This window comes from Barbatula barbatula (assembly GCF_947034865.1).
Source record: "Barbatula barbatula genome assembly, chromosome: 2".
Classification (NCBI taxonomy): domain Eukaryota; kingdom Metazoa; phylum Chordata; class Actinopteri; order Cypriniformes; family Nemacheilidae; genus Barbatula; species Barbatula barbatula.
The window spans coordinates 1,370,344-1,492,239 of record NC_136767.1 but is presented as its reverse complement, the minus strand read 5'-3'; the positions used below and the strand labels follow the sequence as shown (position 1 = coordinate 1,492,239).

The 121,896-nt window shown below is 39.4% G+C and overlaps 3 protein-coding genes across 4 annotated transcripts in view; 1 reads left to right on the top strand and 2 right to left on the bottom strand.

The window, feature by feature from the left end:
* Positions 1-1,864: 1,864 nt before the first annotated feature.
* pappab (pregnancy-associated plasma protein A, pappalysin 1b) lies at positions 1,865-58,809 on the top strand (the record flags this gene model as incomplete). Its single annotated transcript, XM_079451352.1, has 22 exons — positions 1,865-2,246; positions 7,025-8,105; positions 16,748-16,893; positions 17,097-17,390; positions 17,845-18,037; positions 18,509-18,630; positions 22,413-22,914; positions 30,889-31,017; positions 31,197-31,288; positions 33,232-33,428; positions 37,248-37,355; positions 37,734-37,869; positions 38,519-38,732; positions 39,228-39,396; positions 45,979-46,162; positions 46,371-46,578; positions 46,762-46,954; positions 48,650-48,797; positions 48,942-49,057; positions 52,859-52,930; positions 54,484-54,582; positions 58,705-58,809. The coding sequence occupies 22 exons, from the start codon at positions 1,865-1,867 to the stop codon at positions 58,807-58,809; spliced, it is 4,890 nt and encodes a 1,629-aa protein (XP_079307478.1).
* Positions 58,810-76,838: 18,029 nt separating this feature from the next.
* rgs3b (regulator of G protein signaling 3b) lies at positions 76,839-102,343 on the bottom strand. 2 transcript variants are annotated; one of them, XM_079447281.1, is made up of 22 exons: positions 102,295-102,343; positions 102,110-102,168; positions 101,601-101,695; positions 101,221-101,289; positions 100,948-101,008; positions 99,190-99,280; positions 97,921-97,988; positions 93,578-93,659; positions 93,331-93,436; positions 92,870-93,239; positions 92,296-92,344; positions 91,931-92,187; positions 91,515-91,598; positions 88,860-88,971; positions 86,753-86,796; positions 86,092-86,214; positions 82,163-82,960; positions 82,006-82,076; positions 81,071-81,175; positions 80,013-80,074; positions 79,715-79,881; positions 76,839-78,255 (listed from the first exon to the last, which is right to left on the bottom strand). In XM_079447281.1, the coding sequence occupies exons 2-22, from the start codon at positions 102,146-102,148 to the stop codon at positions 78,061-78,063; spliced, it is 3,048 nt and encodes a 1,015-aa protein (XP_079303407.1). In that variant the 5' UTR covers positions 102,149-102,168; positions 102,295-102,343; the 3' UTR covers positions 76,839-78,060. The 2 variants fall into 2 exon arrangements, with proteins under 2 accessions (XP_079303407.1, XP_079303408.1); XM_079447282.1 differs by lacking the exons at positions 97,921-97,988; positions 99,190-99,280; positions 100,948-101,008; ... (2 more) ...; positions 102,110-102,168; positions 102,295-102,343 and adding an exon at positions 96,185-96,352.
* A 7,952-nt stretch (positions 102,344-110,295) lies between these two features.
* Positions 110,296-121,896, bottom strand: part of dnm1b (dynamin 1b) — a gene marked incomplete at its 5' end in the record, with an annotated part of 21,087 nt that continues 9,486 nt past the window's right edge. The window contains 6 exon segments of the mRNA XM_079451275.1: positions 110,296-111,413; positions 114,126-114,323; positions 114,615-114,856; positions 114,957-115,124; positions 115,519-115,630; positions 116,208-116,317. Coding sequence (XP_079307401.1) covers positions 111,353-111,413; positions 114,126-114,323; positions 114,615-114,856; positions 114,957-115,124; positions 115,519-115,630; positions 116,208-116,317 — 891 coding nt within the window. The 3' untranslated portion in view covers positions 110,296-111,352.

Here is a 121,896-nt window from a genome sequence, read left to right as displayed (position 1 = left end):
CATTATTTTAACACAAAGTTTTATGGATCTTTTTCATTTGTCAGGAATTATATGTAAGGCAAATATCTATTATAATTCATTTTAATTCATATAAAATGTAATAATCAAGATTATTTTCTTGATATTACAATATATTGTCCATGTTTAGGAATCAAACTTTTTTTAAACACTATAGTTCTATTGTTCTCACAAGTTTTTCATTTTCCGACCTCATCACTTGATAACAACTTCTTGCATTTGAAATAAATATCTAAATAATTTATTTTTACCACACGTTAAAATATGATTTTTGCAAAGTAACAGTTTCGCTTTAAGTTCTGATGATGTGCCAAACAAGTAGCTCACTCTTTCTAAAGTAAGCCCTGGGACTAAATGTATATATCTAAATTAAAAAAATGCTATACCACTTTAAAAAAACTCTTTATGATATGACGAACTTTTCCTTAACTTGCAAATTGTTGTTGTTTTTTGTTGAGGTGAACTTATTACAGCTTGATTTGACAGGTAACAAATTAGAATTTAGACCCCCCCAGCAATGTGTTTGCACGTCTCTCAGTCCCTCGGTAGGCCGAGCACCTGACACAAGGTGCATTTGAGTATCATTGTAATATCATCCGGATGCAGGAGAATGGTTTAGACAACCTGCTGAATAAAAACAGTTGAAAGCAACTTTGAGGTATGAACCTGCCGAATGAGGGGCTCTACGGCTCACCCCAGGTTTCCCGCTGGTCCTTTAGCACCAGTGCCCATTGATATTCAGCAGTATTGACGTCACATGTTTGCAAGGAGTCCCTCTGCAGCTGTGAGAACCAGAACACTGTGATCAGGAGCAGACGGTGGAGGAAGTGCATTCAGTCATTTTCCAGGCTCCCTCTGCTGACAGTCAATAAAGAAAAGCAATAAGAGGGCACACACGGGACTTTGGCTGGGGACAAACTCAAGTTTGTTTATGGATGACCTGTCACTCTTTTTCCCATGTGCTTCCCAAATTTATCAACATGAGCCTGTGTACCTTTTACCTTTGTGCTTGCCTGTCTGGGTGCTCAGGTTAAGAGCTTGTGGCTGTGGAAGAGAAGGACAAAGAAAATTAAATGTTTTTAACACGTCTGACCATGTTTTCCTCTTGTTTTCGAGAGTTCGTCGTATTGCCGCTAGAGGGTTCTCGGCGCAGTGATGCGCAAAATAAAACCCCATCCCGGAGATACGCACCAGAAACAAAACGCCGAGCGCGTTTACCTGCGACTCGCGGTCCGGTCAGAATGAAACTGACAATTACGCACCGTTCCTTTAGCAACGAAACGTCACACATCCCAATACACATAGCATTACCATTATCAGATCACATAGTGCTTCCGTGACCACTGAATAACGTGCATATCAACTTTAATCTAAAGACCCCGGTGCGCTCCGTTTTTTTGCCAATGACCTCATTCAAACGTGCTTACAGAGTTCTGTGGATGAAATCACTGACATCATCTCAGATGTGCATTTACCAAGTAGGGAAATGCGCATAAAGAAAGGGAAATGATTTTGACCTCCCCTCACTGATTGATAACTTAGTCATCCCTGCAATTTAATGGGATCCATTCAATTGGGAAGGTGGAGCACTTGGATGAATTAACATATTCCTTTCCCCCCTCAATCTGTGTTGAAGTGTCTTTGAAAGGGGCAAGGAAAGGGGGTCGTGGCTTAACATTATAAAGGAAAAAATAAGACAGCATTGCCGTCTTGGTTGGTGTTGAATACGCGTCTTGACAGGCTTTTGTGAAACTTAAAGACCGGGAAAGATCTCGGGGACGAGCGCAGTTTAGTATTTCATCAAATCCCATATCCATTGACCAAAATCTATTTTCTCCACTTGAAAATGAAACTTTTGCCCATTTGCACTTGGCTCCTATGCCTTTTGGTTTTCATCGTGTGCTTGGGATCTGAGTGTGGGACTCCACGGCGAAACGCAAGGTCCAAAAGAGACTTGGTACGCATCAGGGAAGCCAGAAATACCTTCCCAGGAGCCTGTGCCACACGCTTGCCTCGGGGCAAACGCTCACTTCCCGGGATAGATCGGCGCTCCCCTCGCCTGTCACAAGCGGGGGAAAGCACCCAGGGACGGCGGTGGGCTGTTTACTTTACCGGCAGAGACGACCAACTACGTCTGAAACCCAATGCAGAGGTGCCAAGGGGAAATTTTACCATGGAAATGTGGATAAAACCGGAGGGTGGCCAGCGCTCTCCAGCTGTTATCGGAGGTTTGTTTTTTGCAGAATTTTTACTTCCATTTTATTCACTGCAGAAATAATATATCATAGTGCAATTGCAGCATGTGTCGTGCTTTATACAAATAAACAGTGTGACAGACCACCTCCAGTGCGATAATAGTTGCATAAACGCGCATGGCGCCAACACTTCTTTATATCAGATTCGCTATGATGTAATGCAAACATATACTAAGAATAGTTGGCCAATAATTGATCTGTCTTAGGGTGGCATATGGAGATGCGCCTTTGCTGTGGTTGTTTACCGATACTATCAAAAAGTCTCCTGGGTATGGCATGCGGTCTTGGCAGAATATCGCCATTCAACTTTTGGTAGCTCTTTCATCTTTTAGTTGACATAATCCCTTTGATTTGCGTCAGTTTTTTTAGTTCTACATCTTCGGATGTAGTGCGCCCCGCGTCTTTAGAGTCGCCATACCCCGACACCTTTAACGTTAAATAACTACATTTTAAAATACATTCTCGGAATCTCCAATGAATAGCAATTGATGACCAAAGTCCTCCATATCCTATTTATTTATTTGTTTGCCTATTGTCAACATTGGATCTTTTTTTGTTAAATAACACAAATAATGCAATTTCATCAGTTTCGTGGCGGGCGAGAAAACCATCACACACAAAATAAATAACTGCGTAATGACATTTTCTGTATGGTGCTGATGGCTCTGCGTTGTGTCAGAAATCGCTTAAACACATACGTCATCCTTTTTGATGCATATGTGCGCTCGTTTTACGCGTTCCCCGGCTCTGCAATAAAGGCACATCATACAACCTTATCCTACGCATCACTACAGTGCGTGTCAATTCGCAGGTTGGTTGCATATAATCATCTTTATTTATTCACACGTATTTTGAAAAGAAGTCTAAATGGTATGTGATCGAATAACAAGTGATTTGTTTAAATGTATTTATTTATTTGCTTTTTAAAAAAAAATCCATCGCGTATTACGCATTATTCTATGGAAGATGTAGTTGCGCGGTGGGCGTCTTTAGTTGATCGGTTGTTTTTTCCTCAAATCTGTTACTTTCTCATCCCTTCTTCAGCCAACAGAGAGCGTAATACCCATGGACTCGATTTACGAATCCTGCGTGCACCCCGTGAACCCCTACAGCAAGCCGTTTTGTGGGAACAGAACAAATATATTCACTAATCATTTGCACTTCACATGATTTATGCTAAAATGCTTAAAGTAAACTGGCTTTGTGATTACTGATTTCTGTCTAGTTGTTGAAAGTCTATATTAATATTTTCCCCTCCATCTGAAATTTAACCAACCCACTAGCTTCCTGTTTCCTTAACCTGTGGATGCCACAGAAGACCTGTTCCACAAGAATAACCACAGCGCTTTCTGTTTTCACATACAGGGCACTGAAACTCTTTACTCCTGCTCCAATTAAATGAACAAAAGTATTCAATATCCAAGGTAGATAAATTAACAACTAAATAAAGATAGCATTGAGTAAAATAATACATACGTTTACAAGATGCTTCATTTAAGTCACAGCTCATTAAAACCAGGGCAGATAATGTTATTATGTAAAGTTTTGACCATTGTCCTCAGAGAAGATTTACATCCTCTTGCAGTAGTGTGATAATAGATAGATTGAATAAATCTTGTCAGTGAGTGATCTAAAATTAGTCCGCTGATCTGTCCTCAAAATGATCTTATTACTCACAGTAACTTTAAGAAGCAACGAGGGGGCGCAGACACAATTTATATACAGTAGCTTCACATCAAATACTACTGCACAGCCAATTTTGTTTTTTCACGAAGTATTAAATGCTCTGAAACCTTGTTGGGGACACCATTTTATCAGTTGTCAGATTTGAATAGTGAAGACATGTGTGCTTTGATGTAAGGGAATAAACAGAGAATGGATTAAAAGGAAAACCAGCAGTAAAATAAGTGCCTCGTTCATGTTTTGGGTGGTTTTTTTATTGCTGGCTCATTTTGAAATATTACAGCCATTGCCACTGAACATCATGGAATGAACTCGCCAGCGCATATCAGATCAGAGTCAAGAGAATTAAGAGCGTCCAGAGAGTATTCACAGGCACTGAGCCTGTTTTTTAAACGTCCTAGACAAATGTCTTTTTTTTTACTCGACTTTTTAACAACAGTCCTTTCCCATCTTTAATTTTAAGACGTTTGTTTGATTTTAAACACAAATATTCGCATTTAGCTTCTGCTTGTCCTTGAGGTTTCTGTGCAGTTTCAAGAGGGATGGGAGATTTTATGGCACATTACAATAACTTAATAAGCACCTCGTAAAACTGTCAATAGCATCACTCAGGGGTTTGTAATGATGGCCATAAACATTTTAATATTCAATTAGCTTGTTACTGAAGAGGATGATTTATAGTTGGTTGGTGTAGTGTTGACAAGTATTCTGTGTTTCTATAATGTTAATAAATACTTTGTGGTGGAAGACTTCATAAGGGTGTAACATTGTTTCTTATGAATTTTGAAAATATTTGTTCAAAATACGTTTGTCCTGACTATACACGAATGAAGTACAGTAAGTAGTCTTTCAAGAGTTTAGTCATGAATGTTTATCTATACTAAACTATGCTAAATGTTCCAGCCTTCCAGAATTTGTAGATAACGGTCTGTTGAAAATACAGGTGTACGTCGCTTTTTTTCTTTGCAGTGCTGGTGTCTTTCATTTCGTAATGCTCCCTTTGTAGTGCTCTGTCCATGGTGCTGGATGCTGAGATTGAAAATTCTGAAAAATGGGTGCTTTCTAGAGATCGACCGATACATTGCTTTATCAATTTATCAATATTTCATCAATTTCCCAGCATCGGGTACCTGTTTTCGAATATCGGATTTACCGATAAGCTCCGCCATCTTTTGGCCGTTTAGAGAAATGCATGTAGGACCGTCACTGCAGCAGAGCCCCTGAGGGGAGACTCGACAGAAACGACAGCCTGATCACTGCTTTCTTAAAATATGAAAAAGGATTACGATGCATGACAAATTTGGCATAGAGAGCCAGCCATAGTTTTCAACAAATCGCTCTTGAACTTAATTCAAAGACTGGGCTGATTTTCGTCATTGGTTTGTTTTGCAATGCAAGCAACATGTGTGCAAGTTTGAACAGTGAAGGGTTTATCATACAGAAGTGTTTGTGGTTGTGTATTGATGATGCAGCGTTTAACAAAAACTCAATGCAGATAAGTGTAAACTTTACATGTTATAGTCCATTCATCCATTCATTCAACACCCCCCCTCCTCTTCACCGATCCCCTTGCATGTCTAAAGTTCAGCGCTGGCAAGAAATGTACCTGTTTGTTATTTCCCACTTAGTGGTCTCATTCCAGGATTTCACAGATTGTAATTTCCTCAGTTTTATTGCACAATTTATTTTTATAGATGCTGGCAGCGTTTCTGCTGGCAGCCCAGGAGTGAGAGGGAACTACGTGCTCCTGTGTGCTCTTTAGTACGGCACTCCCGAATGAATGATCCCTTTAAAGTGGTCAATCCTAGCGGCCCAAGGATTCTCATGCATTCAGCTTCACTGAAGGGGGCTTGAGCAGCTTGATCCAAAAGCCTTTCCTTGTTGAAGAAGGAAATGCGTAAATTCGAAACGATTTTGCATATCAGGATTTGTGTGTGTGGTTGTAAATAGTAATATAGTAATATTTTCCTCTGCTGGCTTGGTAACGTTTTACTGCTTCTTTCCTCTAATTGAGTTTCACTAATTACCCCTAAACGCACTTCTCACTGCTGCGGGAGAGGAGAATTCCTAATAGTAACAGACTGTAACTAGAGCTTTACTCCCAGTTTGGACTCCAAGCGCCAGCTCAGCAACTAACAGGATTAAGCGGCATTGCTGTGTAAATTTAAAGGACTTTTTGAATGAAATGTAAATGTCGAAATAAGGAATATGCCTTATGTCTGATTTCCACAGCATCAAAGCACAATATGAAATATCCTTTAAACAAGCTTTCATGCGCCTGGTTTTGAAGGACACATGCCCATTAAATGTAAGAATACGTTTCCGTCTGTAGTCCACAAGGTTTCCAAATGAAACAGGAAGAAATGGGTTTTAGAGCCCCTATCATAATAAGGACCGTGCCGAAAATGGGCCATTTTTGATTTCAAATATCTTTTACTGCTGAGGCACATTTGAAAAAAAACAGACTGAAAATTCTAGTAACCTTTGCTCTGTTGATACAAGACCACACTGTCTGGGCCTGATTGCTAGCAGATGCTTTCTTGTGGGCCTGCAGTCGCTGGACTGGACCCTCACAATGGTTTGATCATGGGAACCGTGTTGTTTTCCCTTCTTTTTTGGACAAACGCATGCAGTTTTTGGTCACACTGCGGCCGAATGTGGTAAATTTCGTCTGTAATGTTGCGTCAGCCAGTTTGCTGCGTCAAACAAATCCATATCTTCTAATTGTGTTTAAAGGGATAGCTCACCCAAAATACAAGAGCCTTTCAAATGATTTATCCTCATGTCATTCCAAACCTGTGTGACATTTTCGGTGGATCACGAAAGATATTTTGAGAAAATGGCTTTGTGTTTATTGTGTTCAAGTCAATGGGGCCAATGTTGTTTGGTTACCAGCTTTCTTCATGGTATCTTTTGTGTTCTCCAAAAGAAAGTCATGCAGGTTTGAAATACAGTGATCAAGGAATTTTCATTCTTGAGTCCCTGTAATGTTCATTGATGGTGAACATCAGTAAATTTGGTCTTCTCGAAGTATAAAATGTATCTGATATGTGCTGTTTTTCTTGCAGGACTCTATGATAAATGTTTCTACTCATCCAGCGATAGAGGATGGTTTGTTGGTGTCAAAGCCATCAGCGACCAAGCCAATCGTGACCCTCGTTTCTTCTTCTCCCTCAAGACAGACCGAGCCCACAAACTTACTACCATCACTTCCAATGCACCCTACGTTCCCAATCAGTGGTCACACCTGGCTGTCACCTACAATGGCCTCTTTATGAAGCTGTACATTAATGGGGCGCAGGTTGCTGTTAGCCGAGACCAGTCTGGTGAGATTTTCAGCCCGCTTACGAAGAAGTGCAAGGTGCTAATGATCGGGGGCAATGCCTTAAACCACAACTACCGGGGAACAATGGAACACTTAAGCCTGTGGAGCAGGGCTCTGACCCAACGTGAGATCATCAGATACATGACTGGCAGGTACGGGAACTCTGACAACCTCTCTCAGCTGGTCATCCACGAGAACTTTGAGAACATGTCAAGAAGGTGGCTCACGATTAAAGACGGCAGCTTCCCCAGTTTGGACAATTCGGACCGGAACTTGGCAGGTGACCTCAGCGGTTCTCTAGACACTGAACTGAAACCTCCGCCTTGTGGACAGACAGTGTGCGACAATGTGGAGGTGGTGACGAACTACTATAAGCTCTGGAGCTTCCGTAAACCCAAGACGGTGCGTTATCGTGTGATAAACATTTACGACGATGAGGGAAGGTGGCCGACGGTAACAGAGCACCAGATCAACCTTCAGCACCAGCACCTCAACAACGCTTTCTGCGTCTACAACATTACATGGGAGCGCACAGTCCACAACGTCTACAACTCATCCTTGCGTAACCGCCTGGTTCTGGCTAACTGTGACATCAGCAAAGTGGGCGACGAAGAATGCGATCTGGAATGTAACCACACCCTCACAGGCTTCGATGCTGGAGACTGTCGGAGGCAGACGGCACGCTGTCCTGAATATAAGCAGGGGAATGGGGTTTGCGACCCGGAGTGTAACTGGGACAATTTCTATTATGATCATGGAGACTGCTGCAACCCCAATGTCACCGATGTCACAAAGACCTGCTTTAATCCCATATCACCCTTCAGGTAATTCTCGAAAAACTCTTTGTGTACAGATTAATGAGTTGCTTTATTCGTTTGTGGTCACGTAGGTACAAGAATTATTGTTAAGGTAAACCTCAGGGTTAGAAGTTCAAAATTCTGGAAAGACTTGAGGGAACTCTAGGGCGCTGTAAATTTCGTTCTTATGTGTGCGGTGTTCTGAAATCTCAATTTTGTGCTGTTAATATATTATGATGTGACATCCCAGCAGCATCGTAAGTGCTGAACTGGAGTCAGAGTCCTGGAGCATGAATTTCTTGACATGGAGGCAGTTTGAGGGACCATTAAACACTATTAAGGATTAGACTCGGCCTTATGTTACGGTGAGTTCCTCTGTACTAGTGAATTTCAGGCCTGGATTTGTGTGTTTCACGTATCCCCGGAGTCCATTTTGGCATCGATTCAAAGTTCAGCAACCAATCCCGTTTCACTCTGTGGGTGAAATGAACTACTCTCGTGGTGACCAGATGTGAAGACTGAGGAGATTCTAGACATAGTTCTTATTTTTTGTAAGCTTATAAATGTGATTTGATAGAGAGTAAGTGGGAATGGAAAGTATGTCCCCCTGGACAAGCAGAGAAGCCAATCACAGCTTAGAGAAGAATCTCCAACACTATTACTTACAGCATTAGAGACCCTACTGGGAGTGCTGCTCGGGAAAAATAACCCTCCAGAAATAAGTTGAGGTTGTGAGGGCATTGGATACTGTTGGGTATTTGTTCTGTGGATAGGGGGACAAACCTAAGTTTTCCACTCCTCTCTAAACCATGCTCCTACTGAAAACTGATATCGCACACACTCTTGTAACATGTTTTCAGCATACGCTTCAATGCAAAACTGCTGATGGTCATTTGTTGTGCTGCGTTTGGTTTTCATGTATTTAATCAGACCAAACAAGTGCATTTGAGGATAAGCAAGAAGCCGAGCCAGATTTGAAGGCGAGACGTGTCAAGGTCCAAAATGAAAGTTTTATTCTCGGCAAACTGAGACCGCTTGGGTGGTTGTGTACGCAATTCTGAAATCGGATATATTTAAATTCAATAGGCATTTGACAGGTCCTTCAAATGATCAGATTTGTTTCAGGTTCGTAACCTTGTCACAGTGTGGCACTGCTTGCAAATTGCATAATGTGATTGCTTCCTGCCCCACTGCGGTTACAGGTCCCGAGTTCACGTCTTTGTTTTCGAGTTGCCGTGTTTACAGTCGTCCGTTTGACGTGTGTGTATTCGTGTGTGAGATGAGACTAGAGCATGTGGTCGGCCAGCGAGGGGAGAGCACTCCAACTTGTTGCTTGCTTTGATTTGATTATGGTATGTCTGGAGAGCTTTGCCGAGGGCTGGATAACAAAGTGATTTGATATTCCTTTTTGATTGTAGAAGTATGCATGAACAAAGAGTTGTGCAAGGAAATCAAATGCTGCGGTGGCTTTGTATTTTCCTAAGACTCCTGCAGATGTTGTAGTCGACTTTAAATTCAGCACTTTTCAACAGACTTTACGTCCAAATTAATGCTACAATCCATTCTTTTTTGTGAAAAATCTGATATTGAGCAAGTCCCTAAAAACCCTTATTACCATACCCCAGTTTGGAACAGTGAGCTTATAACAATGATTTAAAGGTAGTTTTCTGTGGGAAACTTGGGAGTTTTAATTCTTTGACATCAACCAATCTAAAGATAAGTATTTTTATGATTGAAACAGAGATGGCGTTGTAGAGACAAGTTAGGGATTCCACCATTAATTTAGTTGAAATATAGGTTTGAAATAGAGGTTTTAGTAATATTTGTGAGATGGGATATACTGTATAGATAGATTTTTCTAATAATCACTAAGCTGCCTTTGTCATTGGCAAATAGCGAGGCATCGGTCGGTATGAGATTTATACCCTTAAGCAAAAGTACCACGATTTCACTGTATTGCGGTCTTACAATTATAACACTAAATGTATTGTTTTCAAATATCAAAACTTAACAACTTGACACAATACATTTGATTTTTAACCAACATATAGAACACGTCAGGTAAAAATAAAGCCTTACAATGATAATATTCTTTTTAAAAATATATCTTTTTGTCAAATATATTAGACGTTAACTTAAAACATTTATTATAATCACAGCTCATACCTTAGAAACGTTATCACAGAATTTTTTCAGCGGTTTTGAACCCTTGACTCTTTCAAACCTAAGTGTACCGAAAATCACCCATGCCTACAAATTGCTAGTATAATGATGTTTACAACTGCATTTTTACGGTTTCTGAAGAAAATGTTAACTTGTTTGCGCATGTAAATGTTGCCATCAAAATGTTTTTAGTGTTTTCCTGGCCATTGTTATGCGGTTGCTAGGGTGCTCTTGGTGGATGCTATGGCATTGCTATGCGGTTGCAAGTTTGTTTAGAGTGCTTGCAACTTGGTTGTTGATTATTCCACAACAGGGGCCAGATTCACGAAACCGTTCTTAAGACAAAGTAAGATTGTTCTTTAGATGAGTTATAGAAAGCTCGTAAGAATGTTCCTTCTTAAGAAGTTCTCAAATATTTTCATAAGTACAGTACATCTTCATTTTTTTATAAGAATAAAATGATGCATGCTTTGTGATTGATCAATCTTTAAGAAAACTATTTATGAACTTCCTTTACAATGGAACACAAACCATACCTAAATTTTTTCTTAAGAATGATTTGTGAATCCGCCCCCTGGTCTCCAGGATATTGTTGATTCCTTGAAGTCCTCCTTTAGTTAAATCCTCTTTTTGGACCATTCTACAGTGACTATGATAATGATAATGCATATGTAATTTTGTGTAGTAGAATGTGGGACGAGGGCACTTTTAAAATAAGAGAACAACCATAGAATCAGGGATTTCATAATACTGTATCACAGTGATGTTTTATCGTTCACTTAGGACCCTGCTTTGTTGTGTATTTGCTTAAGGGGACCCCACTCATATTATATGTAGTAGGTATCTGTTCTAGCTCTGTGCAAAGTTTAATTTAAGCCACAAGGGTTGTAAACTAAGCCGGCTAATAGCTGGTTAGTTTTCCAAGGATTTAAACAGGAAAAGCACAGTCTTAGCACCTTAGCACCACCTACACAGATGTGACAGCCTAAAAAAGACACACATGCATGAAAATACCCTGGTGTTTAGAGGTAGTGTTGAATTAAGAGTTAAGCCCCGGGGACAGAAGGATTTCCTCTTTTTAAACTGAAGCAATGAAATGGTCCTTTAACACGGAACTGTGAGGGCAGTCCATTCATTTATGTGAGGAGTTTCTTTCAATGAAGAACTTTAACATTACTGGCAAACATCACCTTATATAACAAGAGAACATTTCAAAGTTATTTTCAGTTTTTCAGAAAATTTACTAATATAGGTTAAATGGTTCTTTTTGATTCATTCTGTGAACTACTAACAATATTTCTCCCAAATTTCAAATACAAATCTTGTTTCTATTTGGATCTATTTGCAGAAAACAAAAACTGGAGAAACAGGTGAAGATAACTCTGTATTTTGTAAGACCTTAAATACTACAAAGAAAACAGTTCAGATTTACATTTAAGCTTAAAGCAGTAATATTTCTACATGTATTTAGCAAAAGTTCATTTTTATTTTATTTGATAATTTTATGTGATATTTTATCCAGTTTTCATGTGTCTTGTCATGCTGTCAGTCTTCCACATTGCTGTTGGTCAGTCTTGTGTTTTGATTTTGTAGAAAGTTAAGAGACACTGGACTGGTATGACCACAATACATCTAGAATTGCTGATTAAATGAAAATTTAGAATGGTCTCTTCATTTTTTCATTGTCTGTACAGTATATCGCTGCCCTCCTTCTGAAACCTTGAATATGCATACGTTGTCTTTTTTTGCTATAAATTGTTATCATAGTCACCCTTTATGTTCGTCACTTGGTTTTTTCAAATATCTAACCAATAAAAAGTAGTTCAAAATACTACATTAAAATTGCTACTACTACGTTGCTTAAGCAGTGTTTTGATCAGTAAATCAGTTTCGATTCACACAATTTCAAATGTGTCAAAAACCATTCATGACAATCTTGTGCTGTGATGGAATGCTTTCATTCTGTTGTACGAGTTTCTTCTTATCACAAGCAATCGATCCTTTGAAAATGAAGAACAATTGTTGTATCATAAAAACATTGTAACTGAATCACCTTCACCAGACTAACCAGAGCATTTGATGATGCAAAGCAGCAAAAACGACTCGCTGTGAGATGGAATAAACAGGTCCACATTTACACACAAATGAAGTCTAATGAGTGATCAGAATCATGATGAGAGAATAAATCTCAGCCACTGTATTAGAACATTTGTATAATGAGCCATATTTTATAAAAGAATTGTGTAATTTCCCGAAGCTGTAAATAAAGGATGAATTCAAATATATTTTTGTAAAGACGACTATTATGATGCAGGTGTTTCCTGTGGAAACATCCATATTGAGGTGGTACATTGATTTAGTTTCTCCAGAGGTTAACAGTGGATGTCATTGTTTGCCACTTCAATATTAACAGCATTTGTTTCGTTTCCCACGTTTTCCCTAATCCAGTTCTCTTCTGTTCGTACAGTATTTCAAACGTTGGAAGGTCCCCTTCCACCTCGAACCTCTCATACATATAACCCCCTCCTCTGTCCTGGCTGTTTTAATGGTTACTGTCTGTGAATTATATTATTTCTGTAGAGGTTAGCTCCAAATTACCCGGCTAGTCTGTGAACCTCACGCCCGGTTGTGCGTGATGCTAATTGTGTAGATGATTGATCACTCCTCTTATGTACTTGGAGCTGATGAAAAGATCCCTGAAAGGCTGAGAAAATTATAGGCCTGAACACTGCCATGCCAACCCGCCCCGAGCAAAGCCGCGCTCCGTACATCTGGATGTAAGGCATCTGTACTGATTCCGATGAATAATACATGGATGTAAATGGATGAAGCCATGATCATGTATTTAATAGGCATTAAATATAAATGCATCAACACAACTCTTGTAGCACTCCGGGTGCAGCCAGGCAAAGCGGATTCGCAGCGATGTCTTTGGATCATTTAATGGACAGATCTTACCATGACACAGGCCTGTACTGTACATTTCAAGTGGCTGTGAATGGATTTCCCTCTTTTGAGATATCCTTTAGTAAGCTATTGGTTTATTTCGCTGTTAAGGTGATTACTGTCTGTGCCAGTGTCACCCTTTTCGCATAAAGTCCATTGATTGCGAGTGGCGTTGTGCAATACTGAGTGGCGAGTGGCGTTGTGCAATACTCTACATGTCCACTGGTGCCTGCATATTCTGGCTGGATCTGTGCATACTTCTGTCTATGTAGCAGGCCTACATCCACATTTGATTCGTTTTGTTTTTTAAGTGAGTCAATGGATTAACTAAATTAAACTCAGATTAGGTGCCTTTGACCCACAGTAGTGGAACTTTTAAAAACAAGCTCTTACTCTTTAGCCAAATTATTCATCTTGCCATGAAACTTCCTGACCCCCTTTTCCTTTTTCTGTACAGCCAAAAAGCCAGCCAAATATTTTCATAGGAAATAATGAAATTCCTGAAATTATTAGGATGGAAACCTTATATCATATGTCCGCTGCGCTGACTTCTATTCTTTTGCAAGCTACCCTTTGCGCCTTTCGATAACATTGAACTAACATTATGGCATCATTGCCTTTTTTCCTCATATACTGTATATACATTTTCACATTTTTTACTTGGTTAAGACATTTAACTTTACATTCCAATATTTCCCAACTCAACCCGGCAATCATTTCGGGAACCACATTCTTTTAACGTTAATAAATACGTTCAATGTTTTGATGTTAGTAAATCATTAGTAGTTTCTTTATTGTTTAAGGGTTAAAAATACTTTTAATGTTACTTAATCTGGCTACAAGTTGCTGTCTGCATCAAGTTTAAATCGCTGACACTGGCCTTCAGAATGATAACGGCAAATTCGCCATTCCCCTCTATCTTAACTCACTGCTCCAGGTCTACATCCCCTCCCGTCATCTTCGGTCTGAAAATGAGCAAAGAATCTTCTTGTTCATTCTCTCCTTTTGCTTACTCCAGCTTTGATCCTCCTAGTAGCATGGCCTTGTAAACTAACGGTACTGTTTAGCGTATTGACAAAATGTTTAAATGCTCTCATACTTGTAAGTCGCTTTGGATAAATGAATAAATGTAAATCCAGATGTTATTTCTGGGTTTAATGGGGGAAATATTCTAAATCTGAGGTATCTATTGCAGAATTATTGTACAGAGATCATCAATCATTTGAAATTTAAGAGAATACCAGGCTCTAAACCCCTACTATACAGAGGAAGGATATGCTTGGGATCACTTTGAGGGCAATTTTTTAAAAAAAATTCACAGTCAATCAAAATCCATTTCACACACACATTAAAATGTGATAATGAAGTATATAAGTACATAACGTTATCATCTGGTGATGTGTTATTGACCACACAATTTCTTTACAGTGCAATACGTTTTGTTAGCATATTTATTGTTTTTAAATGTAATAGCAACGTATCACTAGTCTTGGAATTACTTGTAAAACCAATTTCATTGTAGTAAAAAAAGGAAGAAAGCAAAAAGTTATTGTTTTTGGTATGAATGGGAATGAGGCAGATAATGTGAGGTCGACACCACACAAGATGTTTCCCCTCCGTGATGCCCCTCATTGACAGCTGTACTGGCTTCAGTGGCTTGTAACGTCACCACCGCAACTAATCGTCAATTTACTGCCTAGAGAACATCACACCGCCCTTCTCATGTCTGTTCACGTTTGTGTACTATATGTTGACTGTGTGAAGGCGTGAGATGTAGAGTAGATAAAGTGTAAGGTTTTCCTGAGATTGCGAGTAAAACCTGTGACAAGATGAAACAACGGCGATCAGAGATCTTAAGGAATAGTTAATCTCAAAATGAAATGAACATTCTGTCATCATTTTCTTATAGTTGTCCCAAACTCGTAGACATTTCTTTGTTAAGTTGAACACAAAGGAAGATATTTTGAAGAATGTATGTAACCAGGCCGTGATGGGGTACCATTGACATGCATGGTAGGGAAAAAATACTATAATGTGCCCCAATCGGTTTGGTTCCCCAATTGTTTTCCCCCTGTTTACAGAAGCATTGAGAAATATATACAGATTTGGAAAAACTTGAGGGTGAGTAAATACTTAATTTAAATTTTGGGGTAAATTATTTCTTTAATATATCACTGTTTTGCATAACTATACATACAATATTGTTTCGCTAGTGGCCTGCTGAATCCCACCCAGTTTTTGGCATGTTTATCGAAACCGCACAGATTTTGTATATATGATCGGAAAGAGGTTGCACGCAAACGTCTGTTCACTGAACCATCTCTCGTTCTTTTGCACCGTCACGAGGCCCCTTGTGTTTCTCTTTTATGACAGTAAGACTGATGACTTTACAACAGGTTGTGCCACGGTATCTGGCGTACAGGAATATAAATGACGGGAAATGGTCATCCAAGGTTAATACATCAAAAAGCACTACAAAGCAACACATACATTTTCATTACGTCTCGGGGTTTAGCGGCACCACAACAGATACCACGTCGATTGGTCCTCGCGGCGAACCGGCCAACATGTGTTGATGTTAACGTGAGGAATGAGGCTTTTCTTCTTCTTAGAATGCAGGTTGGCGGGCGTTTACCGCGCTCACAAGCGTCAGAGGTAGGGGTTCGAAAACGCTTCGATTGCTTTTCACATTTTTCAAAGGCGGAATGTTTTGAGAGAATTGTGTGGGGGCCTCCCATGAAGACAGAAGAGGTTAGCGCCGAGGCGACGTGAAATACTATACGTCTGCTTAACTATGAATTTATGCATGGTTACATGCTGTTGTACTTATGGAAATGTATGTCTCCAGCAAGCCAGCATTTATCACACTGGAGAGGCTTGTCTTTGTTTGACTCACATGACAGTTAACACGGCAGGGGAAAGGTATTGCATGGGAATAACATGCCCAGTGTGTTTGAGGTGAAATAATAAGCATTTTAAAGGGGCCGTGTTTGGAACGATCCGAATGACACAATGCATTCCTAACAAGACAGGGCCGGTGACCTCCGACCTCAGAGCTGGCTGCGGAGCGGGGCTCAGGTTTCCTTCCAAATACAAACTCCCTGTGCGACAGCCGGACCAGGGCCGTTAAATAACACAACACTGCTTCTCTTGACAAACATTGACACATGCTTGCGTACGCACAAACGCTCTCTGTTTATTAACTGTTTGGGCTTTTCCCATCTCTCATGAGGCTAATGTGTTCCACTGTGGGAAATGACATTAGGGTGAATAAAATAATTGTCTTTTTTGGGTGGACTATCATTTCAATAGTGTCAAACTCTCCAAAAATATGGTTTGTGTGAATAACACAATTGTGTGAAATTATTCGTTATTTATTAATTATTCGCTAGTACTTGATCAGTACAATTTGTGAACTAGAAAATGGAAAAGAATGAATGTTCAGTGATTTGGATTGTTAAACTAGTGGTGATGTAAACACAAACACTTTTAGACTTGGGGTTTATTTAGGGTTAAGTGTTATTGGATTATTTAAAGGGAACTGGATTTTCTGTTTTTAGGGCTTACATGGATGTGAAGGAGTTGAAAGAAGTTTTGAATTTGGATGGCTCCACACACTTGAACATCTTTTTTGCTTACTCAACCGATGAAGACCTGGCGGGTGTGGCAACATGGCCCTGGGATAAAGAAGCCTTGACACATTTAGGTAAGACAAATGACATAAACCACTACAATAGACAATTTTAATCTTAAACTATAGTTAATAGTTATCAGTTCATACTAGAACCTATGACTACTGGTTGAGTGTTTTGTAGAGCAAGGCATGCTTCAGAAGATTTCTAGTGTCCTTTTGCAAGTGATTTAGATTCTGCTTATGATTTCTGCTTTCTATTTGGTTTATTTTTTGAGGTGGCATCGTGCTAAACCCTTTATTCTACGGTACGTTTGGCCATACGCACACCATGATCCACGAAATTGGCCATAGCCTCGGACTCTACCATGTCTTCAGGGGAATCTCCGAGGTGGAGTCCTGCAACGATGCTTGCTTGGAGACCGAACCTTCTCTTGAGACGGGAGATCTGTGCGCAGATACCAACCCCACACCCAAGTACAAATACTGCAGAGACCCCGAGCCGGGCAACGACACCTGCGGCAGACGTCACTTTAAAAACACTCCCTTCAACAACTACATGAGCTATGCTGGTGAGACTAACACGAGCAGAAACACGGCGAGTCCCAGATGTATATGGACACTTAGGGTAAACTTAAAAAAAACATGAATGAAACAAATGATGCTTGACGTTTTCTCAGAACCGTGTTTAGTCGGTAACCCTCATGTTCACGCAGGTGTCCCGACAGACTAAACACAGGTGTAGTTCATCACATTAACTATGGATGTGTTCCAGACTCTGACTACCAGAAAGTATCCAAAGTTTTAAGTCTTAATATTAAACAGTTTAATGAACATACGTCTTTTTGTAAAACGTTTTAATGGAAAAGCATGATGCTTAATTTTATATTTTGGTAATGCAGTAATATTCAAACATGCTTTTTAGGACCAACATATACAAGACTTACGCAAGAGACACGCAATGTACGGTATCCACACATTATTTCTGTCGATTCTTATATCTGTGTTTTTTTTGTACTCTTAAAGATGACGGCTGCACAGACTCATTCACATTGAACCAGGTTGCTCGGATGCACTGTTACCTTGATCTCATCTATCAGTCTTGGAGACCCGGCAGTAAACCAGCTCCGGTTCCACTGCCTCCTCGCGTCACGGCGCAGGACCAAGACTCCCTCACGCTGGAGTGGTTCCCTGCCCTCACGGGACATTACTTTGACAGGTGAAAATTGGGCTCAAGCTTTTGTTAGATCTGCTGTGCTACATAAATGATGATCAATGTAGAGAAGAGAAACCTGTTGCGTGCATTTCAATGAGATGCTGTGAGGGAAATCTTGAGGGCTTGTTTTGGCCAATTCCATGCAAATGTCAACATTAACATGAAAAGTCTTTTACCGAAGGTTTTCACCATACTGACTGTCAATAAATGTAGTGGTTTTAATACCCCTGCTCATTCATTTTTCCCTTTTTATAAAATTGACAACTTGTGCGTAGACTGATACTTAATTGATGTCTGGACTCTTATCATCAGAGGTTTAGTGAACAGATGATTTAATATATTGGTAATAAATCAATTCTCTGAGAATTTACATTTCAGGTTTTGACTGAAAATGTCATTGCTCATCAAAACTTTCAACTTAAAATGTTCATGGTGTTTCTAAGTTGCTACCTTGGCTGTGTGTTGATTTCCTAGAGAAGTGGGATCAGTTTGTGACAGATGTACAGAGGTTGGCGTGCTCTTGCAGTTTGCGTCCAACTCATCCTCGCCCCGACCCTGCGCCCCCTCTGGCCACTGGAGCCCCCGTGAGGCAGAAGGTACAATCTGAACAGACATTTCAAATTCAATGATTATCCACTAACCCTGCCATAGGTGCAATTATGCGGTACATGGTGTGCTTTTGAGGTCAGCGTTTTTAAGAACAGCCCGACCATTCCAGAAAAATCAAAGATACTTTTAAACGACCTGACTCTTTATTGATTTACCTCTGTCAGCTATCTTAGATGTTATTACAGGGAATTCTGTAGACGAACGAACAAAACTATAACACCATTAAAAATTACGATCGCATTACACCATCTCATTGCGTACGCAGAGGCCCGCTTGAATCGTTTTAAGAGTTTTCCTGTTTGGATTCGAGCTGACTGCTTTGGCACGGCGTAAGAGACCTGTTTCTGTTGACACTTGGAAATTGTGTTTAATTGGTGAGTGCCTTTCAAAACCATTAATGTGTGGTTTTATTGAGGCGGATAAATGATTAAAGCATTGCACCCAACACAGGTTGCCAAGTGAGGCCAATATTGGCGGAATAGCCAAGCAATCTAGGAGGAGACGAACCGAAACGTGCGGAAAAATCTAGTCATAGGGGTTGTCATAAATTGTGATTTTTCTCATGTGTTTATTTTAAGGTTTGAAAAATGTGGACATATGGAGGAATTGGTCCATAGAGCTTTGTGCGCATAAGTGGATGTTTCTTACCACGGGGAGTGAGTCATGTTTTCCTGTACTGTATCAGTGGCGCTGCCTTCATAGGTCGACCCTTGATCCGGTATCGCAGAACACCGGCAAACTTCGGACTATACAAAGAATCCCATCTAAAACAACAGCTTGCGGTTTATTTATTTTATTAAATGAGAAGCAGCATCCTAAACTTACCTCACATGACACATGCCCAAATCGAAATGTTGAAAACAACATCACAGACCAACATTCCAAAGACTGGCTCTTTTTTGTTTAATTACTTAATCACTTCATTTGGGTCGGTCATAAAAAGGGTGAGTCAGACGGAGTGACTCAGGTGGGTAAGGCCACAAGCGCACGCTTGTGTCCCCCAAAGCCAAGTTGGCCCAGCGGAGGCTACACACAAGTCAGCTGAGAGAGGCATACCCAGTCTTGCCATGGCCACAAAGTTTTAACTATGCTTTGCACTTGGATGGCTTCCCTGGTGTAAATCCACTGCCCAGGCCATCTTTCCACTGTTTACAATCGGATACAAAACCTGACTTTGACAACCTGCAGCTGGGTTGAACCACTGCCTTTATCCGGCCTCAGAAAATCACCTGCCTGCAGCAGCCACAACTCTAATGCGTGCCCTCTGTCCTCAATTGTCTCCGTTAAACTTGGCCAACCTCGCTCCACGGTGTCCTTATTTGACTTTTTGGATATGTCGGAATTAGCTATATGGCAGCGGTGCCATTATCTTGTTGCCGGAATTCGAGGAACAAATATGTGGACGCGAGAACGATGCGCAAAGTTAACTCGGTTTGCCATGCAAATTACTCTGTGGTCACTCGTGTTCACGAGAAGGATGCCAAAGTTGATTGAAAACATGAAGAATTGCGAGACATAAAACCAGGAACGTCAGGAATGGCTTGCATCTCTGTCCACCTCAACAGTCTGTCCGATGCCAGACGTTGAGTTTTACTCGCCAGAACAAAACTTGTAAGGGACTATTGAGAGGAGAGAAGCTGGCAGAAGTATCTAAAGTTTTGGTGCACTTTTACGTGTCAAATCATATTTGGTTTTTGGCTTTTAGTTTATTTTAACTTGGACAAGTTCACCTAAATATGAAATCCTTCTATCTGTTTAGTTTGAGCAAATCCAGTTCAGCCAAAAACCTGACATTTTCATGTACTACCAGTACATGAGTAGTATGAGGGTCAATGTTGTTTGGTTACCCACGTTCTGCACGAGCAAGAAAGTCATACAGGTTTTAAATGACATGAGGGTGAGTAAATGTAAAGGAGAATGGTCTTTTTTGCATGATTAGTCCAGTCCCGTTACCCCTCTCTCCATCCTATATTTCTCCTAATATTCTCAGTCAGCAACTGATGTACATGGGGGACCTCCGTAGGAGACATTCTGCAAAGATTTGTGCATTTGATATAGTGAAAAGCATCCAGTCTCAGAACATCCCAGTTTATTTTGGCCCTCTGATTGAGCAGCAAATACCCGCTGCAGACCAACGGTGATATCCAACTCTGCGCAGCTAATCAGACTTGTGAAGAGGTTACCTAGATGTTTGGCTGAGGTCAACCAAATAAACATAACCAAATTTTCCCTGCATTTTCTTTCCATTTGTCATGCTACTTGCAGTCAGACTACAAATGATGCTTGACTGAGGTCAACCAAAGTAAACGCCAAGGCAGGTTTTTCCACACATTCTGTTCCATTTGTCATCTAACCTGTCAGATCAAATGTCATTACTTAAGTGCAGTTACAGTGACCCCAAAAAGTATTTGGACACCGAAGTCACAATTAGAAATGTGTTTGTCAACGTCTTTTCAACTTCTCTAAATTTCCTTTCAAGCTGCATTTATTTCTTCCTATTTTTCCATTTGCGTTGGAATATGTCCATAGAGTAGTAAATGTGATGAACAACACCTCTGGTTAAGACACCTGTGAACTTTTTATGAAGGGGAAATGACTTCATTAACACCTAAATGGAAATTAATTCTAAGAAAACTTTTCATCATTTAAAGGTCAGGTCATTTAAATGATTATGCGAACAGATTGGGTTGACTTTGTTGCCTGAATCAAAGCAATCTATAACGGTTGTTTTGTTAAACATGACAAAAGAAAAGTGATAAAAACAGTTTACTGTATAATAATGATTTATTACGTTTATAATATTTATGATTTATCTTTTATTATTATTACTATTATTATTGCTGAAATTGGCTGCTTGACGCCATTTGACTTCAACAAACGTAAAGATAAGTGCATAAAGTAGCTGCAGTTTTATTTTCAAACAGAGGTAGCAATAGAGTTACAGAAGTTACGAATCTTTAGTTATTACTCACTAATGTTTGTCTCATTAAATCTCAGTTTCTTTGCTGCTTTAATGGGGCCTCGCTGGCAAATACAGAACCGCTATAGGCTGCTCCCCCTTCAGCGCCTCAATGACCTCTTGACGGTAGAATGACCTCTTGACATCTTAAAAGAAAAAACAAAAAAAAACTGAAGGACATCATTTAGCCCTCTTAGAAATAATTTGTATTTCAGATGTCATTTACTAATTCTAGGGCCTAATGTGACACTTCAATCCTATTTATATTGCTCAGGTTCGATTCAGGTTTATCTGTAAATATGTAGTGGTGATTGCTAAGGCGAGCATCACTAGCATTATTAAGGCCAGTTCACACCACAACGATAACTATATAGCCTACAATTACAATTTACGCCAACTGACATTAACCTGTCACTGACGTTGACTCGCAAAGCGTGTATCACCTTTTAAATGATAGAGCAACTCAATTCTAATTGATTTGATTGGCTGGCAGGTTTTAGCTGTTGGAAAAAATGTGTTTATGATATTATTGGATGTGTAGTATTAACACAATATTGATAATCATGATTTTTGATATAATGGTTATTGTCAAAACCTGTATATTGAGACCTACCTAATAGTTATTGATGTAGTTATTGTCCTCGCATTGTGGTAGCAAGGTCTTGTCACAGGTTACATTTCTCATGTTCTGTATGATAGCATAGAATAGTTAGCAGACATAAGTTTACTTGAACTGAAAAACATCTGCGGTAATCAATCCGGTTCAGTCAAGCTGGAATAATCAAAACTCTAATTTACCATCTTCCTCAGGTCCACCAGATGTTGAGCAGGCCTGTGAACCGAGCGTCCGCACGTGGAGCCCCAATGCAGGTCTAGACCCCAGCAGCGTTGGCTCCGCGTCTTGCCCACCCCAGGGCTGCATGCTCCAGCTCGAGTTTGCCTATCCGATGGTTCCTGACTCCCTCACCATTTGGGTCACCTTCTGTTCTCCAGAGGAGAGTGGGCTTCCCGCGATCCAAGACATCCTTCTTTTGACACTCATCGGTAACAATGTCTCACTGGGACCACAGTACGTGTTCTGCGACACTCCGTTAACGCTCAAGCTGGACGTGGAGGAGGAGGTGTACGGGGTGCAGTTCTTCACCATGGAACAGCACCTGGAAATCGATGCCACGTTGCTGGCGTCAAAGCCGGACTGCCCTCTGTGTCAGAAGTGTCATCCTCTACGCTATCGGCTGATTCGTCAGCCGTCGTTCACACACTCGCCTCATGGCCTGATCCTCCAAGAACCCATTCTGAGATACGTGGACAGGTAAGGATTAAAAACACTGGTCTTTTGTTTTTAATGGTTTGTGGTGGAAATCAAGCCTTTAGTTTCAAATGTGTAACCACAGGGGAATCATTGTTGTTACCCATTCTTAGTATTCATTTTTAGGTTTTCGAGGTCGTTCTCTCATACAATTTCTGCTGTTTGTGGATGTTGTTTGGCACAGTGTACATGTCTTTGGTACAATGTGTGAGGTCTTAAGACCCTTTACTCCTTCGACTCGGGGTTGGGGTCAATTCAAAGAATTTCACAGCCAGGTCGTTGTCATCTGAGAGATACATGTTGAAAGGCTCTCAGGCTGTTTAACTTCATGGGATGCTCATAAATTTTGAGTAGTCACAAAACAGTGGGAGGCCTATTGAAGAGACCGTACATGTATTGGATGACAGGACAAGCATAAGATGGATGGATGGATGGATGGATGGATGTAAAGCAGGTAGCTCAGTGATCTCAGAAGTCAGAACGGTTCTGTCAGAAAGATGATTCTTTCAAAAGTGTTCCTAATTTGTGGCCATGGGATAACCCCTCTCTGCGCTTTAGAATGTTGAGAATTAGTTCTGCTTTTTCTCGTTAAGATTCCACATCTTCCGAGAACCACTGGACACAGTGTATGGAAAGGGAAGAGTGTTTTCATGTTGTTGTGATTCGGGTGAAAGACAAGACGATGTTGGTTTATATACAGTATATAAGGGTTGTCACAATATCAGTTTTGAACTACACGGTTATCATGGCCAAAATAATTCACGGTAGCAGTATTATCACGGTATCGAAGAGCATGTTTTTTAAAATAAATAAACCATGCCATTAGTCAATCTTTCATTTAGTTTATTTTGAGTAAATGACAGTTTGTAACCATTGTGACTCTTAAGGCCGTGTTCACACTTGACCTATTTCTGATAGCGTCTGTTTTTCCGTGTTTTAAAAAAAGTCCTGTGCGCTTTTTTATATTCCAGCGCCAATGTATTTTTCTGCAGCTCAGAGCGTTTCTTGAGGTTGAAAAAGGTTCAACATTTCTGAAAACAAAAGACCTACGTCAAGCACCTTTTAAACAGATAACCCATGACAGAGACCTGTGGTTGGTTGGTTATTGCAAAGACGCTTTCTGTTTATAATTCAAATAGACTTCCGTTACGTTGCCTATAAAGCCTGTGTCTCTGAGCCATTGTCAACTTTTTCTTGTCAAAAAAGAAGTCAAGTGACATGAAAATTCTGTGCCGAAACCGATACTGAAAATCCAGGATGTACTTGGCCAAAAACCGGAAACAGTAACAGTTTAAAATGTGATTTAGTGATGTCAGCACCTGCCACATGAGCTACTGAAGCAACATCATCAGTTACTGACAGATCATTCTGCTGATCATCATTTACATCTACTGTATATGTAAATAGTCTGTTGCGTTTCACTTCAGGGTTTGAGCTCAGCTTGAAAAGGCACACGGGTCAACGAGCAAAATTTTGGTGCATCCCTAATGTATATGCTTATTTTACATGTACGTTTAATACATAAATGCAAATGAATGCTATGTTTGACTTAAAGGTTACATTCAGTTGTTGCAAATTTGTTGACTCTTTAAAATCAAGTAATTTTTTAACAGAAAGGGAGAGGTTTTGATTCAGAGTTCAAGTTGTTTTTATTGTCTCGTTTAACTTACCCTGTTTTGAATAATAGTGAAAATCCCTTTTAAAACTTTTTGTTATTATCCTTTTTATTATTTGACTCGAGCGACAGAGTGAATATATCTTTGCTTCCCAAAGCACTAATTGACAAAATCCATCATAGAGTTTGATCGTTGACACTTGAAGTCAGATGGAAGGCTATTGATATACATCTCTAGTTTGATTAGAGTAAAAATACGTTTTTGGAATGCGCGTTTTGGTCAGTTACAGTTGTCAACCCCTGCAGTGCTTTCTGGTTATTTCATTTAAGTTTTTCTTTATTGAGCTGTGACACCCATGAAATGTAAAGAATAAAGATCCAGGTTCAAGGCCCTCTTAAAAGACCATGGAACATTTTTGCTGTATTGATCATCCATTATTTTCTTATGGCCAAATGTATCTCTTATTAACAGTGCACACCGTAAATGAAGACTTTAGTCATTTAGAAGACAGGCATTGTCTCAGTTTCCTTTTGTATGCTATTTGGGTTGGGCTTTTGTTTCCACAGCTTCTGAATGGTGGGCCCTCCAAGATCGAGCGGCTACACCTCAGTCGGTAGGCTGCCAAACGCTGTGCATTAGCTTTCACGAAAAAATTGACTAGATATAAACAGGGCCCCATGTGAACCCACTGAACTCCTCTGTCCTCACAGTGGCCTGTGGAGGAAGTCTTTTCTGTTTCCGAGATGTTGGAAAGTAAACACAATGAGAGCTGCTGTAGCCATATGTTCAAGAATGAATGTGTGGGTTTCTAAAATTCATGCAATTCATCTCTTTTAGAATGAAAAAGAGTCCAAGCACATATTTGCAGAGTCTAAAAGTGCTAATTAGAAGACAAATCCAAACATACATTAAAGCCGTGTTTAGTTTCTAGTAGCGCCATTCCAAGTTGTGTTAGCGGCATGTCGAGATTCATCCGCTAACAGCTTCATCTGCTCAGATAGATTGTGCGGTTTTAAATTGAAAAGGTTTGCTTTATACGTTAAAGCTTCACAGCTGCGTTTACCATTGGTGAGAAAATGTGTCAGTGTTGAAAAAGCCCGTACTGTTCTTGGATCAGCCCTTGCTTTGGTCGACAGTTTTAAACAAGTTTTAAACAGCAAAAGTGCTACAGTACGAGGAGGACAGGAGAACCTAAACTTTTTCTAAATATCTGCACTATTTTAGGGTCATTTTACTGTTGCACCTTCCTTGTTTTTTTTGCAATTGCAGTTTCTATCAAGCTCTATCTGACACTTTTTATAATGGGTTTTTGGTTTTGTTATATGTTATGTTATTGTTGTTATGTTATGTTATGTTTGTCACGGTGTGTGGACAGAACCCAAACGCAGGCAGCAGAGTTAAATAACAAAAACTTTATTTAAACAAAAGACCCTCGATGGGGAAAACATGATCTAAAACAAGACAAAAGTGTAAACTAAAACTTCCCACATGGGGAACAAAACAAACAAAGTCCTTTGAATAATAAATCAACAAAATCCACAAACTTAGAACAGGAACAGGAACAAACACGATAATCCATAGACAGGAATAATCCAACAAGGTGACGTGAGGAGGTACGATAATGACAAGATGACAACGAACCGACAAGGGACAGAGGGAAAACTGGGGCTTGATAAAGGGAAAACACTAACAAGGACTGATGACACAGGGAGAGTGGCCACAGGTGACAAGGATGAAACACTAAGGGAAAGCTAACAGGAGGATTGCACGAGGCAGGTGAGGGGACTGAAACACTAAGGGAAGGATGGATCAGGGCTGGAGACAAGACTAACACTAATGGACCGCTAACCGGGGAAACAAGGGGGTGGGACTAAAGGACGCGACACTGGAGAGAGAGCATGGCTTCTTAAACCAAAACAATGCTCTTTCTCCACACAAAACACATGGGACTGACATGATCCTGCCACAAGACTCAAAAACCACGACAAGGAGAGGCAGGATCATGACTATGTTATGTTATGTTATGTTATGTTATGTTATGTTATGTTATGTTATGTTATGTTATGTTATGTTATGTTATGTTATGTTATATGTTATGTTATGTTATGTTATGTTATATGTTATGTTATATGTTATGTTATGTTATGTTATGTTATGTTATGTTATGTTATATGTTATGTTATATGTTATGTTATGTTATATGTTATGTTATATGTTATGTTATATGTTATGTTATATGTTATGTTATATGTTATGTTATATGTTATGTTATGTTATATGTTATGTTATATGTTATGTTATATGTTATGTTATATGTTATGTTATATGTTATGTTATATGTTATATGTTATGTTATATGTTATGTTATATGTTATGTTATATGTTATGTTATATGTTATGTTATATGTTATGTTATATGTTATGTTATATGTTATGTTATGTTATGTTATGTTATATGTTATGTTATGTTATGTTATGTTATGTTATGTTATGTTATGTTATGTTATGTTATGTTATGTTATGTTATGTTATGTTATGTTAACACACAGGCTAGCATTTAGACCAGGTTTAATTCTGCAGCGTGTTTCTGCCTATTTCACAAAGCGTATGGCGAGCAGCGCTTGATGTATCGGGTTGAGTTGGGGTCGGACCAAACATCTGTGGTTTGGTAAATTCTACGAGCGGGGTCGTGTTGTTGTGTCTAGTCGTTTTGCTTGATGACATGAACTATGATTTTGATTTCAAACGACAAATTATTTCCACTCGTTGGATGAAATGAAGCTTTCAGGTCTGCCGTCGTCTTTCTCCTCTTAAATGCTTCGAGCAGACGGCAGCTGCACAGTGGAGATGCATTTCTTTGATTTCTTTTAAAGATATTCACAGAATGCTATAATAAGACTTTTCCAGCATCTGGTTTGAAAGAGAGGTCTGATACCAGATGACTGTAGAGCTCAGTCACATACAGAAAAGGTTTGTGTACTTCTTTCGTCTGGATTGTTTGTTTTTAAGTTCAGCTGGGTTAAAGATCAGACAACATTGCACAGACCGCATTGAACTAATTTTCTATTATTTTGCCCAATAATGGTGTTAAACTTCTCTCACTATAAATATCTTTACAAATGTGTATAGATTTGATATGCGTGCAAAAGAAAAACATCTGCGAAATTCTCGAATTCTCCAGAATCCTCAAATGTAAATTGCCCATTTAGAAATGTAAAAAATTGGGGGCAGGGACAAGTTTCGCTGGAATTTGGGTACCAGTGAGGTAGAGTCATCTGTTTTTAATCTCGCACAGACCTGACTAGAACTAGAAGGGTCAGACGGAGGGAGGAAAACACCAGTGTTTTTAGGGAATGTGGGAAGGAAACGAAAATTGCAACAGAAGCTTGTGATAAAGCCCTGCGAGCGTTGACGGAAACAAACCGATTTAGCAAAACTGGTCTGAGGTTTTGGCTGCTTTAGTGTCTGACTACCTTCTTGTTTCGTTGCCAAGCTTCTTCCTGTACCCTGTCACTGTCGTCGCTCTCACCATATTGGTTTCATGAGCTAATAAGAGTGAAAGACCGGTGCCTGCAGTGTTTTCCCACAGTAGCCTACCGCAGTGTATGCCGCTCGGGAAAAGCGATGTCATGAGCTACCACAAATTCCAACAGGGAGGCTTGAAAAATATTGTTATCGTCTCAAAAACCAAACACAGGAAGGTGGGCTGACAGATGTCAGTGTTTGCGTTCGGCATACATGTTCCTTTTTTTCTCTCTGCTATTAGTTTTTCTAGGAATTGTTGTGTGTATGTGACCATGACACTTCAAGACTTCTTAATTTCCTGGGTTTATGTACTGTGCGTCCTTACTTTGTCAGGGCAAAGTATCTTATTATGTGGTGACGTTTACAGCCCGTCTGGCTTTTATGTTTTCATTGATTGTTAGCATTGAGGTTAATGTGTTAGTGTTGATGGTTAATGGGTGTCAAATGAAAAAGCTTTCATTTAAAGAGACAGACAGTAATTTGTGACTATTTAATCTTGTGTGATGCTAAAATGTATTGAACATTTGATCTGTAGTTGCTGGGACAGATTTATAAGCAGATGAAAACACTCGGTGATAAACAAATCAAGCGCTGTAAAAAAATACCCGTAAATAAACAGTAGGCCGGGTGGCCATATAAAAATGTAAAAACAAAATTTTTATAAAGTAAGAATTACACAATTTTCATGTTATTTTACACCCAACTTTTGTAAATTGACATCTCTGTTAAGTAAAACCAATTTTTTTTTAAAAGACCATTTTTACTGTACAACCTATTTCTCAAGACGATTGCAGTTTTTAAGAGAACTTTGGAGCTTTGAGCATTCTTGTGCGCACATCATTTTTTATTTTTATTTTTATGTGATCCTGAACTTTTTAGTATATTGTAAATATTTTACAGGAAATTGAATTTGAGTTAAGTGGTTGTTTATCCAAAGCGAAATAAACTTCATATAGAACATCAAAATTTGTTGTCCTGGTCAAAGTTTTCATATCTCAAAGTTTATTTATAAGAACCATCTGACCCGAGCCTTTTTAGTCATGCACAAAGCTCCAGTTGCTCAAATAAATAATTACGATTTCACAAACAAACATCCGTACCACAAATTCGTAATGTGACCGCAAGACATTGATGGCTAAATTGATACTCGCTCGACTTAACAGGCAAAATATTCCTTCCTCTCTGTGTAAGCGCAGCCAACGGTCTACCTCAGGAGTCACTGTGGCTGTTAAGGATAGCAGGAGTACTCATTTAGCTTTGCTGTGCCTCTCCACAACAAACATGTCTTAGAAAAACACAGCCACAAGACCGCATCGCGGGCCAACGTCTTCCAGCTTTTGCCTTCGGGGTTGGCTCAGACTCCAGAGAAGCGGAGCTCTGTAGTTCTCACACGACTGCGGCTCTCTGACCCATATTTGACTGTTTGGGAAGTCTGAAGCTGGAGAACTCCGTCGGGTTCGCAGCTAATCGAGACGAATATACCTGAACCAGCTGTGAGGCACGCTGCAAGAACTGTTTATTCAGGCGGAAAGTCACACCTGTGGAAAGGATCTGAAGAGCGTATGTGCCGACAGAGGTTTAAGGGCTTCTTCAAATGTTTTTGTTAACCACAGCTCTGTAAGTAGCGGGAATGATAGTAGGAAGAGGTTATTTATAAAGATGAAGAACAAGAAAGCATATTCTGAAGCTATAGAAAAGCTTTTTATGAAGATATTATTGGCTGGGCCAAATATCGATCAACTATTGGTCACCTAAGAGGAATTTGCAAGGTCAGAGGTTAGCAAACTTGACTTTGGAAAACCTTTCACAGACCACCCTATGGTTCAAAATGGTCAAATACATTTCATGATAGCTAAATATGTATCTTGTAGCTGTCCTTTTGAAACCTGGTATGTGCAGATTTGCTGTTTTTCAGGAAAAACGATGATTGAATACTGTGTTGTCAAGGTGACAAGCCCTATTAACACTTTTTATTGGTTAGATATTGGCATAACCCGGTGACAAACCGTGTGCTGTTAGGGTGGTCCGCACTGCAGTGTAGGGGTAGTGCCTGTTGCTGAGCCTAGAGCTGTACTTTTCACAGTCTTGAGATTTATGTACCTGAAGCGTCGTATTACGGTCATAACAAATGCTGGGACACAAAGCGTGTACAGCACATTTTGTACTCTATGTAGGGTCACGCTACACTAGGGATCCTTAATTGGCATCTAAGTGCTAATGCATTTTGTTTTGCACAACAAAACTTGAAAGCAAAGGGTAAAACCTAGCACCATGTGTAATGAAAAACAGTACAAGTGTCCTCTAAACTTTCAGTATAACACAATTTTCAGTCTGGTAGCTGTAAACTTTAATCCACCACTAACAACTATGAAGTGCTATAGAGTACTGGAGTAGAATAGCTTGGAAAGGTAACACAGAAGTTACAACGTCAGTGTTTAAATAACTTTAAACATTGATCAAAATATCGAGAAAGTTTGCACATTTACTTCTAGTACTGTAGGTCCAGGACACAAACCAGACGAATATCTGAGAGGTCAATATCAATTGTTCAACAGCATTTTGGAGTGTTAATATCTGTTTAGATTTGGCATTAATCGAAAACCTATTTAAAGCATCTGGCATGCTTAAACGGAAAGTTCACTCTAAAAGAAAGATTGTTATCATGCTCTCATGTTGTTCGAAACCTGTTCTGTGAAACACAAAAAAATATATTGTGAGAAATGTCTCATTGGGTTTTGTGTCAATGGAAGTCAATGGGGTCCAGTGTTGTTAAATTACCGACGTTCTTCAAAATACCTTCTTGAACTACGTCAACTCTCCCGTGTTTGTGTTGCAGGCATGTAAAGCCCGATGAGACGTACACCTACAACATTCTGACAATGTCTAGACAAGCAGAAAGCGAACCATCTCCTCCTCTCTCACACCAGCTGGGTTCACCTTACTGTGGGGATGGACTCATCCAAAAGTGAGACGACGCCCTATACAGCATTCAAATCATACTGACATGTTTATTGTTTGGAATGTGTGCAGTTACGTATTAGAACTGATCTTTGTCTTGCCTTATCCAATCTACAAAGCAAAATATCATACTAGATTATACTTACATTCTCAGTGTTTTCCCCAAAACTCCTTAATGCCTTTCAGATATCTCGGAGAACAATGTGACGACATGAACTTTGTCAACGGAGACGGCTGCTCAAACCAGTGCAGGAAAGAGCCATCGTTCAATTGCGTCGGTACGTGACCGTCACCTCCGATAGAAATATTCCTGTGAATTAAACAGAACACAGTATAGCAGCGGATTGATGTTTTGCTTCAGTCGCATTCAGCCGAATGGCTCATTACGTCTGTGTTCTATTGATGTCTGTTCCGGCCGGGTGACTGGCCATCAATTTCACGGTGTGGGCCTGTCGTCAGCGTTGTCATGTCTCTTTATTGTCCGAAACTTGTTAGGCGCTTGTGATGTTAATGGAGTGCTTTAAGTTGCGAGCTAATCGGTTCTGTCAAAACAATCAGCCGCATAATTGGAGCCTCTCACGGGCGTTTAAGTCCCCTCACAAAAGACTTTACTCTTTGCTGTAGAGCTGTAAAATCGGCCTAACGAGCGCTAGCGGGCCTTTGTCGCGCCTCTTCCTGTTAGCGATAATGCACCAATCACCTTTTATTCGCACCGTGTGGACGGTAAGCGGGGGCCGAGTATAAAGACGAGGGGAAAAAAGAGGGAAGCCGAAGAGAACAGATAAGAAGGCCTTTTGAAGTCGGTCTACATTCATTCGCTCTGACCTCCAGAACACCTCTGGAAATACAACGTCGACCCGGCTTAATTGGCAGTTCCTCTTTTTTTATTTTGGTGTAGGTTCAATGAGTTCATCCTTCACTGCTTTAGAAATAACGGCCGGCGATATTCAGCACATTCCGCTTGGATGTCTGCGCTCCCGGTATCGCTTTCAGATTCAATCTTTCATAGCCCGAAACAGCAGTACCATTTACAACACTGAAATATGTCTTACCTCACCGTGGTGCTTTTCTTGTACGACTTGCATTTATGTTGAACGAGTCCCAAAGCAAACCTCTGATCAAGCGGAACTAAGATCACTGATTACATTACCCCGATATTTTCCAGCGAGAACTGGACGGAGTAATTCGATATTAATAAAAGCAGCGTGTTTTCAGTACAGGAAGTGATGCGACAAGGTGCAGCCTTGATCTTGCTGCCCTTTGCGCACACCAGCTTCCTGTGGAGCACGAGGATGGCTCCGATTTTATATAGGCACCACATGCCGATATTGTTTAAAAACTGTCAGAAATAAAAGAATAAGCGCATGTCTTGCAAATATGTTTCCTGTTAGCATTGATTGGCACCCTGTTGATAAAAAGGACAGTCTGTACAGGTGCTGTACACAGTCAAACACGTTTTTTCCTTAGCGTCAGCTACACGTGGCTGTTTTGCTGACACCTCAGGGTCCGGGCGTAGACAGGAATGGGACACATCAGGACATACAATGAAGAACCTTCCTTTGAACCCCCCATTAAAAAGAAGATGGAGGCAAACAGCCTTTTCATCTGTCAATGGCAGGATGAGTTTAATTCGGACGATCAGTTTACTGTTTGTCTGCCTGTGGTGCTGATAAAAATTGTACAGTCATAATCAATCTTTCATCATGGATGATGATTTATGACTGTCCTTGTATGATGCCAGTAAAACCTGAGGAAAGATAGACCCTACGATAACGCCGTGAAGCGGTTACATGTGAGACTATAACTTTGATGACATGGAATATAATCTACTGTTCTCAACTAAATTGATATATACGCTTTATGAGGTTAATTCGATAGATTCAGTCCATTACACAAGAAAATTGTATTTAGAGTAATGCATTTGAGCTCTGGAATGGTTTGACCCATATACTTTTCCTGTAAGGGATTTTTACTGAACCTGTATTTTTAATCAGTTTTACTGGGATACACCATACTTCACTACACAGATTTGAAAACACCCTGTTTTACTATTTTGTTATTTCAGCAAAATAAGCCACCTTTTGTGCGTTGTTAAAAAACACCCCATTTACGCTTACAAATGTGAATTGTTCTGTTTCTCCCAGCACAATAGCATTTGAAATATTTCCATAGCTCAGTGGTTGCTGCTCTCATATCTCATCTCTGTGTCCCTCCTCTGAAGATGAGCCCAGCTTGTGTTACTATTACGACGGTGATGGTGTGTGCGAGGACTTTGAGAGGGAAACGAGTGTACGGGACTGTGGGCTTTACACGCCGAGCGGCTTCCTGGATCAGTGGGCAACGGCGGTGGAGGTGTCCGGTGAGGAGAAGGTCCACTGTCCTGCAGAGGTGGCCGTTGGATATCCTGCAGTGACGAAGGTGAGATGGCATGCAGGAGTTTGTTCATGAGCATACCTGTGCACATACAGCCTAGCCTCTGTGTTGGTTTGGCAAGTAAATAAAAACAATACAATAATACATCGAAGAGTAATATATAACATATTGTCTCACCATGTTTTTGATTTCATTGATGACTTCATTGGATTTCTTGATGCTATCTGTCGAATTCATCTTAAGTTTTCTCTCTCTTTCATTTTTCTATTCTCTCTTTATTTTAGTTTCATTTTCGTGATTAATCGCATCAAAAGTTTGTGTTATACGTAATATGTTATATTATATATATATATATATCTGTACACTGTGCATACTTTATTTTGTATTTATAAACACATATGCACACATGTATATAAAGTATTTAGAAAATATTTCCATGTATATAACTATATATAATTTTTACTAAATATTAACGTACATTTATATTTTCTTATATATAAATGTGTATGTGTTATAAATACAAAATTAATATGCACAGTGCACATACAAATAATATTATAAACACAAACTTTTATTCTTAATGAGATTAATGATTGAACAGCCGTATATGCAAAATGTTCACAGGATCAAAATTGCAACCTACTACATTATGCTGAAAAACTGACACTAAATGATTTGCATTTTAATGTGTATTATGAGTATTAACACAATAGTAATAATCGCATGTATTAAAATCCCGATTATTGACAATACTGATCCGTGTGTGTATAGATTTAGTCTAAATCCTTTTTCATGAGCGCTTTTGACCCTGAGTGACACGTTTGGCTCACAGAGAAGTCTCCGATGTGAAATCTCAACTATTAAACAGGACCGATGTGTTTTTCGCATCGGACGTGTTCAGCGGGTTCCGTTCGGGACAGATTTGAGGCATTACCCTCACCATTCACACATGGAAACAATAAAGAATTGGCTTTCTGAGAGACATCTCAAAAAACCCATGTTGTTTTACTCCCTGGATATTCCAACATGATACATTTGTAATTTTACAGTTTTGCCGGCCCCCGCTCCTCCTCTCCCCCGTTCCGTGATGTTTGTGGACCGCGAGTCTCCTGTGCCCAAAATTGTGAACTCTCCTGAATTAATCATGTCCCAGAACTATTCCTATCACGCTGTGCGCATCCTAAGGATTTATGGCACTGAGAAACGGCCATTTTTCACAGTTGAGCCTAAACCTCATTGTTGCTAGAAAACGTAAATTGTGGGTTGCAATGCGAACAGTGGCACGTAGGATACGATGGCTTTGAATAGTTACTCGCTGCGATTGCCAATATGCCTCTACGTGGATTCGTTTTGCTTTCAGGTTTTACATGAATGTACAGTAAATCAAGGCCCTGTGTTAGTTGTTTTTCTCCAGTCTTTGCATTGGAAACAGACTTGGGGCTTAAGTGAAACTGTTTGAGATCAATGTTGGCGCTTTATCCGATTGACTAATGCCACCTTCAGCTTTCGCCTGGCACTGAGATCCAGAACTGACCGTCGGGGCTCGTGCACAGTAGTGCGCTCAAATCGATGATGTCACTGAGGTTACTGTGGCATTCTGGGCCACGGGGGGATTATCTCAGATGATGGCAGAAGCTAATATTTTTTATCTCCTCTTTTGTCTCACTCTAGTTCTCTCATTCTCACCCCTAAGCATTACATCAGAATTCTCTAGCTTTGCGGCTAATTTTGTAACCATTTCATTCAAATTTTATAAGGCATTTAGGGATGAAAAAGATGTTATGAATCCCCGTAGCGGCAGTCAGCTCTCTCTCCCTGCGGGGAAGTCTTGGAGTAGTGAATGAAGTGAATTGCCAGTCTCTGAATCTAAATCATGTAATATTACATCACCGCTAGATCTATGAACTGCAGGATTGTAGGATTTGGACGGACCATAAAAACATTATACTCACGGGTCTGCGCTTCTAAACAAAGATAGATGCTAGTTTCTGTCCAGAAAGATTATTTACATATGGGCCCTTAGACCTGAAACAATGTTTTTTGAGTTAAGTAAATGAACCAACTGGATTTTATTAAAGGGATAGTTCACCCAAAAATGAAAATTCTTTCATCATTTATTCACCCTCGTGTCACTTGAAACCTGCATGACTTTCTTTCTTTGGCAGAACACAAAAGAAGATATTTTGATGAATGTTGGTAACCAAACAACATTGGACCCCATTGACTTCCTTTGTACAGTCACAAAAGCACTGAGACATTTCTTAAAATATCATCTTTTTTTGAGGGTGAATTAATGACAGAATTAAACTTGTTTGATGAACTGCAATAGAGACACAAACTCAATAATCTTCAGGAATAGTTCACCAGAAAATGAAAATTCTGTCATCATTTACTCACCGCCTTGTCATTTTAAATCTGTATGACTTTCTTTCTTCTGCATAACACAAAAGAAGCTGTTTTGAAGAAACCAACCGTTGGTCCCCATTCACTTCTATTCTAACCAACATTCTTCAAAACATCTTCTTTTGAGTTCTGACAACTACTCCATTAATTCAATAAGGACAGATTGGGCAGAATATTATGAACAGATATTGCAAATGTATGTTCTCATCAGTGCTTGTTTTGATGATGTATTTCATTGACTTCATTTGTAGTCAGTGCATGAAGTTTAAACTCTGGAGGTTAAACCATGATTTAAGTGTCTCGAGCAGAAATCGGGTCAATATAAAGGCCAGACAGCTACAAGCACACTTGCACTGACCGAGCAGAAAACTGCGTGCTCCCAGCTAAATAAGTGACGTCCGTCGTGCAGAGGTGGTTCATAAACTAACCACTTCCATCACTGCCCCGAGCTGCCGTCACGCACACACAAACACATCATTAGTGTCCTTCATCCTGTTAGGTAGCATGCGGCTCTGCAGTGTCACCTAGCGTTGCAACATCGTCACCCCACAGTCAGGTTCAGGGGGTTCAAAGCGAGGGCCCCTGTCAGATCACTCCACGGCGTAATGAAATACATTGCATGCAGTTCGCATTGAATCAAGTTTGGGAGACTTGGACTCGGAGTTAGAAGTCCAATTAAATTAAAAGGAGTCTAGGAAGGCATTTAGGTCAGCATTATTTTAAACGAGCTATGTAAAAAAAGCTTTTAGATGAAGTATAGACGCTTTTTGTCTTCTAAATATGGACTTTACGTGTTTAACAAAGACATTTTTTTATTGAAAAGTATCGATTTACTGTAGTTTTTCCCTGCATGATTAAGGTACCTATGTTTTGAGCTTTTTCTCCGGCGAGATGAGTTCAGAAAAAAACCACCGTCCACGTGCTTTCATTTCGCTCCAAGCTGACCCTCCCCAAAGGCTTGAACGATTGGTTGAGTTCACACTCGCACAGAGAGTCAATCTCTTTCTTTGTCCGTGTGTAACTCGGAAACAGTGCACTCAACAGTCTCCAGAGGACGGGCCAGTTCTGATCCCGCTGCGGTTCGCTCTCGAGAAGAGAGTAGGTCAGTTCTCCTGCTCGGCCAGATTTCGTTGGCTTTCAGGCTGATCTGGAGTGGCACTTTAACCCGGCCACTTGGAGGCTAATTGTGCGCTTCCAGATGGTCTAAATTACCTATTGATAGCAGATTTCACATTGGCAACCTCCTCATTACTTTCGTTTAGTGCCTTTAGTTTTTTACAATCCATTTGAAGGATTTGCTGTTATACCGGTTTCCATCAGAAAGCGAAGGAAGAGTTTTATGTTTGTTCTGCAAAGCAGTGGCCGTATTTAGCCGTTTGGCTCCAGTCACATTTAATTCTGATGTTTTCAAACTGTCTGAAGTTATTAAAATTGTCTTACTGTTTGTGTATGTTCACTCAGAGCTGTCAATCGAAGGTGTTTGATCTGTCGCACGGCGTTTCTCAGTACGCTTGGTTTCCTTGTGAGGAGTCTCCACATGACAGCTGGTCTTCACATTATTGGCTAAAGGTAAGAGATGGACATGCCATGTTTGGGACTGGGTTTTACACTGCTATGTTACAGTATATTTGTGTGATTTTGTGGTTTGGATCCTGAAACAATGTTCTTGTTTATAGCAAGGTTTAAAAAATCTGGGTCCTTACCAAACATGACTAGCACTGGGTAACATTTTCTCAAGAACCTGCTTTCTGTTTCTATTCCCTGTTCATCCAGAATGTTTCTCAGCATAGCTGTGCATAGAACATGAAATAGAGAAACAGAAATCTCATGTTTATCACTTGTCAATGGAAAACATCACATCGCCTGGTTGCATGGTTAAGTGTTGGGGTTTGCTGCTCTGTAAAGTCTTAACTAAAAGTCACTGAAATTGTTTTTGTTTCTTACTAGGCCTATTACGCCCATCCTATGGTAGCTGCCGCTGTCATCATCCACCTGGCTGCTGATGGGACAGCTGATATCGACCAGAGACAGCACAACATCACCGTTCAGCTGGTGGACACCAAAGAGCAAACCCACTCTCTTGGTTAGTCTGAACACATCCCATCGATGCATTTTGCTATTTTTACAATACTTTTGGAATAGCCCATTTTGTGTTTATTGTGTAGTCCAGATCTAGATTTCAAGCTGAGATGCCCAAACCTTTTCCTTTGACTGGCCAAAAATGAATCCGTTGCATGAAAGTAAATGTTAAATTAGACCGAACCGTATTATATTGTGGGTTATAAATATCTTCATTATTACATGTTCATTGTGTCACTAAGTACACGGTACTACACTTTAAAATACATTAGATAGATTATACATATACGCAAGTGTCAGAAATGTCTGAATTAAATTGACATTAACATTTTAACCCCCCAAATCTTTTAATGAATGATCATCACGGGCCATCTTTGGCCCCTGGGCCCTAGTTTGGGCATCTCTGATTGAACGGAACAGTTCACCCAAAATTCTCTTTTGGGACACATGAATGAATGTAATTTTCTTCACAAAAGAATCCAGAAGATGAATGAGAACCACAAATCTAAAGCCAAACTTGTGCTATTTTTAGTTTAAGAAGATCCTAATTTAAGCCATTTAAAATTCTGATGCATAAAGCAAATGCTGTACTTGGAATCCACGCTGTCGTTGCCTGCAGTTATTTTTGTTGTGTAATGATCGGATGGTTTTAGGGGACTGGAGGCTGAGTTGCCGGAACAATCCGCTGGTGATTCCCGTGAGTCATGACCTGAGCGCGGCCTTCTACCGCACCAAGGCCATAATAGTGAGCTTCGGCTCTCCTCTGGTGGCCATCTCAGGTGTGGGCTTGCGCTCCTTCCAGTATTTTGACCCCATCACTATCAGCGGCTGTCAGAGCAATGAAATCTACAACCCCATGGGCCAAAGGTGAGAAGACCAATCTTAAGACCTGAATGTCAATCCTGATATCATAAAATGTAATCTTTGGACTTTTTCAAGATATCTCATGTAAGTGATGTCGAAGACAAATATTTGTAAGACCTATTATTAATTTAGGTGAAAATAAATTTTGCTTAGATATTTTAGCTTTAACTTATCATGCAAAAAAATCATGCAAGACTATCCAAACTGTGCCCTGTGTGTGCCATTGGTCAGCCAAACAGAAAATCCCAAACCACCTACCTCACTCCATTTGTTGAGCCAACATTGCTGGTATACTTATAGTATTGTCCATGCATATTTAAAGGGTATGGGAGAAAGTACTTTCTTTAATACAAAAAATGTACATAATCATGATACATTGATTAAGCACTCTAAAATTATTGGAATATGAACGTTTGTGCCCCGTATGACCTAAGATTGTCTAAGTTGTCAGGATGAGATACTGGAACTATAACCTTTGCAAATGTCACAATCCCTCAGTTGTGTCCATTACTCATGCGATGCCATCGAATGTCAAAAGCCAATGGTCACCAACGCAGAGATGAAGTGCAACAGTCCGGGATACTTCAACGGAGCGCGCTGCAGCATCACCTGCAACCGAGGATACACGCTGAAGATCCACAGAGACGATGACATCATCAAAACACAGGTAGCCACTCGCATAGCCATTGCGAAGGAGATTTGACTCCAATGGAACAGTTTTTTTACAGCAATGGCGGTTCGATTGTCCGATTTTGAAGAACTTTTAAATCGTTTAAAGACGAGTCCTTTAATGAATAAAAAATGAAAGAAAGAAAGCATTTAAAGGGAAAACACAACTTCCAGGAACTATCTAAAGGCTCCATGAATCACGTGACACACGAAAATCTTGCCGTGACTCTCCCTGAACGGCCACTCGTTCGTTTACTGCTTTTTAAATGCGTATCAGTTGCTGATGTTACTCTGTGTGCGCGCGCTCGCTCTGTCCGTGTGGGTTTATTTTCAGCAATAAAATCTGCGTTTTACTGCGTTTTCGTAGAGAAGTGCGAAACACACAATCACACACAGTAAACACACATTGGCTTATATTAGATGAAACACTAATCATCGACTCATGCCCTGACCACATATGGAGAAAGTAGTGCTAAAGATTTATGGCTCACAAAGGGTTTGTTAGACGGTAAGTGAACAGTCACAATAGCTGGCACTCAGGCCAGCGGTCTGTCCTGGAACGGCCCATGTGGCTCAAATTAAAGGACAAGCTGAAGATTTTTCATACGCACACTCGCACCCTGCACTCGGACTGGAAGTTTTTCTGGTTTTATTGTAATAGCTAGAAAAACAGTTCAAATGAATAACAAACTCAACAGTCATTTGTGAGTGACGGAAAGGAAGTTCCAGCCTCCGGAAATCACCGTCTGGGAAACATGAATATACAGATGTTTTTTCTCAAGCGGTGTTTTGACATACTGTTTATTTAGTCACATTGGTTGGAAAACTATGTCTAAATAGCGTTTTTTAGTAAATGAACAATTTCCCCATAAGACTATAAATCCTTAAACATAGCAAGCGTTCTTGAATTGACTCATTTACGCAGTTTTGCTTTGTGTGTTTTTTTAACCAATGACTCTTGTTCGGTCATGTATTATTTACACATTGGTTTTACTGATTTATGCCACGGTCACACTTGACCTTTCGATCCATTGACTTTCAAGTTGGGTGAACTCTGACCTGCGAATTCGCGTCACGTAAATGCGTGAGACCAGTCAAAAGATCAAAACGTCACATCGTGACCTTTCAGTAAAAATAAGAAATGGAGGAATCGCTCCTGTCCATTGTTGCAGCAAAGCCCGAACTAATTTTGCATGCTGAAATCGCACCACCTCGTGGGTTTCTATATGAAGACAGAATTTGGGGAAAATTGGGGTAAACTATCTCAGTAATTCATAAAATAATAATACAGTATATTTTATCGTATTTAAAAAAAATAGCCTATATATGACCCCCCAAAAATCTAATCCAAGGCCAGATATTACCCCTGTATTTCTACGTGTGCACACTGGTCCGGTTGTGTCTTAGTGCGTGAGTGTCTCGCACATCTGTTAATTGCGCTTGCATTTTCTGGTTCACTGCTGGCTGAACGTGTCAAGAAAGTGTCGGCGTGTAGTCGCTCAGGATGCAATTTGTTCGAGTCTATTAGACGTCAAAACAGTCCGAGTTCAGCCTCCTGCGCACTCCCTGGGGTGTTGTGTAAGAGACGGCCACGGATCAGTGGCGCTGCGGATCTGCGGACCTTACTAAGCAACGAGCGCAGATTACTGCAACCCTTTGACCCCAGTGCCCCACACAAAAGACCAGCGGTGGCGGTGACATTCATTTACTCGACTTCACATGACTGAGCAGTTTTGTCTCACAAAGAACGTTTGATGTTCTGGCCCTTCAAAACATCTTTGGTCAGTTTTCCAGGTCTTTACATTAATGCATCCAGCAACTTTTGCGGTATCTTTCTGGGACTTCCATGAGGTCGATTTTGCTAGTGCCATGCTCAACCTGTTAAGAGACAAGAAAGCTTTCATTTTCTTAAAGATATTGACTAGAAAAGAAGTGTACTTTGTGAGCACATGAGGTCTACTGTATGTTGGGTGGATTCTGTGCCAGCGGCCGCTGTTGACTGAGAAGCTTGGCCGCAAGTTATTGCGCATTTGGAAAGAAAGGCAGCAGACAGCTTTTCTCCGCTTTTGCGAGGGCTCCGCTTATTTAACAGCCGTGCACTTTGGGGTCCAGGCAGGGGGGTTCAGGGGCCATTGGGGAAATGTCTAGTCCGGTTATGTAAGGTAAGAGTGGAATAAAGAGGATTTCTTTAAGATGGCCTGCAGAAGCTGTAGATACAGTACACAGCAGTGCATTGTGAAAGTAAAATAAAACTGTGCAGTGTTCACAAAACATTTAAATGTTTGTAATTTAAGCATCAGATTTGTTGAGGTCAGTGTTTTAAACAGAACTGTCTGTTGCTTAAAAGTTAAACACGTTCAACGTCCGCATGTAGTAACTCGGTTGTATTCTCACCCAAAATGAGCCTGTTGAGTTTTGCTTGGTTATATTTGCAAATAAAATAAATGTAAAATGTATACTAACTACTGTTGCACTTTATCTCCATATAGAATTATATTATGAAAGACTCCTCAAACATGGTATAATGCAAATACATTCAGTAATTCATAATATTAAAGTTCAAGAGAATAATTGTTAACAATTTTTTATACAGTTTTCTGTAATAGCATTGCTGTAGTTATTTTATACTAATGCAAAATTGAAGGTAAAAAATTTATACTGTTAAAAAATGGTATATTAAGTTGCCACCGATCAGACTAAACCCTCAACTTGGTTATATATTTGACAAAATTATTTGGAAAAAGGTCAAACTACAGTGTATTTAAGGATCGAAATAATCGAAATACATATATCGGAATAGTTTGCATTAACTAGGGATGCACCGATAACAGTATCGGTATCGAGTCCGATACTAAGCTCATGTATTCGTACTCGATAGCAAAGACCGATACCTCGTGTGACATAACATGACTGAAATTTGTTGTGAAATTTGCTTTGAACGTTTTTTGACAAGCACATAAAATTATACATGTTTTCATATTGTGTTTAATGTGAAGCTGTAATTGTGAAGCTATTCTATTTGTATTAGGTTGCAGATGTAGCTCTTGCTTTCCCTGAATGTTAAAAGATGCATTTTGGTTATCTAATTTTTCATTTGAAATAAAATTTAAATAGATTTTACGGAGGTGAACCCTTATCGCATTGCATTTAGCAAGGTATCACCTTTTCCTTCAATATCATGCAGCCCAACTTTGCGGATGCATTTTGTGTATTTGCCAAGCCTCCTTAAATTCTTCTCATCGTGAGCTTCAGATTGCACTCCTAACACAACGTATTTAACACATCCTTAATATTAAATTTAGTTTAGTAGTTTGTACTTTCTCAAAACTAGGTCTGAGAATGTGTTGATGTGTACCTACACTCATTACTAAACTTAATTATACTTTATTTGCCTAATAAACGTGTACTTGATGTTACCTTCATATTCCCGTTTTGCACATTGTTCTAACACACTTGCCAGTTCCAAGGTCAGACCTACAAAGCGTACCCGCGTTCCTGCTAATACGAAAAGCAAATTGACACGTTTCGCTCGCGTGTGCTGGAGAGAAGCGATGACGCAGTGTGTGGGAGCCGTTGGCCCTTTACAGAGGAAAAGTGCTGATCCCACCACAGTCATTACAGCTTATCAACCATCTCCAGGGAGCTAATAATGTGCACTCCCAAAGACTCCAGTCGAGAGACAAATTAGCCATTTTGACATTAACCTGTTACGGTAACATCGTCGAGAGGGTGCCAATACAGTCTTCTTTAAAACAGACATAGATCTGCGTTTCTTAGGTTACCGGCCATGTCAAGCGTCCAGGTTTATGATCGGAGGACCGTTTAGGGAGCAGATAACCACGGCAACAAGCACCACAGTGTCTTGTCCGTGTGACCGCAGCTTCCTGGCTGCCCGCCCCTTGTTTTTGCCAAGGTGTTATTGAAAGCAGAACATGTCCTAAAATCGCTGTTAGACAAACAACATTTCAACACAGCGGAGGGAAACTGAGACTTTGAGGTTTGCTTGCCCCCCCCCCTGTTTTTGTAGCGCTCGTGAGTTTGTGTGCGCTCGCGTGCGCGCCGAGAGAGAGGCGGAGTGGGGGCCGGGGTGCACATGAAGGTCCAACAGTTGCATCTGTGTTGAATTAGGCACAGTAGTCAGTGGTAGTTAAATACTCACTGGAGGAGGAATCAGCAGCTGTAAAGTTTTAAAAGAAGGAAACTCCACACGCAGACACCACCTCCGCCCCCTCTGAAATTTGCCACCCCCTAGTGGGCGGCAGTCCCCCTCTCCGACGAGCCGTTTCCCCTCGGTGGAGTCGCGGTCTCGCTTCCAAGTGGGAATGGTGTGCGTGTGTGTTTTACGTGTGCACCCGACCGAGATTACGTAGCGTACAGGTGGGTCCCGGGCCCCCCTGCATGTGTGTGTGTTTCTCCTGTTTAACCACAAGAGTTTATGTTTTCCTTTTCGGCCCACGCACATATCCAACCCCCCCACGCCTGTGGTCAGTCATTTTATGGTTCCTGTAATGCAGCCAGTGCTGGCTAATAAACCGCATGTCTGAACTGTCATTCAGCTTTGAAATGGGTTCGAGAGAGCCAGAGAGGTCTGGGGAGGGAAAGTGAGATGACACTTTTATGTACTTCTGTAGCCCCTCGCAAGTTTTTATGATGAAGGCAGGTATGCACACTAACACGCTTTTCGGCGTTGTTATGATAAATTTACGCCGCTCTCTCTGACCCTAGAGGGAGATGTTGAGTAGGTTGTTGACCGCCATTTAGTTTAGGTTTATTTGAGACAGTGGTTCTGTTATATTGCTGAAGTCCCATGATGAGATGGAACCGAGCCTTTTACTTTTGGTTTGGTTTATTTCTTGGTTTGGTTTTTCTTAAGATAGGTCTACGTAAAAAAATGACCTTGTTGTTTTTCAGATATTTCAAATCGTCACCACTGATGTTTTTTCCTTGTGTTTTGTAAATATTTTTTCAGATGATCACTTCAAATTCTTTCCCCCGGATTCTTAACTCAAATGTTTTTGTTTTGTTCTGTCAGATATTCACCTCAAATATTCAAGACTCACACTTTCATGGTGAGCTGTTTTCAATAAGAGCTTCAGCGCAAGAAAAGGAAGAGGCAAGGAAAGGGGGCAAAAAGTGTTTTGTAACTGCGTCTGGATTGCATTTCAAATGCTTCCCGCTGCTTTGCTCAGTTTTAGGTGCTGGTACACAACATGCACGTTTCCTCAGAGGGTACAGAACATTAGATAAGCACTGGATTCCACAGGCTCATTACACTCCAGCCCGTTCAAATTGGCCGTTTCATAAAAGCCGAAAAGAGAAAGAAAAGAGGACCAGGGGTCACACTAAAGCAATGTTTTGTGGATGCAAGTTAAACAATATTTGTGTCAATAATCCGTGCCTCGCCAGCAAAAACAGTTTGGCTACACAGAAACTGGTTCGATAAACATCACTGACATCTTTTTTTGGGTAAGCCGCCTTTCATCGCTTGTCACAAACAAATGGATAGATCTGTGGAGACGAGCATGTTTTACTCTTTGCTTCATTGAAACAGTCTGGACTCTAAGCCCACCTATGGCCCGCGTCCAAGATGCCGGGTATGGTTCATGTTAAACTTCACTTTTTACTTAATGCTTTATACCACACGCAAAAGTCAAACAATCCAGTAAACCACACTTCTAGATCACAATACTTGTTTTGGCCCAGAAAAGTCTTGCGTTTGCTGTCGTGGAGTAAAAGCATCAGCCTTTTAGCGTAGTTCACACGCTTAGATTCATGGAGGACCTCGCGGTGCCGGTTTGTTCCTGGTGACAAATTTACGACTGTTGTTTCTGCTTTGTACACACTACAGTTTGGTCAGTCAGGTAGTTGCGGGCGCTGTATGGTTTTGTAGACAACTTGATTTTAATAAAAGCAGTGATTCTTGTATTTTGTATAATAGGTCAGAGAATCTATACATGGCTTATGAAACAAGATTACTCCTTAGAAGGCTGACTTGTTTTGATTTAAGCCATCACAACTAAACGCAGCTAACTAACACAATAAAAACATGTTAACATAATAAAAAACGTTTAAATACGGAAAAATTCACTGCTGGGGTGTCAGAAATAAACCGTAAAATGCACATATTTTTCAGTTTTTCTTGTAAATGTGCAATTTTTTACTGTAATTTTATGGTTTTCGACTTTCATATTTCAAAAATACATGAAAAAATCTGTAAAAACTGTTAAATTAATATTTTTGTGCATTTTTGTTCAGTTTATATATCTGTAATATTTTGCTATTATGAATATATTCGTTTTATGTATCAAAAGTGGATGTTTTGAGAATAAATTAAGCTAATAATGGTGCTTTTTTTACAAAACTGAAATACAATTCATTCAAATCTACAAAAGTCTTGACAAGCATCACACGGGTCTAAAATGACCTCATTCTGCCTTCTGACAGCTTTGTTATATCCAAGTCATTTATTATTTGAGCTTCTTTATTATTTATTTACATTATTTGTCATGGTTTGATCTGATGGCTTGTTGAATTCAAGTGGTTGCGGTACAAAGTGAATGAATGTTTTCCCTCTCAACAGTCTGAATCTACGGTGACGCTCACCTGTGCTGATGGTAAATGGAACAAGCAGGTGACCTGTGAACCCGTAGACTGCGGGCGGCCCGACAAGTACCACGTGCACCCGGCCAACTTTGAGTTCACCGAGGGTACCACCTACGGCAAGGAGTGCACTTTCCAGTGCCGGGAGCCGGCTCAGCTCGTGGGTATGTAGACTGTAACGGATCCCAAACAACAAGCCCCTTGGGATTGAGAGGTCGACCCTATAAATGCCACAACTGCTTCGAATCGAGCTAAAAAAACTCTATGCACTTTGAGGAAACAGTGCTGTACAAGAATATGTCACCTCTGGAATTGCATTTTATGAATCAACTAGAACCACAATATTAGCTAAAACATTTAACATTTCTTCAGGAAGTAACAATGTTCTGACGTGCATGGAGGATGGAATGTGGTCCTTCCCTGAGGCTCTGTGTGAGCTGCGCTGTCCCATCCCTCCTCCCGTACCCAACGCTGTCCTTCAAACCAAGCGCTGCAATGCCACAGACCTCAAAGTCGGTTCATTTTGCAAGTACAAGTGCAAGCCTGGGTACCACGCGCCCCACGCCGACAAATCCAAGAGGTGAGAGACCCCTAAACGAACTTTTAGTTTACAGTATACAGTATGTGTGCATATATGGAGTATTTGGAAAGGCTGTGTCCTTTGCTTTTAACACACCTAAGATAACTGTGTGTCATTATTATTTACCTTTTTATTCAGAAAATATGAAAAATAATGATTGTGAATGATTTGTCTGTGTCCCAGGATGGTTCCCGTCACATATCACAGACGTGCGTTTAAGCGGCAGTGTACCGAGGATGGAACCTGGCAGCTGGGTGAGTGCGTGGCCGTCACGTGCGAGTCGCCTCCCGCCATCTTTCACGGCACTTACCAGTGCACGAACGGCTTTCAGTTCAACAGCGACTGCTGGATCGACTGCGACAGGTCCAACCACACGGTGAGACAGCACAGCCACTGCAAGCAGGTCTGTCGCATTCTCTTTCTCCTCTCACTTTCTGTCTCCCTCGGCGAGATGTCAGCTCCATCGCTGTGCTTTCTGCTCATCACGTGCCCTCTTAAACATCACGGTGTCATCTGCTCTGGCTTGAATTAGCAGCATGACTGTTAGACTAACAGAAAGGAGTCTTGCATGTGTTGTTTCACTGCGCTCCATGTTAGTACTAACGCAACCCTACATTGAAAATACAGTGTCAGGTTGACCGCAACCATTGGGCAAACCTTTTCTTTGTAATTGCTGTGGTGTGGAAATAGGGTTGCCATGTTCAAATTAAGGGACACCCATTCACAACACCCTCACACTTTTTGAATACTAGAAATATTCTAAAACATAATAATATCAAGATTTAAAATTAATAATACTCAAATGTAAAAAATATGTATTGTATTGATGCCAATTGGCATTATTACTAAATGTTCTTTCTGAATAATATTTAATAAAATATTTAATATTTGTAATTATAATGCTTTTAAAACATTATAAATGTATAAATTACATAAATAATATATAGCGCAAGATATAAATGTCAGTATATAAATTAACATTTTGTATTAGTGTCAGTTGGCATTAACAAAATGAGTATTTATACATTCATCATTTTATATCTAATCTATTAACTAGCTGTCTTCATATTAATGATGTGTTTATCAAATAAGGCCTCACAACATATGGACAATATAACGCATAATATATTAAATATAATGTTTTTTAGATGTTATAAAAAAATATAAAAATAATAAGCTATATCATTGTGTAGATATTATAAATACACGGTTTTAAAGAAATTGTGTAAATACCGTATATGAAGGACAGTTTTGTTATAATGTCACTCGGCAATCAATTTGATGTCTATTTATTAATTATCTGTCTTTATATTAATTATGTGTTTTTCAAATAAGGCCTCACAACATATGGAATACAATATTTATGTATATTCCTATTAAACATGTCAAATGAGCCAATGGATGTAAGCACCTGTCCAAATGAACCTGGCAAAGACAAAACATTGATCACCGCATAAGGATCATTCTAGATGAATTTCCCACCCATCTTATTTATTTGTAACTACACCCCCTCCCCAAACTAATATCTCCATTTCATCCTGCTGCATCACCACTGCAGACCCATCCTGAAAAACCAAAATGATCAATCACGATTGTCTCAATGTTTTGCTAAAATAATGCAAAAAACTGTATTTGTCAGACTGCTCAAGATTTCTATTTTTTATAACCACCACATTATTTATTGAGCATCAGAATGCTCAATACTTTCTGAGCAGCTACTATACTGTATATAAGGTCCCTGCCAAGAAACCAAAGGTTATCAATTAAGTTTAAAATTCAGATTATTGATTATAGCACGCTTTCTGCTCTCTTGACCCTCGGAGCAGTGTTGTGACAAAAGCCTCCTGTGCCGCACTGAGTAGGCCCGGTTCCCAAACCCCCAGAATGAAGTGATCCGGTCGATGCTAATACTTTAAAAGGGACAAACAGAACCATGCGCTCCCAATCGTGGCCTCCGCCTTTTGAAGATGTTCCTGTTATACAGTATATCAGATACATGTGTTGTCCAGGACGATTGGTTACGTTTCTGTCCCTCGAGAACATGAATAAAAACATTGGATTTTTGCTCCAGGGTCCTTCCACCAACATGATCCGATGTCGAAAGGACGGGAACTGGACCGGCTCATTGCGTCTCTGCCCCAACCTGACGGGACAGTGTTCTCTACCGCAGAATCTCAGCCCAGCCATCCATCTCAACTGCAAGAGCGGACACCGGATAGGTCTCTGTCTATTTGCACACACGACTAGTACATTACTGTATGAGATAACAAAAGCTTTTTCTGCAACGTTTATTTTGTAAATGCTTAGCCTGTGAATTTCAATACACAATGGCTGATTGTATAACCGTCTGTGCTGGTCAACAGGAGAGGAGTGCGAGGTGTCCTGCCGAGATGCCAGCAGCAGCGTGATTCTCCTGCCCGGCAACATGACCGTCCAAGCGGTGATGAAAGACCACTGGTGGAACCCACCCAAAGTTACGGTGCGTGCGACGTTTGGGTGGGCTCACTTTACATAACTGTTGTAAATGTTTTTGTCTTCTGAGTTGTGGTCTCGGTTTCCAAATTTGAGTATATTTTTGGTCGATGTCACACACAGGATAAATATTTGAGGCCATAATACGAGTCGAATCTTCCAAAGTGTTGATAATTCAGTACCTGTATGTAACACTGTGTAGTGTTGTTTAACGCCAGCGTGACGTAGCTTCTACGAAACGCAGGGTTGTACCATAAACACTTAAGGAAGTCAAAATAAACCTTTTGTGATGTAAACGCACTCCAGTCGCCGCAAGCGTTATGATTCATACGCAGATTAAGCGTTAATCAAAAATGGAAATGACGGCGCGGTTTTAAAATCCAGTGTATCATCATGTTTACTTGACCGAAATAGAACTCTGACCAGACCACCGCACACTTACACCGGGGACTGTTTCTACTGTGCTTTTGAAAGCAAGAAGCACTTTTAATGACATAATGTTTATTTTTGGGTGCACTATCACTTTAAGGCGCATTTTACAACCAGCCCCTGTTGAGGAAACTTTTGTAAGAATATAAGCAGACCCAAACAAACATTTCTATAAGGCAGTGACGCATACAACTTATTTCCCCGTCTCATGTCCTCAGAGCGTCTGAGACTGGACGTGAAGTGCTTCCAAAATACCCGGTGTTGATGAATGAACATACAAACCAAATGTTATTTTCCCTCAGAGTCCCTGTTTCGATTCAAAACAGCCCAACCGCAGAGCTGGACAAAAGAAGTGGTTGCCGACCAAAGAACGCTTAACATGACAGCATTCTGAACTGCTTTTGAACCATTGTCGTATTCCAGATGGTGGTCTCAGTCCGTCATTCGGTGGATGACAGACGACAGTATGGCCGGGGGTTGTTTTTCTCGCTGTAACGTTTTGAACGGCTCTTTCCTTTCACTCTCACGCTCGTCAAGAGGAAAGGGACGATTTTATCGCAGGAGCAGAGAAGCCTTCGCTGACGGGAGTAGACCGCGAAACGCCACGCAACTCCGGGGCCACTTAATCGAATGACTCATTTCCAGTCATGGAAAGAGACAAAAATGCGCCGATTCTTCCATATCTTTATGGAAACTGGTGATTTCATACTACATCGGTAGCGCAAACTGAAAAGGTCACCGGGGCCGCGCAGGTCTCAAGGAATATCCATTTCCGTCTTCACTATGTCATCGATTTATATATGGACTCCTGAATGACATTTTCGAGTGACATCATGCCCGCGAGCGGTTATGAGGTCGTCTGGCTTTTTCATTCCGTATACGCATTTCTTCTTCTAGTGTTGTGGAGGTTCTTTGGTGCGGTCTGATTGCTTCTTGTTTTTTTCAGTGTGGTTTGCGCCATGTGGTTCTTTGCTTGATTATTTAGACTGCGTGTGGAACCTTAGGAAGCACAAACAAATCTACCTCCTGCGTCTGGGAGCAGAGGAGACGTACATATTCCCATATTTATCTGCTGCAAATAAAGCAGTTACTGTCATTTTGAGGACAACATTTTAGAGCAGTTTTCTGAACTCTATTTTAATTTGTAAAGACTTGATGGAGAGCATCATATATTTGGGTTGTCACGATACCATAAATATATTATACGAAACAATACCAGGTGAAGTGTCATGATATCAAGTGGTAACGCGGTGCTGTGCGATGTTGTGGTAATTCATCATTTAGATCTACAAAATGCACCAAAAAACGTTTTGATTGCATAAATTAATAATAAAGAATAACTGGTTATATGAAACACTGAAGACCAATCAAGCGAGCAATTGACATGAAAAAATACTGTAGTTCACTTTTGTATTTACTATAGTAAACTGTAGTGTACTGCAACATATTACAGTATACATATTTAATATACACTACAGTATTTTGTCGTTTATTCATTTGATAAACTTTAGTAACTCTGGTATACTCGTTGTAAGACTCGAAAACTTTACTATTTTACCATAGTAAATGCTATATAAGTATACTGCAGCATTTTTTTACTGCGGGAACTAATTCAATGCGTGACATTGATCTATAGACTTCATCTATTAGTTCCATCAGCTGCGTTTGCTGGCCGGAAGTTAACATAATTATTACATTAATTTTACATTTAATTTATATTAATATTAATTGATATTTCTATTATATATCAATTGTATCAACTTAAAGATGGGGTAACACACGCAGTTTCTATCCTCGAAGAGTATTTAGTTTGATCAGTTTAAAAAAGAGAGATAAAGCTGTACGATTATTTCCGGAAAAAGACAAGCAGTGGGACGGAACTAAAGCACAAGCCCACAACACATCATCACATTAATCCCTTCGCCGATTGCCAACAAAACACAGACATATGATTTAGATCGACTTACCTCTTGCAGTTCATGTCCGGCATCTTTTAGCGTTGAGACCATCTATTAGTTTCAAATGAACTCCAAAGCCAGCGTTATATCCACCGTTTAAATAACATTCATCACCCGAATGCAGTGAGCAAACAAACACGGTTAAACTTCCGTCAGCCAAGGGAAGCGGCATTGATAGGCGTGTTCTTTCGTTGGTGTGGTCTTTCTCTCACGCTAGCTCTTTGTCTTTCGTTTGGTGGATGACACGTGGGCGTGCTTTTCTGGGAGAGTGGCCATTAAAAGGAATAGGATCCCTGTTACAATACCTGTTGTTTACGTTGTCGCAGCTGAAACCATTAGATCAAAATCTTTAGAACAATACTATTTTAAATGTATAACTAAAACGGCCAGGAAGTAGTGGCATTATTACTGAGGCGCTGAATTTTTCAGTCGATTCTTTCAAAACTGATTTATTCAAGAACAAAGCATGCATCTCTATGCATGTCTCATTTGAAACATCGACTCACGTGTCATTCAAAACACGTAATTGTTTAAATATTTTTACAGAACAGAAAGGCGAAGACGCTTAAAATGTTTTTTAAATGGTTTCGCAAACATAAGTGCTCAATAAAACGTTAATGCGCATATCGTCGCTGTCCTTACGATCCCTTGAATTTCTAAATTCTGTGTGCATCCTGCGTTGTCGAAGTTGACAAGCACTTTTTCATACTTTTTATTGGTTAGATATTTGCAAAACCCAGTCAAAACGTAAAGTGTGACTAATCTTAATGACTCATGACAAAACATTAAATTCACGCAACATGGAGATGTAAGGTTGTTGCACAGCATGCACATTTCTTAACCCCCCTCTTAGTAAATTAACGTCTTGCAAGCAGACACCACGAGAGGTTGCGTCTTGACCATGTATTGAGAATCGTGTAAAGGGCCTTAACAACAAGAGTGTCTGTGATCAGATAGTATAAAAGCCTATTTAATACAAAACACAGCTCGCCCCGTGCAGCCTGTGCCTGTGGAGGAACTATAAAAACAAGCAGAAGTTCAGGCGCAGGTTTAAATTAGGCCTTGAGTAAACAAGCCGCTTGAGCCCTTCGTGTGACACTGAATACTAAGTGTGCGGATGGCCACAGTTAGCCAGAAGGGCAAATGCCTGCTTTCTTAGAAACGTTCTGTTTACTCTGAGCCTTTCCATTCGCTGTTGAATCTGAAATTCACCCAGACCACGTCATTTCACCTCTCCAAACATCCACTCTACCTGTGTTAACCTATACCGGGGAACACTCCTGGAGTTAAATGACTCCATTCCTTTAAACCTAGTTATTCCCAGACGAATCAATAAAGCCTTCATTGAATTCAACTCACAATTAAAGCACTGGTTTTAAAAACTGAGGTTATTTACACATAACTTTCTCTCTGTCGTATAGAATATGGTATGCACCATGGGACTCAAGTGGTACCCTAACCCAGAAGCTCTCCATTGCATCAAGGAATGTGAGGTAAGATCGACCACATATTGTAATTATTGCTCATTTTTCACCATTTGTGTTTGCACGACGACGACATTTGCGTTTCGTCTTGAGTTAATCTTTCAGACATAGCTCTGAGCTCCACGCAATCATGGAGGTCTGGCCGAGGTTTTTCTCTGGAACCTGACCTTGAGCAGTTGTTTCTGCCATCTTCTCACGCTCTTTGAAGTCAGATACATAAATAAACACGCTGTGCTTGGTGTCTTCCTCTCTTTCACTCCGTGGACCAGTCTTGCCCGATCTGAGTCAGGTTTAACAAAGCCAACAAAAGCAGACAAGGGGGATTTGTTACCACCTTTGTTTTGTTTTTAAGGCTAATTTGTTTTCTTAAGCGTTTTAGAGGAACCTGGAAACCTCGTCTGGAGGATATCACATTCCTGAAGTAGGAATGAAAAAACGGCGACTGTGTCTTCTCGCAGATGGAGTTTTTTGAGGAAGTGCTAATGTTAGCGTCAGATATTTATCGAGAACAATGTACTGTACGTTCGCCAAAGAAAAGACTGAACCGACATTACTAGATGTTTTGCTTTTTGATCATCTTTTGTTTTGTAGAACATGTGGTTCTTGCATTTCGACAACACTAAACTGAAAGTGCCTAAATTTCAAACGAAAGTAAATGGCCTACAAAGCTTAAAATGTTTCTGTACTTTTGTACAGATTAGCTCTCTTTCAGACATTCACGAGAAGTTGTAAAGTTGATTTATGAATGAATTTGAGTGAATGAATCAGTTGATTCAGGCCTCAAAGAATGATTCATTCACGAATCCGAATGATCAGGTTCTCCAGTTTAACACACTGAATGAATGACCAACCAAAAATAAAAACTCTTTTATTCATTCACTCTCATGTCATTCAAATGATTCTTTGTTCTACGAAATGCAGAAAAAAACAGATTTTGAGAAATCTCTCAGTGGTTGGTTGTCCATACAAAGGAAGTCAGTGGGGCCAAAATGTCTGCAGTATGATGGCAGCGAGGTGACCGGTCCATTTTTTTGTAAATCTGGGCCAAACCTGCAGACTTTGGAGCCCACCTCATCCTGACCCAGTTACAATGGGTGGTTATTAGGCGCCCTCCGAAAGCATTTGGGTCGGGCCAGAGAGATGATTTCAAACTGCAAAAGGTCACAGGTGTGTTGTGCAACCTCCTGTGCCTGTCAGGATGGAAATGTGTAGTAACTCCTGAGGGAGACAAATAGAAGTTTAATAGGGCTTTGGTTTCCCCATTAAAAGCAGCCTCCTCCATCCACAGGCCCGGGAATACTAGCTCAATTTTTCCAGGGCAACATAATTGCAACAGACTCGAGTCTGTGCGTCTATTTTTACACGGTGGTGGATGTATGCAAGTGTGAATAGTTGTCTCTTTCTTTCTTTATGAGTTTGTATTCTTTCACGGATGGATGGGGGTTTATGGTGGAGCACATCGTTATTTGGCGTCGAGCCAAATTGTGATTGCAAAGTTTATTAACGTATCGTGATTGATAAGGGAAGTTGTTTAGGTTTATATGTTGTGTTTTTGCCTTTAGCCGTTCATGGGGGACAACTACTGCGACGCCATCAACAACCGAGCATTCTGCAACTACGATGGTGGAGACTGTTGTCATTCCACTGTCAAAACCAAAAAGGTAAGATTAAAATAAAATATAATAAAATCATTCATAACGAATCAGTGACGCCACTTTTTAAAGCAGTGAAAAATGAAAGGCTTTTATCACTACAACCTCTACTTTTATGGGTAATTACAATTAAACATTATAAATGTAAGCATTATATGCACGATAGTTATGGTTTAAAATTGTATCTGTCGGGACTTCACAGAATACTCTATAACAGTTTGACGTCATTTGACTTGAATACACATAAAGTACGCAGAGTAACCTGCAATAGAGATGGCGATTGAAAGGCGAAAGTTATGGGTTGCAAATTTACAAAAACGTTTTAGTTGAATTGGTGGCAAAGTCATTATGGAAAGATTTAAGAATATAAACTGATTTGGATTCGAAGCACATATTTTAACACATATTTATACATTTGAGATGAGTGTGCATTCATGTATATGTATATCTATTAGTCATTCGATTAAAAAAATCTGATTAATCACGATCGCACATAACATTAATGTTTTAAAATATACTTAAACAACAGATTTCTTTAACAGAATCATTTTAGGAAAGAAAGAAAGATTCTGATATTATTACTGCAGCTGATGTCTCTATTAAATGGATTATTTTTTATTTATTTTAACATTATTTATAGCCTTTCAACAGTATAATTGAGGGCTATTATGTCTTAACAGGTAAGAAATATACAGAAATTTTATGAATTTCTTGAACAAAATTTTAACTTAAATACAAAAGTATTCTCATTATAGCCTCAAAACACTGAAAAATGTTTAGTTGACGTTGACCTAATATCTATAGGCCACATGCTGTATATCATGTATATTTATGTATGTGTACAGTATACAACATTCCGATCAGATTAATTGTAGTTTTATTCATATTTTGAATTAGCTTTTATTTTTATATTCTTAGTTTTTTACAGTACTTTAAAAGGGAAGTGGTGATATACAATACTCATTAATATTGGTAGATCAATTAGTAACCTTTTTATAAAAACCCATAAAAGGAACTTTATGGCGCTGTGCTGTACTGACAATATCCAATGATTGTATGAAGAAAATGAAAATGAAGAATGATTGGTTTCCCCAGCAGCAGCCAAACATATATGATATAGTAGCTGGACCTTTTCTTCACTCCCAGACATGACGTAAACACACAAAAACGAATGACATAAACCTAACATTTACCACTAAATCTAATCCGACAGATCAGAATATAAATCTTTATCGTGGTCTTATCGTAGTATATCTGGGCATGGCGAGAATGTGGTTTTACGTGGTATTTTGCTCATTTTTCACCAAAATTATATTCTGGGAAGTGTAGTTCAGCATATAAACTAAAGTGTGTAATTGTTATTATTATTATAGATTTATATTGTAAGGCAGGGTAATACGTCTTGTATCGTAATTATCTTCGTGGAGAGGAAATCTTTAAGGGCACCCACGCTACCCACAATGCCTTGTAGGCATTGCAGCTGAAGCGTTTTGTTTTGTTTTCCAAATCCATGGCAACAAATGGTAGCATATATATTTCCATATGTACATTCACCTCACTCACAGAAGAAATGCACATATTTCATCTTGAGTGGTAAAGATCGTGAGCTCCACAATGGCTTGTGTACGCTTCTCTTTTAATGAACTTGTCATCTTCTGCCCTCTTTCACTTGATCCTCCGTTGCTTTTTCCTTGAGCAAGTTTTCCTGGCTGCCAGAAAAAGTACGGCTCTCTTTTGACAGACCAAGAATGAAGTAACTTCTCCAAAATTACAACAGTGAACCCTGGAAGCATGTTGGACCGCTTCACCATTGCACTGTGCCAAAAACAAAAAGACTGGCGTGTGTGATGACGCATTTCCCGGCAGAATACACAGCTTGTTGTGAAAACCTTAGAAACAACGTTTGGAAGTGGTCTGCTAACTTTTAAATACAGTTGTAAATCATATATGATCTCGAGTGGGCCGTTTACACACCCCAGTGGATTACCAAAGCAAATACTAAAACTACCTGCTGTCAATAAACACACAATTTTTTTTTCAAACTTAAGGATATGAAAGTGTCTATTTGCCTTGACTGTACAACCAATTTTGGGAACCCTCCAACTCCACAGAACATTTAGTTGTATTTAATACGCACTATATTATTAACATGCCATTAATACCAGTGTAAACTCTTTCCAGATGTGACTTTTTCAATATGAACATGTTTGTATCACCTGAAAGCAGTTTAAGTAGTGTAGCTGTTAAAGATCATCAAGATAACCTTAAAGAGGTCACATAGATATTAGTTGGTCGGGTCATGCCGAATAGCTCTGATATGATGTTTTGGTTTTGTAAAGTTTGATAGTTTATTGGATTTAGTAAACACAGATGTTGGTGTCCCCACTGAAAGTCTTTCTCTGAAGTTCTTTGTACTGCATGTGTTTTACTTTTTCAACCCAATGTTCAAATACGTAAGTCATAGAATACATAGCTTGTGTTTGTCAGCCAAGGTGTTTTCCTCCCAAATGCGCCATCAATAGCGGATCACCGCCCTCGCAGGGCCACGGAGCAATTAGGAAAAACCAGCCAGGGCTGCGAGCAGACAGAAGAGCAACATTGACACAAAGCATCCTGTTGGTTTGTTGGGCTTGAAGATGACCAGGTTTTGAATCCGTGCCGGGAATGATGAGGTCTTCCGTTTTGGAGGTGAAGTCATAGGGGAAGAAGTGAATTCGGTGATGCGTTAAGTGGAAAGAGATGATAAACAATCCTTTCCGAATTCAACCCAAATTGAAACCTAAAGTGTTGTTGTCTGCAGGAGGATTTCAACATTTTTATCTTAAAAAGTCAAACATTTTTATAAGGTTCATTACATTCCCCAAATGAAACCTCGTGGTTGCTGACCTGCTGATATTTCCAGAAACGATTGGAGGAATCGCAGACTGTCTGCTGACTGGCACGATGACATCACCATTGAGAAGGTCACATGTTTAGAGAACATTCCGTGGTTGCAAGGTTTGCGAAATGAAAGGTGCCCTGACTGTTCAAACTTTACTGCAGAAATCTCGAGCATCCTTCTTTCAAGCCTGTGTCAGCTTCAGCGTTTGAGTCTTGTGAAATAGTGTAAAGTATTGTTTATTTACGGTGTACGAAGTGTCGGTTCCACTTTGACTTTTTTACTTGAATGTAAATTCATATGCAGATATTTACGCTTAAAATTATACAAATCCACCTCTTGTATATTTGAAACAAAGGCATTCGTTAAAATTTTTTCTTTTGCGGCATTTTGTTGTTTATCCCTGGAAGCTGTTCAGGGATGGCCAAGGGCAACAAAAACATTGAGAAGATGCGCACGCACACGGTCAACAACTGGAGAAGTGTTGGTCGGCTGTTATGAGGAGCGTGGCGGTGGAGGGAATGTTGTCAGCCAGAGTTCTTAGGCTTCATGAATGGACTAGATTTACAGTTGGGAAAATCCCCTATGGTGGTTGGGGACACCGAAAAGGGAAAGCCTGTGTGTTTCACAGGGCAATGAGAGGCCATTAACCCACCACTACCCCAGTTCGCCTTACACAAGAGACCTCTTGTTGCTCTACGCATATGTCGTTTTACACTGCGCTCACATGGGTTTTAACAGTAGCTGTGTTAACATGCACTCATTTTCGTCAGTCCAAAGGATTTCATTGACGAAAGGACAGTTAATGCACTGTGCATCTTAAACACTGCACTCGATTCTGTATTTTGTTTATGACTGTATGTATATTCTGACTAAAATGACTGGAAAGCACACAGCGTCTGCGTTGGGGTTTACGCTATATTGCTCTTATTTTGTTTTTATAAAACAAAGTTTGACATCATTTTGCACAATAGAAGTCAATGTTTCTTGATTTCATATTTTTACATGTCATTTTTGTATAATTAAATACTCCGGGTGCTGGCTAGCAACTAGTAACTAGTAATCGTTTTTCTGACGGTGTGACTGCAGGTTGTGTGGTTAAAATCACTGTAGTTTATCTCAAACTTAACTTTCTTTTTTTATTAAAAATTAAGGGTGAGATGCCGTGCATTGCAATAACAGATCAGTGCCATGCTGAATGTGTAATCGAATTCCCATGAGCTCAACTCACTTTGATGTTTCGTCTGCGGCAGGTGATCCCGTTCCCAATGTCGTGTGACGTTCGAGGAGACTGTGCATGTCGAGACCCACACGCAAAGGAAAACAACAAAGGATTCCGTCACCGGTCCATCGGCTGAGCTTCGAACCCCCTCGGTGGCACCCAGGGGCCTGATGGGAAATCATTCCTCAACATGCTGCTTATCAGAGGGTCTCTCCACTCACACCACACTCCAACATACCAGCCATCATGCCCTTGTTTCCTCATCCAACAACAACCTACGAGGGTATGACACTCAACCCCAAAAAATGAATAAACGACCAAACACATCAACGATAGATTTTAAGTAGGAAAGAAAAATGGAAGTTTCACGAACGCATCCAATGGCAATAGCAACTGTAGATGTCACCAAACTTGGGCTTAAACAAGCCTGTGCTGACAGTTTCGTTCCTTTATGTTTGCTTTCATTGACCATTATTTGTAAACCGCAACCATGGCAGTGTTTTCATGTACAGAGGAAAAAAGGAGGGAAAGGGAACAAAACAATCAGACGAATATTAATACTGGACCTTTGATAATATTTGCCCCATAACATTTGACCTCTGAGACCACCTAGCTGACTGTTAATCCATTTACTGTGTATTTTCATGTCAAGAGTTCTGTTTTTTGGCATTTTTCGAACACAAAATAATATATAATCCGGGACGGGCTGCACACAAATAGCTCACACTCTTCCAAATGTTTGCGCTGCTCTTACAACCGTAACGAAAATCTATCTGGCGACCTCAGCGCCTCTATGAGACGCAGAGGGATGATGGGAATATTTCACGGAACTAGATGTTCGAGTGCAGCTGCTGTGGCCCTAAATCACAAAAACTCGTAGATCAGCTAGAAATGAAGCCGAACATCATCAGAGGAGGTGTTGATCCTGTGAGTTACAACCCCAGTTGCTGCTCGTTTTGCTGTTTTCCAGTGAACAGTTTGTAGTTTAATGTATCACAATGTGCTGTCTGATAGATTGTACCTCGGCTCAAAACGCATCTTTAAAGGATATCACACCGTTTTAAAGGCAAATACAGTCATGTTAAAGCTGCTATTACACATTTAAAGGGACAGTTCACCCCAAAATTACGAAAAAAGTTATCATTCATTCACCCTCGTCCACGAGTGCCAATGTTCTTCAAAATATCTTGGTTTGTGTTCTGCACAAGAAAGAAAGTCAAACAGGTTTAGAAGGACATGATGGTGAGTAAATGATGGAAGAATGTTCATTTTTGGGGTGAACTTTCGCTTTAAGCAAAATGATCAGGACTGATGTTAACAGTGTACTAAATATCATCATGGCTATGAGTCGGCCGTGCACAATATTCAGTAAGACAGCAATGCTCATTGTACAGTCTTGTCTATCATCAAAACTGTAATATTGAATATCTTCTATTTTGGACTACGTTTGGCGTTACGTTTTTATTTAGCCAATTAAATGAATGCCAAAAGAAGATTGAACAGAGTATGTGAGACGGCCGAGCATTCCACTCCAGGTTTTCCCACCGCCCATTTCATATGTGTTTCAAATTCAGGTTGACCTAAAAAAAAGACTAAACAAGCATTTAAATAAGCAGAAGAATCAATGTTTAAAATTATGAACAAATATCTTGTTTTGTCAATCATATTTTATAGTTATTGAAATTGTGAGTGGGGAAGCACAAAGGAAAAAAAGTTGAGATCCACTGCAAGTAAAAACCCATATACTAGAATTCCATAAAACATGTGTAACTCCGAGCTAATTCAGCTCCTCATAGCTTTGCATTCATCCATCCATTCATCCATCCATCCATTCATCCATCCATCCATTCATCCATCCATCCATCCATCCATCCATCCATTCATCCATCCATCCATCCATTCATCCATCCATCCATCCATCCATTCATTCATTCATCCATTCATCCATTCATCCATCCATTCATCCATCCATCCATCCATCCATTTATTCATTCATTCATTCATCCATCCATTCTTCCATCCATCCATCCATTCATCCATCCATCCATCCATCCATCAATCCATCTATTCATCCATCCATTCATTCATCCATCCATTCATCCATCCATTCATCCATCCATCCATCCATCCATCCATCCATTCATTCATTCATTCATCCATCCATCCATCCATTCTTCCATCCATCCATCCATCCATTCATCCATCTATTCGTCCATCCATCCATCCATTCATTCATTCCAAGAAAATTAAAGCAACGTAACATCCGATTGCATTCTGTTCAGCTGATCAGATTTTAATTACAACCAAATTTCCCCGCTCATCCAAATGCAATATTAGGAGAATGAGTTCGACCCCAAGACTGGAAAACCAGAAAAAAATGAGTCAATCTGATCGTGGACGAAGTTGGGAGTCAACACTATGTTTTGAACTGCTTTAAAATAGTCAGTCAGCGTTTTCTCATTCATGAACTGAAGTACCGTAGTCACAAAGTTTACCAAATTGAATCAAGAAAAAATGACATTTAGTTATTAATTGACATTGTGCTCATTATACTCACACAAACAACATCATTACTGGATGACTGTAAAGCGTGTGTAGTTTCACCGCAGCGCGCAATTACAGTATAATCGCCCACATTATGTTTTTTATAGAACTAGAATGCCCAGTGTTAAAGTGGTGCTTACCATCCCTAGTCTGATCCGGCGTACTGTTGACGCTCATTAGCTTTTAATACCCACACATCGCTCCAATACAAACCATTTGTAGATATATGAGAAACTGCGAACAGGCTTCGGAGCCTTTATCACCGTCTCCCTTGGCTCTTAAAGTAAATCTGAACGGCATCTTCCTCCAGAGAGCACATTAAGTATGAAGTGAAAAACAACAACAGCTGTTGTGTTGTTTTACAGCAAGTCCATTTATCCAACCCAGAATCGGTCATGCCAGAAGTTAGTTCAACGCGATTAACGTCTAACAATAAATGTATCAAATACCATGTTTTGCAGGACCTTCTGTGCGCGTATGTTCAAAATGTCTGAAGCCATCAGTATTTTTATCGTTGACCACAGTTGCTGCACTTGTCTTTGTAGTCGTTTGATTGAAGAAATAGGGATAAAAAGAGAGAAAACGTTTACCATAATAAGCTGCTATGTTCAGACATGTTATCGTAATTGTAGAATTGGTGTTTTAGCATCAATAGTATGTTATAGCGTTTTTTTGTTTTTGTTTTGGTAATCGATTCTGTTTGCTACCTTTGGCTGAAAGCTTAGATTAATGAAGACCGTCAATAAAAACCATGCGAAAGCAAAACCTGCGAGAGCCACCTTCAGTGTAAAGATCATGTCGTATTTAATCTGCGTCTTTGTTGCTAGTATTTAACTGTATGTAGTAAATGCTGAAATACTGCTGCTTTAATACAAACATCACTTGGACAGAGTGCCTAGAAGATATAGTATATACAGTATATATGTGCAATCTTATGAAGCAGTAAACAACCGGTTTCTATCTTCACATACGTACGGCAGCTTCACGTAGTTCTGCGTGTAAGGGTATCGTACGCAAACGGCCGTCTCCTTTTCTGTCCTTTTTTCCTGGAAATGTCTCTCTTAAAGCCATGAAAAACAAATTTGTTGTTTGGTGAACACGTTTGAAGAGAAACCTCTACAGTCTACTGTAAACTAAACAGGATATTTTTTTGCTGTACTGTACCTCATGCCTGTAATGTTTGCTGCTTATTCAGTATTTTAGTAATTTAAATCTCTTAGCAATATACGATGTTGTAAATAATATAATTATTTATTAAAAACGTATTTTTTTTGTTTATTTATATTTACACGATTCATCTAAGTTATTTTTATATGTCTCCAGTGTTATTTGGTGTGATCAAAAGTCTTGTTTTCTTGCTGTTAGAAAGTAACGGTCTGATTCTACCGCAAACAAGCAAACCTTTTTACGGCCACTCCACTTGTACGAGAGTAAGTCTTTGATGCACAAGGAAAACGTTATAGAAACGTCACCTTTGGAAAGTTGTACAAAGCCTTCCTTTGCTGTATTGACTTCCACCCGTGTTTTAGATTCCATATGTTTGTATATTCTGGTGAAATTGGTCGGCGAGGTCCCGTTTCCAGTCGCTCGGTCGATACGTTGAAGCGGTCTTGTGGTTTTGTGTAAATAGTAGAATGGGTGAGAGAAACTGAAAGACCGCTTGTGGCGGCTGATTCTCGGCCACGTATAGAAGAGCCTCGTGAATAGATTCGGAATCTCCAGATAGAGCCGTCGTCACGTTCATCCATTCAGACCTCAACGAACCATGTCCTGTTTTATATATACAGTATATATATATATAGGTTTATACGTTCAGATTTCACGTGTGCTGTGCTTGCCGTGTGAACAGCCCGAAGTCACTTTGCATTCTCAGACGGTTTCAAACATAGAAAAAGTGTTTTTATTATATAGCTGACATTATTATATAGTTTAACATCCATGCGTCCGTTCAGCATGTTTTCCGATACCCTGAACCTTACAGTTGCATGATCAAAGCCGTGTTCCCATACTTGCTGTGTAACATTTTGATGGTGTGCTACTTCCGTCAGAGAATTGCGTAGATGTATTTATCCTAAAAGTTATTGCGTGGAGAGATAAAACGTATCCAAAATGTGTTCTTATTTGTTCTTTTAATTTCTTTCCAAAACCTTCATATCAAATATGTTATATATTATTTGTTACAGTATATATTTTTTCACGAGAGTGTTCTTTGTTCGTTCTTTTAAATGACCTGCTCCATATTGTACGTCATGGTCTGGTCTCCATGTTCTTCTGCGACTGCACTGACATAAAAATCAAGACCAGACATTATACGGCCTGACCTGTTTTTCCTTCTCTGTGTTTCCGAAAAAGCGACCCCGCGCAGGGTTCAGTTTTTACACTGATGGTTTCCATAATAAGCACTGGTTCGAGTCAATATACCCACTTCACTCAGTATACACACTTTATGCACTGTTTAGGGCACTTACCACAATCCTGTTGTTGTAATAACCCATTGGTTTTTACCATTTGGCATTTTTCATGAGTATCTTGTGAGCATTTTGCCACTGTTGTCTGTTTTTATATATCTATCTATATATATATATATATATATATATATATATATATATATATAATGTGATGTCACAGAGCAGACTAGCATACTGTATATTTTCATGAACTCCTCAAGCATTATAACAATAAAATACATCAATGTTATTTTTCCTGATATGTATTATTTAGAAAATAAACACTGGTTAAATAAACGTGACTGTGCCTGTTGTGTTCAACTGTTGTGTGACGTGCACATTTCCTTTGTACAGTATGTTTTGGTAGTTTACACGCGTGTCTTATTTAGACATTTTTTTCTAAAATTGCTTAAAAAAGACATTTTAATGTTCCTTCATTTTATCTTATTAATGAATAATTGAAATTTCAAAGAAGACATCTGGTTTTCTTTCTTAGGTGTTGTTATATACCTTACCTTTGTTACCTTTTTAGATATGAGATTTCTGGTTTAGTCTATTTCCAAAGGTTACCAAAAGAAACTTCTTTAAAGGAAACAGATTTTCACATGCACACGTTTTGAATTGCTTTAAAAAAGTGAAGCATGACTCAACTTGTACATCTTAATGCAATAAATCATAGTTTTATTTGGCTATGATGTAAACTAAAGTGTAATGACTATTAAAATAATATTATATGATCAAATGTACACTCTTGAAACCAGGTCGCAATAATCGTAATAAAACCCCTCATCTTGGCACAATAAAGAACTTTGGGTTCTGTATTAATACAGATAGGGCCGAAACTGAGTCATGTTGTGGAACTGAGATCGCCGGTGCCCAGTGTAAAATCTTCATGGGGAGCAATAGTCTGTGTAACGAACAGCAGCTGTTTGCATTTATCTCAAGGCAAGAAAGAGATTTGAGCCAAGATTGACACCAAGGTCATGCGATAAACTCCAATTGCTCCATACACTTATTTTATAAGCAAGGAAACAATGTGTAGAAAAAGAACAGTGGGTTTTCTTCTGAAACTCTCTGCACCTAAGATTGATGAAGCGCGGCGGCAAAATGAGTAAATCAATGGTGATTTTAAAAAGAAAGCCCATTGGGATCCAGTGTTTTTACAGAAAAGCATTATGTTGAACATTAGTATTGTGTAGGTTAAACAGAACATGAACTCATTTTCTTTGCAAATATTAAAGTTAAAAATGTCGCTTTTTTTACTACTTTCTCCCCTTTCAGTTTCTGCAAATAAAGGCTACTACTTATAATTGATGATACATTCCCAGAACAATAAAAGCAATCAAATAAATCAATAAGCAATGAATCATTATGATATTGTGGTATGCATGTGATTGGGCTTTCACAATATCACACTACAATGTAATCTAAATATTTAATGTAACAATATTACTGTAATATCTATTGAAATGAAAAGTTTTTGAATTTTGGGAGAGAGAGAGATTGAAAAATGACTACCTGATTACTTGTAGTATTAACAATATCATTAATCACAGTTATGAACATCACAGCTTTTGTCAATACCAGTATATTGAGACACAGCTATTTGGATTAAAGGCAGCATGTGATCCATAAAGTTTGAGAACTATTGATTTAGACAAACTTGAGATTAGCGTTTTACAGTATAATGAAATGTTTCTGTTAACACTTCAAACACAGAAAGAGATCTTAACCGGCCCAACAGAGCCCGATTTACGCCGCTCTGGAATCAACAGTCGCACTGCATCATTTTTCCATCGACCGTTGTCAGTCAGTTCAACACATTTCTCCAGGCCACATCAGCCAACCGGGTTTGTGTTTGCCGGCAATCGCTCTCCGAGTAGGCAGTAAAATTGGCTCGCGTCAGCCAGCTGTGGCTTTGTGGTCTCAGAGCAGCCGGTTTAGTCCCGGCCTTGCGAGGTCGCCCAAAGGACCAGCTACAGCTGACAGGACATCAAAGATCCGAGCGGGTGTCCTTCTCTCTCACCGAGGGATTTTCCCCTCCACGAAAGAGGAAACACTGAAGAACAGATCAGTTTTGGAAGCTCTCGTGACCTCAGTCGCGATGGTGGCGGTGACCAACTTCACAGAGTAGCTTGTTATTTTTCAGCACTATTCTGAGATTCTTCAGCTGGAGAAACTGCATCTAAAGACCAGCGGTCAGAGTAAAAATATAAGTGCTGTAAACAAGCGTATACAGGATATGAGAATGGTTGTTATTTGACTTTTGTAGCCATTCGGAACCTCATGATGATGTTAGATCTCGGTCACGTCCAGTTCTAGCGCACGTACAGGTGCAACGGTGAGTGAACATCTTCCAGCATTCAAGTAAAATCACTTGAAGGGATTGTTCTCCCAATTCTGTCACCGGTTGCTCACCCACGTGTCATTTGAAACTCGTACGACTTTCCTTCTTCCGTAAAACACAAAAGAAGATATTTTGAAGAATGTTGTACAACACTTTTGTACAGACCACAAAACCAATGCAAGTCAACGTGTAACCATGTTTCTCGGTTAGCAACATTCTTCAAAATGAAAAATATAAACTGGAATTAAAAACTTGCTATTAATCAAGTGTTTTAAGTTCCCAGCATGCATTGCAGTTTTTAATATTATTAACTTTATCCATTGCTGCTGCTGATGTTGTTGTTGTCGTCACAATGTCGTCCGTCTCCATGCTAGTTTTCCCCCTTGGACTACATCACCCATCATCCTCCACGTGCATCTTACACCCGCCTGTCATCAGTCTCATCACTGGACTGCTTATATTCTCTGCCCCGTTCAGTGTCTTGTCTACTGCTGTTTACATTGTTTTGCACGCTGAATTCACAGTATCTGTGTTTAGTCCCGTGTTTCTTTTAGATGTTTTTATCAAAGGAGTTATTTCGGCAATTCTCCCTCGTTAATGGTTACTGGCAGTTCTGTAATAGTCACTGTTAGTTCAGCACAGTTTAAACTGTTACATAAACCATGTTTTATATATAATAATAATAATAGCTAAAAAACGTAGTTTTGTAGTGTATTTAAATAGTCAATATGGCAAAACATTTTATTCTGTCATTAGTTGAACGTTAAAGATTTTAACACGGTTGCTTGAGAACTCATCATAAACTTCTGTTATTTGTTTTTGTTATTCAGTAACATTTGTACTCTACTGAATTTTTAGTTGCCGACTGTGTAGTGTAGCTCAGTCAAGAAAGGTCCCACAATGTTCCCAAACTCTCAAACTCAACATTTATTAGTTTGTGGATTATCCAGCGAGGTGACTTGAGATGGAGCTCTGATAGACTCTACTGTGTGTCATTTTTATGAACCATGGTGCCACTTGTGTCGTACAGGAAAAAAGTCAAACGGGGACTCGAGGTTGAGTGGACGATGATGCTCGCCCCCCTCGATTCCAATGGGCACAAACCCTCTCACCGAGTGGGTGAGAAGTCTTTCTTCTACAGCGTTTTGACCCCCATTTGGCTGGAAGCCCAGATGTTTCGAGAGGCTGGTATAGATGGAGGACGCTGAGAGAAATTATACATCCCTTTCTGGAACAGCATGTTAGATTCTTGTCATCATTATGTGGAAACATTGATCCTTCGAGGCGCTCTCTTAAATGAATGCACATAGCCTAATGAATATATAAACCCTCTGTGTAATTCTTAACGGTTATAAAGGCTGTAAAAATGAAAAGCGTACCAGAAGAAAAAAACCCAGGCCCCATTTTGTCTATGTAATGTAATGTTTGTAGTACAAAATGTACCCAGGCTCTATATGTGATATTTTTATGGGCCTTATGCTTACACCCACAGAACTCACCGCTGCTGAGAAATAGCCCGTGTACAACGCAGGTCTGCTGAGAGGATTCCAACGGATTGTGTTACTTTACTTTCCAGAATTCTCCTGGCACCCGAAGAAGACGCAGGGCCGTCATCCCGCATACTTGCTTAAATAGTCCTCGCCGTATAATTTCAGCATTAAATGTTAAAGCAAGAGTGAGCTCTAGCATCTCAGATTTTTCCAGCATCATGACCACCTCGTCGCTCTCCGCACCCCTTAATCTCAATACACACGCATTCTGAGATCTTTCACACCCAGACGGACCGGAATGTCAAATTTCATCCAGATTGTTGAGGCAGGAGCTATACGACAGCGTAACGTGTCTTAAGATTTCCATTGAATCGTTGAAAGATCCTTTGAAATGTTTTCGAGATATTCTGAATGGGGATCACTTATAGCAATTCGTTTTTCCAACATCCGTTGCCTCTCTTTAAAAACACAAACATGGAACAATGGCGAAGCGAGAGACGCGGGAATACCTTACATTAAGACTTGGCTTTAATTGATTAATAAAACCAGCTCAAGGATTTCGGTCATTATATTTTATGATGCTGTTTTGTCTCACGTTATGATGCCGTAAAAGTGGGCCTAAACGCCTTTGATTGAAACATTGACATCTGGATTTAGGTCTTTTTTCACGGCAAATTTGTTTCTGATCCCAAAAACGACTGTTCTGTTTTTCATCATTTTTCTGATTTGAGAAGGGACTGATCTTGTGTGAAATTGGTAACTAGTTTTTCCCAAATCTGGTCTCTGAATGTCCCCTAAATTTCATCTTAATGTGATGCAGTGTGCAAACTGCAAAACATTTCAGTACATTCAGTACTTCCTTTTTTCATATAAAGAGAAAGTGCTTTGGCGATAAAGGAGACGTGTGGAGATTTTAGCCACGAATTGCATCCAACGGCTCACTAAACGCCTTTCGAAACACTACTACCATAGCTGACACTAACAATGATGTGTCCACGTTTCGCTTCTTTTCCGAAGGTGATAACGTATTTTTACGCTTTGTAGAGCAGTTTGTCCATTTAGGGCTACTGTAGATACAACTGGTGAATGTAAGGGGACCCGCGGTGTATGTAGATAAGAATTGCTCATTCTAAGGTAATAAATAATACTCATGCTAAATTTGGATAGAAATGCAGTTCAAATTTAGAAATAAAACTTTTATGTTTATGTGACGACGCGTACCCACTTATCTGTTCGTATTTTTCCACATTTTCCACATTCCACATAATAACAAACTCATCAAAAGTATAAAAAACAACAACAAAAGGAACTATGAGAATGATGTTGTAACTAAAAAAACATGTTGTCCTCTTTTGACCAGAATTTGCATTAATCTTGTCATTTTATCAAGCAGCTTCCTGGTCTCACCCTAAAATGCTCTTTAAACCGTTTTAAAGGAGTCCCATCTATTCTGTGCTCCACCGGCTGTTCTTTCTTCACGGTTCGGTCATCATTCAGTCATGTTTTATTCAATACTGTTCGTTTTGTCATCGAAAACTTCTATCATATTTAATTCCAGACATTTAAGCATACGCCTCAATGTCAACCGATTTTTTAATAATAAGAAACATTTAATTCGAGTGTCCCAAAACTTTCAGCTGATACAGTGTCGTTTTCCATGCGGTGGAGTTTCATGAAGAAAAATGTGATGGACACGGATGACGCACGCGCATGATCCACATCATTCTCAAATATGCCTTTACGTCGACAACTTATGTTGCTTATTCGCTTTTATCGACAAATTCAAGACAAAGTTGTTACTTTGGTGTGACGGAGAGATCCATAAGCTCCAGAGTTGTGAAGGAACTTTGGATCTGTGACACCAATGTAGCTCCATAAATCTAAATAAAGCAAACCTCATGAGCCAAGATCACAACTGGCACAAATGTATGATTTACCTCATCAAATCTCAACAGGATATTTTCATGATGACTGTATATGCAGTTCGTCTATACAAATGTGTTTGTCTGCATCTTCTGGCTCACGGATGAAAGGAACGAGAGAATTTGGCAGCTTTGCGGCGCAGGTTTGTTTTTTCAGTGGGCTACTTAGGTCGACTCCATTCGGCCGAGTGCACTCCGATAGCGCGCGCTGCCAAAAAAGCTTTTGAATGCTGTTTGACTGTCACTCTTATCGACGCTATGACATCACACGATAAAAGAAATATGATCGCGCTGATCCGAGGTCAGCCGGGTGAACATTTGTCCAGCCGTTTGGAGGGCGATGGGGAAATTTAGCAGCTCCTGCGGCGGTGAAGAAACAAGAAAAGATTGACGCGGTAATAATGTTCTAATCGGGCGACTGGAGTGCGCGCCAGCGGGAAATAGATGGTGAAGTCGCGCATGCTGTCGGTAGAACAGGTGCGATACGCGGCTGGCCTGAATTATTGTGGAATTTTGTTTGGGAGCGAAAAATGTTTGGGAAACCAGGAAATTCTTGTTTAGATTTTTTATTGGAAACCTTTTGGCTTACGAGAAAGCTAGCGGTGACGATTTAACAGCTCGCTTTGGTTACCAAATAACGGAAATTTTAACGGTATGTCGATTTTATAGACAAAGGTGTGTTATTATATTATAACCAACTTTAAAGGAATAGTTCGCTGAGAATTCATCATTATTGTCGTTTACCTGTTTAGTTCATTTTGGCTAATTTCTACGATATCGTTCGTACATTTTTGCGCGATTCGATTTCGGTGACGTTCGGTTAAGGGGTGGGGCTTCGGTGTTGCTTTTTTTCTAGTACCTACGATTACATGCAAATTAGTTGATCGGGATTTTTGAAACCATGAACTGAAAAAAGCAAATCCATCCAGCCATCAGAAATGTAATGGACAAGACTTCTGTGGGTCACTACAATTCCGTTCTTTCAGGAAAATGATATTTGTTCACAATCTTGTTAACATTATCTTCAGGTGCGTGATGATGCAACGTCATCTAAACGGAATTCAAAACGATTTTACGACGTGACAAATTCATATGAATTTGTACGATTAACAACATACAAGTTCATACGAATGAGCCACCTCGTAAAATAGTAACATATTTGTGAGATCAGGGACGATGCATAAGATTTCGAGGACTAAAGAGATAACATTCAAGCAAGGCCCAGATCACAAAATGAGAGGCAAAATCCCATCGCAAGGAGTGTGAAACCGACCAGGCCAATAAATAGGTGGACCAAAACCTTTACGATACACCTACATAAAGCGTGAGGTCAGAGGTCACGAATACACCATAACTCGACTCTCTTGTGTTACGCACTTACTGTATACATATCGATAGCACACACAACATTTTTAAACAAAAATGTTTAACTTTAATATTTTAATGAACTATTCCTTCAAACAAGGTCAGTCCATACATACCAGAGCAGTGTAAATGTATCCGCTCGCTCTGATTATGTATGTATATGGACAGGGTTGTGTTTGAGGTTTGGGGTGAACGATTCCTTCAGGTTTACATTTAGACATACATATACAGCCGCAGCACATTTATCAATGTCTCGTGGCCTGGGACGACCCTTTCATGAGAGCCTCGATGAAAACAGCTCACTGAGATTGCTTTTCACTCGCAAATCTGCCAAAAGCGTGTCGGGTCCTCTCACGCAGGCGTTTTGCTTACAGTACTACATCTGGACAAAATATTACAATTTACCTTAAGACCACACAAGACAACATCCTTTAGCTTTGTTAAACACAGATATGAACAAAGGAATTCAATATATCAGTGACAGGACATGACAAAAGACAAATTTATAAACCCTAACGCTGTGTCTACACCGGGCGCGACACGACATGACAACGCGCCGCATCCAGTGGGGACAAAATTTAAAAAGATGTTAATGCAAATATACTACTAGACCCACTATATATTTTAAACAAGCAAGGAATTTGATCAACATCACCCATGAAAGCCATTATTGTGATTAAAAGGGGGAAAAGGATTTGCCTGGCAGTCTGTTAAACTGACCGATTTCTAACCAGCTGGCATCTAAATTGTTTTGTTTTCTCAGTACAGAATATTCTGTTTCAGTTATTTGTTTGTTCTCGATTTCTTTGGACAGCGGCATCGTTCTCGCACCGAAAGGCCCAGGAAATATTTCAATAAAACGGCAGATGACATATTTGGAGTCGGCCGCCCCACTCGCGTTCCACCTTTAGTCTCCCGCCCGCCAACGAGAGCGATGCGATGTGGAGTCAGAGGTCTGAAATGACCTCCAGAGGCACGGCGGATGTGCCAGCACGGTCCACGGGCCTGGTTTTTTTTGGACGGCTCCCTCAAGGGTAATAACGTAAAAGCCACACTGTGGAATACATCATTAACATCTATTTTCCTTGGCTGTTCTGCGGCCCCAGGTTCGAGACCGAGGAAATGCAAGCCAGTCTCAGAAAAGAGGTTAAGCTGCCTATAATTGTCCATATTTTTCTAATCAAGCCGTTGCACCGTTTGAAGGATACTGACTTAGGCATACTTTGGGGTGAATAATGCAAAATGAAAACTTTGGAGTATTTCAAATATTGGCAGGAGCATTTAAGAGCCGAATATTTACAGCGGGAAAAATGAAAGATATAATAGGAAACATTCGAGCCATTGAAAGAAGGCAGGCAAACAGAAGAACGGAACGAACGGTTCGGGTATACACACACAACTTGAGCGGCTGCCCAGATGTTTAAGCCATTAATGATATTTTTGGATTGACCAGGTTTCACCTTAAACGCTCTCCGGTGATATTCATGAGTTTGTGTGATGGTGAAATAAATAACAAGGCGAGATGCGATTGGGACGGATTGTAAACTTTTCACCGTATCTCTCGGTGTGGGCTGTGAATGTTTTCCACGCAGACGGCACTACATCACTGTCCGACATTACAAGCCAATCTGACAAGCTGCCAAATGACTCGATCAAAATTTTCAATTGATGAATTCTCTGTAGATGATGGAGTAACGGAGGGGAGGGTGAGGCATTCTTGCTCCCTTGCTCTCTCTAAACGAAAGCATGCAAATAAATGCTTTGACTGTGACGTGAACTATTAAATAACTTGGATATTTATATTCATGCTATCCGTGATGGCGTCTTCCCGATGCATGATGGGATTTAAAAACCCAAAAATATTGTACATACAGCATATTTACATATTTTGGAGAAGTCAAGAATGTCAAATAAATTTGAATTATTCTGATATAAAAGTCCCACTAAAGAGCCTTTGTTCGATGCAGGGACCATTTCCTCTGCAACAGGTAGGTAGGGCGGGACATATTGATTGACTCCCCCTCTTTTAAAATAGCCAATAGAGATTATTTTAACTCATAAACTGGAATCTATTAAGACTGCAGAATGATGGCATTAACAATAGTTACACAAAAAACATCGGTTTATGGCACAAGTTTCCTTTTAGGGTAGTTTTTTCAGCACGCTAAATCTAGATTCTGATGTCGTTTCAGACAGATCTGTGTGCATGAGAACTTTTATGTAAGTGTTGCGTATGCATTCTGTACGCACAAACCTACGTGAGTGTTTAAAAGTATAAAAGATGGAGAGAAAAAGGTTGTGTTTCCTTTAAGGGATGAAGAGTTTGGCTTAAAGCCAATTCTCCAATCTGCTGATGATGAGATTTGGGATGAAGAAGAACCGAGATCCATTTTTAGCGATGAGTTCATTCTGTACGACAGAGAAGAAAAGAGCAAGAGTGCAGCCGGTTCACTGCCGTCTGACACTGAATTTATAGGTGTGTGTGTGTGCGTGTGGGTGTGTGTGTGTCTGTGTGTGTGCGCGTGTCTTCGTCACACATACCACAAAATAATACATGAAAGCTGCAATCTGGAACCTTTTGATTAAAAAATATTTTATTGAGCAAATAGGCCTACAGAAAATATTAGTGTTAAAAACGGTGTCCCCACTTTATCCTGATTCACAACGGTACACTTATAATAATATTTTCTAAGTTGAGCTGTCAGTTTGACATCATTTGATTTCAACCCACGTAAAGGACATAACCTGCACTTTAAAGTTTCAAACAGACATGGAAAGTTATGAATTGCAATAATTTAAAGGTATAGTTCACAAAAATGTCATCATTTTCGCACCGTCATGTCATTACAATGTATGACTTTTATTCTTCTGCAGAACACAAAAGAAGATATTTTGAAGAATGTTGTTAACTAAACAGCTTCTTGAGTTCTTTGACAATTTACTTCTTTATGGACACATTTCTCAGACTATCTTCTTTTGTGGACTCTAGGTCACTGTACTGTTAGAGCTCAAACAGAGCCGTACACGCTCACAGAAGTGCAGAAATGCACACTCATCAGCATCCTTCCATCAGTCCAAATGTGTTTCAATATCAACCGCACGCTTATAGCTCCATCTATGGGTGAATGAGTGACAAATTCATCTCAACTCTGTGGTGAGATGCAGAATGAGAAACCTATTTGGAACATAAACATCACAAATGTAGAAATGTAGAAAACGCCCTTTAAATCCCACATGGTGTTGGTAATTCCCTACATTCAGGATCTGCACATTGAGAACTTGTTAATAAATTGAGTTAGCGAGTAAATGAATTCAACGACACTTTATGTTGTTTTTTGCAGGTAAAATTACCCTGAATCAAATCCAGAGGCAAGTTCATTCCTGACACTATAATAGCACTCGGTGTTCCTCATTTTCTGACACAACGGCTAGATTTCAAGTAGATTCGTGGCCTTTCTGGAAAAGGAATGAAATATTTGCATGTTCTGCAATAATAGAACACTTCACGTCAACATGTGCGTGAAGATGCATGAAATTGCCATAATCTTTAGCATTTAAACAGCACATAGCTACAGCTTTTGGTAAATGTTTGGGATCCAGGTACAGCAGGGGCCTCAGTTATAAAATGTTGCGTAGAAACCCACATTTTATTTTACGATCAATGTGCGTACGTGTGATTCATTGAACTGGGGGGGTGTATCGAGCACAGAAATACTAGGTCATACGTCTAAAGAAGTCAGAATGCATGAAACACTGTGGCCTTAAAGGATAACTTCTCTAAGTGCACACTAGACATCAGTCGTCAACTTTCTTGTGAAGACTTCTGGATTGTGTGCCATCATATCATTGATCTCCTCCGTGAGACATTTTTTAGACCTTTATTCACCGGGGGTCTTTAATAGAACTGAGTCATCATCACGGATCGTTGTGTTCAGCGAATGTCTGAAAATCTTCTGTAGGGAAGACCGGGGCTAGTTGTCACATTCGAAATGTTTTGCTATTACGTAGCGAACGTACAAAAATAGTTTATTCAGGCACGTTATACTTTTTTAAAATAAAAAGGGCTCAAGAGAACTTAAGTATGCTTTCATGCACTGGAGGTCAAATAAAGGCGCATGTCATAGAAGAACCTTTTTTGTCCTATAGGGGTTCCATAAACAACCTTTAACATCCAAAGAACCATTCTGTTTCACAAAAGTTTCTTTGAAAAACGATTCCTCCGTTTAGGTGAGAAAGAAATGGTGCTTTAAATAATTACTGCATTATTGGTTATTGTGTTCTTCTAAAGAACCAAAAGCCTGAATGGTTCTTTGTGGAACCAAAAATGGTTCATGTATGGCATCTACAACTTAAATTCAAAACAAATGTATTTCTGTTGCACGGTAACAGAATCAGAGATATACTTGAACTTGTCGAGGAATGTTTTAATATGTGTACGACGACCGATATTGATTTTCAAGAATGCAAATACTACAAAAAGATTTGCACTGACATCAAAGTGGAAAACCTTCTTGTTTATGTTTGAATCTGTCGAATCAGTAAATCCAGAACTCTATAAGAACTCTGTAGGGTTGGAGGAAATAGCTCTTACAGTATTTGCGGATGTAATAATTGAAAAGCATGTCGTGGCATAAACCAGTTCACTGTCTGTGCCATAACCTGTGTGTACACTGAGTGGTTGTTTTTGCGCTGAGGGAGTCGTGTGTGTGTGTGTGGTAGGAACATTTGGAAAGGTCGTGCGAAATCAAAGGCTTTCATTATACATTATGAAAAACATGGTTTCCACTTTCCTCTAATTATGTTGCTGTTTTCTTAAACATGGATAATTTCCTTTAATTTGTTTTTGTAGAACATTAGCCTTAAGTTTAAAGGAGAGCGTGTTCCACACCTTCTAAAACTCAACCCAACCTATAGTAGAGGAAGCACTGTGGTCTGGCACCAGATGTTCTTCTTTCTTGAGGAATAATCACAGTGGGCGTTGAGTGAAACAGATTGTAATTTACCTTTTACAGTAATTGTTTTTGTTTTAATTCTGATCTTATGCTCCGATGAAAAACTCTTCGCCGTGAAGAGCTGGGCGGCACCAAACGTCACAGAGGTGGGAATATAATCAATTGTATTTTTAGGGCCATTGCGTGCCGACACCCGTGGAATTTTGGAAGATACTAATCTTACGCAACAACTTATGTTAAAAATGACAAAACCTTGCAAATGCCTGCCACATCAAGGTATCGTGGCCCAAAAAGTATTTTAAGCCACACTTTAAAGGTGTGACTTTCATCGCACAAGTGGCATGTGCATACAAGTGATGTGATGTTTCATCTTTTCACAGATCTAACCGTTTTTAGCAATTACTTTCAACGAACTGCTCATTTATTTGCTGGAGGTCCGAAGTCAGTCATTGACTGAGAAAAAAACAAAGGTCAGACAGCCATGTTTCTGCAGGTCCTGCCAAACAGATTGTTGGTAAATGTTTCTGCTTTTGTTAACTGGTTTTATATTTTGATCGAATGCATCAATATTCAGACATTTAAGTTGGCGTGTTTTAGGGTATTTTTTATAACATGAGCAAAACAGGAGTAGAATTTATGTTATTCTATTACACGTGCTCTTTTATTTGACCAAAATCCACATAAACTACACCTTCCGATGTACAACAGCACGGCTGTTACTATCCTTACAAATCCTGTTACTATTGATGCCTGGCACAGTTTTTCATCCGATATACTAAAATATATATGACATTTATAGCAGGTCTGTTTGGATGTGTGTTTAGATTTTGTCTGTACTTTTTGCTATATTTAGAACCAATAAAAAGATGTATCACAAACAAAACCGACACCTTCTGTGCCTTTATGTAAATCATAGATTCTTCACGTGTTATTTTCCCTAAAAAAGTGCATTAACATTTAATCCAATTTAAACATCAGTGGGTTTTTTTCCAGAGATTATTATTCTGGAGCTTTGCTGCCCTCTGGCGATGTTTAAAAGGACATATATATTCTCTCAATGATAACCTTTACATTTTTTCTAAAAGAAATGTAGGACTTGAATGTAGTGGATTTTTATTTGATCTGAATATGTTACACACAAAGCAATGAGTGAAATATGAACCCACAAATAAATACAAGAACTATTAGAGAAAGAAGGATTGGGTTGTTAGGATGACTGCAGGAGGAAACTGACACCATATTTGTCAAACATTTGAGTTTCCTACCGAACTGACCGGTGGATTGTAAATGGACACAGAAAACAGAAGACGTCTATGTACAAAATCATGCTCCTCTACAGCAGCTATTCAATAGCGATCTGGGCTTTTATTCTTGTTTCATAGACGTGTGAGCAATAGACTAATAGCGTACAGAAACAAACAGAATTCCTTCAACGTCACAATAACTATTAGCTAATAAACCTCAACCTCTGTTATTTACAGAAATCACATTTTCATTTGAACCCACAAACCTGACTGATGTTACGGAAGGGCATTTATAAAACATGTACGTTCTGAAAACTATATATTGCACAGTTAAAACAAGAAGGGGTTAGAGTCAGGGGGAACTATATGAAGAAAACGGTTTGTTACCATAAATTTGTGTAGTAATAAAAATGTGTTTTTCCAGAGTAATACTGAAGGACTATAAAAAGAACATTGGTGTGCGTTAAGCTGAAATGTTATTCTTGTTTCTACACATAACTGCTTATTTATCTTTTTAAGATAATAAAACATAGACATGTCATATCTCATTCTGTACATGCTGTTTGCCTTCTAGTTTAAAAGGACATTAATATAATCTCAACATATAATTGTGATCCATCTGTGTAATAGTGTGTGTTCACAAGGGTCTACATAGGAAGGGGAAGGCAACTGAAATAGCAAATTACCTCGTTAAAGCTAAACGAAACAGTACCAAATGTCTTCTTTTCCACAATACCCAACATGCTTTGCACCTTCAACGAACAACAAGATGACCGACGCTTCAGATTCCAGTGAGTAGGGAGCACCGATGCATTGACTTCAGTCACAATGAAGACACGGACATGTTTAAAACAATTACATCACCATCTTATAGCCACAACCGTCCAATAGGGTGCAGCACTGAAGCATCCAAAAACAGTAGACGTTGAGCTCTCCAAGGTGCTGTGCATCAAACGGACAATGTAACTGTAGACACACCCCGTGAACTAAAGCCACTTGATTCATACTCGACTGCTTCTGAATCCAGCAATACTGATCTTAAAGTTTAAAGATGTTTTAAGGATGTTTTCAGAGGTTTAACATGAATCCGTGGTAGAGCTGGGTCTCTTGTGGTTGGTCAGTTCCAGGTAAATGTCGGAGCGGAGGAATCGAGGGTACGAGTCTCTTTCCATGAGTCCAAAGATTCTGCTCTGAGCCAGGTCAAAGCAGTCCGCACAGATGTTCTCCATGTTCTCCTTGATGTGCTCTCTGGTGTACGAGTCCAAGTTAACCTTTTAAAATCAAAATAAAATGACACTATTTCATTCAGGATTAATTTTCGGGGGCATGTGATACCGAGATTCCAAATGAATCTACTTCTCAGTATTATACTTTTTACAGTTTTTCTCGATTGTTTACACACAAATATTGGTACTTGAGACACAATGACCACAACATGTAACTCATTCACTAACCCCCTGAACCAATTCTGCTAAACTACAAGCACAATTCCTGCTTTACACTCACATTGCAGATCTAAAACACACTTTTTTCAAAACACTACACACAATTCTCTGCATTTGGCACAATTTTCAGGCAGAAAAATCTCTTGTTTTCACAAGGAACACACTGCCATTCAAATATCCACACTGACTCATCACATGTGTAAACACCTGTCACAAATGTGTAAACCCCTTCTCCAAGCTATGGAAGACGCATGTGGAGATATAGCAGCTGATGCTTTTCATGGCTGGACTGAAAAACATTGCTTGTGATGTGGATGAGTTGCTGTGGCCAGACCCAAACCCAAGAGAAGATGCAGCATCGTTTTTTTACTGTAACTGTATACAGTAAATTCTTCTGTTGTTTTGTATGTAGACCACTGTATGTGCCACTTTGCGTTGGTTGGGATGTACACTGCACATATATATATAAAATATATTTGTTATCGTGTATTTGTGTGTTCTGACTATAAAATCTATTATATATATATATATATATAAAATATTTTACAACACACTTATATATGTACTGTCTGTAGTAAGTGTAACACTGAACCATATAAAGAGCAAAGTCATTATGATGAATGGAGAAGTGTTTTACATTCATTATAGTGTTTTATAAAGAGCACATCAGTGTTCAACTGGTTCTTATAAATGTTTATTCATACGATGGTTTGTGTGTGTCATTTGAAAACAAAATACCATTTTGAGAAGAAAGAACATTGTTTTGAATGTGAAGTTTCATTTTGCAGGAGAATTGAGGGGTTTTGCCCATTGTGTTTGTGTTTTTTGATTTGTGTGTAGAGTTCTGAGAGTATGAGGCATGCTTTCAGAAAATGTGTGTAAACAATTGAGAAAAACTGTAATTACACTGTTCTTTCAGTATAGGTCAAGTTTACATCAGTCTAAATATATTTGACCTTTCGTTTTTAAGGTCAGTTAAAGATATATTTCAAGTGTAAAAATCCTTAAACAGAAATAAAGTGGTACGCTTAAAGTGCAAAAACAATACGGTATATAAATAATAAACTATAAGTATGATGTTAAAGTATCCATTAAAGAAAACCTTTGATGTATAAAAACACACAAACTAATCATTTACTGAGAGTATACTTCATAAACTACATAAATCATGTCAGAGATGCACATTTAGTTAAAACCTAACATGTTTTTCTACAGTTACATAAATCATTTTATTGTTATTCTATCATTTTCTCTGCAGAATGTGTGAAGATGTGCCAAAGCTCACCTCTTTACAGGACTGTATGGAGATGTACTCTGTGAATATCTTCTTTGCTCTGGATGCCATTTTGGACAGCGATTTGATCCTCTTAAAGTCCTCACACGCCAGCCAGAAATCCAGATTCTCCTCACTAAACTCTGTTTGCAGGAAAAAACGAAACACCACCAGGCCATCTGAAGGACGGAGGAGAAAATCACTCTCAGCACAGAACAAGATTTGGCATAAATTTGGAATTCAGTGTGAATCCTAGCGCAGAAGTGAATGTGTATTAGCTGAATGACATCATTAAGGATGGAGGTCTTACATTTGTGAGACAGCAGTGCGTCGAGTGAATCTGCCCATTTGAGCACTTCCTCTGGAGTCGGTCTGTGAATGAGAGCAGACAGTGCGGTCAACAAAACCGTGACTCACCCTAATGAGCCATTCCAATATAATTATAGCACATAAAATAGGCCATCGACTCAAAACGTCACTGTAGCACACTCAACAGTTTTACAACAACGTCCGGCTTATTCATGACAGGGAAGTTGAACGTCAGCAGATCCTTCAGTTCAATTATCAGGCTTCATCTAATGTAATAGACAGTCATCATCTTCATTAGTGAGGCTTGCGAGGGCAAACATTAGTACTGCGATTACTCACTCCGTGTACTTATTCTTTTCTAAATGAGCAGACAGGTAACACTCATGTGGCATTGGACGCAATGGGCAAAAAATACCATTATACATTGAATAAAAGTCCTGTACATCACAGAGATCTGGACGTGGGACTCTTCTGGGAACTTTTCAGCAAACCCTAGCAACCACCTAGAAACGCCTAGCAACAGCATAGCATCCAAAACATAAGTTACCGTAGCACATTAAAGCAAACGTGGACATGGCGCCATTGACAGACGATGCAATTGACAAAACACTGATTCCCACTGGAGATTTCTCTGAATTCAAACATTGCTGAACACATAATGTAACACAAGAAAACAAAACATATAACATTATGTTTTTGGATGACTGTAATGCCAAATCTTATCTTAAAATAAAAGTTCGTGCAAAATCGTTACCGTTGTTATTATTTATTCATTTAAAACCCCTATAGCTGTCTTTGGTCTCTAGAAGCAACTCGCTGCTTTTGGGTTTTTTCATGTTACTATTGGAGTGGATTGTGATTGACTTCTCAAACTTAAAAGCACTATAAAGCATTATTATAAGTTATCGGGAAGCCTCACCATATAGCACACCACATGAATGCCATGGCGATGACTTTTGCATAGGCTTTACCACATACACTTTCTTTAGAAAACATTTTTTGATGTGTTCTAGAGTGAGGTCAGTTCAGGTGAATGAGGAAACGATCACGTTGACTCACTTCTCTGACTTGAGGACCTTCTCAAGCTTGCTGGCGGCATTGCTTCCATGTCTGTCGTTGGTCTTCTTCCGCAGGAAAGTCAGTCGATTTTTCATGTCTTTGGCCCTTGGAAAAGAAGACAGAAGTTTATTTGTGAACTCTTCACTCAAGTGTTTTTGAAGAGTCAGTGGGAAGAGATTACGAGAGCCTGACTTCAGAAAGAAAACTGATAGTGTGTGTATAACTCTCTTAGAATTAAACATTCTCAAATGATTCCTGGCACAACCTTACATACAGTAAACATAAATACTAATACAAATAATAAAATAATGATAATGTCTGACTGAAACCACAATATCTCCATTATTTCACCCATATGTTTGTCTGTGGGTTTGGCAAATATTTAACCAAAAAAATTTATTGTAAGGAACACAGTATTTAATCGTTGAAAATAAATGCAGTGTTTTTTATTTCCTGTAAAGAGTTTTTGACATATGAGCTTTCCGTCCAATTACATTTAAATACTGTATATATATATATATATATATATATATATATATATATACGGTTTCAGTGGACATGCGCCTGGCCCAAAGTTAACTTCCTGTCTGAGTTTGGCTATAAAATAACAATTTAATTTACATTTTATTATATAAATATTAATTTACACTAATATTTGATTGCATATTAATTGTATAACATTCATTTAAAACTACTCAACAGTTATAGATTCTTTGCAGAAGTTTGAGCCACATAAAGTTTGTTTATGTTTTTGAAACGTCTATAAAATATATAATCTAAAAACAAATGATTGCTGTACCATTTTATTGAGTTGTATTTTTTTAGGAGTTAAAAGTTCTCGATGTCACCAAGTGTTTTGTTCTCTTGTTCTCTAAATCGCTAAAACCGCACAGAATAAAATGTTAAAATGTGTAAAAAAGAGTGGTTTGACTTACAGGTTCTTGGAGGTCTTCTTCTTCAGACCACCTTTTCCCGTGTCACATATACAGTTTGGCTTCCCACAAACCTACGAGTTTTAATTTAATTACAAAAGTGCACATTGTAGAACGCAGAATGATTATTTACGTTTGCTGCTACAGAAAAGACACGCACCCTCCGTCCGGTGAAGAGAAGACAGATCTGATGAACAGACCCTCCGTTCTTGGTCAGCTCTTTCCTCAGAGTCTGCGGTGAGGGAATGGCCCAGCGCTCCTGAGGTTCTCGCTTGGCCTCGATGCAGTCGATGGCCTGATCGGAGATGAAGCGTGGAGAACGCGGCTCCTGGAGCAAACTGCCCTCGCTGTGCGTGCGTCTGTGGAGGGACCTCTGCACGCACAATCCCCTGTCCTGCTGGCCACCGCCGGGGGACGCCTCCACCATGCTCCTCCTCTTGAGAAAGGCTTCGTCGTTGTCCGCTTCTTCGTCGTCTTCCTCGTCCTCCTCGTCATCATCATCATCGGTGGAGGGTGAGGTCAAAGCGTCTGGGTTGAAGGAGCGATCCAGGCACAGTTTGGGAATGATGAGAGGGGATGATGAGGACGATGAGGATGTGGGTCGGGCGCCAACGCTGATGGTTTCCGAAGCGCTTTCTCCCTCCCCCTGCTCCCTCTTCTCCAGCCGCGACTCCTGCCTGCCTCCCTTCACCTCCTTCCTTCTCTCTTTCCAGATCTCGGAGGTCTCCATGTAAGCAGGTTTGCAGGCGTCTGGTGAAGTTGGAGAGGTTTGGTTGGCGTCTCCGGCGCTGCAGTGGAGGTCGGGGTAAGAGAGGCGCTGGGCTGGGGAGCTGGCGGTGGTTCTTCTCATGATGGGAGATGCAGACGGGCATGATGGAGAACACGGCTCAGACACACTGTGAGAGGTGAAGCCCAGTAGCCCCAGATCAGCCTGTTCAGCTGCTTTTGGTTCCAGCATCTGTCAAATTTATTTCACAAAGTTAGCAGACGGCTTTACATGTCAACAAAACCAGAGAAATTGGATTCTCAATTGTGTTTCCTTTAAGTACCAACTTAGTTTACGGGGATAACCACGCACACTTATCGCTGTCGTTTAACGCCTCGTGACTAAACAAAGCCCGGCAATGTGATTATGCACACTGACGCTCAAACGTTTTGGTAAAATCCTTTTCTTCGGTTCGACATGCCGCGTTAAAAACTGGCTGACCAATGAAATTGGCGTGCCTGGAGCTGCTGAAGTAACAGTAAAACACGCTTAGGTGGAGCTCAAGCACAAGAGGGTCTTGCCGAGCACGCATTGATACCAACGACGAAGAGAACGTAATTAGAGATGCAAGATGAATAGTGTGTCTGATCCTGGAATAATATCAGGAAGGCTTTTCCAGAGTTTAGGTGCTACGTATGAGAAAGCTCGACCCCCTTTGGTGGATTTAGTTATTCTAGGTGTTATCAAAAGTCCTGAGTTTTGAGATCTTAGAGAGCGTGATGGGAATTCTTTCTGTTATTCGTTAAGCGCCATCTAATGTCAAGGAGTGAACTTGCCAATCAGTCGGCTCATTGCCAGAGAAAATCGCTTGGGTGTGAAGTGTGCGCAATTAACGTCCTGATGTTGACAACCCTTTAGCTGTTTCTCAAAACAAATTGATGTCGAACTGTTGTTAAAGGTGTAAAATGCATGTAGATTGTAGAGCTAAAATCATCGGGATCTGGAGTTCATTCATATTGAAACATTCAATAATATTTTGAATTCGGACTTGACAAATATGAGCTCAGTCTGGGACGTCGAGATCTCTTCTGAAACTCCAGCGGAGAGATTTGCCAGATCTCTGGCTCTTTTTCTCAGAAGAAATATCTGAGACGCATGCGACTTAAGCAAACATTCCTTTAATCTTACTGATGTCGAGAAACAACAACTGATAAATTAAAGAGAACTCATCTGTGATTTTTCTTTCTTATGGATGGTTGCCAATATGTATACGGTGGCATAATTTGTCTAAAGATTTTTTCATCCGCCAGCACTAACATCATGATTTTAGGTTTCATGCCTTCAGCACAAACAGTGCGTAATAAGCATGAGTAATCAGTTATTGCTATTCAATTAAATGACACTGCTATTAAATCATCTAATAGCTTTAAATGGCTAATTAAATAAATAAAAGTACATACAGGCTATTAGGTAAATGGAAAATATGTTATAAAATTGAAATTCATTCAGCTGAGTTACAGTCAATGCCGAGACCCTTTCTAAACACACCTCAATTATCAATACAGATCTCATTCACATCATAAAAACAGCACATTAAGAGGAATGTGAAAACAAGCCTCCAGTATTCTAACTAACCGATGAAAACATATCAAGACGACAATACTTTGTTATTCTGGGTATTGCTTCTGGGTAAAAGCACAAAGGCGTAGAATAGAAAGAGAAAGATTCAATCATTGTGTATTCTTAAGTCTCCCTATCATAGTGGAAAAGGTTAATGTATTCATGCACCCAACATAAAGGAGTTTTCAGGCGTTTGCGACTGACTCACGCTCTCGACGTGCTCTTTATAGACACAGCGCTGGAAATCTGACAACACAAGATAAACACAAATTCTTTTCACTCATGTCACTATGAAAATAACGTTATCCTCATATCAGACACATTTTGTCTTTTGTTCAAATGTACAAGATACAAGACACAGTGCAACCTTACTAATGTTACAACATTTCAATCGTTCATGCAAGCTGTTGCTCCAAAACATTACGTTACATTTAATCCGACACGCTTTCTTACGTCTCACTTATGCCAAACACTTCACAACGAAGATGATAGGTTGAAAACCAAAACTGTAAAAGCATGAAACAAACCAGAACATAAAAGCTCCAAAAGCCCCCTCACCTCCACAACGATCCAACGGTTCTGCTCTACAAACATATAATATATTCATCCATCGTACCAGCATGCATTACAACTGCCTTGTTCTCTCGCTCTCTTTCACGCTGTCACATGTGCGTGTCTGTTTGTGCTAGTCTGATGATGATGTCGCTGCACTCCCAATGTCACTCGCCCACCGAGCGGAGAAAGTGAGAGAGAGCATGAATAAGAAACAGAAGATGCAGGGAGAAAACATTATGTTTAAAGCTCCATGAGAGTCGAGTACCGAGCATCTTAATACATGTTTAAGCTCTTATTGTCAACTATGCATCTATCCAACGTTAATCTACAGAAAAAAATCTTTCAAAATGTAGCAACTTTCGTCATAAATATCGAAATGATATTCAATTAAATAAGACTATTACCTACGGTCACCTGTGTTGCACGGTGCACAAATACCATAATGTCTTTTTGTGGAAAATAACATACATAAAACATCTAGGGCTGTCAAATTATAGATCGTGATTAATCGCATCCAGAATAAAAGTTTGTGTATACATAATATACATCTGTGTACTGCGCATGTTGAATTTTATGTATAAACACTTACACATACATGTCTATATATTTAGGAAATATTTACGTTTTTATTTAAATTTGCCATAATTTTAATATTATAAATAAATGTTTATTACTTTCTTAAATATGTGCATGTATGTTTGTGTTTATGAATACAAAATTAATATGCACGGTACACGGACATATATTATGTAAACACAAACTTTTATTCTGGATGCGATTAATCGTTTGACAGCCCTAAAAAAAACGATTTTTTGTTAAAAAACATACAATTTGTATTTATTTTATCTGCATTTTTCCTGCCACCGCTAATGTTAATACAACTTTACAGGATGAGATCAAATGAGGTGGATGCGTGGCTTGAAAGTACCATTTTAAGTCAAATTTAAAGAGAACGCAAAACTAAAAGACATTTAAAGATGACAAATTTGCTCTCATGGTTAATGTCAGATTGCATATGGATCGTTCATCTAGAAATGAAAATGCATCATCGGCTTTCATTGTACGGACACAAAACCACAGAGACATTTCTCGAAATATCGTCTTTTGTGTTCCACAGAAAAGTCACGACTGAATAAATGAAGATGTTCGTATTCCGAGGATACACGCTGTGTTTAAACGGAAGGCTGCGTGTGTGTGAGATGTTGTACCTGATCAGGCCCTATTCTGTCTCTCAGGGCGAGCTGCTTGTCAATATTGTCTCTTAAACACTGGACGACCCTCCTCTTCTGTTCCGCTGAAAAGGCTTCCAGACTGAACAAGCACTCGGTTCTCTTCACAAACAGAGAGAGAGAGAACGTAAGTGACATTGAGTGAGCGACCGAATGTATGAAAAAATGAGAAGGAAGCAAATGATTCATCAGGGTCTCGATTTTATTGGAGAAAGAAGGAACATTCTTTATTCGCAAGGTTTATTCAAACGCATGTTCGGCGCATTCAAAGAATCTCTTGCAGAAGGCAAGATGCAACCATGCACGCTCACACGTTCATCTGAGAGTGTGTGTGCGAGGTGCTGTCGGGGAGATGGGCAGATGGCTCGAGTGAGCATGCAGGCACGTTTACTCTGGAGAGAAAGACCAGCTTTGGGATCTAATATGTGACGTAAACCCCGAGCTCGAGAGGCCTTCCACTTAACACGCTAGCAATATGGACTTCCTGTAAATGTTTACCGCAGGACCTTCCTGTCTGGTCACCGCTTTGGGAAACACATTCGGTGGCGTGTGAGTTTTAGTGCGGTTAACAGTGTCAAGCGTGATTAAATCGTAACTTGTGGCTGTATGTGTGGGTTGGTGCTCGGATGCAGGATCTCACCTCTATCCAGTAGGAGACGTACAGCCGGAGTTTGTCTGCGGGAACTGGAAAGGAGAAAGAGGTGTGAATTTCTTCATCGTGAAGATCTCATGAAGGGTGTTATTTTAACATTTCCTGACACGGGGGAGGCGAACACCCACGTGACCTGATATACGTCCCAATTTCCCAGAAAACCAGAAGTACTACAAAAAACTCCATATGCTATTAAATGAACGTTCAAAATAAATGTTAATCAAAACAACTTTATTTTCCACAATGTAACAACATAATGATGATTTGCATATAACGTATATAATATAACGAACTAATCCAGCCAGAAATAAAGAGCGTAAAATGGGATGCTTCGTGTTTGATGCTAAAATGTTTGTATTATTGGACAAAAGAGGAAGTATAGGAACTGTGAACAAAATATTTAAAATACACAGATATAAATTATAAATGTCAACATTAACGATATACTATACTTGAGTTGATGGTATATTTTTTTAAACATTATTTATAAAAATAACTCAAATAAAAAAGTAAAAAGATGAATAAATAAATGATTATTAATGATAATAATGCTATCTGACAAATTCATCTTAATTTTGTTTGTTGATTTTGTAGGGCTTTTTTGTCAATGAACTACCCAGCATCCCGTTTGATTAAAACAATGCAACGATCAAGCAGACATTTATCTAACCCTGTAAAGAACTAAAAATATGCTGTCGTTTCTACAATAAAAATATTAAAATAAATTAATCTGACATCACTAGGCTCCACCAGTCACTTCCAGCGGTCAAATCATCGTATCATCACTTTTCTACAGTATTCATAAAATTCATATCCAATTCCTAATTCTATCATCGTGGGACAAAGGTCAACAGCGATAGTTATTTCTAAAACCGAGATGTTAAATAAAGGCTGATAGAACAAGCCGCTGTATTTCTGTCTGCAGGAAGCTAAAGAATACACCGTCCCGCCCACTTTGCTTATAATGCACTATAACCGGAGACATGACCATTGTTCCCAGCAGACACACGGAGCAAGGAGCACTCTATTCTCATCACACACACACATTCACAGGAACACACAAACACACGTTCACGTAGTCCCATCGCCTCCTTCCTGACTGTCGCTGCTGACACATGACAAATAACACAGGGTGGAACGCCTCAACATCCCCTTTACTCCAAACAATCAGAGCAGAGACATGATATACAGATGCTGCACTGATACAGACGGAGCGTTCCCACACCTTTCCACGCACAGTATGAACTTTCCAGTTGCTTCTGATTACTGGATCATTATTTTTTTAATTATAATAATTGTGTAGATTTAAAGATTGAACAATTGTTACAAGAGCCCAAAAATATAAAATCTGAAAAAAAGGTTTTCTATAACTATAGGTTAGGTAGGTTAAGAAAGTAGATAGACAGACAGACAGAAAGACACAGACAGACAGATTTATCAAAATGTTCTAATGCTTTTTACTTCAATATGTTGTTGTTTTTTATCTTTAAGTACAGTCAAAATCTGTAGTTTTCCACTATTACTTTCACAGTCCAAGTACTTTTTATGTACTTGAGTATCCCAGGTAAAAAAAGAACATGGTAAAGTGTATTTTTGGAAATGCAGCGGAGTAAAAGTAGGTTTTATGCTTTATGCAGCCACCATTAATCGCTATTTTTAAGCAATAAACAAGTACATTTTGCCATGATATTTCTTCAGAGATGCTAGACAAGAATAATAGAATAATATTGTAATTAAGAAATCTATTTTGACAAAATTTTTTACTTTCAATCTATTTTTCAATCTAAACGTCCCAGCGCCACATCCGACGGGTTTTCCCAGATCGCATCACATATGGGTAGTTGACAAATAAACCATAAATGTGTTCTATGGTTTAAACAAACAGTTAATAATATGTTTTATATTATTGATACTTATCAATAAGTATTGATACTTATCTTTATAATATAAAATAACATAAGAGAGAATTAACTTTATTGTTAGTTTTTTCGAAATGTTTGCTATGTCGCACCATACGATATTTTTTCGTCAACTACCCACAGACAGACAGACAGATAGCCAGAGATAAGACATGAGTGTTTGTCTTTATACATACCGTCCTGCAGATGTATCTGATGGAGGTAGAGGGGACTCTGCAGGACATTACAGCGGCTCGGTTCATCTTCTCTGGTCAACAGTATCAGATCGGTGTAGATAAACACTGTGACCTGCAGGGGGCGATAGAGTCAACAATTAGTTCCACACAAAAATGCCTGCATGACCTCCAATGTCACTCTCTCTCAGCGTCTGTCCTTCCCTTATAATGGATGACATGAGGCCAGACCTTCAAATATTTACACCTTTCTTTTTAAATTCATAGCAGACAGCTAAAACCAACACCAACGCTAAAATTCAAGGCCTGAGAAAATGTTGTGATTGGCCACTTTTGGGCTGGACTATTGAGTTCTGTACAGCAGCGCAAAGGTCCTTTGTTGGCCCTCATCTCATTGTTGGAGTCGGGACAATGTTCTTAGCTTTCCTCAATATGATAAGATTAGACCGCGCAGATGTATCCTTAATATTCTGCATTGTGTTGTCCCGATTATCGCAACACTAATTGGATAAAATGAACAAAAATGTGGTCATGTTCCATCCAGGTATAAATAAATATCATCAAACGTTTGCATCCTGTTTATGTTACAGTTAGCCATGTCGAGGTAAGGTTACGTTCAATTTCTGCACCGTTAGAGTCAACAAAAGAAAATGCAAAAACTCCAAAACCACAACATAGGCCGATACTTCATATATTCAAGTATTAACACAGTGATGGCAGTGTTGGCAAAGTTATATCTGTATTCTTTACCACGTAAAATCTTGCATATGTTTTTACGTATTCTTGTGTATGTGATGTGTTAAAAACATATAATGCTACGTAAAAATATTGTATTGTGGTCAACAGTACTGGCATATGCCTGTTTTTTCCCAATGCTAAAGCTTCATAATCAAAGCATAAGTGAAGAATTAACCATAAATATTAGTAAATGGCATATTTAACTGTATTAATTGGTACGTTACTAGAAAACACAAACACACAGACTTCTATCTTTTTTGGCCATTTGGGGTCGTGGGTAATGGTTGTATAAGATAGTACACCACTGCGATGAGGGCAGAGAAAGTGCGCTTTGATTCCCACACAGATGGTAGCGGGTCGGGTCACTTTGCTTTTATCGGCACCCACGGCCCAGGCTTGGATTTACGCCAACTTAATAAAATCAGCCCTATATCACGGTGAACACACTTGTTCCAGGACACTGGAGGAATGTGTTCGGTGATGAACGGCTCATCCTTCTTAAACGCTCTCTCTGATCTTTAGAAACTCTTGACTGCATTACTCAAACACGTCTCCAAGCGAAATTGAGGTCAGCTGGCGTACGGACGGAGGCCCTGCGAGCCAGCACAAAGGACGGGACACGCTCTGAAAGGGAATCGCTATAGATACGAAATAGATTTCGGAGGCTATTGTGGAACTCTGAGATTTATCTTTGCACAATATTGCTCATGCTGAGGAAACCAGAGGTCATGTTATTCCCAAACTGCAGGTTTCTCTAAATCTCCAGCTGAAAAAAGTACCGGGATGAAGGCGTCTCCTTGCCCTCTGCGTGGAGTGTCGGGCATTACCGTCACAGAGATAAATATCATTCTCTGGTTCTGATCTAATACAAAGGTTGTGTTTCATCCAGCCGAAAACTGCAGCGGGGTCTCCAGACAAACAGGCTTTTAGAGAGGTATCATGAGAACGGGCTAAAACCCTGAGCGAGCAAAAACATCAATTCTTTTGAAAGAGGACACCGATTCTTTACAGATACAGGTCACCTTCAGATGAAGATATTACAAGAAACCTTTTAATGTAAGACAAGAGATGAGATTTAGACAGCATGTCCCAAACTAGATTACTGGAACTGGAGCAAGACTAGACCTTAAAGGAGTCCAAACATGAAGAGAACATAATCACAGTGGTGAACGTAACTGAATTACATCTTTAAACATCTGGGTTCCCCTATCAAGCTCTATAGCCTCAAATGAAGAACACTGCCTGTGATGTCTTGTCTTTCTACAATATTGTCGCTGTCCTTCTGAATCCTTGGATGTCCAAATGGAAATGGATAAAACACTAACACCACAGTATTGTTGAAATCCTTTAAAGTGTTAAGTCAACAAGCACTTTTAATACTTTTAATTGGTAAGATATTTGCGAAACCAGTGACAAAGGGTGATAATAAGGCCTGATATCAAAACGAAAATCACTAAATATGGAGATACGAGGTTTCAGAAGGTCAAGGACAGCAGCGATATGCAATAACCTCATGTGTTTCTTGTCCAGAGTTCGGAAATATCAAAAACATTTTAAACAGTTCAGAATGGCCAGGAACATAAGATTTCAAGTCACAAACATTATGAGACCTGTTTTATATCTCGATTATTTCTCAATTAAGACCTGAATGAGATTAAATGGTGAGCATGTTTTCAAACTGAGCTCAAATCTTGAAGATCTCACTATGAACTCAAACATTTCTTATTACATTGACCCAAATCCAGATTATTTTTCCTTTACAATTTACATTAAATTTACACCTACGTACTCTTAATGGATTTTAACTATTGTCTGATTTGTTTTCTGTTTTAGCAGTTTTAGGAGAGACTTCAAATATTAAGTTGATACGTAAAGAAACTCTCTTTTCCCAGAGAAAGTTGAAAGTTATTGGTGTGTTACCTTCAGAGAAATGTGTTTACTGTCGTGAAGAGTCATCTCCTCTGACAACATTAGGATTCTCTCAGGGCTGCACAGATCCAATGGCTGAAACACAATTAAAGCCACAATATGTCTTTGGATTTAATCGTGCGATTTAACAATTGTAAGGTGTGCGTCTGAAAAAGAGGTGAATGATAAATTTACATTTAAAGATATTCAAGTTATAGTTTACCCAAAAATGGCCAAAGATGGCTGCCGAGTGGCACGACTTCCCTAAAGGGACTTTGTCTTTAACCCATATTAAGTTGGCATATTCATCCACCCATTTACACGTTTAATACGCTGTGCAATCTCTATAATCTTCATTCATCAAAAGATTTAACGTAGATAATAACTGATATATTTAACATAAGTAGGTGAACAGATATTGAATGTACCTGTACAAAAACAGGAAAGATGAGAATCTTAGGTGCGAGGCTGACATATGTGCCGTAGTTGGAGTGTGGCAGGTGGGACTGGACGATGGTGCAGTTCTGGTAGTTGGCATAGCTCTGTCTGTATGATGAGGGGGGCATTGTGGTCGTTGTACTGCTTATAGTCCTGCATAATGTGGCTTGAGCCGGAAGCGCTCCATCCTGCAGGTATCCCGGGCTCTGCTGCAGCCCTCTGTTGGGATGAGTCTGATAGATCCGTCCTAAACATTGACAAATGCATGTTAATACATCATGACATATGAATCCGTTACTCATCCATTACCATTGTATATATCACAATACCATAGTATTTGGAAATCATGTCTTACCAAGAGTTCCCAGCGTTCCGTTGGTGTCTGAATACACCGGCTGCAATATCTGCAATGCGTTGAACAAAAACAGAACACTTATAATAAACATGAAACATCTCCTGGCTACGGTTCGGTATTATGGTGCAGATTTGTTCTTGGATGGCCATTCTTTCAACCAATCAGATGTCAGGTTTAAGGTTAAGGCTAAGGTTGGGGCAACAATTCTTCTTTATGCCTTATATTTTCAGTGAGATTCATTTCTAGGAGGATATAAAAATCACAGATTTACATTTAGTCATTCAGCAGACGCTTTTATCCAAAGCGACTTACAAAGAGTTCGGGGAGCAATAAGCGATATGTCATAGAAGAGCAATAGTACATTAGGTGCTAACAGATCACTTTAATATCTCAACTTTATTCAAAGACAGCAATGAGATTACCTAGAGATTAAACAGACATTTGCTCAATTCTCTTGCTCCTCTTTCCCAATAAAAAGTCAGAATGCAGAACGTACAGTCATAGTATGCAATTTCGGACGCAGCGTCAGTCTTTATACTAAATCGTGAGTGTGTGTCGTATTTCAAATCTCTACCTGATTCCCAGGACTGACAGGCGATAGGATGATGTAGTTGTCGCCGTTTGATGACGTCACACGTGTACCTTTGAGGGTCTGGGTGCGCGTTTTGTAATCGTTCTCCTCTCGCTTTCCAGTCCAAGTCCACAATGACTCACCAACTCCATTTCCTGTGTTCTCAGGGCCATTTGCTTTCTTGCGGCGACCTGCTTTGTGGTTGGTGGGTCGAGAGAGCAAAGGCGGGGTTTTGCTTTGTGTCTTTGCAGTAGAAGAGACAGTGTCGAAACCAGAGGGTTTGTAGGAAGGCCTGTGGATGAGCCCCTCGTAGTACGGTTTCATGACGGGCATCGTCCTCCATACCACCACTGTGATCTCATTTCGACAATTCCTTCAAGGATAAAGGTCAACAATACGTTCCCATGTTACCATCACTGAATTACAATAATCCCAAAATAAAGTATTGTTTGTTTCATTCAAACCTGATGGCATGGGCCAGCTCCACACACTTCCAGTGTTCCACCGGCTGGCCGTTCAGCTGCAATACCGTGTCAAGCTGCTGCAAACCGGCCTGGTGGGCTGGTCCATCTTAACATCACAAGGAAAGATAATCCAGAGAGTCAGAACTAAGTCAAATGAAGCCTTAGAAAGAGATTAATCTCAACAATGAAAACAGAGGCTCGTTTTGGATGCTACTCCTAAAAATGATTCTATAAAGTAAAAAATTACCTGGATCAACAGCTTGGACCCGTACAGGTGAGTCAGAGCAGATGGTGAAGCCAAAACCATCTTTTCCTCTCAGAATAGTCACCTGTGTGAGACCGGACAATCACAGAGAAATTATAGAGATAAACCAATGTTCACACGTTCAGTTCATTTCGAAACAAAGATTTCAATGAAATGTATTTATATACATCTTTCCTTATGAAATCCATTAAAAGAAAAATTAAAATCAATCTTTTAAATGAGCCTCGACGTTTACAGGAACGTCAGTAAAATAGAACTTAGTTCAGAGAATGTGAGTTCTTGTGAGTCAGAAACAAACAATCCCCCCGGACCGCCACTGCACCCCAGCTGCACGAGAACAGAAAAACCACAGCGGCAAATAGTGAGCGATATTAAAATCCTCAAGCCGAGACATTAGACGAGGTTGCTGGGTGATCCACCAGCTTTGCTCTTTCCCTGGCAAGAAAAGGAAATGACGGCTGCAGAAAAGCGCCGTGCCACCGGCAAACAGCGGAGAAAGAATATTTAGACAGTAGAAGTTCAAAATGTCAACAGAACCTGGAGCCAAACTAAATAGGAAACGTTAGGGGAGGGGGCCAGTGCCTCGCATATAACATGACATTGACCGCACAACAACAAGGAGGCTTGTTTAGAGAGGAAAAGAGAATAAAGAGAGACAGAGCGATGACAGCTTTAGAGCCGGCCGTGCACATTCTTCTCTTCTTGGTCCTCATTTACAAGCTCCATTAAATGCCGTGATGAAATAATGATCCAAATCAAACTCCCTTGAAACTATTTTTCCTCTTCCACCACTTTCAAATGTTTGAAACAATGACGCTCACCTGTGTGAACTGGATGAACACTGGTTCTTGTTATGAGAATACTCATGTTTGTATTACGTCGCATTCCAGTCAAAGATGGAGTTATTTGGAATATTTGACAATAAATGGAGATTCAACAAAAATTAGTGAGGAATAGCTGTGGTTGTTTAAGTTCAGTGCAACTGTGGAACATTTGAAGCCACCCAACACAGGAGGATATTTTATTAAATTTGCGCTTATATGATAACAAAGGAATCTAAATAAATCATCATTGTCTTTTTACAGAATTCCTTTCACGATGGACACTCTGGTTTTAAACTGCTTACACACTCTATAACGTTTCTAAGGAAACATAACATGATGAAATACCTCTAAAGAACAAAAAACAACATAAAAGAGCGCATTAGCCAATCAAACGCTTTATAGGGTCAATGCTGTCTTCTAATGTCGTATACATGCAGTCAAAAAAATTAAGAGCTCGGTTGTAAATGTAAAGGTCCTGTTTCTCATTCCCGTGTGAAGTTTTCGAACACATTTGAAATTGATGTCCCCTTTAAAGGTACAGTTCATAACAAATTTAAGTTCTGTCTTCATTTAGTTGAGTTGTTTGAAACAGAGAAAGATATTTGGAAGAACCAAACCAAACAGTTCCTGGCCAATTCCACCTCTTATTATATCCATACTAGGAACAATTACATTAGTAATCAAAGTGTCCCAAAACTGTTTGCTTCCTATGTTTTCAAAATATCTTCTTTTGTGTTCAACAGAACAAAGAACTGTATAAAGCAATTTTTCCTACTATGACCTCGAGGGTGAGTAAATCATGACAGAACTCTTATTTTGAAGTGAACTTTCCCCTTAGATGCTTGCTTTAATAGGACTGTTAATGGTTCCCCTGATCTACATGGTGTCCAGACACCCAAGTTTATCTACAATGTGTCCCGACGTTCAAGAAATCCATGAATGTAAATTGTGAACTGAAATAGTGAACATTCCTCATTTTGGGTTTTTACAACAATATAACATATGAAGTATGAAGTGATCATGAGGGTTGAAGCACAAAAGCTTTAAACCAAAGATGTGACACCTATATAACACAAAGCAACCACGTTACGACGTCAAAAAACATTTCTGTTTAAAGAAATATCCTAAATTTTCTAACCTATTGTTATGCTTGTCATCTTTGCAGAAAAGGGTGGATGGACACTTCCCCCCCAAAAAATAAAGAGACCCTCTCCCCCCGTGTGTCTTGCTTTGTGGTTTTATTATTTATCTAGTCCTGTCAATCACAACACAAGAATATATGTGGCTGCTTACCTCACCCCCTAGTGACAAATCTTTCATCAACCCGTCACCCCCCACCACCACATCCACAAATCCACCTCTATTATTTCCATCACATATTAACCAGCTTGTTTAACTCAGTAGACCTTGTGGATTTAAGGTTTGACCAAATCAGTTACGCTAACAGCATCTGACATTAGATGAACTCCTCAACTGCATCATGTCATCCCACACAATATATCTAAAAACCCTGAACACTGACATGTTAAACCGAATTCACTTATAGCGTACTGACGTTCAGTCAATCTGGGGCAACCCGAGGTAAGACATTGCCTCAGTGAAAGTCCGTTGTAAAGAGCCCAGACGTTTAAACACTACGCTACGTCACAACACAATAAACTCAAAAAATGTTTTGCTCAAGACCGAACTATCGTTACAATTCAAAAGCACTTTCTTACACTAAAACCCATACAATCCCAACAAGCCAAAAGCAAATGAAACAAACCTGTGGCAAGTTTCGTTGGATGCACAGCCTGCACAGCCCGTGGATCGTATGCATCGCTCAACTCATATACATCTACCTACATCTAAGATGCTCTGGCCGACTCCTGTTGCCTCGAATAAAAGTCAAGTCAAACAGGTGATGAAGTTTCCTTCTCCGTTGCTCTTGTGCGGCTATGCATGCCCACTCATGGGAACAGCTCGGAGCAGAAGAATGACAGGAAACCACCTTCCAACCCCCAGCCAGTGGCCAGGCAGTATGTCCGCTCTCGATAAGCCAACATGTTTCCGGAGCAGCTCTCAACAGTAGCGGCTCTCTATGCGTACACTGGGATGGAGCTCGCTCGGATTTAGCGTAAACACAAACATTCATTGCGAGCCAGAGATGTTAAAGTGCGTTACAATGTTTGTTTAATGAGAAGGCGGATGAGGAGAACGTACAGCCTGGCGTAAACACCGTGTATGGTTTTCCAGAAATGTGAAATTCCAAAATACACACAGACCTGTGATGGAACTGATGTGAAAACACAATTGAGTATTTGCTTTTAGAAAACCTAAGCTTTCTTGTGGCTCAAATGGTTATGCTAGCAACGCCAAGGTCATGAGTTCGAACCCAACACTGTACATTTTTATGCACAATCAAATTGCTCTTACAGGTGAATGTTCAAAGTGTCTGGTAGATGAAAGACTGACTGGTCCATAACCAGCCGATATGTTTTATCATATCGTTCCCAGTCATCCCATTAAAACCATCACAGATAAGAAATTCCTTAAATGCTACAAAATCAAAAAGCGCATTTTCTGAAAAAAGAGGAAGGAAATGCGAGATTGAGAAGCAAGGTTTTCGACGGGCCTCCGCGTGAAAACCCAGGGAGCCAGCAAGCATATCGGTAAGGTGGGAATTAAACAGGGATAAATCATAAACAGAGAGCGGGATCCAGCTTCCTATTACAGCCACTTTGCTGGCCCTTCCCGTTTCCCAGCTTTGTCTGGGGAGAACAGAGCGGGCGGAGAACAGTCCTGGGAAAAGTTGCTGGCTAAAGTGGATGGGAGGGTTTCTGGAGTGCGTGTGTGTCGGGAACGAGAGCTGTTGGCTGCATGCTGTCATGCGATATCCAAGAGTACAGCCACACACCTCCCCATATTCCTACAGTCTGTCTCATCCGTACGCACTTGTATTCCCAAGCGACGGAGTCTGTCATCTCTCTGATGGCTCCGTGCTGAAAAATCATCTGTTTTAAGCTCTCTCTCTTAAAAACACACTACTTTAAAATAATTTACTTCAAGCTTTATCTCATCGGATCTGGTGGTTACAATGCATCAAATCGTCCTGAGAATTCTTGATAGGAAATAACTAAATTAAATTGCGACGGTATTTAGAAATGTTTGATAACAACAGATCTACAAAGAGAAATTCACAACATTTAAACAACACAACATGTAAATAGTGTAAGTCCAAAAATGACATCATACAGCAAAAAGTGAAACTGCAGGTAGGAAAAAAATATTAAAGTATTCAATATATATAATTATATATATTCAATTGATGCAACTTAATATAGTCAATGAAATTGATTCACATTGTGAATGTACTTTTTTGCTTCAAATCTAAATGCTTTATAAAAATATTAACACATCTTATTCGTAAATCAAAATATAAAAATAACATTTTGAAACAAACAGCTTCATGCTAAAGACCTGCAAACCTTGAAAAATGTAAACGTAATGTCGCACACTTACGGTAAACGACTGCATGTTCTCCGGACGCGTGCTTTCGGCTCCTGCCTCATAGTTGGACGGAGTGGCTTCTGCAAGATACACAAGAGAGTCCCATGAGTCCCAGGCAGACAGATTGCTCTTTGAGTACATGTTAGCCCCGGGTCGAATTCTCTCGACCAGAACGCTGCTCACGCCGAGCAGAGATGAGCAGCGGAATCCGGTCACAACTGTCTGCAGGCTTCAAATGAAAGTGACTCTGCACCATATGAGATGACCTAACCCTGCATCCCTGTGACCAAGGCTTACTGCCCTAGAAAAGCGCGAGCGAGCAAGAGAGAGAGAGACGTGAAATCTAGTCCCCTAAAAGCATAGCCCCCCTAACCACCGGCGACAGGCTCCCCCACTTTGTAACCATGGAGATTACGCTCACGGGAAACAATGTCTTTTTAAACATTCTTCATAGAAACAGCATTCAAGGGAGACACAATACATCTGGCTCTCTCTCGAAGTCAGCCCAGTGCCTTGACTCAAGCCCTCTCTCTCTAATCAAACTTAATCTCGGATGAAATTCTTAGACGGCACACGTGTCCTTTCGTCTCCGCCCTGGGAGCAAAATCCTTCTTGAACTAGAATTAAGATGATCCCTTGAACGCAACGGACGGAAAGCCACCGCCACTAAAATACCACGTTTCTTATGAAGGTCTTTATGAGCACTGGCTGTGGGAGGGAAGGAAGATCTCTAAAGTGGATTTAATCTGACTCGGACACGCCACGACGCTTTAGCCTTTTAATTCTCATCTTATTCCCACAGCTCGTCAGTACTGCTGTAAAGAGCGTTGGCCCCCGGCCCCGGGCTCTTTGTTACTGCTCTCTGCAGGGATGCTGTACATTTTAACACCAGGTCCTCTATATCCCGCTTATAAAGGCAATGCTTGTTAATTTAACAGCGGCTTTTTTGTGAGAATTGAACAAGCACATTCTGTTTAGAGTCACGGTCATGGTTCCGATCACCTGGCCGGATGCATACGGCAATCATTACTTTTACAATTTCATTACAATGACTTTTAATTGGTAAAAAATACATTATATTTAATATACATTTAAACTGATCACAATTGATCACATCAAAACTTGCAGGTGAAGATAAATGAGACCGTTGCAGAGAATTTGTTCCCGTGTTGCTGTTATCACTAAAGGCCATTGGTAAGTGACCATAAGCCAGCTCAAAAAAACTGGAAAAAAAGAGCAAGACAGGAGAGAGGCAGACAGAAAAATGTCAAACTGTCTTACCAGCTGTCTCTTTGATGCGACGTGCGGCCACCTTCAGATGTTTGCTACGGCCCAGCTCTTCTCCCAGGAGATAATACCAACCTCTGATCTCCTGTCAGCGGATAATGTGAAAAATACAGAAACAGTAAGAACGACAGCCATGGGAAGAAACTGCTCTTTTCTCGCTAGGTTCCTAATATCTACAGACTGGTTCGTTCATCCCTCACAGAGAGAGTATAAAGTCAGTCCCAGTGGTTGTGTGATGATCTCAGAACTGTTATGTGTGTGTGTGTGTGTGTGTGTGTGTGTGTCTGAAACCTTTGGCCCATCGCAGCTGATGCCCACGTTGACTCTCGCTCAGCCGGATGGCAGCACGTTATATAAAACATCCATCGGGCCTTGATCTAATTTTTTCAGAACATATCAGCCTGAGAGAAAAGCTTCGCAGTCTTATCTCATAACCCGTAAACATAACACTCCTAGATTTGACAACAGGACAAAAGAAAAAGAACACAGACGGGATATATCTCTGGTTTCCATGCAGAATAAAACCAGTATGCTAGTGTGTGCTGCTCTTGGTAATTGTGGGTCATTTTTTAAGCCTCAGTGAACAAGCTGCCGCTTCCCCCACTGTGTAATTAGAGATGGAGATTCAATGAGGAGAGAAGGAAATCAAGAGGACCCTTTTTGAAGAAAATAACAAGCAAAGTTCGTCAGAATAAGGCTAGTTCAACTAAGCGGTCTTACAATTATGAGACCCTTAAGGTTAAATAATGAGTGTTATGATTCACCATCACATCTACAGTACAATCCCTAATGGTCTACTTTTTGATTTTCACTTCACGCTTATCGAATTCACTACATGTACTTAAGGTGAAGTGTGTCATTTCAGCATCACCTAAAAAAACAAACACTACAGATGCACCAACTTAATTTCTTCACTGATACTCGATTATTCACAGCGATATCTGCCGATACCGATTCTGAAGATTGAATTAATATTTCTTTACTTTCTGAATATTATTATTCACGATTATGCACAATAAATTGTCATTTTTAATGTTATCGTATCAGCCGTTAACAAAAATTAGGCCGATAAATCATTTCCTCCGGTTAAACTTATTAAGCTGCACGGTGCTCACAGTTCAAATACAATACAGTACTGTCTTCCTGTCATGATCATGTTTTCAAATAAAAGAAGTTGTCCACTTTTTGCCTTTTGTTTCAGTCTTAGGGAATTTTATATTAATATTTAGATACTGTATATCGGCAAATATATCGGTCATGAGCTTCCAATGTTAAAGATTTAATGTTATCGGACAAAATGTTTTTATCGGACAAAATGTACATATCGGTGCGCCCCAATAGAATGACTATTAATACTGAACATCAAACTTGTGATGTTTCTTAACATTCTGCCAAATGGAGTCAAAGTAGTCCCGCCCACAATTCACAAGATTGGCCGAATCAAAGATTGGTATTTCAAGCTGTTTGGGATGCTCAAACAAACAGAGCAATGTTTTGATAACACCACAAAGGCACAATATGTAATGTTTTTAGGGGGATCAACCCACAATTTTCTTACTTACAGTTGGAAAGGAGGGGGCATAAAAAATGGAAGCTTTAATTTGTAGGTAATAATTATACAGAGCATCTTATTATGTTATCCCTTTTTTAAAGTATAAGGATAGTTGAACAAATCATTGTCAAAACATTGCGGGAAATGCATCATGGGTAGATGTGCGTTGAGCATAAGCTCATTGACTGCACAATATTTACCTTGGATGAGGTGGTGAGAGAGCGGACACCAAAACTCATACAGCCCAGGAAATCACTGCGCCTGTGGGCAGAGTCAAACACTTAAAAACAACAGGCAAGGAACTTCTGAACTCCTGATCAATTCTGCATGTATTAATATCAGTTCATCAGATCATGTGTGCTGCCCGGGATGCTGCTGGTGGTAACGTATTAATTTTCTGCTGACTGTGCCAATGCAGGATGTCACAAATACCAGAACATTTACATTTTAAAATTCGTTTAAACGAGATCTACCTGGAAATCCGGTCGCGATTCCAGATTGTCACCACTAGCCTCTTCTTCTCATCATCTTCATCCACGTCTCTGGACACAAAATCAACATTTCAAAAGCTCATCCATCAATGTCCAGCTTTACCCAGAAAACAATAGCCTTGTTATCTAAAGACTTAAAAGAGATCCGTCCGATTCAGCTAAACAAAAGCTAGCCTCAGACCTGAACTCTTTGTCAGGTCTAAAAGCCAAAAAGACTGATGAAGATATAAAGCCTGTCATTACAAAGACGTCAAAGAGCACAAGATGTTTAACATAATTCATTCATCCATAAGATAACGTGACACTGCGTGCTTCCTCTTATAAAACCCAAAGAACATTGCGACGAGACAAATATCACTCACAACATAAAGGTCTCGTTGAAAACCGGAGCCTGACAGTCTAGAACGGTCCTGGTCTTCCATCGCTTACCGTGATCAACATCTGGAGCCATGGTTATCTAGAATATACAATCGACACGTGTTAGCCAATGCAAATAAAGTACATCAGTTTAACATTGCCAGAGAACATATTCATCATAAACGCAGGGGAAATCAATCAACACTTGTATCTGAATGTGAGAGGACAGCTGCCATCACAACTGACACTTCATAAGGCCTGAAACCTGCCTGAGCTGACATGAAAGTGGGTTCATTTTGAGGGCAGACATCCAAACCGGATTAGATGACAAATAATGACAAAAATAATATCGCATCATCGCCTACTCTGACTAGGAAAGTTATTGTTGTTTCTCTCTACCGAGACAAAATAAGTTTTGGTTATTTTGTAAGGCTCACTCACATGACAGTGTCATACCTAAAATCCTTCAGAATCCTTTAAACAAACTGCTTTATTTGTGCTTTAAAGAACCCACCTTGACGTATGCGTCACATGGTCTGTACTCTCTTTCCATGAGTCCTCTGGCTTCCAAAACTGTGGAAACATGAGTGATGGTTACAATTATGTTTACTAAAAAAACAATTGGACACATTGGAAACTGCTTGATCAAACAAACTGTTGAACCTCAAAGTACAAAGTTCAAAAACATATAATGCTTACTGTGAACATAGAGCAGTCCATTGCCAGGTGTTACTGTTAGTTTCAGCTGACCTGTGTTCAGAAGCAAAAAAACATGGCTTTATATGCAAATAAAGAGGATATATTTAAGGTTACCACACGTTTCATTCATTCACATTTAACTTTCAATAATTAAACAGATATTGAACTTCCAATCATTGATTTCCCCCAAAAAAGGTTTTCCAAAATGGCAAGTTTTGTGGTCTTCCCAGAGGAGAGTCGAATTATTAGAGCATAACTTATATGACCGAAACACCGTACTCAAAAACCAAACACCAGCTGGTGTTACCCACTCACCCACACACGTCCCCAAACCTGCGGTCACAATGTGTAACATCGCTGCAAGTCTTTTACTTCAGATGTGACATCGAACAGCACGCAACACTTTACTGCTAAATGTTATAAAAGCTTCAACACACACAATAAAGTTCTGACTCACCACACGTTTGTAAAATAAAGGACGATCTCTGCCATTGACTCAAACAGCTTAGTGTCATTTCTGAGTCCATACGAGTATAAAACAGCAAGATTTATTTTACAAACACATAGATTGTCAGAAAGCTAGTAAATTCATTTAGATGGATCATAGGCTTACAGCTGTCACGGTGCACATGTTGCAACTGGAGAATAAAGGACAACAAAAGAAAACAGGCACAAATTTCAACCGCCTTTTCATTTTGAAATGCTGATAAGAGAGGAGGAACAGTGATTGGATGAGCGAGAGTGAAAGGGGCGTGTGGAGGGAGTCAGCGGGAGTCAACCTGCTGTGCAAGTAATAAACAAAACCTGTCACTTTTGCTGGTCTGAGGTCTGTGGTTTCTCTTTCACAATCAAAACAGATTTTTTTAAATAAAAAAAATGCATGCAAAACATTTGCTTTGTGTTTTATTACGATGCAATCTTTTATTATTCTGTTTGGGGAAGCTGGAAACACAGAATTGTCAGATTTCGAATTTCTTTTTGTCTGTTGCCGGACTTTAATCTTGAGTTATTTATTGACACGAGAAATGAAACACTCATTTGGTCAGGCAAACACATAGCCAGCACTGAATTCACTGGTTAACATACAGACAATACTCAAACTCAAAATTTTATGATCTCATCAAGAGCAGAAGCATGTTGGCTGCATAAAGTATTGTGCTGGGCTGTCTCGTGGCATCCTCTGGGAGAAAGAAGCCATGGAAAATACATGCATGCAACTGACAGACAATAAAACAACAATAAACAGCATCCCGCTTTACTCAACTTATTTCAGGAATTATCTCACCCCAAAAATATGTAAGAGGGGATAAAAAGGCATCAAGTTATACATTTGGTTTTGGCATCTTAATCTCAGATCCCTTTTGGTTGTAAAAGCAATGCAATGCCCATATCATATTCACTGAGCACACGTTTCAAGCTGAAAATTGAATAATATATAGTAATTCACAAACTTAAAACATTGCAGGGTGAACTTTGTAAACAGAAGCCGTTAGCCCATGCCACACATATCTGTGTGCGGTCCGTATTTTTTCACGCGCCCATGTTAACTGAATAAATTATTTATACAGCACGCGTATGCGGTGCGGCCTGTCCGTTGCAGATGCGTCAGTGCAGCGATCGATTACGCATCGAGTCTATTTTTGCTGTACAGCACAGACTGTTTTAAAGCGACATCACACGTATCATGCTCTAAATGCCATGGATAACACGTGGCAAAATATTGAGGTAGAGAAATACAAAGTGATTAGTGAACCTCAGGACTGTTTTTATAATGACATGAATGCTACAGAAAAGGCATTGGAGTTTCATCATGGATTCTTTTGAAACTCTTTTAATAGGCTAGGCTAATATAACTTCACGTTAGCATTACGTGTTTTGAAGTACCACCCTAACATCAAAACTACAGAGAAAATAACATTTAGTACATTCTTTTCAGCTGTTGTGTTTAGTCCTGAAAATGTTTATTATTGTATTTCTGTGTTGACCTACACTTAATTCAAAGTCATGTTTTTTAATCTTTTTATACCATGGAAGTTTATGCTGTTATATATTGTTATATATATTATTATCTATCAACCACTCGCACTAAACACAAAACAGAGAATCAAAATGATGAAAATAGCGCGTTTCATAAACCCTTTTCAAAAACGTACGTTTCGTTCTATCATATATCGGAAATACCCATACCCATTGTTGACTGAATCACACAGAAGACGCGGACCACTAGCGAGCTACAAACGTAGTATGCGTGGAAGCACAATGGCGCATGACAGATATGTACTGCATACGTGTTGCTCTACGCACCGCTTACGCACTGCACACAGAGTGTGTGCGGTCCAGGCGTTACAGTGGTAAAAAATGTATGCCATTTTTGAAGCAAGAGCCCCCTGGAGGTCTATGCAGGAGCTGCGCGGGTTTAGTGGGCAGATATTGTATAGAAGTCTCCACATTACTTTTGAACGTGGTAGTAAACAATGTGACGTATTTCCTTTTTGTGTTGAAGCCTCCTTATTATTAGCCGACCGGTGAAAACAATGGAAGTCATTACAACTAATAACGGAAGAAATGAGATGGCTGCTTGCTCTTGTATCTTGGTCTCCACCGACCTGCAGCACCAGCATTTATCACAGCTTTCAAAAACGAATCAAAACATATCTAACCAATAACTCTCTCCCTTGCTTCAGGATTAATCCTCCTAGTAACATGGCCTGGTAAACTGATATTTTTCTACATTTAGTGTCACTCTCCCCATAAATGCCTGGCTTTGAATAATGTTTATTCACGAGTTCGCCTCGCAGATAATAAACTGGGATGGATAGGTGGCGTATTTGACGTGCTGTCCCGGGGAGGGGGCTCTGAGCTTGGTGATTCCTCCCAACCTCAGAACACTTCCCCCCCGGGCTGGGGAGAGGGCGTTCAGTAACTTTGTATGGCACCTATTGTATTATTGCTGCGGTATAACATATCGCTTATTTCTCTCTATACTCTCTGTAAGTCGCTTTGGATAAAAGCGTCTGCTGAATAAGTAAATGTAAATGTTCAGTGAGTAAAAATAATGAATAATGGATTCAGATCATAGGCTGTGAGACATCCAGATTCAGCTCTGGTGCGTGTATGTTTGCACCTAACACATAAAAAAAGGTCATGGATGTGAAAAAGATGAAAACCCAAGCTCTAACCTATGTCCTTGTTTAGAATGAAGCCTTTACAGAAAGATTGTCTTGTCTTGATGAGAATCAAGCCAACACTGCCATCTAGTGGTAAATTGTGCACTACAGCATTAAACGTTTATTATGGCATCATGGGAAACAATAAAGCAAACAACTGTATCACATTGATGTCTGGGTAACATCAATAATGTCTGAATAAGCTGGTATCTTACCTTTTCCTGTGAAACCAGAGGGGTGAATCTTTCTCCTCTTTTTAGGGGCAGGTCCTGAATCAGTCTTGACTGTGGTTTTGACCACAGCAGCAACTTTAACCTGTGCAGATGAAGTGTGGCTCACAGCTTTGCCCCAGTCACTCCCACCTTCTCTACTGGCATTGAGGCTGCAGAAATAAAAAAAACATCAATGACAAAACAATGCAAAGAAACTGCCAAATTATATTCAAAATATCACATTCTACATGACTTATAAGCTATTACTTGACTGTTCATCAGTTTTATTTCAAAGCAATAACCAATAAACCTTATAATAAATATCGTACACAAGAGCTTGGCCTTTTCATTGGGCTTAGGAAGGAAAGCACCCATAAAGATTCTATCCCAGTCCTTTTAGCAACATCCCGACTGACTTTTAACTAAGGTAATAAGTTATTTATTAGCTAAGCAGGATTATACCATTGCTTCATGTATTATTTCACTGGCCTGATATACAGAACTAATCAGATAACAGTCGGTCTGGGTTGTTTTCATCTGGTCATGCGACAAATAAACAGAAAATGTTCCATTCACATGCAGGTCTGTCGCAAGACAAAGTGGTTTCTTACTTTACGTGTTGGTTTGGAGCCAGTGGCCTTTTTTCCCTGACAGATCTGATGTGTCTCGCTGAAGACCTCGTCCCTGTGAGGCTGGTTCTTTCTCTGCAGGGCTTCTTTGACGGCAGTCCCTTAGGATGCGATGGATCCCGTAGCCAGAGGGATTCCCTGTGATGTCCCTTCCTGTGGGCACAGCCAGAGGCGTTTGTGTTTCACATACTTGATTCTGACATGAACACACCCGACAGGAGGTTTCGGAGTGATCTTTATCCACCGAATACAAAAGATAAAAACTATAGCCAAAAGAATAAACACGTTTAACAACCGTGAAAAATCTGTCAGAGTATAATTTATATTAAGCCGGTATGCTTCTTTTAACGGTCTTCCAGGCCAGATGTTAATTTGTTGAAGATTCAATAAAATGTCAAATATTTCAACAAGGAATGTGTCATTGACTAAGTTCAATTAAAAGCTTTGTGCTTGAATTGAAGTGAATGACTTCTGACAGCCCAGCAGGAAACCATGAGATTACAAGGTCACAGTTCACTTAGAGCAAAAACACATCTTCTAGATTTCTAGGCCAAAATCTATTTTAGATAAAGATGTGCTGGCTTATTCTGCTTGTCATAAAGTAGTATGCAAAAGTGATATTCACGGAGGGCAACTTTGTATAATATTTGCTTTTAATGCCCCTCAAGGTGATTAACGTAACCAAAATAAGAGGAGTATGACAAACAATGAAACTAACGTATTTGTTGGACAAAGTAAAAAAAGGCACACTTCACCATATCGAAGGATATGGGTTTTATTCTAATATAGAAAAACAGCATAGAAAAAGAAAATCAGTTATTTATATTTTGTTTACCTTGTTGTGACTACAGCGTTCATTCTCCTTGATCTTGACTCAAAAAACGTTGTGTGTTGTGTGTAATTGTTTTGCCTAAAAAATGCAAATGATGTCATTATTTACATACTGTACATCGCCCCAAATTGTTGCAAATCTATATTCATTTCTTTGTTCTGATGAACAAGATATTTGGAAGAACGCTTGAACCAAACAGTATCGGCCATCATTGAATACCAGAGTAGGGCATTTTATATTTTAAAAAATATGAATTTCTTTGTTCTGTTGAACACGAAAGAAGATATTTTGAAGAATGTAGTGCAGAAGAAGTTCTGGAGCACTTTTGACTACCATTTTTCCTGTGGCAAAGAACTGAACTTGTACAACTCAGAGGTGCGTAAATGATGATGAGAGAATATGTATTTCTGGGTAATTCTTCCCAAAACTGAGCTTCCGTACTCCAAGCACAAAAAGCACAAACCTTTATTGAATATTTGTTAATAAAGGGCAAAAACATCCATCACTTCACAACATCACTTCTGACAGACACACTGCACTGAACGTGTTAATAGTTAATGTGGTTAACCAGACATGTGGTCTCTAGGACACCAGAATGACGTCATACGTCCACTAAATATTACCTTGGGGTCCGTCAGTTAAAAGTAAATACAGAATAAGCAAAGCAAGACTTTTATGACATATTTGTGATAAAATGACTGTTTTCATTTTGGCGGAGTCTGGATGTAACAAAATAAATGCGTAAAGAATAATAACTTTAATGGTTTGTTGCAGACTTGTTGTTATTTGTGCAAAAAAAGGAAACGCACACAAATATATGCGAACTTGAAAAACTGAAACTTCAATAAAGTAACGTTGGCGTTACTCAATCTATATCCATAACGTTACATTTGACTTAAAAGAGATTAAACGTAAACGTATTTCTGAAAAGCTACAGACTGGAGGCGTTTCCACGCGGACTCTCGCGCTTGAGGTGATTTACACTTACCTTTCTCGGATGTCCATATATCGCGCGTATTTTCTTTCACGGTCCATGTCTATAAACACAAATGTCCAGTTATTCTGTCTATTTCTGTACAAGGGGCAGAAAATTCCAGATGTGCCGCCGTAAACATTCAAACTCCAGAAACTCCCCCCATCGCTCTCGCTGAGAGGAACAGTGTGTTCGGCGGCGCTGCGCTGACCGTATCGCGTCAAAGTACCGCGAGAAATATTTGAAAGAACGGCTTTCGAATGGCTCTCGCGGTACTTTGAGGTCATACTACGATTCGTCTGCGTCATGAAGTCGAACACACACGAAGATACCCGAAGCGTTCGCAATGAGACAGATGCACGTTTCCACCAATCCGAGAGCTGCATTTTAAACGCAGCTGGGAGATTGAGTAAACATTCACATATTTCCAAAACTTTAAAGGGATCCAGATGTTTCTTTAGTGAGGGAGTAACTGTTTACTGTACAAATATATGTATTTATATAAAGTTTCATTCGGTTGTGTTACATTGATTGTTTATTTGTCTATTTGCAGCATGCAGTGCTGCATCAATTAATGCATACTGACTGTTTCTTGAACCCCTTTCCGTAAAGCACACAGGGCACAAGAGAACGGTTGCAGTAACTGCGGTCTTTCTACTTTAACCACCACTGAAGACATTATTGTTGCCAGGTGTCTTGAAAGAATGCACGTTTTTTGAAAGAATGAGTCCAAGAAAGCTTCTTATGTCAACATCTTACAGCACAACTACTTTTGTCCTGTTGCATTTTGGTGTCTTTTCCCTCTATTAAAGACAATATTTACAATCCTTGTTGTCGTTGTTATATTGCTCAAATAATCCTCAATGTTATTTGACAGTAGTGAAGAAACACACAGAAAGAAGGAACAAAAGAAGTGCTGTCACCAAACAAAGACATAACAAAGGATGTGTCCCATTATAATGCAAGAACACTTCAGCAGTAGTTAGTGATACATTGACTTGTGTAAAACTCCTTGCACGTCAACGACTGTTCACGGAGATTTGGTTTCCTTAAAATAATACACATGTAAATTACCCGAGGTAGATGAAATGTATAGATTTTTAAAGAATGCACTCTTTAAAATAAAGCCTCTTTTGGGGTTTTATGGTTCCATGAAGAAAAGTAACATCCACAGAACCTTTCTGTTGCACATAACGTTCTCAAAGGTTCTAGAGCTTCCACTAAAAGTTATAGCACCTTTATTGTTAAGGTTTTATTTTATACAAATACAGTCATTTACACAACTGAATGCACATGTAGCACTCATAAATGAGTACAGTAGTTTTACAGTACCGTGTAAATGGTGTGTTGGTGGTCAAAAGAAAAATGTGTTTTTAGTTTGTTGGTTACCACAAATTGTGGCTTTTTCAGCACGGACAGGAATTGTGATGATATCTGCAGTCTACATCAGCTTGTTCATCTGGTAACTTGGGATTTCCTGTGATCTCAACATCCAATTCCCAGAGAGTTTCTCATCTGAATGAACTGGCCTTTTCAGTTCTGTCGTTCCCACCAAACTTTTTTATCTTTTATTGCATTGCTTTATAAAGAGACGCCATATACCGCTGCATTATATTAAATGTGAGAACATGCTAAGAATGGAAATGATGGCATATTGATGGCAATATTGTACGATTGAGCAAATTATAAACAATTCTTCATTTTAACTTTTTATAGCGAAACAGGGCTAATATTTCAATCTTCTACTTCTTACACTAGGTTTATTTCGGAAGTTGAATTGATGCGAACATATACCTTGATTTGGCATACAAAAGCTATTAAAGATTTTCAAGCAGAAATCTATTTACTACCCCGAAACCCAGCTTTTGTACATTTCATGACAACATGCCCCTATCCAACCTTCATTATATTGTACAGTGGACTCTTGTATTATGTATGTCAGCGAGGTTTAATGTTTTCGAATGTTTACACATTTTAGTTTGAAAGATGGAATTCACCAAATAGGTAAATCATTTTACATACTGTAATAATCAAATCGATATCATTTATCTAAATACAGAACAAGAGGTATGCCATAACAAACAATACAGAGTCAGCACCTGTCACCCAAAAATAGTATAAAATATGCTATCGCAGTAAATTATAAAAACAACAACAGCAATGAATAAATCACACATGAGGTCATTGTATCCTCAACACAGACACTTTAATTTCATCACAAAGCATTGGCCAGTTTATAACACCGGACCACAATAAGATACAGATGGCAGCAGTAAGATTCATATTCCCCCTTTCCATTTCTAGTGGAGATTTGGTGATGCCCGCAGACCCCTTCATATATGTATATACACACACATACAAACCACATACTTATATTTTTACAATCAGTACATTTTCAATACAATGACGTCCTTATCAATACTTAGTAGATGTACATGTTGACACACAGCAACAGAAGAACAAATCCCAGAGATGCAAAACAGATATACAACAACATACACATTTTCCCATATTTACTCTCAAACTTGTGCTGAGGTCAAAAGGATGCATTTTTAACCTCCATCTGAGATCCATTTTATATCAACTATTCCCTTGATTCAGACATCTTCTAATATTGCATCAACAAATAAACAAACTGCGAGTACCCCGTAAAATATTTTCACTAGTACTTAATTTGAGCATAATCCTTACACGTTTTCTCACACACCAGATATTTCATATACATATATATCGGAATGTATATACAGCGCATTTCAGTCAAACATATCTTATTAGTTTGGGAAATACAAAGGCTTCTAGTGAACAGACACTGGACGAAACGAACATTCTGAGTTCCATATAGATAACACTCACACACGGTACTACATAACAAGTTGCAACTATCTGGAATTAAACTTTGTGCGTCCACCATCCTGTAGTGGAGAAGGGACACCACAGAACCTAACAGTACATAGGCTACTGTAAGCTTATGTACGGCTTATACGCCTCTAGCTCGAGTGACAGCTTAATATGGAACATTGTCCAGTGTGTAAACACAAACACCACACAGTATCTTCAGTATATTAAACACTGCAGTAAACTGTTGACACGCTGGGCATATCACACAAGAGCCCATGACATGAATATCTCCTGAATGCCATCATTTCAGCCATTGCACATGATATGCAGCGATTCTGACAGGCTCTTGGTCAGAGGAAAAACACAGAGAAAGAGAGAGAGGGAGGTGGAGGAGAGGACGATTGGCTTCAAGAGTCAAACGAAGGATGCTGACTCTCGCTGTGAGACGGGCTTCCTTTGCCTGGACGGCTAGAAAACAGAAAACAGAAGAGCGAATAAAAGAAGAAAGAGAAAAGTAGAAATGAAAGAACGGGATATTAGGTCCAGCTAGGTCAACATCCAGTAGAAGGCATTTTTGATCTGTTTAGGCTCAAATAAGCACTTCGTGGGTATGTCTAATGTAAATCCATAATGTATGGCTACATCTGTAAAGAGAAAATATGAATATAAACTAACCAAGGCCCAATCACGAAATAAAAATTGGATTAAATATGGCAGATTTTGTCATTCTGAATCGTTGGTTAATAACAAAATCAATCAATAAATTATATATATATATATATATATATATATATATATATATATATATATATCTTTAAAAATTAATGCACAAACACTTGAATACGTTTGGAATAAAATGGGCAACAGAATTGTTCCTTCAAGATCAAGCTCAGCTCCGCAATGAGTTCGAACCAATTCTTAGCACTATATACAAATAGGAAATAGGAATTAAAGGAATTTAAGTTGGTGTAAATGAATAAATAACAATATTCTACTGCTATCTGGTAGAATACTATTTTATAAAAACATGCAGGGCCTCGTTTTAAAAATCCATTGTCATCAAAGGCTTAGATGAAATAAAGGTCAATGTCCTCTAGCATTCATGTGCATACACGATAAAGCGAACAGTGAAAATAGGCTGGTTTACATCGACAATCCCTGTGCATTTCATTATTCATGTTCTTCATTCCAAAATACAAAGCATTTCTGCTGGTCAAAGAAATACAATGGCACCACATTTGTGCTCATGAGAACAGCTTTTAGGTCAATTTATAATATTTATGTGATTTAAAATACACAGATACAGTATATAATCATACTGATGTCCATTAGTTATATACAACGTGGAAGGGAAACATAGAGTACACCTTCTCAAGTAAACATGATCATAAAGTACCTTGTCATTGAAAACCATGTATGTGTGTGTGTTTGTGTGTCAGTGGGGGGCAGTGGTGGTCTGTGTCTGCTGATCTCCAGCGTTAACGCTCAGTGAGTGAGTCTCTGTTGGATCTGGTGGGGGTGGCGGGTGCTCTCCGACTTCAAAGATGACAACAGACAGGTTGATGGATGCAGACGGATGAACAGAGGGACAGACGGACAACAGGGGGAAAGACACACAATTAGGATCACGCACACATCCTATGCAGTCACTACGAACATCGACACCACTCAAAAATGAACAGGTAACATCCTTGACCCATCAAAGAATACAAAATAACACGAGCATGCTAGATGAATTATTCATAGCTGACCATCGTTACGTCTACAAATCAACAATGTAAAAATGACTTAATGATGTATCAAGAACACACACCATGTCGTAGTTAAGAAAGGACAAACGTATTAGAAACACAAATCACACGTTTTCCTTGAATCCATCGCTATACACAATGTAAATGATTTTATGCTACATATATCATTATCTTTTTAGCGTGACATCTGTAACTGTTAATGATAATGGCAGTACATGGTTTAAAAACCATTACAAGACAGCGAATGTAAATAATGTGTGAACACATTTATGAATGGAATCATGCAGAAGAGGAAGTGATGTCACACAAGGACAATATGTGTCAGACGTACCATTTGCGTAACTCCTCATTGGTCACTGATAGAAATTCTGAAAGAATAACCGGAATCATTGTGGAAGGGGTTTAGTGGAACTGAGATCGAGGAGAACATGGATCGACAGCAATGGCAAGAGGTCTTACTTTATTAAATGTCTGTTTTTGACATGAGAGAATGATCTCACAAAGCTGGTGCAGTGACGGTTATATACAGTGGCCCCAACAAGTATTTGGACACTTAAGAGATGTTTAACAAAAGTAAACAAAAGTAAATATGCAAACAAATGATGCCAAACACTTTTAATTTTAATTGATTACTTTATACATTTATTTTACAATATTTATCTTCACTTTTTGCATATTTGACATTAAATGTCTTTCCTGTCTGTTCTAAAATTTTGCTATTTCTATATATTTCTAAATAAAACATTTTCTCTTATGTCACAGGCTTTTGGTTAATGTTTTGTGAAAATCTGCACTGCACAGATGCACATTGTGAAAAGCACTACATACAAGAATTGAATAAAGAGTCACAGCACAGCTTCTAACTGTAAACCTAAACATTTATTTTTGAAATATATGGCACTTTGTTTGATATCTTGTGATATAATGCAATGAAAGCTTACATTTTTAAGTGTCCAAATACGAAGGGTGCATGCGTTAGAATGAATATGGATGTGAATTGTTACATGAATGGACGATGAAAGGAGATCTAGTGTTATGCATGAAAACTGCGAGCTGACTGTGAGTAATGGATTGTGAATGGACAAAGACGAAGAACGAGCAGAATGTTCAGAGATTCATACTGATCTTTTCTTTGTTGTGTTAAAGAACAGGGATCAGGTCAGTGCGGGAGGGCTGTAAAGGTGCAAATGGGGGGTAGTTTGTAGATCATTGCTCTCAACACCATTAGCACTTGTATTAATCCCCACAGTACACACATCTATGGCACTATGTGGTTGCCAGATTGAGGAATCTACTTATAACATTTCAAGCATATTGATATATTGTGTGTGCAACAGTAAATATTATTATATAAATGCCATTCATAATATGTCTAAATGTTGGATTTCCTGTAAAATCAGTGTTAGAGATAAAGTCCTCTACAACTCACCTGGGTACACCTGGTGGGGCACGATTGGGACGTGAGGGGACCTGGGGTGGGGGGGCGCTGAAGGGGTCCGGGGAGGCTCCAGGTCTAGATGGTACTGGTGGTGCTCCAGCAGAAGGGGGGCCTGGGGCGGTGCGACCCCCAGGGCGAGGGGGTCCGGGTGGGGCCCGGCGCTGGGGAGTCGGACTAGACATTGGAGATCTGTGAAAAGACCATACATTAACAAACACATAATATTACAGCCGGATACAAATTGGAGACTTGTCTTCCAGTTTGAGTGTGTTAGCTTCATGGTGTAGGATTTCCAAAATGATTATATTGGATAACTATATTCAAGGTTCAGGTTTACCATATGTATATAAATGAATAATAATTTGAATAGGTCTCTCACTGAAAATAACAACAAAATTACAAAATGGTGCAGAAGTAGGTCGCATGTTGGCAGCAAACACCAACATTCCATTAAACGACAATGAATTAAAGGCACAGTACCTGCGTCCTGAAGGTCCTCCTTGTACTTGCAGCCAGGAGTCATCGACCGGCGGAGGCATGGTGGTGGAGACGGTGGTGGTGCTGATGTCACCGATGATGTTGAGGGCCTCTTTGAGAGCGTGGTACATACGCAGCATCTCCTCTCGGTGCTGAGCCTGTTCGGCTGACTCCTCCATCAGAGTGTTCTGATCTCCACATGAGTAAAGGTTAGCCAGCAAGTCCGCGTGGATAAACTCCTTAGTCTGTGACCAGATGAGAAATAAAGTGAAGAAATAAATGTGTGCTTTATTTCATGGAAACTTTATCTCAGTTACTTCTCCTAGGGACGGGACGTTTTTTTACATTGTTGATCATGAGATGCATGATGGTCTTGGGCATGAGGTCCCGTACGGTCTTGTTGACAATGGCCATGTAGGAATCCACGAGGTTCCTGATGGTCTCCACCTGCCTCTCGAGCTGAGGATCCATAGAGTGCGTGAAGCCATCCGAGCTGTCCTCACTGGTGTCACTCTGATAAAGACACGCATGCAGATGTTTACAGAAGAGAACGATTCATGAAGATAAACACATATTACAAATGCCTACTTAGATTGTTTAACTTTTATGATATGACTTCCGTCCTCCGGTGTGTATGTGGCACTTTTTTTACTCATTGCATCTTTGTTTACATCCCTAACCACACGTATGAAATATGACAGTGACTTTTAGAGAAGGGATCACTTAACAGATTCCTCACCATTTCTTTATCCTGCAGATGCAGACATGAACCAGCAAAGAACGGTTAGATGTTAGTAACATGAACATATTTGGGTAATTCAATGCAGTTTGTTAACAGTGAGTTAATGGACACGTGAAAGCTTTACAGCGCTGTAATGTGAAAGTTAACATGACCAATGAAACATACGATGATGCGCTCTGTGTAAACGCCAGCACGCAGGAACGATGCTTTCCAGCTGTCCACCTCCTCCTGAGTGTCGCTGGCCAACTCCAGCTGTCTGTAGTCTTTATACACGTTCCTGAGACAACAATGACATACAAAAAAGCAATGTCTGTACAATACTTTCATATGGATCCATTACTATGAACTATTCAAATAATAACAAAAAACGACTTAATAACACTAAAGAAAAACGGATTAAATCATGAATAACCACTAAATATTTGCTAATATTACTATTATACAGTCAAAATTAAAACAAATAATGCTAATGAAAAACATTGACATTTACATTTAGTCATTTAGCAGACGCTTTTATCCAAAGACTTACAGATAAGGAAACATTGGAAACAATTATAACAACATAGGCCACAAAATACATAAGTGCATCAAAAACTAGTCCATTAAAGCCTAGCACAGTATACAAAGCTATATATTTATATATTTGACACATTATTTTTATATAATACTTATTGTTTTCGCGATAGTTCATTTCATTAAGCAAAATTAAAATCATTTAACTGAAACTGCTGAAGCACATTTATTACATTTACATTCATTTAGCAGATGCTTTTATAATAAATGAATACAAACGTGAGAGATTTTATCCTTTCGTTTAAGTGCCCCTGGTCGGAAATAAACTATATCTTTCTTACCTCTGCTCAGTGTTAAAGAGGGCAAACACGTGCTTGCTGGACATGAAGCTCTTCTCAATGTCTCTCAGCTTTAGGTTGTCCAATGGCAGCATGTACTTCTTCTCTTTCTCCTGCAGGGGGCGACAGTAAGAATTCAAATTCAGGAGAAATACAAACACTGTTAAATCAGGTCCTGCATTGAAAAGCTTTTAGAAAACAAAATAGCTGAGCCAGGACTATATTTTCAGGGAATGAAATAAAACGTCAGCCTGAATTAGATGCAAATATCTGGCAACGGCAGTGGAAAAAATGCTTCACATTTCTGTATTCGGCATACATAGGGCGTGTAACACAGTTCAGATTTTCAACAATAAACACGGTATGTTAATAATGGTTTGGCTGTCACATGACTTTAGTTAATAAAATGAAATAAAGCTCGCATTTTAAAATACATTATTTATAAAAATATTTTGAGTTTTGGCAATGTAATTAAATAGTGTTTCAAGACAGAGATTCATCACGCATTAGTTCAAGTCTCATGCATTGCATTGTGGGATAAAAAATATTATATACAAAACGATATGCATTAATGCACATTTAGGTAAATACTGACAAATTCAGGTGTGTACAGATACTGTGCACTAGGGTGGCTTAATACCACAATATTGGCTTCGGTACATCACACCTCAGTATGAAAACTAATGCAATAACATAAATTCAAATACCCGGCCCTAAAAGATCACTGAAAATGTTTTATTAAGAACACTGCATGAAGCTCTGAACTAACAAACTTCTTGATTTGATTCAAGGCAAAGGTTGACTACAATAAAAATGCTAACATACAGTATCTAAAGGACAATCGAGTGATTTTAGCGGCATCTAGTGGTGAGGTTGTGATTTGCAACCAACGGCTTACTCCGTCGTTCCCTTCCGAAGCACTACGGAGGCTGACACAGCACTACGTTGCCGTCATATTCTCTATGCTTTCCCGAAGCAGATAACGTATTTACGAAACGCTTGACCATTCATGTTAGAAAGGAACAAATTGTATTTCTGCCAAAAGCTTTATGGGAGCCATTTTAAAGTTTAAAACCCCAGCAAGATATTAACTAAATGAAATAAATCTAACTTTAAAAGGAATTGCTAGGATGCACAATTCCAACATCATATTCTTGTCCCATTCCCATTTCTGATTTTCAATTACTAACTGAGGGTTACAAGTGTAAAACGCCCAAAATAAAATAAAAAAACATAAGCCAAATTCTTTGGTTCAACAATTCATCCTTTAATATATGATAATTTTACTCCACTGCGTGATATCCAGTAATAACAGACTTTGGATTGGCTGTTTTCTTCCAAACATGCAATTATAAAGGTGACTGTGTCTCATTGGCTATGATTCAACGATTGGACTATAACAAATAGCCCACCATGGACTTACACAGTAGGAAAAGTGCATTATACGTTTATTTTTTTCTGTGAAACACAAAAGAATCAGAACAGTTCTTGGTCACAATTACATCGTCATTATATCTACTATGGCAGTCAGTGGTGGTCAATTGACTAACATAGTAGATTTGGAACAACTCCAGGGTTAACTCCAGATTTTGTTTGGCCTCAACTGTCCCTTTAGACTCTCTTCAGAATCACTGCGCAAGCAGTGCATCTCGCAAAACGCAAAACTGCATCTCATAACAGAAAACAGCATAGGCGTCATTTGCCGGTGGGACAGGTGGGACATATGCCCACCACTTTTTGGAATGAATTAAGAAATGCTTGCGGAAGGTGTGTATTGTTAAGGGGCCATTAACATCAAAACCTCTTAGAAAACTAAGGATGCGGTGCTTTCTAACCATCTCCCGTTGCTCACACATATTTGCAGAAGACGGAGAGCCGCGACTCCAGAAACCTAGCCAGTATGAAATGCGTGCATCATCCGTGCTCCAGACGCTTGCTTGTGCATTCAAAAACGCATAAACCGATGAACATTTTTAGTCATAGGAACAAACAGTTTTTAAGTGTAATGCACCACAATATTCCCTACAAGTTATCAAAGTATTGTTTTGTCGTTTACACCACTGGAAAAAAGCCCATCCAAACTATCTGTTTCAAAGATGAATGTCCATACAGACCAGTGTAAGACGAGCCCTTGACCCCAGGGACAGATCAAATGCTGTAAAGATGATTTATGTCTCCTGGTTAGGTCATCTACATGTCACAACGTTCAAGAACATTCAAGTTTAGTCCCGTGGCTTCACTAAACCATATTAAAGGGACAAAAAGGTATATGAACACGGGACGATGACATATGTCCGCTAAAATCTCAGCCAGCTCTGATACATCCGGCGCATGTAGCATCGATATCAAACAATGGCGCTTTTTGCTTCAAGATGCACAAATGATGTCATACATCGACAACCAAAAAGGAGAAGCGCTTCTGTTTCAAGCTACCTTCACGAATAAGAAGAAAAAGCTAAGTCAATGTTTGCACTTGCATGATCACAAAGGCAAATAGTTTGTCGAAACCCACTTAATAAATGAATAAATATAGTGAATAAATCAGATCATGAGTTCAGTATCGTAAGTTGCATCGCATTGTCACCTGAGTGAATAGTTACGTCCCTTAAGATGACGCAACAAGAGCCAAGATAACGTTTGCGTAAACTATCAGTTTAAGATTTGTTGGTTAGGTGTGTGTGTAAGTCAGTATAAAGAACTCTTTCTCCAGGACGTAGAGAGGAAGTCTGCTTCAGAAGAAATAGCTACATGAAGAGAGGTAAAGACCACAGGACCGCACATCTGGAGATATTACAATTCCATTTCCATGCCAAGAAACACCAGCCAGCCACCCCCCGCACACGCACACACACACACACACACACACAGAGATGCCCGAAATACATAAAAAGGCTAATGTTGAGTCTGACAGGTTTTCATCAGTGCCAGCTCACTCTTTTTTGACCTCTGACCTTTTACTTCCTGTTTAACAAGCGAAGTAACATAAACCAAAGACGAATTGGAAAAAAGAAAAGCTCCGCCTCGTTCGCTCCCTCTCTTTTCTTACTAGGGAAAAGTTAAAAGTCTGCCACGTGGATTCAGAAAAATCCACATTTAAAAACTACCGAATAACTCGCACCAGATCTGGATTCGTGACATAATCCGAAGCACCATTTCTTTTAACTTTTTGCAACATGTAGCCTATGTTACAGTACACTTTTCCATAGATTTGAGAGGGATTTACGAGTTGACCTGGCCAGGAAATACATCGCTTCTTACCACCCACATTCTTTGACTCCTACCACCATCAAACACTCAGCGGTTTTAAAGGACCCACCTCTCGGCCTCCTCCCCCACTCACCCACCGCTCTTTGGCATCTCACACACTCGGACGTCCAGCCGAAAGGAGCCAGAGCGAAAGAGAGACAGGAGAAGAAACTCACTGATGGAGGATCTCAAAGGACAGTCGGAACATCAGATCGCTAATGCCAAATCTGATTGGCATGGATGCTGGAACTGTGAGGTATCTCTATATCTCTTTATTCGTCTCTTTGAAGTATTTATTAGTCACGTATGGTAGAAACAGAAAGGGGAGTTAAAAGGAGGGACAATAGACATGACAAACACTTTCCGAAAACGTACGAAAGCTAAGTCTAGGAACTCTAAAGGGGAGATTTTCTATATATTAAGGTAGGCGGAAATTTTTTCAAACATATCTGAAAACATTTCTTTTCTTTTAAATTATTCTTTAAAACTTTTTTGTAATTCTTTATTAATGACCAAACTGTGACATTTAAAGCACTATTGTGATAACTTCAACAATCAAATATTAAAATGAACTCTCTCTTTCAGGATGACAACGTCAAACAAAGACAAGAGCATTGAACCATCATCTTACCAATGTAGCTCAGTGGTAAGAGCGGTCGTGGGTTGGATCCCAGGGGATTGCACATACTTTGAAACAAATGTATAGGATGATGCAATGTAAGTCGCTTTGGATAAAAGCGTCTGCCAAATGCGTAAATGTAAATTGAACTAAAAACACTTTTAGGGATTTCCGTATGCATTTATATCACATCATCATCGCTCAAGATTCATCTCCTCTTGTCTCCATGTGAAGCGTCATACCCACCCCGCTTTCCCAGTGTTCAGACTACCTGTTCAGGGCGTAGAGATTGTACAGTAGTCTGCACATTGGTTAAGCTGTGTGAGGGGTCACACACTATCTATCAATGCAAACGTCCGTGCCGTCATCTGCAATGTAATGTGTGTGTATATGTGTGTGGGTGAGTAGTTATAGGTTTGAAAGAAAGAAAGAAAGAATATGATATCTCATTTAAATAGAAAAATCTGAAAGAAAGAAAGAAAGAAAATAACAAAAGAAAGATAGATAGAAAGAAAGAATATGGTATCTCATTTAATAGCAAAATCAACTCATCTGTGAGAAAAAAGAAAGAAAGAAAGAAAGAAAGAAAAGAAAGAAAGAAAGAAAGAAAGAAAGAAAGAAAGAAAGAAAGAAAGAAAGAAAGAAAGAAAGAAAGAAAGAAAGAAAGAAAGAAAGAAAGAAAGAAAGAAAGAAAGAAAGAAAGAAAGAAAGAAAGGAAACAATGTAATATCTCATTTAAATAGGAAAATCAACTCATCTGTGAGGAAGGAAGGAAGAAAGAAAGAAAGAAAGAAAGAAAGAAAGAAAGAAAGAAAGAAAGAAAGAAAGAAAGAAAGAAAGAAAGAAAGAAAGAAAGAAAGAAAGAAAAGAAACAATGTAATATCTCATTTAAATAGGAAAATCAACTCATCTGTGAGGAAGGAAGAAAGAAAGAAAGAAAGAAAGAAAGAAAGAAAGAAAGAAAGAAAGAAAGAAAGAAAGAAAGGAAACAATGTAATATCTCATTTAAATAGGAAAATCAACTCATCTGTGAGGAAGGAAGAAAGAAAGAAAGAAAGAAAGAAAGAAAGAAAGAAAGAAAGAAAGAAAGAAAGAAAGAAAGAAAGAAAGAAAGAAAGAAAGAAAGAAAGAAAGAAAGAAAGAAAAGAAACAATGTAATATCTCATTTAAATTGGAAAATCAACTCATCTGTGAGGAAGGAAGAAAGAAAGAAAGAAAGAAAGAAAGAAAGAAAGAAAGAAAGAAAGAAAGAAAGAAAGAAAGAAAGAAAGAAAGAAAGAAAGAAAGAAAAGAAACAATGTAATATATCATTTAAATAGGAAAATCAACTGATCTGTGAGGAAGGAAGAAAGAAAGAAAGAAAGAAAGAAAGAAAGAAAGAAAGATAGAAAGAAAGAAATAAGGAAAGAAAGAAAGTACATGATATCTCATTTAAATAGCTTAATTAACTCATGTATGAAGAAGAGATTAAAAAAGAATGAAAGAAATATTGACATTACATTTAGGCATTTGGTGACTTACATTGCATTGAAAGAAAGAAAAAGGACGAAAGAAAACTGAAAACGATGTGATTGGTTATGATGTTTGTACGATGGAAAATAAAAGCCATTTCCCCGTGTAAAATTCTCTTGGCTCGGACTCTAATTTCATCTTTTTGGAGCATGTGGAACTTATTTTGGCGGCGGCACAACATAGCTGCGGTTTTCAGAAATGATGAGATTAAACGAAAAACAATTAAATGCGAAAGAAGTCGTCTTTTGTTTTAAAAGGCCTTTCGCTGCACGCCTAAACTAACTCCAGCTCGAGCTTTTGGGAAGTGTTGGACCA

Bases quoted from the DNA above. Each gene is read 5' to 3' on its own strand.
- rgs3b (XM_079447281.1), bottom strand. From the start codon at position 102,148: ATGGAAAGAGAGTACAGACCATGTGACGCATACGTCAAG. The intron at 99,281-100,947 runs GTAAATATTGTG...ATCCGCTGACAG, and splicing joins CTCTCACCACCTCATCCAAG to GAGATCAGAGGTTGGTATTA. The intron at 88,972-91,514 runs GTAACACACCAA...CGCCCCCTGCAG, and splicing joins GTAAACACATTTCTCTGAAG to GTCACAGTGTTTATCTACAC.